The sequence below is a fragment of the Martes martes genome (assembly GCF_963455335.1).
Source record: "Martes martes genome assembly, chromosome: 9".
Lineage (NCBI taxonomy): Eukaryota > Metazoa > Chordata > Mammalia > Carnivora > Mustelidae > Martes > Martes martes.
This window is the reverse complement of record NC_137896.1, coordinates 46,787,508-46,922,255: the sequence shown is the minus strand read 5'-3', so window position 1 is coordinate 46,922,255 and position 134,748 is coordinate 46,787,508. Positions and strand designations below refer to the sequence as shown.

At 42.9% G+C, this 134,748-nt stretch overlaps 4 protein-coding genes and 1 pseudogene across 9 annotated transcripts in view; 2 read left to right on the top strand and 3 right to left on the bottom strand.

The window, feature by feature from the left end:
* Positions 1-32,102: 32,102 nt before the first annotated feature.
* On the bottom strand, positions 32,103-36,151 carry CSTL1 (cystatin like 1; the record flags this gene model as incomplete). The annotated part of the gene is made up of 3 exons (XM_080814624.1): positions 32,103-32,186; positions 32,921-33,031; positions 35,933-36,151. The coding sequence occupies 3 exons, from the start codon at positions 36,149-36,151 to the stop codon at positions 32,103-32,105; spliced, it is 414 nt and encodes a 137-aa protein (XP_080670750.1).
* A 13,538-nt stretch (positions 36,152-49,689) lies between these two features.
* Positions 49,690-96,007, top strand: NAPB (NSF attachment protein beta). Of its 2 annotated transcripts, XM_080812985.1 has the most exons (11): positions 49,690-49,800; positions 66,473-66,552; positions 69,232-69,348; positions 71,143-71,189; positions 71,343-71,420; positions 81,871-81,926; positions 82,103-82,187; positions 90,406-90,510; positions 91,506-91,574; positions 91,946-91,996; positions 93,012-96,007. In XM_080812985.1, exons 1-11 carry the CDS (start codon positions 49,703-49,705, stop codon positions 93,120-93,122), a joined length of 897 nt encoding a protein of 298 aa, XP_080669111.1. In that variant the 5' UTR covers positions 49,690-49,702; the 3' UTR covers positions 93,123-96,007. The 2 variants fall into 2 exon arrangements, with proteins under 2 accessions (XP_080669111.1, XP_080669110.1); XM_080812984.1 differs by lacking the exons at positions 49,690-49,800; positions 71,143-71,189 and having other exon boundaries at positions 66,543-66,552.
* LOC308349847 (ubiquinol-cytochrome c reductase complex assembly factor 1-like) lies at positions 75,949-76,622 on the top strand (annotated as a pseudogene). The gene has a single exon. The product of its transcript is annotated as a ubiquinol-cytochrome c reductase complex assembly factor 1-like (transcript).
* A 1,837-nt stretch (positions 96,008-97,844) lies between the features above and the next one.
* GZF1 (GDNF inducible zinc finger protein 1) lies at positions 97,845-108,357 on the bottom strand. 2 transcript variants are annotated; one of them, XM_080814130.1, is made up of 6 exons: positions 108,298-108,357; positions 104,314-105,712; positions 102,862-102,956; positions 101,113-101,280; positions 100,379-100,536; positions 97,845-100,010 (listed from the first exon to the last, which is right to left on the bottom strand). In XM_080814130.1, exons 2-6 carry the CDS (start codon positions 105,687-105,689, stop codon positions 99,660-99,662), a joined length of 2,148 nt encoding a protein of 715 aa, XP_080670256.1. In that variant the 5' UTR covers positions 105,690-105,712; positions 108,298-108,357; the 3' UTR covers positions 97,845-99,659. The 2 variants fall into 2 exon arrangements, with proteins under 2 accessions (XP_080670256.1, XP_080670257.1); XM_080814131.1 differs by having other exon boundaries at positions 108,058-108,344.
* A 23,724-nt stretch (positions 108,358-132,081) lies between these two features.
* NXT1 (nuclear transport factor 2 like export factor 1) overlaps positions 132,082-134,748 on the bottom strand; it is a 3,469-nt gene continuing 802 nt past the window's right edge. For 2 of the 3 annotated variants that reach the window (XM_080813247.1, XM_080813248.1), the window contains exon 2: positions 132,082-132,837. In XM_080813247.1, the coding sequence (XP_080669373.1) occupies positions 132,362-132,784 (423 nt within the window). In that variant the 5' untranslated portion in view covers positions 132,785-132,837 and the 3' untranslated portion in view covers positions 132,082-132,361. The remainder of the gene's footprint in view (positions 132,838-134,748) is intronic. The other variant, XM_080813249.1, reaches the window with a different exon arrangement.

The window sequence follows — 134,748 nt, the reverse complement described above, 5'->3', positions numbered from 1 at the left end:
TTTGACAGACAGAGATCACAAGTAGGCAGAGAGGCAGGCAGAGATAGAGGAGGAAGCAGGCTCCCCGCTGAGCAGAGACCCCCCCCCCCCGATGCCGGGCTCGATCCCAGGACCCTGGAATCATGACCTGAGCCAAAGGCAGAGGCTTTAACCCACTGAGCCAACCCAGGCGCCCCCCCATAGCCAATTTTTTTTAAAGATTTATTTATTTATTTGACAGACAGAGATCACAAGTAGGCAGAGAGGCAGGCGGAGAGAGGGGGAAACAGGCTCCCCGCTGAGCAGAGAGCCCGATGCGGGGCTCGATCCCAGGACCCTGAGACCAAGGCCTCTGCTTTTGGCTCAGGTCTTAACCCACTGAGCCACCCAGGAGCCCCCCTCCCATAGCCAATTTATAATCATCCTCTCTCCTGTTGACTTCCAGCTGAAGTCCATCATAGTCAGAAAATACCCTATTATTTAATTTCTTTGAAATTTGTTGAGAATTGCTTTATTGCCCAGAATATGAACAACATTCTATATGTTCTTGAAGGTATATTCTGTATTTTTTAGGAGTTAGATATCACTCAGTACACCGTTTCCTTCAAACCTTCCATATACTTACCCTTTCTTGCTTTGTTTTGTTATATTGAGTTTGATTTGCTTTGGTTTGGGTTCAGGTTTCAGTCTCTTTTTCTGTCTATTGCTCAGAAATGTGTTAAAATCTCTCACTGTGATTGATCATGAATTTGTTCTTTTCTCATAATGATTGCTTTATGTATTATGAGACTCTGTCATTAAGTGCTTATACAAATAGAACTGTTATGCCTTCTTGGTGGTCAAACATTTTACCATTATGTGTTAGTCGTACCTTTTATCCCAAGAGACTTCTCTTGCTCTGCAGTCTGCATTGGGTGATATCAGAGCTCCTACATCAGCATTGTTGTCATTATTTTTCTCATGACACATCTTTATCTATCTTTTTACTCACGGTTGGTGTCCTAATCATTAAGATGTGGCTTTGTGAGCAGCAAACAGTTTTTAAAATCTGTCTAGAAGTCTTTTATTTTGAGGGTTTATTCCATCTACAATGACTCATATTACTGATCACTGACAACTAGTATTACCACTATTGATAGGTTTGGGTTCCAATTGACCACACAACTATTTGTTTTCTATTCATCTCATTGTCTGTTCCTTCTTTTCTTCTTTCTTGCATTCTTTTTCAAGTTCCTTTTATGATTCCATTTATTCCTCTCCATGGCTTTATTTACTTCTTATTTTACTCTTCTTTTGTGGTACTATTAACAATTATGGCAAGCATCATTGAGTTACTTGTATCTAATGTAAATTAGTACTTTTACCATTTCAGAGATGGCGAAAAGACCTGCGAAGACTATTACTCGATGGAGACAAGATGGCGGGGAGGTAGGAGGAGGCGCCGTTTCAACCTGTACCCTAAAGTGAGCTGATTACCTACCAAAGAACTCCAATCACCCATGAAATCAGCCTGAGATCAGAATTATACACGACTGGATCTCTATGGGGGCAGAAGACGACAGTGGGCAGGTAAAGCGGAGTGGGAACATCTGACTGATATCGGAAGATAAACAAAAGGGGGAGGGAGCCACCAGAAGCGACCCATTGGAAAGTAATATCCCAATACGAGAGCGTCCTGCGACTGGGGACCAGCATTAACTTGGAGTCTGGTTGAAAGCACTCAAAAAGAGCAAAAGATCGTGGGGGGAAATTGTGGGAATCAGGGTGGTTGGGGACAGGGGCTTAAGTCCCCGGACCCAGGACAGCCACCCCTGGCGCTGAGCCAGAGAGAGTGCGGAGGAGAAACCAGGTCTTGGTCCCTGAGCTGCCAGCGCACCTGAGAACATGTGGGGTCTGGCTCCCGTGAGGGGCTGGGAGCCTCACCAGACGAAAGAACGCTGCGCCGTGCTATCATAGCCTGAGACGCGTGTGTCCCACACCCTCCCCTGAGAGAGGTGCATGCAGGCGCCAGCCTGGTGCTCTCGGACCCAGAAAGACCAGGCACTCCCAGCCCAGGCCAGCAGGAAAATCTCAGTGTGCGATCACTGCTTGGAACCTCTCTGGCAGTCTGGAGCTGCCCAGGCAGCCACCACTGTCATGGTTTTGGGCACAAGCAGGAGTTCCATTGTCCCCAGAGACTGCGACTTGGAACCTGCTCTGCCAGTGGCCGAGGGGGAACTTAAGTGCTCTGGAGACCCAGAGGGGAACAGACTGAGGCTTCTCTCTGAGAGGGAGGTCGGGGTGCAGTTTACTTGCCTCTAAACCTCCAAAAACCATCAAAAGCTATCAAGGCAAGAGAAAAGAAAGGAACAAACATAAAAACCTCCAGAGAACAAAAGCCTGAAAAACTGGTTTCCTCAGAGCCCACCCACTTGAGGGAGGCAGGAGGACTTAACTCAGGGAACATTGTCTGAAAACCCACACAGCAGGCCCCTCGCCCAGAAAACCAACCAGGAAAAAAAAAAAGAAAAAAAAAAAAAGATGACAAGAGAACAACCACCACTACTTCATAGATACAACTTTTGTTTTTGATTCGTTCCCACCATTCTGGTTCATTTTATATATATATAGATAGATAATTTTTTAACCTACTTACCATCACAGTGAGATGTCCAGTACATCAAATTCCATAATAACCTTTTAACCTGAACTTTTTGATACATATACCCATATTTTTCTTTTGCTTTTCTATTTTTTAATTTTTTTAAAATTTTAGTTTAGTTTAGTTTATTCTTTTTTTATTTTTATTTTTTAATATTCATATAGAGTTAAACTTCAAGGTAATCCCCTTTCCCCAACCAATGCTACCCCTATAGGTAAACCAATTTTTAATCCCACTTTATCTTAAGAAAGTTGAGTCCTTTAACAAAGATATCAAGATACATCCAGGAGGAATCAAAATAACCTTCCTCACCCACACTGAGAATTATTACCACTCTCCCATCTTTTTCTTCCGCCAGTGTTTCTGTGTATTTGTGTTTGTCCTGATAGTATATAAATCTTATACTTGGGGTTCTTTTTGACAAGGTTCTTCTTTTTTTTTTTTTTGCTTTTATATATATATGTATATGTGTGTGTGTGTGTGTATGTATGTGTGTATATATACACACACATATACATATATATATAAAAGCAAAATATGTGTGTATATATATACACATATATACACATATATATACACACACATATACATATATATTTTTTTCTTTTTTCTTTTTTCTCTTGTCATATACTTTTATCAGTCTTTTTGTTTGTCTGTTTTTGTTTGTAGACTTAATAAATCTTACCTTGAGGCCCATTTGGGCTAAGCCTTCTCTTTTATCTTCCCTTTTTTTCCTGTCTCTCTCTCTCTCTTTTTTTTCTTTTTCTTTTCTTTTTTCTCTCGTTTGGGTGGGGAATCCTGATTTCTCAGAAGCATTCCAGGGTGCACCTTGACTGCACCACGGTCGATACATCCAGCTACATCCGTTCAGCCATCTCTCACCAAAATGACTAGGAGGAGGAATGCCCAACAGAAGAAAAATACAAAGGATGGGCCTTCTGCAACAGAGCTCATGGCTACCGACATAGACAATATGTCAGAAAGGGAATTCAGGCTAGCAATTATCCAGGCAATAGCTAGGTTGGAGCAAGCCATGGATGACCAAATGGAATTGATTAGGGCAGAACTGAAAGCCACCAGGGATGATGGTCACAATGTTAGGGCAGAACTGAAAGCCACCAGGGATGATGTTCACAATGCTCTCAATGAGTTCCAATCTAATCTAAATTCTCTAAAAGCTAGGGTAACTAAGACAGAAGATAGAATTAGTGACCTGGGGGACAAACAGATAGAGAGAAAGGATCAGGAGGAAGCCTAGAACAAACAGCTTAGAAGCCACAAAAACAGAATCAGGGAAATAAATGATGCCATGAAACGTTCCAACATCAGAATTATTGGAATCCCTGAAGGGGAGGAGAAAGAAAGAAGTCTAGAAGATATAGTGGAACGAGTTCTTCATGAAAATTTTTCCAATCTCACGAACAGTCTCCCTCCAAGATTATAGATTCTAAAAAAAATCAAGGCACCTGATAGTAAAATTGAGAAATCCTAATTGTAGATACAATCTCTTGAAAGCCGCTAGGACAAAGAGGCTCCTTATGTACAGGGAAAGCCCATCAGAATAATGTCAGACCTGTCCACAGAGACCTGGCAAGCCAGAAAGGGCTGGCAAGATATATTCAGGGTACTAAATGAGAAGAACATGCAGCCAAGAATACTTTATCCAGAGAGACTGACATTCAAAATAGATGGAGAGTTTCCAAGACCGGCAAGGCTTAAAAGAGTATGTGACCACCAAGCCGACACTGCAGGAAATATTAAGAGAGGGTCTATAAAAGAGGAAAAATCCTAAGAATAGAATTGAGCAGAAATATAGAGACCATCTACAGAAAGAAAGACTTCAAAGGTAACACGATGCCAATAAAAACGTATCTATCAATAATCACTCTCAATGTGAATGGCCTAAATGCACCCATAAAATGACACAGGGTTGCAGACTGGATAAAACGACAGGACCCATCCATATGTTGTCTACAAGAGACCCATTTTGAAGCTAAGGATACATCCAGACTGAAAGTGAAGGGATGGAGAAGCATCTTTCATGCCAATGGACCTCAAAAGGAGGCCCGGGTAGCGATTCTCATATCAGATAAATTAGATTTTAAACTAAAGATAGTAGTCAGAGATACAGAAGGACACTACATCATTCTTAAAGGGACTATCCATCAAGATGATCTAACAATTGTAAATATCTATGCCACCAATATGGGAGCAGCCAATTACATAAGAAAACTATTAATCAAGATAAAGAGTCATATTGATATGAATACATTAATAGTAGGAGATCTTAACACGCCTCTCTCAGTAATAGACAGATCATCCAAGCAGAAAATCAATAAAGAAACAAGAGCATTGAATGACACATTGGACCAGATGGACCTCATAGATACATACAGAACATTCCACTCTAAAACAACAGAATACTCATTCTTCTCAAGTGCACATGGAACCTTCTCCAGAATAGACCACATACTGGGTCACAAATCAGGGCTCAACCGATACCAAAAGACTGAGATTATTCCCTACATATTCTCAGATCACAATGCTTTGAAACTGGAGCTCAATCACAAGGAAAAGTTTGGAAAGAACTCAAACACCTGGAAGCTAAAGACCACCTTGCTTAAGAATGCTTGGATCAACCAGGAGATCAAAGAAGAACTTAAACAATTCATGGAAACCAATGAGAATGAAGACACTTCACTCCAAAACCTATGGGATACAGCAAAGGTGGTCCTAAGGGGGAAATACGTAGCCATCCAAGCCTCTCTCAAAAAAATTGAAAAATCCAGAATACACCAGCTGTCTCTACACCTTAAAAAAATGGGAGAATCAACAACAAATCAAACCAACTCCACACATAAGAAGGGAAATAATCAAGATTAGAGCAGAGATCAATGAGGTAGAAACTAGAGATACAGTAGAACATATCAATGAAACTAGAAGCTGTTTTTTTTTTTTTTTAAGATTTTATCCATTTATTTGACGGAGAGAAAGATCACAAGTAGGCAGAGAGGCAGGCAGAGAGAAAAGGGGAAGCAGGCTCCCTGCTGAGCAGAGAGCCTGATGTGGGGCTTGATCCCAGGACCCTGAGATCATGACCCGAGCCGAAGGCAGAGGCTTAACCCACTGAGCCACCTAGGTGCCCCTAGAAGCTGGTTTTTTGAAAGAATCAATAAGATGAATAAACCATTGGCCACACTAATCCAAAAGAAAAGAGAGAAAGCTCAAATTAATAAAATTATGAATGAAAAGGGAGAGATCACAACTAACACCAAGGAAGTAGAAACAATCATCAGAGTTTAATATCAACAGTTATATGCCAATAAGCTAAGAAACCTTGAAGAAATGTATGCATTCCTGGAAACTATAAACTCCCAAAATTGAACCAGGAAGAAATTGACAACCTGAATAGACTGATATCTAGTAACAAGATTGAAGCAGTGATCAAAAACCTCCCAAAAAACAAGAGCCCAGGACCTGACGGATTCCCTGGGGAATTCGACCAAACTTTCAAAGAAGAAATAACACCTATTTTCCTGAAGCTGTTTCAAAAAAATTGAAGCAGAAGGAAAACTTCCAGACTCTTTTTATGAAGCCAGCATTACCCTGATCTCCAAACCAGGCAAAGACCCTACCAAAAAGGAGAATTTCAAACCAATATCCCTGATGAATATGGATGCTAAGATTCTCAACAAGATCCTAGCAAACAGGATCCAACAGCACATGAAAAAGATTATCCACCATGACCAGGTGGGATTCATCCCTGGGTTACAAGGATGGTTAAACATTCACAAATCAATCCATGTGATAGAACAAATCAATAAGAGAAGAGAGAAGAACCACATGATCCTCTCAATTGACGCAGAAAAAAACATTTGACAAAATCCAGCATCCATTGCTGATTAAAACACTTCAAAGTATAGGGATAGAGGGAACATTCCTGAATATCATAAAATCTATCTATGAAAGACCCTCAGCAAATATCATCCTCAATGGGAAAAAGCTTGCAGCCTTCCCGCTGAGATCAGGAATATGACAAGGATGCCCACCCTCACCACTTTTGTTCAACATAGTATTAGAAGTCCTAGCAACAGCAAACAGACAACAAAGAGAAATAAAAGGTATCCAAATTGGCAAGGAAGAAGTCAAACTCTCACACTTCGCAGATGACATGATTCTTTATATGGAAAACCCAAAAGTCTCCACCCCCAAACTACTAGAACTCATACAGCAATTCGGTAACGTGGCAGGGTACAAAGTCAATGTACAGAAATCAGTGGCTTTCTTACACACTAACAGTGAAAATACAGAAAGGGAAATTAGAGAATCGATTCCATTTACTATAGCACCAAGAACCATAAGATACCTGGGAAAAAAGCTAACCAAAGAGGCAAAGGATCTGTACTCGAGGAACTACAGAACACTCATGAAAGAAATTGAAGAAGACACAAAAAAATAGAAGACCATTCCATGCTCTTGGATCGGAAGAATAAACATTGTTAAAATGTCTATACTGCCTAGAGCAATCTATATTTTTAATACCATTCTGATCAAAATTCCACCGGTATTTTTCAAAGAGCTGGAGCAAATAATCCTAAAATTTGTATGGAATCAGAAGAAGAGACCCCGAATCACTAAGGAAATGTTGAAAAACAAAAATAAAACTGGCGACATCACGTTACCTGATTTCAAGCTTTACTACAAAGCTGTGATCACCAAGACAGCATGGTACTGGCATAAAAACAGACACATAGACCAGTGGAACAGATTAGAGAGTCCAGATATGGACCCTCAACTCTATGGTCAAATAATCTTCGACAAAACAGGAAAAAATATCCAGTGGAAAAAAGACAGTCTCTTCGATAAATGGTGCTGGGAAAATTGGACAGCTATATGTACAAGAATGAAACTCGACCATTCTCTTACACCATACACAAAGATAAACTCAAAATGGATAAAAGACCTCAACATAGACAGGAATCCATCAGAATCCTAGAGGAGAACATAGGCAGTAACCTCTTTGATATCAGCGACAGCAACTTCTTTCAAGATAAGTCTCCAAAGGCAAAGGAAACAAAAGTGAAAATGAACTTTTGGGACTTCATCAAGATCAAAAGCTTCTTCACAGCAAAGGAAACAGTCAACAAAACAAAGAGGCAACCCACGGAATGGGAGAAGATATTTGCAAATGACAGTACAGACAAAAGGTTGATATCCAGGATCTATAAAGAACTTCTCAAACTCAACACACACAAAACGAATAATCATATCAAAAAATGGGCAGAAGATATGAAGAGACACTTCTCCAATGAAGACATACAAATGGCTACCAGACACATGAAAAAATGTTCATCATCACTAGCCATTAGGGAGATTCAAATTAAAACCACATTGAGATACCACCTTACACCAGTTAGAATGGCCAAAATTAGCAAGACAGGAAACAACGTGTGTTGAAGAGGTTGTGGAGAAAGGGGAACCCTCTTACACTGTTGGTGGGAATGCAAGCTGGTGCAGCCACTTTGGAAAACAGTGTGGAGAGTCCTCAAGAAATTAAAAATAGAGCTTCCCTATGACCCTGCAATTGCACGACTGGGTATTTACCCCAAAGATACAGAAGTAGTGAAAAGAAGGGCCATCTATACCCCAATGTTTATAGCAGCAATGACCACAGTCTCCAAACTGTGGAAAGAACCAAGATGCCCTTCAATGGACGAATGGATAAGGACGATGTGGTCCATATACACTATGGAGTATTATGCCTCCATCAGAAAGGATGAATACCCAACTTTTGTAGCAACATGGACAGGACTGGAAGAGATTATACTGAGTGAAATAAGTCAAGCAGAGAGAGTCAATTATCATATGGTTTCACGTATTTGTGGAGCATAACAAATAACATGGAGGACATGGGGAAATGGAGAGAAGGGAGTTGAGGGAAATTGGAAGGGGAGAGACTATGGACACTGAAAAACAACCTAAGGGTTTTGAAGGGGCGGGGGGTGGGAGGTTGGGGGAACCAGGTGGTGGGTATTGGGGAGGGCACGTATTGGATGGAGAACTAAGTGTGATGCAAAAACAATGAATACTGTTATGCTGAAAAGAAAAAAGAAAAAAAAAGAAGAAGAAAAAGACTATTACTCCTAACTCCCTGTTATTGTTGTCAGGTGTTTAAGTTCCGTATATTTGAGAGACCATACAACAGTATGATTGTCTTAAGTTAATTGGATTTAATAACATATTTACCCTTCTGCTCTATATCCTTCAACATTATTTTCACTGGGGTTATTTCTTACTCCCAAAGAACTCTCTTAAGGATTAATTTTTGGCTGGATCTTGATAATGTATCTTTTAATTAGTTTTTTTCTTTTTCTTTTTTTTTCAAAAACTGTCTTCTCACTAAACAACTGTACTTTCATGGGAGCCATTGTCCTAAGACTTCAGCAAACTTCCCCCTACCCCCGACATGTCCTTCAAATATGGTTAATATATGGACTTTAAGATGATAAATTATCCTCTGTGCCCTGCTTTGGCTACATCTCAGAAGCCTTGCTATGCCATATGCTCATTATCTTTTGATTGAAAGTATTTTCTTATTTTCTATGTGATTTCTTCTTTGACCCTTGGCTTATTGAGAAATATACTACTAACTTTACAGGATCTAGAGTTTTCCAAATTGTTTTTATTGCAGTTGTCTACCGTGTGAATCATAAACAATGGATCTCGGAACACCGAAAAAAATAACATAAAGTTTAAATTTAAAAAAATACTCTGAACCCTTTTGATCTTTTAAAATTTTTGAGATTCCTTTCATTTTTGATGGTCTGAAATGTTTTTATTTTACCTTCATTTTTTCAAAAAAATTTTGCTGGCTATAGAATTCTAGGTAATTAGAGTTTTCATTTCAGTTCCTTGAAGACTCGAAGTGGCACTTCTTAAATTGGTCTATTTCCAGTTACCATGCAGGTTGTGGCCCTTCATGGTCTCAACTGAAGTCCTGGGATATTTGCTACAGCTCTTCTTCTTGGCAGGTGCTGAACTCCCGGTTTTGTCCCCCATTTGAGGCAAAGAAACACCTCTTCCCCAGGGTACTGAAAGCCACTGCCTTCCACTCCTCCATTCACACCCTGGTGCCCTGTCACTCCTCTCTCCTCTCCAGGTCTTGCTTTGAGTCAAGCAAGACAGAGATGATACAGTTCCATAGCACAGGAGTGTCCATCACCACCTGTCTTTCCCAGGGGCAGTAAGTAGTGCCTATAGCCTAAGTTCTCACCATGAAGACAAGGCTGAGTCCCCAGGTAGGGGAGTTTAAGGATCAAGGAGCAGGTAGGGATGTGCTGAGTTCAACTGCTGCCTTCTAAGTTCATTTGCAGTCCTGGTGAAGGCTTTCTTTCAATCTGGTGGCCCCTGTGCCCTTGTGGGTATCTATAGGTAGATGGAACCTCCCTTGGCCACCCTCTTGTGCCTCTCAGATTTAGGTATGGCCCATCTACAGAATGTCTGTGCCCTGTGAGCCTGGTGGCCAGAGTCTGAAGCAGAAGTGATGTGATCCTTGCTTCCTGGGAAAGTCTCCTATAACCCTTGACTTTCAGGAGGTTTGTGTGAAAAGAAGAAAATTTTCATTCCTCTTGAAATAGCACTGAACTTTTCAACTTGGCTCTACCTTAAAGCTCTCTTCATTCTGTCTTTGGCCTCTGGTCCAAGGTCCAGCACGGACTCTGGAAAGGTCAGCAGGACCATTTCCCTCCTTCCCTATAGCGATCAAGCCTTCAGGTGACTGGACTCACTGGAGACTCATAGACAAAGCAGAGAGCTGCCCAGGTCAGGACCCCTGGGAATTCTACTGGGGTTCAACAGTTACTGCTCCAGAATGGGGCTTAGGACTGAACAGATATATACTCATCCATGTCCACAGAAGCATTAGGCACAATAGCCAAAAGTCTGAAGTAACCTATATCCACCAACAGATGAATGGATAAACAAAATATTGTATATCTATACAACAGAATACTATTCAGCCTTAAAAAGAAAAGAAATTCTGTCACAAAGTATAACATGAGTGAACATTGAGGACATTATGTTAAGTGAAATAAGCCAGTCACCAAAGAACAAATATTGTATGACTTCACTTATATGAAGTACCCTGGAATATTCAAATCCATACAAACAGAAAGTGGAAAGGTAGTTGCCAGGGACAAGAGGGTGGGAAGAGATGAGGTATTACTATCTAATGAGTGCAGAGTTTAAGTTCAGAAAAATGAGAAAGTTCTAGGGATGGATGGTGGTGATGGTTGCACAACAATGTGAATGTACTTAATACCAATAGAATGTATAATTTAAAATGATTAAAACAATAAACTTCATGTTATGTATCTTTTGTTACAATAAAAACATTACATATGCCTATTAGGGGCTCAGGAAAATTCTCAATTACAAAAGAGAGAAACATATGGTTCTGCAGGGAAGGCCATGCTGCTCCCATCACACATGCTGGCACCACCCTCCAGAGCCCATGTGTCAGCTGGGAGAACAGGAGGGAAGAGAACCCCTTCCCTGAACATAAACCAACTCTAACCTGCTGGCTCTCCTCTGCCAGTCTCCCAGCTGGCCAGAGCACTGCTGCCTCTTTCTACAGCAGTGTTGTCTGCCGGGGGCTAATGTCGGCCCCTCTCAAAGCTGTGCCATGTATCTCAGAACACCTGATGCTTGCCTGGGTGTCCAATTCTTAGATCACATTTAACATCAGTCATTCCCAAGGAAACATTAAAACTCAACAGAACACAACAGGTTAACTATTATAAGAATATTTTATCCTCTGTGGAGAAAGGAAAACCCTCTTACACTGTTGGTGGGAGTGCACGCCGGTACAGCCACTCTGGAAAACAGTATATGGAGGTTCCTCAAGACGTTAAAAATAGAGCTATCCAATGGCCCAGCAATTGCACTTGGTATTTACCCCAAAGATACAGACGTAGTGAAAAGGAGAGGCACGTGCGCCCCAATGTTCGTAGCAGCAATATCCACTATAGCTAAACTGTGGAAGGAACCAAGATGTCCTTTAACAAATGAATGAATAAAGAAGATATGGTTCAGATACACAGCAGAATATTACTCAGCCATCAGAAAAGATGAATACCTACAATTTGCATCAACATGGTTGAAACTGGATGGGATTATGCTAAGTGAAATAAGTCAAGCAGAGAGAGACAATTATCATACAGTTTCACTCATGTGGAACATAAGGAATAAGGAGGGGAAGGAAAATAAAACTGAAGGGAGGAAATCAGAGACGGAGACAAACTGTGAAAGACTCTGGACTCCAGGAAACAAACTGAGGGTTACAGAAGGGAAGGGGGTACGGGGATGGGGTAATAGCGTGATGGGTATTAAGGGGGGCACCTGTGGTAATGAGCACTGGGTGTTATATACAACTAATGAACTGTTGAACACTATATCAAAGACTAATGATGTATTATATGTTGGTTAATTAAATGTAATAATAAATAAATAAAAGAATATTTTATCCTCTTGAGATCTGAAAGTTTAGATAGCAATGTTTTTTTTTAATGGTGCAAAGAAAGTTCTATTCCTCAGTCATTCAGCTATAAGTCAGAACCAGGACCAAGCACCAACATAGTTCAATGCTCGAGGAACTCAGACCAAGGCCAATAGGCCCCTACTCTGCTGCCTCATCCCACACTTCTGGCCTTGTCCTTGGGATGATAAACCAGTGAATAAACATGCTTTCTATGGGGACATTCCTATTCCTTAGCTCTGAATGAGTCTGATTGTTACTATTTCAAAAGTTGGGAGGGGGTGGGGGATGGGTGAGCTTGGTGGTGGTTATTAAGGAGGGCACATATAGCATGGAGCACTGAGTGTGGTACATAAACAACGAATCTTGGAACACTGAAAAAATAAAATTAAATTAAAAAAAAAAAAAACGTTGGGAGAGACAGCTGGCAAGACAGCTGCAAAAAGAACAGAGCTTTCCTTTTTCAAGGAGGTAGGGTCAGAACTGGGGCCTTGAGAGGAGGTGGGAGATGTGTGTCCCCTCAGGCCAATGGGCACAGACCAGGAGAGATCCACAGACAGGTTTCTACACTGTCAGAGCACTTACCAGGATGCCATGCTATTACACAAATTAGACAAATACATATTTAGGGAAATCCCACAGTACAATGCCTCTTCAAAAATGTCAAGGTCAGGGTGCCTGGGTGGCTCAGTCAGTTATACTTATGGAAGTATAAGTCATGGGGATGAAAGTCACAGCATAGGGACTATAATCAATCGTGTTGTAATAGTATTGTATGGTGACTGATGGTAGCTACACCAGCTACACCTGTGGTGAGCACAGCATAACATACAGACTTGTTAAATCACTCTTTGTCCACCTGAAACTAATGTAACATTGTGTGTCAACTATACTTCAATTTTTAAAAAGACACCAATGCTGAAATAATTCAGTCTAACAAGGAGTTTAAAGCAACTCTTATAGAACATCTAAAGAAGTAAAGGCAAGCACTTTTGAAATGAATGGAAAGGTAGGAAATATTAGCAAAATCAGAAAATTTAAAAAGAGGTAGCAAACAAAAACAAGTACTAAAATAGTAGGCTCAGTCCAAACACAATCAATAATTACATTGAATATAAGTGATCTAAACTAAGAGATTGTTAAAATGAATAAAAATATGACTCAACTATATGCTCTTCTTATTCACATACAACATGATTATATGTATGCCCAGAAACATCATATGAGTACATGCATCATGTTGTGAAAATCCCAAGGAAACCACTCCCAAATCCTATAGAGCTAGAGTATGGTTCTTGCAAAGTGGTAGATAAATACATGGAACAGAATAGTCAAGAAATACAACCACTGGTAGCCTACTCGTTTTTTACATTGATGTAAAAGGCAATTCAAGGTAGAAAAACACTCTTTGAACAAATGGTGTTGGAATAACTGAGCTCCCTTGGGCAATAAATGAATCTCAAACTCAAGGAGTAAATATGGGGGAAAGAAGAAATAAAACCATCCTACCATGCTCATCCTGGGGTGGGGGGTGGGGACAGAAGAGCAGGAAAAAAATAATAAGTCTAAAGAGTTCATCTTTAAGGGGAAAAGGTGTGAACAGATAATAGTCTTGAACAGCAGGTGTGATAATCATTTTAAGAATAGGAAAATACAGTTTTACTTGGGATTAATACTCTGTGCTAGATTGATAAAATGGTTACAGTTCTTTACACCTCCCTATATCCACGCCCTTTGCAAAAGCGACTTTACAGTTCCTCTCACTGAGAAGTGGAGTCTCTTACCCTTTTTCATGGAATGTCACAGAAGTGTCTGTAGGCCAATTCCAAGCCTAAGTCGCAAGGACTTAGAGCACATCCTCTCATTCTCTTGGAAGCCTGTCACCATCGTAGGACATGCCTAAGTTACCCTGCTGAAGCATGAAAGGTCATGTATAATAGAATCAAGTGGACCCAGGTGAGACCCCTGACACATGAAAGAATGCTGCCAAGATCAGCAGAGCAAAGATTATGTTTAAAAAGTTGGAAGGGAGGTGCCTGGATGGCTCAGTCAGTTGGGTGTCTGCCTTCAGCTCAGGTCCTCCTGGGATTGAGCCTCACGTCAGTCTCCCTGCTCTGCATCAAGTCTGCTTTTCCCCTCCCTCTGTGATTTCCTCACATTCACACTCTCGCAAATAAATAAATAACTTAAAAAAGAAAGAAAAAAAAAAGGTTGGAAGAGCTAAGAACACAATATAAATCAAGAGAGAATGTTAGAACACTTAAAGTAATATGCAGAAATTAACTCTGCACTAAACTGCATTAAACCTGAAAGAATCTGGGCAAAGCAGCAGACACTCCTTTGGAAAGTGAGAAGCCATGAAACTTTCACTATAGCCTTGTACCAACTGTAGAAGGATTTGCTGTGACTTCTTGCTTTTTCAGACTGTTCCTGAGTTATTATTAATATTTATTTAAGTAGAAAATATGCATATTATTTGTATCTACATTGATATATGGATAATATATCTTCAGTTTTATCTATAATTTAGATGTATTATTTATTTATAGATGACTTATTTATTATCTATAGATATGTTTTAAAATAATTTCATATAGTACAAAATGGAGTGCATGCATGGCATATACTGAAAACAGGAAATACATGTCAGTTCATTAAACTTTTATTTCAGTTTTATATATGTAGGTGTGTGCTAGGCCATAATAAACACTCTATTTCTTCCTGTGGAATGATCTAACATGTTTATAACCTAGTATGTTGAGTAACAAAAGAGTCTGTGCAGCCAGCAGAAAAGGCCAGTACAAGAACAGCCACTCTTTTTCCGTTCTGCACACACGCCATCTTAACCCCTCAAGGCCAGGCTACAATCAGTCTTTGATAGGCTCATACTTTTCGGCCTTGTCTTTTCAGATTTGCAGCCAGACAGTGATCCTCATTTAAAAGAACTTCCTCCATTTTCTAGGATTACTTATAAGGCTAGGAATTCTGGTAGCAGGTTCCCAGATATTTATAGCTCTGCCAAAGGCTTAGAAGTTGTTTACACCTCTTTGTGAGGTTTTTAGAAAAGACTGCTTTAGAAAGGATGGCTTCTCACAGATACTATCCCAAACTCCCCCAACCCATGGCTTGAACAAGCCAATCAAGAAATTCCAGTTAATGAATCTATCAATAACCAAACTTTAGCTGGAGTCTTTTGTGCCTCAACTGGTTTCATTTTCGTTTGCAGTAGACAGCATTTCTGATGGGCATATGAATGTTTAGGTACCTGGTGAACAAGGGGTCAATGCTTATAGGGACATTTAACTGTCCGTGTCAGCATCCATAACACATCAGAAGTTTCCCACTTGCCCCGCCATTGAGCCCCCATAGCCATCTTCAACAAAAATTTCCAGGAGGCATATATGACTCCAGAACTGCCTCCATGGGGAGAACCTTTTTCACATGCCAATCAACACATGACTAGAAATCTCTCCCTAATATTAGGAAAACTAGCCAATCCCATAGCCAAAGCAGTAGCAGCCCAGTGGTGATCACTTGACTCGCCAGATAAAGTAGTTATAGACAATCACATGGCCCTTGATTATCTACTTACTGAACAAGGATGCATTTGTGCAGTTGTGAATTCCATCCTTTGTACATGGATCAATGCCTCTAGAGAAGTAGAAATTCAATTATAGAGGATCAGAGAGCAAGCACACAGGTTATGGCAAATTTCTCCCCACACTCCATCGTCTTTTGATCTATTTAGCTGGCTACCTTCAGGTTTCAGCTCCTGGCTTAGAATGATCATACAAACTGGATTTACCACATTACTCTAATTCTACTTTGCATAATTATTCCTGAACTTCATACCTGCTGCCTGTCAAATGTCTGCAGAAGCGATGCATCCAAGAGGTGATGTTGTTTCAATGCGTGGAGATGATCTCCAATGCTTACCACACTGATAAGATATAGAGTGTAGGTGGAAAAGGCCTGAGAGTTCTCCCTCCTACCCTTCCTTGTTGCTCACATGTGGCCTCAGTAGTTTCAGTGAGTGCACTTTCCCTCCAACATGGGACATGACAGCCAGGACAGGGCTTTCCTGGCAACAAAGGACAAAGGCACGAAATGGGGGAAATCCTGACTTGTGATCAGCGATGCTCTCTAGGGAAGATCTTGATCAAAAGGGGGGAATGTGGAAATGCATAAAGGACACCTCATTTAAAATGGAGTCGGGAAGCCCTGAAGGGAACACTCTTGCACGTACTGTTCCTGGCAGCGGGCAGCACCAGCAGGAAGAGAAAAGATAAAAATTATCTTGACAAGTAGGACATTTTTCACACAGGAATTTTGTCTCCTGCCTTTAAGAAAAAGGAGGAAACCCCTCCTTGTCCCAGCAACGGTGCACTAAGCGCTGCTTGCCGTCAATGAGAAACCACCACAGTCTGAAACACTTGTTCTTCTCCAGTGAACTTTTGTTCAAAATAATCCTCCCTGATGTCCTCCTAAAACCTAATGAAAGTTGACCTTCCTTTCGTCTCTTCAGACTATCCTATGGTTCACCATACTGTGTATGTCCTGAAGTGCGATTCCTCTGCTATCTCCAAATAAACTCGCTTTGCCAGTAAAATAACTGGCAGTTTTATTTTTAAGGTTGACGTCATCGGAGAACTTACAAAATCACTAGAGAAACAAACCAGGCAGACTTCCTCAGCATGTCCTTCGAAATGAGGTGAGAGTTTGGTGGTCAGATACCTTCTTCCAATGGAGCGCATCCAAGCCTGTGGCAGGAAACACATTAAGCAAATCCGTGTAAACCTGAAACTAAGTGTCCTGTTCAAGGTTGAGCAGGAAGACTTTCTGACAGCGGGCAATTACCCTCCCTCCACTTTTAATTTCAGCCTCCAAACCAACTGTCAGTAGGATGTGGAAAGCCTCCTGCCAGGAAGAATGTTTTTTTGTTCTTTTTTTTTTTTTTTTTCACTGTATGTCCCCATTTTCCCTCTTTATTTTTTTTGGGGGGGGGGATTTTTTTTAATCTTCTTTTTTATTAACATATAATGTATTATTAGTCCCAGGGGTACAGGTCTGTGAATCTCCAGGTTTACACACTTCATAGCACATACCTTCCCCAATGTCCATAATCCCACCACCCTCTCCCTACCCACCCCCCAGCCCAGGCAACCCTCAGTTTGTTTTGTGAGATTAAGAGTCTCTTATGGTTTGTCTCCCTCCCAATCCCACCTTTTTTCCTTTATCCTTTCCTACCCCCCAAACCCCCCACGTTGCATCTCCACTTCCTCATATCAGGGAGATCATATGATAGTTGTCTTTCTCCAATTGACTTATTTCACTCAGCATAATACCCTCTAGTTCCATCCACGTTGTTGCAAATGTCAGGATTTCATTTCTTTTGATGGCTGCATAGTATTCCATTGTGTATATATACCACCTCTTCTTTATCCATTCATCTGTTGAAGGACATCTAGGTTCTTTCCATAGTTTGGCTATTGTGGACATTGTTGCTATAAGCATTCAGGTGCACGTGTCCCTCCGGATCACTACATTTGTATCTTTAGGGTAAATACTCAGTAGTGCGATTGCTGGGTCGTAGGGTAGCTCTATTTTCAAATTTTGAGGAACATCCATGCTGTCTTCCAGAGTGGTTGCACCAGCTTGCATTCCCACCAACAGTATAGGAGGGTTTCTCTTCTTTTCTTTTCTTTTCTTTTTAATAAGATAAATGTACTAGAAAGTGTACCCATAAATGCATTGTCTTGTGGCAATAAAGCCATTGGTCCATGTTACCCATAAATGATCCATGGTGGGAGGTGGGCTGAAAATGGTGAATGAGGACTAGGCGGCTGCTTTTGGGACTTCCAAGGGACAGTTATGTGGTACACCCAAATGGGCAGTGTAAGGGGAGTAAAGATGATCTGGTCCTGAGTTTGAGGAGCTTCAGTACACAGTGGGATTTTCAAAGAAATTTGCAGCAACCAGGTAGAAATATAGGATCAGATCTCAAAATAAGGACCTGGCATAAAGGCAGTTATATAGGGGACTACTCTATGGAAGCACTGAATGTGGCCAAATTCTTAGTAGCTTTGAGTACGGAAATGTGGTTCTTCATTCAGAGCCCATGACAGTGGGTATAATTCGGGGATCTATAACCCCTCTAAAGTTACATACAACATTTTATGTGGATGTTTCTGAATGCTCAAATGGACTTTTATTTTTTTTAACACAGAGAGAGAGAAAACAAGCAGGGGGAGTAGCAGGAAGAGGGAGAGGGAGAAGCAGGATCCCCACCAAGCAAGGAGCACTTTGCAGGACTCAGTCCCAGGACCCTGGGATCTTGACCTGAGCTGAAGGCAGACGCTTAACCAACTGAACCACCCAGTTGCCCCTCAAATGGACTTTTTAACTGAGACAGATTTCAAAGTGAGGTTTTAGAGAAGAATGTGAAATTTCTCACAGTAGGTGAAGACCCATAGTTATTGAAGAAATAAAGCAGTCAGGAGTTGGAGAGCAGAAAGAAAGTTTTAAGCAATGTGGGCTCCTGTCTGAACCTCACCAAGGCTACAAGCTGAGACTGACTCAATGCTTTCCAGCTGGGCACCCAAGAAATGGCTGGGCCAGAACTGGTCTGAGCAGAGAGAGTTGGAGTGGGAAGGTCCATACACCTTAGCTAAAAGAAACCAAGGGATTCCCATGGGGCAAACGACCAGATGGAAGACAGAATATTATGCTGCTGGGATAGACAGAATAACTTCCCCCCAGAATGTCCCTGTCCAATTCCTGGAATCTGTGAACAGGCTGCCTCCGAAAGCAAAGGGGATTTGCAGGTGTGATTAAGTTAAGGCTCTCAAGATGGAGAGATGAACCTCGATTATCTGGGTGGGTTGAAATAATTACAAGGGTGCTTGTGAGAGGGAGGTAGAGAGTCAGAGAAGGACAGGTGGCAGAAGAATCAGAGGTCAGATGAAATATTTGAAGATGCTACACTCCTGGCTTTGAAGATGGGAAAGGGGATATAGGCTAAGGCATGCAGGTGGCCTCTACAAGCGAGAAAAGGAGAGAAATGGGTTCTTCTCCAGAGCTTCCAGAAGGAATGCAACCCTGCTAACACCTGTAATCTCCAGAACTGTGAGATAATAACTATGTGTTGTTTTAAGCCAGTGTTGATGGTAACTCATTACAGCAGCCCTAGAAAACTAACACAGCTTCCAAGAGAGCTGTGGAGGAGAGGTTACTAGCCATGGAGGCTGGGGGAGAGCCAGTAAGGGACTCACAGAACTGTATACTGCTTAATTCCCAACAAGTCCAGGAGCACTGCAGCTGGTGCCACGTAGGAACTTCTCAGTATCTCCACCCCTTCTTTTTCTCCTGGTCCCCGGATCAGAAGGGTCCTGAAGTAAGATGGTAACATGAGGCAGATGGAACTGATGGGGAAAAAATGAAAAAGGAGCTATCACTCTTCCCCGTACGTAGGCAGGCCTCCAGGAGGAAGAAGTATAGCATCACAACACATTCCGAGCTCTAACCACCTGGAGAGACTGGTTCTTGATTACTAGATTGAGGTGCATGTATTGTCTGAGAGTGCCCTGAAAGGTTACAGAGGACAAATAAGATAGCCGAAGCCATTCAATGGGACAGTGGAAAGTGAATATAAAGCTGTGTCATGACTTAACACATACATGGAGTCTGCTTCCCATATGGGGCACATCCTCTGCTATCTGGGAACCATTGGCTTCTCCAAGGGGGGCCATGCACCTCCCAAATTTAAGAGTTCTTAACATAGGGAGTCATCGAGTGACTCAGTAGATTAAGCGTCTGACTTCAGCTCAGGTCGTGATCTCAGCGTCCTGAGATTGAGCCGGGCTCCTCATTCAGCAGGAGCCTGTTTGTTCTTCTGTCCCTCCCCTCACATGTGTTCTCACTCTCTCTCAAAAATAAATACTTTTTTTTTTTATGAAAAGAGTTATTAACACAGGCCGTCGTACTACTGTCACCATCATGCCAGCCCTTTGGGTCTCAGCAAGGCTGGGTGATGTTTCAGAATGGCCAACAAGCCAGTTTAAGAGTAGATTTGACCCAGATTCATTCAATATGACAGGAACCAACTGGGCATAATTTATATTGACCCATCATGCCTTACGTGGGAGGGACAGCAATTCCTGAGGAAAGCTGCCATTGTGGAGAGGTTGTCCAGTCTTCTGTTCCAGAAAACCCAGCACAACATCACAGTGCAGAACCAGCAGCCCATGCCAGATAGCTGTATCAACAGCATGGTTGTGGGCCAGCTCAAGGCTGATGAAAACCCCACCGTGGGGTTCCACCAGATGTTCCCATTAAAGAACATTACCAGTGCTTGGCTTTGCACCAATCACATGTTCAGGCTTTCCCTGCACAACTTCAACTGGCCTCCTCCCAGCCAGGCACTTGTGCTGTTCCTCTTTTCTCCTCTTCTTTATACTATTCACATTCCTCCAGATATTCAAAATACTATACACAAACGATCAGGGCCGTGGTGGGAGTGGGCTCAGTGTGCTGCTGCTATGGAGGTATTGTGCGTGACATTTGGACACTAGCTGCATCTGACAAAGTTTGTGTTGAACCAGCACATACCTTGGAAAGACTTAAGTAATGCAAAAGCTTGTCTTTTTATTTCCTTATTTTTAACCTACCAACAAGTTGCTCTAATAACTCAGAAGTGAAGGGAAAAGTGGCTGCCTCACTGCCTGGATATTCATCTGTTCAGATACATATGATACAATAACACCACAAATATTTTCTTTAAAAAAAGAATTATTAACACAGAGGAAGAGACCAAGGTTTAGGCCTGAGGGAAAGGTGATATCCTGGCCAGGCAGAGTATAGGGAAAGGGTGATAAGAAGAGTCCAAGGGAAAGTCAAAGGACAGGGAGGATGTGGTGTTCACTTGGCTGACCTGTTTGTGCCCCACTGCCCTGTGATCTAGCGTATCCCATATCTCCATTGCTTCCTGTCACTCCAGAACATCCACAGTGCTGGCTGAGATGGGTTCAATAGATAGACGCACCTGGCCTGGCTTCGACCCAGGTCATGCTGGGGCAGCAAGAGGGTGTGTGTTGCTAACACAGAACCCCCCCAAAAGAGAAGAGATGAGTATTTGTATAAGTATATGTGTGTGGTAGGTGAACATATGCAAAAAGAAGAAGAGAAAGTGGGACTGAACTTGCCAACCATGACAGAGTGTTCCTGCTCATCCACCAGGTCCAGCTATAGTAGAGACAGTGGAGGAGGGGGGCTGTGGGTTTCCATTACTGACCATTTAAATATGGCCAGGCAAGGAAGGTCAGTGGGATCCTGCTTGGCCCTGGAGGGTAAGGGGGGGTGGGGGGGTGGTTGGTTTCTTCCTATCACTCCCCAGCTGAGGGACAATGGCCAGACCAGGATGGCCAGCAGGTCCCACAACTCCTGCTGGCCATCCTGGTATCTCTGATGGCCCTCACCTACCAAGAAAAAAGGAAAACCTTTCTGAGTGTCAAAGAAGTTCCTGTATCAGAGTCCTATGTGGCAGCCACTATGCAGTATGTGATCAATGACTTCAACGAGAAGAGTGACAACAAGTACAGTTTCCAGATTGTGCGTGTCCTGAAGGTCCAGAAGCAGGTCAGTGCAGCCCCTTCTCCTAGCCATGCCTTTCCAAGGGGGACAGTCCAAAGGGGATGCTCATACGAGTGAATTTCAGCCTCATTTAGTTTCAAGTGGGAATTTAAGGAGAAACATAAATTCATTGACATGGATGAAATTACTTAAATGACACCTAAGACCAGGGGTTAACAGATCATACCCCAGGAGCCAAATATGCCTGCCTAAAATTTTTATAAATACTTTTATTGCTACCCAGCCATGCCATGCATGCACACATCATCTAGGGCTACTTTTGAGCCACAACAGCTAAGTTGAGTACTTGCAACTGAGCTTGCATGGATTGCAAAGCCTAAAAGATTGACTATCAGGCCCTTTACAGACAGTTTACAAACCCTTGGCCAAAATAATTAGTATCATTTGAGTTGCCCAAGGGGTGTCTTTGCCCAGAGACTGGTTTCTGGAGAATTCTCCTTGAATGGCAAAAGGACAGGAGCCAGATAAGAAGGGGAGAGAGAAGCCCGCCGATTTGTCCAGGAAGGAGTCCTTGACCTTGGGCACCATGCAAAGGAGTTTTTGTCACAAGAAGCTACAAAGAAAGAAGAAGTCCTTTAATCTCCTTGCCACTTGCTCCCCACAGATTGCTGACCATATGGAATATCATGTGAACGTGGAAATGCGGCGGACCACCTGTCAAAAGTTTGAGACTACTAACTGCTCCTTTCAGGAAGAGGAGCTTTATAAGGTACTGGGTGAATGCACATTAATTCAGAAAGAACTCACTGGGGTTTTCTGTAGTATTAAGATGAGGGAGGGTAGAATTACTGGGGGTATATTCAAGCCTGCTTGAAAAGAATGCATAGATAACACTGACTTACAAAAAGAGGAGAAGTGAAGGTAAGAGACCAAGATCCTACTTGGCAGGTATTGCTCCTTTGTTGCTGAAAAAATTATGGGAGATAAAAGTCATCCAGACAAGGATAGTCAGGTGTCTGAATAATTGACTATAACAACAGGGTAAAATCAGAGGATCTTTTTGATGTGACTAAACTGATGGAATTGATATTCTGATTCCAATTTTAGAAGAAATGTAAGTGTGTAAGCCTCCCATCCCCAACCCTGGGCTTTCAAATGAAAAGCAAGAAAACAAAATCAAACTAAGAAATTATATTATTTTTTCATTATGGGATAAAAGAGAAATGAAAAAGAAAAAAAATCTTGAGAGAGAATGAGGACAAGGGAAGGAGGAAGAGGGCGTGATGAATCAGTGGATGAACAAAGATAAGTGCAGGGAAGGAAGGATAGATGGTGATGGGTGAGTTCAAGTAGATGGATCCAAGTGGATGGATGGATGGATGGATGCACGCATGCATGCATGGATGGATGAAGCCAGCAGAGGCCATGTAAGGGAAAGTATGAAGTAAATGACACGAGTAAAAATAAGGAGGAAAAAAGAATCACTGGTTTCTATTATGAGTGTGGCAGGATGGAGCCTCTTTCTAGTCTCCAATTATCACCATAAACAGAAGGATGTTTTAGGGGATGATCTCACTAATTCTACTATCAAGTGATTGAAATAAAAATAAAAGGCAAATCATGTTTGGATTGGAGGCATGGTGAAATGGTGTCATTTTCCCCAACTACATGTGTTATATCCTCTTCCTGCTCCTTTAAATTTTTCACTTTGCATATTGACCTTTTTTGAATATTGTTTTTGTTTTTTAGCAAACTGAGTGCTTCTACTCAGTGCTCGTTGTTCCTTGGTTTGAAAAGTACAGAATCCTGGGATGCCTGGGTGGCTCAGTTGGTTAGGCGGCTGCCTTCGGCTCAGGTCATGATCCCAGCGTCCTGGGATCGAGTCCCACATCGGGCTCCTTGCTCCGCAGGGAGCCTGCTTCTCCCTCTGCCACTGTCTGCCTGTGCTCGCTCTCTCTCTAACAAATAAATAAAAATAAAATCTTTTAAAAAAAAGAAAAGAAAAGAAAAGAAAAGTACAGAATCCTGAACAAAAACTGCACCAATGGCTAGATGTCCTGGAGCACGCACCTGCAATCACTATACATGGAAGTATCCCACAATAAGCAGTAATTCTCAATATAGAAAATAAATATTTGTCAAACTATTATCTTAACACTCTTAGTGTTTATGATTCCACTTTTTTTTTTTTTGCCAGATTCTTCAGTTCATAATGATATGATCTGAAGATACTCTGGGCTAGGGCAGTTTGGGGATTCTAATGAGGCAATGTGGATAATTCCTGACCTTACAGACTATACTTGCATGACAGCAGAATTTCAACCCCAGCCTCATTTCAAGTAGGAGTCTTCAGACTGTAGAATAAGTAGAAGATGAGAAGGAGGAGGGAAAAAGCTGAGGTCACTGATCAGACAAAATCTGTTTGCAAGTGTGACCTACAATGCATTCTCTGAAGGGCCCAATGAGGAGGATCCCTTTTCTTGCTTAAAGTGTTGAATAAGGACAAATAATACAAGTAATTTTAAAAGATGAGAGTCTTTGTTACTGATAAGGACTACGTTGGGAGACGTGTGTTATTTTTTCAGGACAATGAACTGTCTAATACCAAACTCTAGATTTATACCCCTAGCCTCAGCAAAATTGGACCAGGGCAGGTCTCTTCACAGAGGACTTCTTCACTTGGAGTTACCAAGGGAAATATGTGCCCATGTGGGAAGGAGGAGGATCAGGGTACCATGACTATTTTATTCACCCCAGATAGACCCACCAGAATAATTCCTCCAAGAGACAAATGATTGAAGGTGGAGAGAAACTAGGAAGACTATGATAAAGGGACTCCCTTTCCATTGGTGTCATATTAGCAGTGGGGAATGAACATATACACACACCAGTTTGATTCAGGATTCCAAATAGTGTCACCAGTTTCATCTCTCCACTCCACTTCTTCCATGTGGTCTCAGAGGGCTGCCAGCTGGGTCACATCTGTCCTCATTCACATCCAGTAGGGAAGAAAAAGATCTCATCCCCAGGAACTGAGGAATAAGCCTTATGGTTTAATACTACTGGGGAACTCTAGGGACATTATAAAATACACACACACACACACACTCACAACTTTCTCTTTCTTACACACACACACACACACACACACACACACACACATCTACCTGAAGGGAGAGGGAGTAAGGTATTTATGCTACAGCCCAGTTAGTCATTGGCTGCATAAAAGCTCCTAGGAGAAATTAATTCCCTGAAACTACTGGTCTGGGGTGGCTTGAGGGCAGAGCAGGCAGCCAGAGATGAAGGGGCATAGGTGCTGCATTTGGAGCTGACATGCACAGTAAGATAAGATGTGGGAGGATAAAGGCAAAGTGTCAACAGGGTACTCTTTCTACATGTGGACTGTGTACAGGGATTCAAAATAGACGCATCAAGTCTCTACCAGATAGAGAGAGCTGGAAGCTTTGAAAGAAAGATATTTTTGCCTCCTACACTTCCTACCAAAGTTCTGGAGTGCTCAAGACCCTGTTCTGGGTGGTGCTCAGATAAAACTCCCCTCCATGAACTATTCAGGAAAATGTTAACATACAGTTTCCTCATCTTAAACTGAAAATAACAGTACCTATTGCTTGGGGTAGTTATAAATATCAATGATGATAGTGCACGTAAATTACTTAACAAAACAAAAATTCAAATGGATGGTAATGATTAGTAAGAATGCTGGCAGTAGCATTAATACTTTAATATTAATCAGTCATACAACTCTTTGCTGGCATTTTGGCTGCTTTGTCTGAAGGCAAAGTTTATTAACCTGGGGTAGAATAAAAGAAAGGTAGAACACTTATGTCCATTGATCTTTTGGATTTCTCAGGCCAAGTTTTTTTAATTTATTTTGAAACAACAAAAAGAAGACACATAAGATAGTATGGAGAGGTCTCTTGTATACTTCATTTAGTTTCCTTGCAGGGTCACATCTTTTGTAGTTATAGAAAAATATCACAAGCAGGAAATTGACACTGTTGTAGTTTGCATGTGTGTCATTTTGTCATATGTGTAGATTTGTGTGACTATAATCACAATCAAGACAGAACTATACTGTCACCACAAAGTTGCTCTGAACTAACCTCTAGAGAGTCACAACTCCCTTTCCTCACCATCTGAAACTCCTTGAAGCCACTAATTTATTCTCTCTTTGATTGCACCATTTTGAGAACGTTATATAAATGGAATCAAGTATGTGACCTTTTGATATTTGTGACGATGCCCTTAGAATCCATCCAATGTGTTTCATGCTATCAGTAACTTGTTTCTTTTAATTGCTGAGTAGTATTCCATGGCATACGATACCATCACAGTTTGTTTAACTATTTACCTATTTTAGGATGTGTTTGTTGTTTTCAGCTTTTACAAATAAAGTTTCTGTGAACAATCATGTATGAGGTTTTGTGTGGACTTGAGTTTTCATTTCTCCGGGTTAAATTCTGAGGAGTGCAATTGCTGCACCATATAGTAAAGTATATTTTTGGACTTTCTCTTTTTGAAAAAGAAACTGCCAAACTATTTTCCAAAGGATGTGTCATTATGTAATGTCCCTCTGTATCCCTGGTAATTTTCTTTGCTCTGAGGTCTACTTTATCTGATGTTAATATAGCTTCTCTCACTTTTTTTTTTTTTACTTTTTTTTTTAGATCTCCAGGTGGGAATTTATTTTTTATTTTTAATTTTTTTTTATATTTTTAAAGATTTTATTTATTTATTTGACAGACAGAGATCGCAGGTAGACAGAAAGGCAGGCAGAGAGGAGGAGGCAGGCTCCCTGCTTAGCAAGAGACCCCGATGCGGGACTCCATCCCAAGACCCTGGGATCATGACCTGAGCAGAAGGCAGAGGCTTTAACCCACTGAGCCACCCAGGTGCCCCATCTCTCACTTTCTTCTAATGTTCACATAATATAACTTTTTCATCTTTTCACTTTCAACACATATCACTATATTTGAAGTAAGTTTCTTGTAGATAGCAATTAGTTGGGTCATGTTTTATTTAATCCACTTCACCAATCTCTGTCTTTTAATTGGCTTATATAGACCATTTACTCTAGCTTGCACATTCCATTTAATGTAATTGCTGAAAGGAATTAGGTCTATTATTTTATTTTTTCTTTTCTCTGTGTTTTGTTTCTGTTTTATTTATTCTTCCTTCCTGTGAGTTACTTAAACATTTGTTTAAAAATTCAATTTTTATGTATCTATACTCTTTGTGAGTATATCTCTTTGCACAGCCTTCTAGGTGGTTGCTCGAGATATGACATTATAAATACATAACTTGTCAGTCTACTGGTGCTGATATCTTTTTCATTTTTTTTTTTATTCACCACAAACAAGCAGGATTTATTCTTGGGCTGCAGGGGTGGTTCGACCTCAGTAAATCTATCAATATAACACATCACATTAACAAAAGAAAGGACAAGAACCATGCGAACCTCTCAATTGATGCAGAAAAAGCATTTGATAAAATACAACACACTTTCTTGGTTAAAACTCCCCACAGTATACGGATAGAAGGAACATACCTCAATGTCATAAAAATCACGTACAAAAAGCCCATAGCAAATATCATTCTCAATGGGAACTTATCAAACTCAGCACCCAAAAAACAGAATCCAGTCAGGAAATACACAGAAGAAATGAACATACATTTCTCCAAAGAAGACATTAAAATGGCCAACAGACACATGAAAAAATGAGCAACACCACTTGTCATCAGGGAAATACAAACCAAAACCACGATGACCTACCATCCAGTTTGAATGAAATGTAGAAAGTTTACCTCCCTTTATACTACTTTATTATTCCTCATTTACAAATGTCCTAAATATTTCTTCTATATACATTGGGAACCACATCAGAAAATGATATATTTTTGCTTTAACCATCAGACATAATTTAGAAAACTCAAGAGAAAGAAATCTTATTGTATGTACCTATATTTTTACTTTTTAAGTTTTTCTTTTCTGATGCTTTAAGATCCTTTTTTAAAAAATTTCCTTTATATTTAGAGAATTTCTTTTAGCTGTTATTTTAATGTGGGTCTTCTGGTGCAAACTCTCTAGTTTCCTTCCATGTGAGAATGGCTTATTTCCCCTTTATTCCTGAGGGATATTTTTGGTGGATATAGGATTCTGGATTGACAGGTTCCTTTTCTTTTAGCTCCTAAAAAACAGTGTAACACTTCTAGCCTCCATGGTTTATTATGAGAAATCTGTTGTCATTCAAATTGGAGTTTTCCCCCTATAGGTAAGGTGCCTTTTCTCTTTCACTGCTTTCAAGATTGTTTGCTTTATCTTTAAATTTCGGAAGTTTAACTCTGATGCATTTTGCTATAGATCTCATTGGGTTTATCCTGTTTAGTATTTACTCACTTTAGTAATATATGTTTGAGTAATATACATTCACTTTGAATCTATATATTTATGTCTTTTGCCAAATTTGAAATTGATCAACCTTGATTTCTTCAAATAGTTTTTTAGTCCCCCTTTCTCCTCTCTTTCTGCAATTCCAATGTGTTGGATATTTTGTAATAGTTTCAGCAATTTCTGAGGCTCTGTTCTTTTCTATTTGGTCGACTTTCTCAGTATTAATCAGATTGGATAGTTTCCATTATTCTCACTTCCGCTTCATTTATTTTTTTCTTTTATTCCTTCCATTCCACTAGTGAGCCCACACATTTAATTTTGTATTTTAGTTATTGCACTTTTCAATTCTAATATTTCCACTTGTTTTTTTCTTTACATCTTCTATTTCTTTGCTGAGATTATCTGTATCTTAGCTGACACTTCCCATTTGCTCATTTGTTTGAGGCATGTTGATAATTGATCATTGCAGCCCTTTTATGATGACTGCTTTAAAATCCTTATCAAATGGTGGGTATTTACTCTTTCTGATGGCTGAGTAATATTCCTTTGTATATATGAACCACACCTTTATCCATTCATCTGTTGAAGGATATCTTTGCTCTTTCCACAATTCTTATCAGATGATTTTAAGATCTGTCTCATCTCTATGTTAGCATCTGTTCCTTTTCTTTTCTCATTTAAGTTGACATTTTACTCATTCTTAGTAGGATAAGTGATTTTCTATTAAAGCCTGGATGTTTTCATATTGTACTTCTGGATCCCACTTATATGTTTCTTAGTAGGCCTCCTCTGACAGTGCTATATAGGGAAGAGGGACACCACCTCATCACTGCCAAGTGGGGACTAAAGCCTAGGTTCCTCATTCAGCCTCTGTTGACACAGATCAGGGGGATTCCTCACCACAGCTGGATGGGATGGGAACTCAGCCTTCTGCCCCACCCCCAACCCAGGCCTCTACTGATACTACTCTCACTGGAAAGGGCAGGAGTGTCTCATCACTGCACATGCTTTTTCTCACACTAGCTCAGTGGGGAAAAACAGAACTCCAGGCTCTCTATGTGGCCTCCACTATCACCACAGGGAGTATGTGTGTGTGTTGGGGGCGGGGGGGTCATTGACACTCAATGAGGTGAAAGCTCTGCACCCTACTTGGCTTTCTCTGACACCATTTCAACATGAATATTGGGCTCCTCATTACAGTCTCAAGAGGTTGAAAATCTACTTTCCCTATTCAGCCTTTGCCAGGGGCCAAGGGATTGTAAAGCCTCATTTTTTCCTGCAGTATTTTCGGGGAGTAAAGCACTTATCTAAATGTTCTCCGTTCCAATGGGGTACCCCATCCTGGCCTTTTGGCCAGAGAGAACAAGTTTTTCCTGAGACTTTTTAAATCTTCCCCTGTTGTCATTTCTAAGTTTCCCCCTTCTTCATTTCCAAGTCTGAGATACAAAGCAAAAGGAAACACAGGGTATAAGCTTCCTATAGCTGCTGTCAAATGTCCACAAACTTGCTGACCCCAAACTGTAGAGACTTGTTCTCACGCAGTTCTGGAGCCACAAAGTCTGAAATCAAAGGTGTTGGCAGGACTGTGATCCCCACAGAGGCTCTAGGGGAGAATCTGTTCTTTTCTTTTTCCAGCCTCTGGTGGCTGCTGGCTTTGCTGGGCTATGGCCATATCACTACCCCCTCTGCCTCTGTTATCGCACACCTTCTCTTCCATGATTTTCTGCTAAATCCTTCTCTGCCTCTCTCTTATAAGGAGATCAGTCTTGGGTCTCTTAGAGATCAGGGACTGGACTCCCCTCTCCTATCACAGAGGCCTACCTTGTGCCTATCCTTCCTAGCTGCCATTCATAAGCAGATGGGTAGGGCAGGAAGAGTTCACTTTAAAAATTCAAAGCAAAGTTATAAAGTTTAGTAAAATATTATCAAAAGAATAAAGTATTATTTGAAATTACATAAAATAAAGCTACAAATAAACAATTAGGTCATATAACCAAAAGATATTTTTAAAAGTAAGAACTTAGAAACTGAACAAGGTTTAAATCAATAATTAAATAGCATTAGAGAGGTAAATTAAGTAAAAAATTTGAAAATATTTAAAAAATCTTGAGTAAATTAGCTAAAGCTGAATGTACACATATCCTATTATCCATGATTCCACTCTTAGCTGTATGCTCCACAGAAACTCATGCATATGTCTCCCATTGGACACACACATGCATATTTATTCTTAATATCTATTATTCCTAGAAACTAGAAACTACCATAAAGTTCATTATCAGTAGAATGGATAAATATAGTGTGGTATAATCACAAAATAGAATTCTACACAATCTTAAAGTGAGCTACAATTATATACAACAGGAAAAAATTCAGAAATATATTGAATGACAGAAGCCAGAAACAGAAGAATATATACTGTATGATTCCATTTATAAAAGCTCAACCAACAGGTCAAACTCAGCTAGGATGGCAGGATCTGGAGAGACTCTTTACCTGTAACATGAAGGTGAGTTGCTATCTCATAGGTTGTTATGATAACCAAATGAGAAAGTGAGGACAGCAGACCCATGCAAGTCACCCACTCAGCCCTCAGTGACATTAGAGTTGCTAAACTGGATGCTTCTGGCTTCTCTCTTGCATGAGAATTTCACCACCTTTAACACTGCACCTCCACTCTCCCTTCTCTCTCAAATCACTCAGGTGAATCTGAGGTTCTTATTTGTGTGTTTACTCTTCCCTTTTGGAAATCTTCTCTCGAGCTGTCATTATAAGTGTGCTGGTGGGTCTGGTCACTTAGGACGTTCTCACTGTTCATCTGCTCCCCATTTCTGGTCTAGTGTACACCTAATCTGCTCAACTATGAGTTACATGAGGGAAAACGCCATAGGTCTCATTCCTCTAGCAGAGAGCACTTAGGAGGCTCGGGAACTCTCTGTGAAGAAAAGAGATCACACAGCCAGCTCAGAATGCTGTCTTTGGAAAGCCCCACTTATAAAGTTGGCCTTGGTTGAAGTGTGGGAACATGGATGGCAAAGAGTTCCCTACTCTGATATAAAACTATCTCTAAGTGATGAGAGGACCTCATTGTGTCTATACTATTTATACAATGTGATTTATACTGAATACATTTTTTTCTTTCTGGGAGTCTGAAGCTTGGACACATCCTAGGCAGAGGCTGCCTATGTGTGCAGCTCCAGGGAAAACCCATGACACTGAGTCTGTAATGAGCTTCCCTGGGAAAAATATTTCACACATGTTATCACAACTCACTGCTGGGGAATTAAGTGCATACCATCTGACTGCACCAGGAAAGGACTCTGGAAACCTGTACCTCATTCCCTGGAACTTCTCCACATTAGCCTTTTCTCTTTGATGGTTTTGTCTTATCCCCTTTCACTGTAATAAGTCATAGCTGTGAGTACAACTATGTGCTGAGTCCTGAGGGTCTTTCTACTGAGTTACTGGACTAGTGAACTTAGGGACTTCAGCCACAGTCACAAAGATGTGTAAGTCACAGAGAGTATGGGGAAGAAACATAGCTCCTGCAAGTACAGGCCAGGGGTCGGAATGTGCCTGCATCACAACAAACCTCAGAGACATGAACTGAAGTAGAAAAACTCTGAGTTTCCCCCAAAGACTTAACATCCTTCTGTTCAAATTGCACCCGCCCCCTAAGGGCCACTGAATATGTGCATGAGTCAGTGTGAGTGTGTGAACATGTGAGGATGTACATGAATGTGAGTGTGTGACTGCATATGTGTGCTTATGCCTGTGCATGAGTGTGTTGCGAGTGTGCATGTACACATGTGTGAGTGTGCATGTGTGCACAAGTATGAGCAGGTGTATGGAGACCCTGTTGAGGGGGAAGAGGCCCTTAGAAGTCTAATAGAAAGTGCACAGTATGACCATCTAAGTTTTCATCAAATATCTTTGCACCAGTGCATTCAAGCCTCCAGACAAGAGTTGTTCCAGAGTTGGTAATAGTTCATCCAGGGCACGGTGTACACCAAAAAATCACAAATGAAACTCTGTGGAAGGAGAAAGAAAACAGCTTTCAGGGAAATATTTTTTGAAGGTGAACAAAAAGCTCCTGCCCCTCAACAAGCCTTTATCTGGGGGACTCTGGACCAGTCCCCATGTCTGCAGTCACATGGTTGGGCAGAGTGGGGTCAGCCTGAACAGGGATGTCACCCTGGGCACCCCATGCCCAGTCACTTGGGACCTGGAACAGGTGCACCTGGAGCCTACAGCCCAACAGGATTCTGGGATGAAATCCAGGCAGGACAGCCTGCGGTAGCAGCATTGCCCACTGTCCTCCTGCTTCTGCACTCAGGAACAGAGTGTCCCTTGTGTCTACACCAGCTTGCAGGTGGTTGCACCAGGAGGGAGTGGGAAAAGCCAGAAAAGATGAGCAGAGGTTGGAAGACAAGGAGGAAACTAGACAATTCCCAGGGACACAGAGAGTATGAGCCGAGACCAGAGCAAAGCACCAGGGAAAGTAAACCGTTTCCACCTGAGGGTCAGGGGCAGGACTGCCAGGGGAAGAGAATGGAAGCCTGCAGTCAGGGCTATGACAACTCAGGGCGAAGAGACTGTCCAATCAGACAACCTTCCTCCCACCTCTGGACACCTCCAATGGCACTGGGCAGCCTGATGGCCCATATCCATACAGTTAGAAAAGCTGTCAATGTCCAAATACTTTTTAAAATTTTACTTTTCCCTCTTTGATCACAAGTCCCTGCTCAAATTACTGTCACCACACCTTTTTCAGCTTCTTCTTGCTTTGAATGGGGCATGAATTACTTGTGCTGTTTCTTTTGCATTTGGTCCGGCTAATCTTCACAGATATCATATATTCCACTCCAGTTGTGAGCTACCGAGAAAGAGTGGCATGGTTAGTGTTGACTCCAAGCATCCAGTTGCTGAACTTTTCCAGTAAAACTAGGCCATGAAGCCCCAGGACCCACAATCCCTGTTTCCAGAGCTCATACACTAAAAGCACGTCTCCCTCCTCTCCCAGAGGGATGATGCACAGTATCAGCTGACGCCCTTGGTCAGCCCCCAGCATGTGCAGAGTCCTTCCCCTTGCTCTGGACTGCCTTCACTTTTGCAGCCATAGAGGGCTTCTCACCTGTCTCCCTTGCATCCTCAGGATGAAGGACTGGCAAGACATTGAGTTTGGCTGCCCGGAAGCCCCAGAGTACCCCCATATCTATACACATGATCCGCAGAATGCATAGGGGTGCATCTTGTCCCTTGGCTTCACCCATGTCCTCCCTCCCTACTCTCCTTCCCAGTCAACCCGAAGGAAAGCAATTTAGCAACACAGCTAAAAAACACAGGCGTAGAAACTGAATTGATTTGGGGTATTTGTTTCCCTCCTACCAACACTGCACCCTTGAGGAAATGCCCAGCAGTCTCCCTTTCTTCAGCTACAGAGCCCGGATAATAATTGGGCCTGCTCAAGGAGTTGTTGCATGCTCTACAGAGAAGCATGCATCTTATTGAATGCACAAAGCAAATTTTAAAATAAACTACAAGGAATTATTAAGTGTTTTAACAAAGTGTGGGGGACATTACTCTGAAGCAGCTATGGAGTGAGGAAAGCAACGGAATAGAAGAGAGAAGAATTGTGCTCGAGTTCTGGCTTTATCCCCCGCCAACTCTATCTCCTTGGCCAAGCCCTGCCACCTCCCTGACTCAGTTTCCTCATCTAGAGAATGGGGAGAGCAGTGCCAATTTCCTCCTAGGGTGTATGCAAACAGTGAATGTGTAAACCATGGAGAACACACACCAGGGCTATTTCCGGCTGTTGGGCTCTGTCTTGTTTCGCTCATGATCTGGTGCCAGGCTATAAGGGCTCTGAAGGCAGGGATGCTGGGAAAACCCTTTGTGGCAGGACCCACACCCTGAAGTGGAACTCCAACAAATGCTTTGGGGATTCATGTCCTCTACTGGAAATGGCTGGGTCCCTCAAGTCAACACGTGGGAAAGAGAGCTCTACCCTGGGGAGGGGAGAAGCTCCTGGAAGTTCTCTGCTTCCTTGCCCCTCAGGGTCAAACAAAAGAGAAGGCTTTGTACTCTCCCTGGTGGTGGTAGAGGGAGAGAGCGCCCACACTGCCCTCTCAAGGAAACTGCCCCCAGAAAAACTCAGGGTGGTTGCAGGAGAGGGAGGCTTGAGGGCATTATGGCCATCCTGGTCCCAGCATCTGCCACGTGAAGAACTTCAGGATGCAAGCCTCCTTTATCTTCATCAAAGGACAGTTCCATCCAGGTGTTGGCATCTTGCAGGGCTTTCACACAGCATACTCCATAGATATGAAAAATCTAAAACACTGGCCATAAATTTTACTGACATTTCAGTGTGCAAAGTGTTTTTGTATTCATTATTAGACTGGATTGCTAGGTAATAAGAGGAATCATCATAGTCATACTTTCACAAGTGCTGCTTCACTCTTATCCTGTCCACTTGCAGGTGAGGACACAGGCCTGGAGAGTATGAATGGCTCTTGACATAAATCTCACAATTAGAGGGACCTGGAACCTGGGTGCATGCAGCCCATCAGGCCCTCCTCCTAAACCCCTCTGTGAGGTATTAGGACACACACCATCATGCGGCGGAAGGACCCAGGTACCCTGGCTACCAAGGGGCACCCACACTCTGTTCCTTTATCCATCTGAATGACATTAGTAGTTCATAAACTATTCTTCTAGAGTTAACTGTTAATGATAATGGACAGACTGCACAAGACAGCCCTCCTGGGAGTCTCAGATTTATCCTTGGGAACATGGACCTGGGAGAACAAGCCAACTTGGCAAGAACTTTGGTCAATAGCCGCCACCTTGTGGCCGAGTCACCTCAGTGTTTGTGGGCCTCATGAGCCACCATCTTGGGGCAAGAGTATGTGACTGAAACAGGGACAGACTGATGTCCACACTATGATGTCAGGCCTGTTTTGTGTCACACTAACACTGCCTGCCCCTTTCTGTGCCCCAGCCTTGCTGGTTTCTCCTGTTTCCACTGCCTCCTGCCTCTCTCTCTCTCCTGGCCAGAGACCTTTACTTCTGTTATTTTTTTCCCCCAAAATCGGGTTAATTGAACTAAAATGTGCTATTGCCTCCGCTCTAACTTACATATAGTTTACTATGTAAACTTGAAGGGAAGTTGGACCCACGAAAGTGGTTTTCAAACAACTTTTCTTTCCTTGTCATCTTCAATTGGTGTATTTCAAAGAAACTTTGTGTGCAAAACACATAAAAAGAGAGATGATCTGGTTGAAGTCTCTTCCTCACTCCCCCTTCTCCCTTTCACCCAAAAATATGCCCTGTGCAATTCCGGATTCCTTTAGAATACAACTAGAAAGCTGAGACTTTACAGCTCTGGACACTGAAAGACTATGTCGAGGGGGAACCTACAGAAAATGTTTATATTTCACCAAAGCAGACTATTAAAGGAAACAAAGTCATCCTCATTGGCTGTCACTCTGGTAGGACCAATTTCAGAGCAAGAAAGAATAGTTGAGAACCTCAGAAACTGTTTTTACTTCAGACTAAGAGTAACAGAGTTAAGGTTTCATTCCAGTCATTCGGCAGACTTTTTGAAAGTGTGGTAAAGGCAAGTCCGGGGTCCAAATCACTCCAAAGCATGCTCATCCCAAATGAAGCCTCCCCTCAACCTTGGTGAAACCATCACTTGGTTCTCTCTGGGAACCATACCGCATCCCTGAATGCCCACGTGGACATTGCCCACAACCAGAAAAACTGAGGCACAAACCTGCATCTGACTTCGAAGTAGCTTGTCGACTTGAAATAAGTAGGTGTCATTGCTAGCATTGTTGTAGGTTTCCATGAAGAACTTGAGCGTTGAATTCATATTTGCCTTGCTCATGGACTTCTCCTGGAAGCCTTCCCATCTTTGAAAATGACCTAGTCTGGCTGACAGGACCAGAGCAGCCAACAGCCACAGAAGGTTCCTCCAGCATCCAACTCCCATCTTGCAGCCTCAGAAAACTCCTATCCACTGCACCTGCCAGGGTGGGGTTGGAGTCAAACTGCAACTCACTCACCCTCCCACAGTGCCCCTTGCCCTGTAGGCTTGCCCAGGTTATGCAGAGATTGAGACCCCGGCCTCTTCCTTTCAAGGTTCTGCCCCCAATCCGACCAAAGGACCAACCCAGGAAATCTCCCTGCATGGGTGCTCCACTGTCTTTCAGGTCTGTACATTTTCCATATATTTATGATACCCACTTCGTTCTTCCATTATGCAGGCAAGTGTAATTTCTAAACACCTGCGAGATGGACAAGACCCTCTCCCTGCCTTCATAACTATCAGGAAGAAAGCCCCCAGAATAGAGCTTTACAGTGCTATGTGGTAAGAAGTATATTGGACAGAGAAATGTCATTGGTGTGAACTGAAGACTTACAGAGCAAGTTGTATTTGAACTGGGATATGAGGAATCAGGATATGGAACAGGGTTTGATATATTCTACTTACCTATCATGGGTTCTACCTGTCTAACCCAGCCATCAACTATTCCCTGTGCCTCCTTCAGCGATGGGTTCTCTTTACTCTCCTGCCTCCTTTCTCACCACAGATTTCTGCCAGCTGGATGCCACTGTACCTGTAGGCCCTGGCACTAGCTCTTGCTATCTTGGTGTGACCCCAGTAGACCTTTGTGAGGTAATATTAGCCTCCCTGTGAGGGGGGAATAAACTCTGATCCTTATTCAGAAATTAATCCCGAAGACCCCTAGGGTTAGGTGTTGCGTATTTGGGGCAGGAAAAAATTCTCTTCAGTCCTCTTGGGGTCTCCGGTTGGGCCTAAGAATTAAACTAATAGAAGAAAAGCATATAGGTTTTATTGACAGTTTATATATGCATGGGAGGCTTCACAAGAAAATGAGGACATGAAGAAGTGGCCAGAACCAAAAGCTTATATACCCTGTAGACAAAGAAACAGTAAATGTGTGAAGAATAGACAAGACAAGGGGTTCGGACTAGGGGTAATAAACGGTGGAGAAAAAACAAGATTTGCTTATATAGCCTTATCCCCCATCTCTGGGGTTAAGGATGTCCTCCCTCTCTCTGGTACATGGAAGTTTCCTTTCACATGGGCGATTTGTCTTCTGTTTTCAGGGAAGAACGGCTCTGGGTGGGGGTGGGGGATGATCAGAGTGTCCTTCCTGCTTCACTATTCTCTCAAACTCCTTAGGCTTAAGATCTTCAATGCACCAAAATAGGAAGAGTGATTATTTCCATGGAGGGAGGGTGACAGGGGCCCTGGTCATGTCCCTGGAGAAGGAAAAAGGAGAAACAAATACATCCATGGTAATAAGGGGAAATAGGAGGCCTCATCCATTCTGTGCTTAAAGGGAAAACAAGTATCTTGGTTATGTCTGTGGAGTAAGCGAAAAAGAGGAGACCTGATGAAATTCATGGGATAAAATGCCATCTCATATGCTGGAAAATAAAAATAAAATAAAATAAAATAAATTTTCTTCATTCTAAATTAAAAAAAAATTCATGGGATAAGTTGAAGATAGGGATCAGCATTGTATGCATGAATCAGAGGAAAAATAAAGGAGGATGGATGGTTTCCATAGTTGGAGGGGGAAATGGTGGTTTTGATTATGTCCATGAAACAAGGAGAAAGTAAGATTCCAATAATGTTTGTAGTATGAGGGATAAGCATGGGGCACGGTTAAGATCATAGAATAAAGAGAAAATGAACAGCCTGGTTATATCCAGAACTGATTGTGAGAAAAGGCAGTAATATAAGTCCATAAAATGAAGGGGAAATGAGGGACCCTGGTCATGTCCATGGAATATGGTGAAAATAAGGTGTCTAGCAATGTCCATGAATTAAGAGAAAAATACTGAGCCTGATAAAATCCATAGAAAGGGGAAATATGAGGGCTGATATTTCCATTCAATGAGGAGAAAATACAGGGCTGGGTGTGCCTGTTTAATGTGGGGAAAGTTGGGGGCTTGGTTATGTCAGTGGAATAAGGGGACGAGCAGAGTGCTCTGGTCATATCTATGGAATAAAAGGAAAGTAGACAGCTTTGTTGTGTCCATAGAAAAAGAAATAGAGAGGATGGCTATGTCCATGTGGTAAGGGGAATATAGGGACCCTGGTTATGTCCATGGAATGTGAGAAAAAGCCCTAGTTGTGTACACGAAAGAAGAGAAAACAGGGGACTTGGCATGTCCATGCATAAAGAGGAAAATAAGAGGCCTTATAGTGTCTGTGAAACAAGGAAGAGCATGAGGTCTGATTGCTTCCCAAAGAATAAAGGGCCCTAGGTGTTCAGGAATAAGAAGAAAATTGGAAACATGGTCATGTCCATGGAATAAGGGGGAAACATAGGGCCTGGTTAAGTCTATGAAAGTCTACAAGGAAGATGGGGTCTGCTGATTATATCCATTTAATAGCAGACACAGGGAGTCTGGTCATGTCCAGGGAATTGGTGGAAAAGAAAGCTGGGTCTCTGGGTGTTTCCATGGAAAAGGGGAAAGTAGGTAAAAAGGAAAAACTCAGCTTCCCACCTTCCCACCTTGGCAGGGAAAACCCTAGCTCTTCCCTATGTTCTCCCGGGAACTCCGGGGAGTCTCCTTTTCTATCTTACGAAACAAACTTTCTGACACTTCTGGCTACCAAATATGTGTTTTTCCTCACAAGCAATTCTCCCCAACACAAGTTACGTGTCCTTTATAAGTCCACTCTACCTGGAGACAGCCTCAGACTCCACAAATGAAGGGCTTAGTCTGCCTATCACCATCTTCAGATGCCATGTGCAAGTACAGGTTGTCAACTGGGCTTCAGTGACCGATGGGCTATAAATCCAAGGTTCCCATGACTCCCTTTCTAGGTTTAATTAATTTTCTAGAGTGACTCATAGAACTCAGAGAAACACTTTTTCCCAGCTTATTGTAAAAGCATACAGATGACCATCCAGATGGAAGGTATGAGGGAATGGGTGCAAGGCTTCCATGTCCCATCCTAGAGGGCAACTCTCCCAGCGCTTTTACATGGTGACCAACCTGGAAGCTTTCCAAACCCTGTATTTTTAAGATTTTATAGAAACTTCATCATATAAGACATGATCTATCATTGACTCCATTTTTACCCTTCTCCCTTCTCACAAGCATAGAGGGCAGGGCTGAAAATTCCAAGTTTCTAACCATGGTTTGTTCTGTCTGGTGACCAGCCCCCCACCCAGGAGCTCACTCAAAGTCACCTCATTAGAACAAAGGCACTCCTTTCACCCGGGAAATACAAGGATTTTAGGAACTCTGTACCAGGAACCAGGATGAAAGACCAAGATAAAATTTTATAACTAAGGATGCTGTTCGTACTCTTACCACTTAGGAAATTACAAGGGTTTTGGGGTTCTGTGCCAGGAACCAGAGGCAGAGGCCAATACATATATTTTATATTATCTCATAAATTAAAACCTAGTTATGTCCCTAAAATAAAAGGGAAGTAGAGGCCCTGGCTCTATATATGGCCCAATAATGTCCACAGAACAAGAGGAAAACAGAGAACCTATTTATTTCCATAGAATAATGGGAAATTACATTGTCAGGTTATAATCGTGGGCTAAGAGGAAAATAGGGACCCTGATTATCCATGGAGTAATGGTGTATAAGGTGGGCTGGTCATGTTCACAGAAAAAATGAAAAATAGGGGCCTCCTTTTGGTCAATAAAAGAAGGGGAAATGAGGTTCCCAGTTATAGCCTGAAATTATAAGACATATGGAGTCTGTGTATGTCCATGAAATAAGGGTGCGTGGGTGGGAGGGAATGCAAAGGGACGTGAGGAAACTTTGGGTGACAGATGTGTTCATTTTATGGAGTATAGAGGTGATCTCACAGGTGATACACATCAAAGCTCATCACATTGCGCAGTTTATTGTAGTCAATTATACCTCAATAAAGCCATTTGGTTAGGTGGGTAGATGGATGGATGGATGGATGAAGGGTGTGGAGGAATAAGGACAGAGCTTCCGATGGGACAGATTTGGCTGCCCTTGTGCCCCTTTCCATGACTGGCACCCAGGGCACTGAGAAAGAAAAAGCTGCCCTTGTCCAGAGCCACACGGGTACAAGTATGAGAACAGTGAGGACTGCAACGCAGCATCTCCCACCTGCATGGGCCCAGGCCACCTTCTCACTTGCTGCTGCACCCTTCAGAGGACAAGTCAGCCTCATTAGTAGTTGGTGCTTAAGAAAGAATAAGCATCTTTCCCAAAAGCCCAGCACACCTGGCCTTCTGACTCATAGGCTAAACCTGGTAGCAGGGCCACTGTTGGAGCAATCACAGTGGCAAGGGCATGAGATTTGTCTTAGATCAACCCACAGCTGTGTGGTGTGTGGGTGACATGGTGGTAGGCTAGAGGGGGCTGTCTGTGAGCTGCACAACTGCCTAGTTTTGCCTGTTGCCAACCAGGCTTGGAAATTCTTTGTCAGGCTGCTCCCAGGGGAAAGAAAAAAAATAGCAGGAAACAGAGGGAGAATGTATCTTATCACTGCAGGCAATATGGCTCTGCTGGTGTGAGGTGAGGAGTCTGGAGACTGGGAGTTTCCTGGCTGCAGCTTTTAATCTGCCCCTTTATCTTACCTTGTCCTTACTGCCCCTCCCCCCCAGATGAACTTCATAGGCTCTTCCTTGACCCCAGTTCTCTTGGGCCTGCACAGACCACTCATCAGTCTGGTCAAAACCATTGCTCACCATGATTCGCTTCTGATTAGAAACCTGAAGCAGGGTGCTATTGCTCCCCAAAGCGGGAAGGGACCTGGAGGTCATCTAGCAGGCGAGAATCCATGCCCCAGGATGCTGGGTATGTTCCAGAACAGGTAGCTAGGTGGACCATCCCCTGCCCAGGCAGACTGAGTCTAGATCTCCAGGCTGGTCAGTTCTGGTCTCGCTGTGGGACCAGGGGCTGCCATGAAGCGTAAGAGAGCTGCAGAGCAGAGTCAGATGTGGAGCCTTTCCGCAGTTGCTGGGCAGCTGCTTCACCTTCTGAGTCTTAGTTATCTCATCTGTAAAATCCATGTAATAGTAAATACATCAGGTTATTATAAAAGGTACAGAAGTACCTAGCAGTGCCTGGCACACAGGGCTCAATCATGTTGGCTATTTCACTAAGAAGGGGAAACCTCCAGAAACCTTGGTGGTGAAGCAGGTAGAACTGCCCCGGGGTCTTCAGGCTATTTCCCGGGAACTTCTCCCTCCTGGCCTCTCTCCATCCCCATTGCCATTGACATCATACGACATAGAGAAGGGTCATGGTGTGATAACTTTCAGAGAACAAATATGCCATTGCAAAAAGCAGGGATGATCTCACTTGGGTTCTTCTCCCCTTATTTATTTATTTATTTATTTACTTACTTACTTATTTACTTACTTACTTACTTACTTATCTATTTATTTGTTTGAGCACTGTTTGATAAACTCTTCCTTGTTCTGCTGTCCACTGGCTGCTGACCTGAATAGTACCTTGACAAGAAGCAAATCTATTTGAGAGCCCCCCGCCGCCAGAAACCCTTCAAAGCCAGCCCAGCAAGGAGCAGTCTGGGCACCTGCTTGAGGACTCTCCCAAGCACTGCTGCAGGGGAGCATTGCTTCGGCTGCTAGTGGCAGCTCCAACTACAGCCCCGAGCCCCTGAGCCCTCATCCCTGGAGCTGCAGCAGAAGGACGTGGCTGACATTGGCTGGAGATGCCTGCTGGTCCTGGGGAGCAGGCCAGCAGCGGGCGCAGAATGTCAACAATGACAAGGTGGTACTACAGATGGCTCAGAGCTGGCATTGCCCCAAAAAGCCTCAGTGTACATTTTCTCTTTCCAGACAAGGGAACAGGGGAAATCACAAGGCTCAGAAAGTCAGAGATGTCACAAGACAAGGAACATTCTCAATGTCTCTGTAGGACCTCCACCTGGAGACCGAGGGTGACAGGGTTTGTCGGCAGGCCATCGTCCTCATGCAGCCTTTGGTCTCCTTTCTGTGGCCGTTCTCCCTCGTACAGCATCGGCTTACCAGCTCCTAAACAGGCTACTCCATTTAAGGAACCCTCATGTCTCATTTTGAAAGCGAATAAAAAGCATGTAGTCTCTGCTGACGGCGGTGCTCCGGCTTCTGCTCTCCAGCTGGACTTCTGTTTTCCTGAGCAGGCAGCCATCCTCCTGAAGCAACAAGCAGCAAAAGCTGAAGAGGCCCAAACTTTGCTGTAACCTTCAAGTGTTCAAGTCCTTTGTCCATCTTTTCTATGTGGTTGTTTGCCTCCTATTGATTTGCAGCGCTTCTTTATCCTTAGTAATAACTATTTTGGGGTATATTTGCGGCAGATACCTTTTCTGGGTTGTGGTTTTGTCTTTTCATTTGAGTTATAGGCTATGTTAGTGAAAAGAAATCCTTCATCTTAATGGAGTGAATGTATTGATTTTTTTCTCTTATGGTTTGCAGTTTTGATATCTCACTTAGGAAGTCAAGGTCATGAAGCTACTTTCCTGTATTTTCATCTAAAACTTCTGAAAGATTTCACCCAAAACTCATGTGACAGCAATTATACTTCAATAAAAAACAAAACAACAACAACAAAAAACTTCGAATAGTTTTAAAGTTAAGCATTTCACACTTATGTCCATAGCCATCAATATTTTTGTGCCAGATGTATTTGCTAATATCTCCTTCAGAATTCTTGTATCCATGTTCCTGAGTGATACTGGCCCCAGATTTTCCTTTCTTATACAGGCCTTTACTAGTTTGGGTCTCAAGATTGCACCTCATACAACAAGCTGGCGAACATGTCAGTCAGGGTCCCTGCAGTAGATAGAGCCATGATGAAAATAGGAAGGTTTATTTAAATAAAGGTTTATTTAAAGGGGCTTTATTTAAATGTTGCAGGTGTAAATGAATCCAAGGGCACAGGGCTGTCATTTGCTGGAAGATAAGGGGAGTAATCTAGATGTCAGGGAGCCTCAGCTGGACACCTGGCAGAGGGACCAGGGAATAAGTGCCATGATCTCACTCACTTTCTGCCCTCCACCTCAGGCTGAGTACCTCATTGGCCTCCTGCACCAGAAGTCAGAGGACATGGGACCCTTTTGGTGGAGTCCCTATAGATAAGCCTCTTGGGGCAGAGAGCAGCATAAAGCAAGGTAATAAGTGGGATGGGGAGGAGGGGGGTCAATGTGATCAAACACAGGGACATCTCCCTCTATCTTAATTCCTCGGAAGAGCTGCTAGTTTGTTACTTTTTGTCCATGTCTTTTAGGGACTGGGAAAGAGAAAGTCTACATGTGGCTGCATTTCGTTTTCTTTATCTGGACACTCTCCCAATGTACAGCCAATTCTCCTCAATCGAAGTAGTTATGGTCTAGAAAGTCACTATAAACACTGAGTTAACAAGTACTGAACCATTGCTCCTAAGGAAAGCACAGGTTTGGTTCCCTTGAGTCTATGGTCACATTTTTGTAAGCCCATTAACACAAAACCTTGCTTTATATGTGTTTCTGTTTAAAGACACTTTATTTGACACATATCTTGGCTTGTTAACATTGAACTCATAGACAACAGCATTATAACTTGTGCCTGAACAAATCTTATCTAACATGTATCTTCTCCCTAAGGCACAGCACCATCTTCTTGTGTTGAAGATCACCAGGACACTTATTTACAGTATGAGCTTAAAAAAAAAAAGGCAGTGTTGCTTTGTCCAGCCTGAGCTGAAAACATGTATATCACGTCACTCAAATTTTTCATGGCTCTGCACATGTCTGTAAATGACTGCAGAAATGCATAGTAATGATTTGAGGTTTACAAATGGATTTTAGCAAACAGACAAATTTGCAAATACAGAACCCGTGAATGCTGAGCATTTACTGTATTTTCAAATACAGTCACTACGACAGCGTGGAGTGGGCTTAATTGCAAAGATTAGTAGCAATCTGGAAAACGCTTATGTATCCTAAAAACAAAATACAAACAGATATACATTCTAATAATACCTGTGCATCTGTAGGTTTAAAAAGATTTGATAGAAACAAACAAACAAACAAAAAAACTAGTAGAAATGGTGAATTTTTTCCTAAAATTTCTTTTAATTAAAGAAATTTAGATCAATTAAATTAAAATAATAATGTGAAAGGAAATCAAAACAGTCCAGGAAGTACACCATTTTCTTTGTAAGCCATTGTGCCTGTAGCTTAGAACCATAACTCTGGCAAGAACTATATCAACTATTGAGAAGAAAAGTCTTAGACTATTTCATTATATAAATAAGAGTTGGGTAATCTTGGTTCTTATGTCCATTTGGCATTTTTAAAAGCATCCAGTTAATTTTGAGCTGTGTGGTGGAATTTCATATCAGTTAATGAAAAGAATAACATTAATTAATGACAATACTACTTTTTCAGAAGTATTTACTTGAACTTAATTTACTATTTTCTATGTTTCCTTCAACAGATATTTTGTAAATTTAATTTTGCTTTTTCTAATATTTTGGTCTAAATTTCACAGAATAATTTCTTAAGAAAATAATATTAACAAATGTAATTAAATATAATAAATATAAATAAATATTTAAATATAAAATAACTATAAATAATTAACAAAGCTGTCTTCAGGAATATTTGTAGCAATTTCGACACATGAAATCTCTCAAACACACAAACATACACACACTACTACTGGCTTGAAGGTTAAAAAATATATAATAAAAACCAATTATTTAATTATCCCTCTGAAGTTCCCCATTCAATTTTCTCAGGTTTTGCGAGTCCATGAGGAAAATGGAAAGAATGACCATAAATAGAGTAATTAAATTCTATCCTCAAAGCTGCACAAACTGCAGAAGCCCAACCTCATCAACATGAATAGAGAACATTTATTTTCATGAATTCATTACGTCGATGCTTTTGGATGAAGAACCTTCTGGAATGAATTCTTTTCTTCCCTGCCTTCTAAAGGGGACCACATTGGAGCAGCCCAGGCCTTCTCCCTCCCGACACCTCTGAGCCACGCTTAGAGTACAGACAGAAGTAAGGCTGAGATACTAGTGGAGGAGGGAGCCAAAGATGGGGCAGAGGCTCCCACGGTTCCAAGGTCCTTGCAGGTGACAGGCTGCTCCCCAGCCTGGGGGAGTCCAGCTTCACAGATTTGTTGGTGCAACCACGCTCCCTTGAATACAACTCTGGTGGGTTTAACACATCTGCCAATCCTGTAAGACCCTCTCCTTGAATACAGGTGAATGAATACAGCTCAGCTGTTCTAGCCTTTCGAGTTTTCCCCCTCAGGCAGCAGACATGAGTAGAGAGCCCTGAGATGAACACAGCTCTAGCTACCACCAGACTGAGAAACCCTCAAGTGAAAACGACCCATCTGAGCCCAGTCGGGGTCCAGAACCACAAGTGATAACAATAATAAACAACTGCTATAGCGTTACACCCTTACGTGTGAAGTGGCAACTGGAACCCCAAGTATACAGTTATCCACGGATGACAATACCGGTTTATGAATTTGTAATGAACACCATGATTGTGCCTGGGTGCCAGAACATGCCTACTGGTCCTCAGTGCATATGCCCCCTGTCTTAGTTTGTGTTGCCCCAGAAGCAGACCTTGAGACAAGGATTCTAGTGAAAGCAATTTTCTGGGAGGTGACACCAGAAGGCAGCACCAGAAGGAGTGTGGGGAAAGGCAAGGGAAGAAAGTCAATAAAGAGTACAGAACAAGCAATGTTCTACTGTGAACAGCTGGAGCTCATTGCCACTACGGACCCCTAGGAGAGAGTGTAAAACATTGCTCAGAGTTGTCCCACCAGAAGGGTATTTATCTTCCAATTTTCCAACACTCATTGATTGGGGGCTGCTCCTATGAGGCCAAGAGGTATTAATTTCCTTGTTAATGTAGTTAATTATTTCTCCTCATTTCTTTGGCATTCAAGCAGAGCAGCCGGGAAGGCCAAAGAGAACCCTCAGGAGAATTTCAGGTGCTGGCAGTTGGGACCCACAGGCATGGGAACACCCAATGTTAGTCATGGCCAGAAGTTTCCTACAGACTTTGGAATCAAAGGGAGGGGAGGTGGATGACACTAAGTGAACTGCTCCTCATGTAGCTGCTGCTCAGGTGTGGGGCAGGCAGTGGTCCTGGGAGCCAGATGTACTCAGCTGCATGGGAGATACTCACCCAGTGCATTGGGGCGCTGCATTGGCCACTCAAGACATCAGTCTGGACAATCCCGGAGATACAATGCATTTGTGCCCGCCACACCTTCCCTTGGTGCTGGTCTCCACATAGGACTGTTCCCATGCTGCACCCCCTTCTATGAACACATGCAAAGGACCACACCTTGTTTTTCACACGGATCATTTTCCGATCCTGCCTCTTTAACAGCTGGCTATTTTTAAACGGTTTCAGCCTTGCCTTTGCAGAGCACCTCTCAGGGTGAATGAATAGTTGGACACTCGACATTCCAGTTTAACTTTCTGTGTGTTCATCCAGTCTGAATGCCCGTGAGTCTTCCCTGATGGTAAGGAAAGGCCTGCAGGTTGTGTTTTGTCCTGCCTGGTAAAGCATGCAGGCTCCCCCTTTCTTGCTCCATCTTCTAAGAAACTGTCTGAAGTATCTTCTTCCAAATGTCCAGAGCTGCTGAAAGGCAAGACATGTCTAGACCAGCAATGTCAACTTTGTGCAATAAAGAGAAATGTTCTGTATTTGTACATTCCAATTGAGCAGCTGAAATGTGGTTCGAGTGACTGAGAAATAAAATTTTACATTTGATTTCATATTACTTGAGTTAGATTTAAATGGCCTCTTGTGGTGAGTGGCTACCATCCTCGTCAGCACAGGTGTACATCATGGGTCCTTTAGGTCTACTCTAGGACGGTTTCTTTCTTTCTTTTTTTTTTTTTTTTTAATGGCAACAGTATGTGGGGAGGGACGCTCATTGTTTTTTAAAGGTTTTTATTTATTTATTTGACAGACAGAGATCACAAGTAGGCAAAGAGGCAGGCAGAGAGGGAGAGGGAAGCAGGCTCCCCGCCGAGCAGAGAGCTTGTGAGATGTGGGGCTCGATCCCAGGACCCTGGGATCATGACCTGAGCTGAAGGCAGAGGCTTCAACCCACTGAGCCACCCAGGCACCCCTAGGATGGTTTCTACTCGAGGGCTTCACTCTCTCCCTGGCCCACAACAGTGAAGGTCTCCTTTTTCCTCCTGCGTGGAGGATTCCTCATTTGTCTCTTGTTATCCTCGTTCTTTGGGCTCTCTGCTCAGCAGGGAACCTGCTTCCCCCTCTCACTCTGCCTGCCTCTCTGCCTACTTGGGATCTCTCTCTGTCAAATAAGTAAAAATAAAATCTTTAAAAAAAATAAAGAGAAAAACTGCAAAATCAGACATAAGCATTTGAAAAGCAGAGCAGTCCAAAACTCTTTTGAGTTTTGTCTCTCTGCCCTGCTACATCCCCTTATCTAGCCTCTGGAAGAAGAAAACAAGTGCTCTATAAAATTGTGATTTGAAGTTTTTTTCCCACTTGGGTGTGGACTGGGGAAGGATGGGAGTGCCTGTCAGAAACAAGAGAATGAAGGAAATACCCAGAAACATAAAAAAATGTCAGGATGTACCCTGTCACCCCTAGCTGCATGTTCTGGCTTAGAGGAGGCAGTCTATTCTACCTCCTTTTGAGCTGACCACAGATTTGAGAATCTAGAATTGTATGCTTTACAATAGTGCACAGAGAATTCTTTTTAAAATGTACATTTCCTAGTCCCCAACCTCAGGAGATCCCGATTTTAAAAGCTAGCAGCTTAGGGATCAGTATTTTTGAACATCCTTTACTTTGGGCCAGCTTTGGGAGCTGCTTAAATCAACATATTGATACTGCACTTAGGAGCTTTTGAGTTGGGCCCACTCCATGAAATCCCCATGGACTGCTCTGCTTTTCAAATGCTTATGTCTGATTTTGCATTTTTTCCTCTTTATTTTTTTTAAAGATTTTATTTTTATTTATTTGACAGACAGAGATCACAAGTAGGCAGAGAGAGAGGAGGAAGCATGCTCCCTGGTGAGCAGAGAGCCCCACGTGGGGCTTGATCCCAGGACTCTGGAATCATGACCTGAGCTGAAAGCAGAGGCTTTAACCCACCGAGCCACCCAGGCGCCCCATGCAGTTTTTCTCTTTAATCCTACATTTACTGACACTTCTAATTTCCTGCCTCCTTATTCTCCAATACTGCTACAAAAGAACACAAATTAAGTTTTCGAAGTTAGAAGACTGCATTTAGTAAATAAATTCTGCCTGAAGATCTGACACTTCCTTCCATCTCTAGAGTGCCTTCAATGTATGGACTCTGCAACATATGCTTTAGTTACCTTTCTAGGAGTTTGGCCTTTAGTTACCTTTCTAGGAGTTTGGCCTTTGTTGCCTTGATCTCTAAAGACAGCCTCATTTTCTTAGATATATTTCATGTGCCAGTGCCCACAGTGTATTTATTAATAGTTTGACTTTGTCACAAGTTCTCATTTGGCAGTGATTTTCTTGTTTCACCACCACTGCTTTAGCATTGCCAAATGTAAATGGTCTAGATTTTGTATAAAACAAAAACAAAACAAAACAAAAATAGCCACTCCCTCCAGGACAGGCCTGGAAATTGTTGGCACATGATAGCATCTATCTACGGATACTTCCGCTATGAAATTAGAAGTCCTCTGGGCAGGCCAAATTGTGCCCCAGGAGACTCAGCCTCTATGGCCAGCACCATGTAAAGGATAAGAGAGTTCAAAGCCTCCCAATCATGGAAAACAATTCAATCAGTTAAAAGAATGGATTATGCATATATAGCCCAAACGCAACTTATTTATAACCAAGGAAGAGAAGACCGACATTAAGTTGTAACATGGAGAGACTGAAAAATAACTCTGAATTTATATTGGGGAAAATGATAAATTCTTAAAAGCCTTGCTCTGGAGATAAAAATGGCTCTTTCTGCCAGCTGTTGCCGGTGGGTGGGTGGGTGGATGGGCATCACATGGTTAATGAATTCGCTTTCGGCGGCTGCGTTCGAGTCCCTTCTGCACAACTTGCGCGTAGGCTGAACGTTCCAATCTGGTATCCCCCGTTTCCTCGTCCATCCCCTCGCCAGATGTCAGTCGCGGTGAGCAAGGGGTTCCTGAACCAACGTGATACTGCGCGTTTGAGGTTATCCTTACTAGAAAGACACGCGTCAGCTTCCATTTCCCCCGCATACTTAAAAGATTAAAGTTCACCTTGGACTAAGACCCCTACGGAGAGTCACGCCTCTCGCCCCGAAATCCCCGGCGCGGGCAGTGTGCGAGCTCCGATCCCCACCCCGCCCCGCTCTGCGGCCTTCTGGGAAATGTAGTTGACGCCTCACACATCTCCGCCTTCAGGACCGCACCCGGCACTACAAGTCCCGAAAGGCCTTGCGCGCCTCGCCTGCGCTCCCCGCCTCTGGGAGAGAAGGGCGAAGGCGCGGAAGGCTAGTCGGAGCCGGCTGAGGAGGTTGTGGCGGCGGCAGCGGGCGACATGGACAACGCGGGGAAGGAGCGTGAGGCAGTGCAGCTGATGGCGGAGGCCGAGAAGCGAGTCAAAGCCTCCCACTCCTTCCTCCGAGGGCTGTTTGGGTGAGCGCCAGACTGCGAGTGCCCTGAGGGGGGGTCTCCGTCGCGGGCCCCCTCCCCAGCCAGCCGCCCCCACGCGCGTCCTGTGGAATCCCCTCTCTCCCCTGAGACGCCTGTGGGTCCTCATTTCCCCTGCATCTTCCGGACAGCTCCTAAGCCTTAGGGCATCCTAGAAGCACCCCCTCCAAGAATGCCCCGGTGGCTCTCAGAACCCCCGCGCTCCCTCCAGAGATCCCCTTGGGTCCCCAGACCTCAGCCCCGTACCTCCTGGAACCTCCAGAATCTCTCGGGGCCGCTCAGCCCCCACACAGCGTCCAGACAGCCCCTGGGGTCCCCAGAGGGCCCCCACGCCCTCCACGCCCTCCACGCCCCCACCTGCCCGGTGTTACCCTTGCGTTGGTCGGGGGGTGTCCCACGGCCTCGCCGGGAGGGTGCTGTCGCCGCGGCTGCGGGACAGATTTGTTCATTTCGCCACTGTTGAAGCTGCATCGCTAGGAGACCGGTGTTGGTGGGAGGCCAGCCCAGGGGGAGCCGGAGGGGCGGGCCCGGGGACCCCCCGCCCCGGCGCCTGACCCTTGCATCTGGGCGCATCTGGCTGGGCGGTGGGCCCCGCGGAGGAGCAGACCGGCGCGGCGCCCCCATTCCAGAGATCGTGCGCCGGTTTGCCTTGCGCCGAGCAGATATTTAATAAACGTTCGTTGGAGAACGACTACGTTTCCTCCGCGTAGTATTTTTGCTTCAGCAGAGATTGATGGGTTTGCCAGGGCCTCCTGTTTGATTAAGGATAACGCAGCTCCTGTCTAAGTAGGTGTCTTTTGGGAATCCCGTTAATTTTCTGTAATTCTCCCATGTTCTCCTAGGGAAGGTCTTAAATTCAGACTTAGCCAAAAGCAGAGCTTGCACTGACAGTTCTGGGCGGTTAACTATGTGAATGATTCAGCTGTTTAGGATTAGAGAGGCTGAAATTTCCTGGTGGTTTTTGTTGTTGTTTTTCTTTTTGAAAGTGAAAGGTCTGCCGACAGCAAGAGCATATTTTTGTTTTTGAGAAGGACCAGTACTTAATCGTTGCATTATTAGACAGTTTTATTTCTGCACTAAATTCAGTTTGGAATCTGCTTGTTTTGCCACCAGCATTCTTTTGATTATAATAAAACACCACCATCGGGGATACATCCCCAGGAAATGCTTAGATGCGGGTTTCATGCAGTGCACTGTAGTAGGGTGCAAAGATGTGTAAAGGTAAGTGTTCCTATCCTCAGGAACCTCTCAAAGGGCATTTATCCTAGCTGGTTTCTGAATTTCTCATAGGATTTGTAGTTCCAAATATAGCAATTAATCACAAGTTCCCCCCTTTAAAAGTTACCCGGAGATACGGTGATACTTAAGGAGCACTGTTCCCTCTTTAAAAGTTACCCTGATATATGCTGTTACTTAAGGAGCACTGCCTAATACTTGATGCTAACTCCAAACAATAGCTCCTTTCTGTGATTCACAATACATTTAAAATATATCCATACAAAATTTAATGTCCTAGCACCTCCTGTCTAGAGGTGATCTTAATGTCACAGAAGATTTCGAATCAGAATGTACTTCTCTGGAAGAGAATCTATAATTGGCAGAGGAAACATTACAGCGCTTGATACTGGTCTCAGGAGAACCCTCCTTTTGGTGAAGAGGTGTCGTGTTTATTGTTTTTATGAAACTGGGCCAAGTCTTGAGCCAGTAATCCTAAAAGGGTTTTAAAAAGGCTTTTGTTTATAAACAAGCATCTGTTTTCTCCTTGATTGTTGATACCAGTTTCATTGACAGAAGGTATAGGAAGACTTTAACCTTCGCCCTTTACAGTCAGTTTGCACAAAAGTAACTTCATCCTAGACCCAGATATGGCGGGCCAGTTGATTGTCTTAGCTTTTGGATGGGGCGGGGCGGAGGGGTGGTGGTGCTGCAAGGTACTTAGCCTCTTTGTGCATTAGTTTCGTCTGTTATAAAAAGGGGTAATAATAGTATATCTTATAGTGAGGGTTGAGTGAGTTTATGCTTGTAAAACATTTAGAACCATTGGAGATGGTGATTATGAAATATTAATTAGCATATTCATCAAAATTGCCAGCCACTACTTACCAAGGAAGCAAAGAGCCAGACAGATTAAGTGACTGCCAGATTTCAGAGCCAAAGACCGTTAGGACTAGGTCTTTGGTCTTTTAATTAAAGATTTGGAAGAGCTTTGTACCATGTAAGTTTATTTATCCTGTGGGGAACTGTGTTATTTTCAGTGATAGTTGGCTCCGGGAAAGTTTAGGGAAGAAGAGTACTCAGGGTTCTATGAGTTTTAATGGTATATAATTACTTGAAGCCGAAAACCAGGCCTAGTTTCTCTGTCAGTAACAGTAGGAAGACTGATTCTGTATCAGTTTTAGATGTTTAGAATCTTCAATATATTTGGCATCATTTGTACCTCTCCTCATTCTTCTAGGCTGGAGCACATGTTAGTCCACCCTGCCACCCTTCCTTTGATGTAGAAATTTCCCATCTACTTGTTATCCTTTCTTGAAACCACAGTCTAATCCATCTCCCTGTGTCAGACTCCTGAATTAACCGAACATACATAACTGATGTGTATCATGAGTATCATCCAAGCCCAATGTAGTTAAGAGCTGACCAGTTAGTGCTTTAAAGGGGGCAGGTGATGCTGTTCTGAAGACATGGCAGCCGTTAGAAGGTGCTCAGCATATTGTAGCATACTTTGTATGGACTCATTCTCATAATCCAAACTGCAGATTAAAATGTATTACGAGTTTATCTTCTTCACCCCCTGTTTATCCACCATCCACACAGGTTTTATGGCAATACTGTATTCTCTGTACTATTCTTTTTCTCTTCTTTGTTGCTTTCAGTAAGGTTAGATGAAAATACACATTGTATATTCCTGAGGAAAGGTCAATCATGTATTCTGTGTAAAAGGCACAACAAGTCCCATTCTTGTCTCCAAGATGTTAGCGAACCACTGAGGGATGCAGCCATCACAAAATACCTATTATGCGTGTTCTGCTTTTCTCCTTGACTGCCAGTTAGACAGTGGTGTGTTTTTATAGCTGTAGTATTGTATTAAAATTTACTATTTCTGAAGAGCTTAGCACAGTATAGCAAAACTACCACCAAAAGAGCAGTGTTTTCATTTCATTTATTCCCAGGGATGAGCTATGGAATTTTGTAGTTAATTTCTAATTCAATTATAGAAACTTAATGAACTGCCAGTAAGATCTTAAACTGGCCTGAGTGTGACGTAAAGTAGTTTTGAATTGCTAACGTCTCTCTTACTGTCTTTTCCTTGTTAATAGGAGGCCAGATTAGGGATAGCCTGCACAGTGCACATCACAGAGAATGGCTGCTTAAGAATGACAATTGGAAGATGTTCTGCATGGCTAAATGCTGCTTTCGCTTTGGGATGTTGCCCAGCCATAAAGCTTGTAAAGAGCCATGAATTTGGCAGTGTCAAATTTAATGAAAGACCCTATTGGGTTATCTTGATGCAATTATGAGTCTGTAATTTCTTAGCTATTTTTGAAAATTGGGAATATTTCAGGGCGCCTGGGTGGCTCACTGGGTTAAGCCTCTGCCTTTGGCTCAGGTCATGATCTCAGGGTCCTGGGATCCAGCCCCGCATCTGGCTCTCTGCTCAGCAGGGGGCCTGCCCCACCCCACACCCCCTGCCTCTCTGTCTGCTTGTGATCTCTCTGTCAAATAAATAAATAAAATCTTTAAAAAAAAAAAAAAAGTAAAGAAAATTGGGAATATTTCTTAAATATTGTAGGCCATTAATTATGAGTATTCTTCACTCAGCTTTATTTCTACAAAGACTGTTTTTAAGTTTTGCCAAAATGTGGTAAGGACATATAATAGCATTTCGAAAGCATTAGGGGCACCTGGATGGCTCAGTCAGTTAAGCAAGCAACTTTTGGTTTTGGCTCAGGTCATGATTTCATGGTGGTGGGATTGAGCCCTGAGTCAGGCTCCTTGCTGAATGTGGAACCTGCTTGAGATTTTCTTCTTCCCTCTGCCACTGTCCCTCCCCACCACCCCTCTTTAAAAAAAGGGGGGGGGTTTGGTTTGGTTTTCTAGTTTTAGTACCAAGTTATAGTTTGTGTATCAAATGATAAAATCTTTCTAGATTGGCCTTATTCTGTTTGCATTTGCAGTGTTCACCATTGGTTCTCTCACTGTTGTGAGCTCTGTGAGGTACACTTGTTTAGAAGAGGTAGGGAGGACTCATGGTGGTGTGTAGCTCCAGAATGTAAGCTCCTGGGGAGTCTGTCCTCTGTCATTGCTGTCACCCCACACCTCACTCGACATGTGTCATGCAGTAGGCACTTGGTGGATATTGGTGGAGAGAATGTGTGAATCCTCCTGCCATGCTGATTTTTTTCTTTTGCTTAGTTTTCAAGAGCAAAGGCAACAAAGTGAAGGGGAGTTCATGTCACTTCCTTCTATGTTTTACTTAAATATGTGTTTATTATAACTGTAGTAGCTACTACATATGTGAGAAAAATGCAAGGACTATGGAAAAGTTCCAGTTAAAAAGTGAAGTATTCCCTGAGTCTCTTCTCTCCTAAAGAAGAATGATACTCCCAAGAAGTAATGATTTTTAATTTTCTTTTAATTTCTCTGATGGTTACCACGGTAATTCTAAATAATTTTGGAATACCTCTACTTCCTGATTTACTATTTTAGACAGTATCTATTGACTCTGCTAAAAATGATGAATAGTTGCATGGCCTTGTATTTTCTCTCTTACCTCTTGATTTTACTTAGTTAACTGTCAATCTCTGAATATTAACGTTTATATATGAATAACATATTTAAATTGTAATTAGTTTTAATTTTTTTAAAAATTTTTAAAAAATTAATTTTTTTAAAATTTTAATTTTATAATTTAATTTCTTTAATTAAGTTGTAATTCTACTTTTAATTTTTTTTCCAATGGTTCCCTGTTTCTGTGAGTTACATAGTGGCCATGAGTAGGTTGTCCAAACTGGGATATTTTCGAGATGCCAAGAAGATGGGTGTAAGCCAAGGGTGTCTGTCCATCCAGCCAGGACACAGGATCATCCAAGTTCTAGGAGACTTTGCAATCTGTTCTTATGCTTCACTTTGTGTTCATTTGATTAGATGGTAAGATCAGTAAAGCTTTTGTACCTTTAAAGCATTTTCAGTGACTAACACTTAGGGTTCATCTCTTTAATCTTAAGCCTTTTCAGAATAGCTTTATTTTAGTTGTATCTCTCCTATTGAGCACACAGTTGGCTTTTGTTTTATGAGCAAATCTAAAAACCTTCAGTCCATTTACATTGTTTGTATGACTGGTATATAATTGGTTTTTAAATCTGTCATCCTGCTTTGTTATATTTATTATGTCTTTGTATTGATTATGTATGATGCTTTTATTTTCTTTCTTCAGGTGATCTCTCTTTTTTTTAAGATTTTATGTATTTATTTATTTGACAGAGAGAGAGAGAGAGAGGAAATGCTAGAAGTAGAATTTCAGAATGCTAACCATTTCTGTATTTAAATGGACTTATTATAAGTAACGGTAATTTAATTATAATCGAAATAACAGATCATTACTTTCTTGGCTTAAAGTACATATTCATGATAAGGAAGTCTCTGTCAACTTCTGTTTTAATGAGTGTTTTCATTAAAGATTGAAGAGTTATATTTTAAAGAAGATTTTATTTATTTGAGACAGAGGGAGAGAGAGAGCATGAGGGGTGGGGAGGGGCAGAGGGTGAGGGAGAAGCAGACTCCCTGCTGAGCAAAGAGCCAGACTTGGGGCTTGATCCAAGGATTCTGAGATCATTACCTGAGCTGAAGGCAGACTCTTAACCAATTGAGCCACCCAGGTGTCCCAAGCTTATATTTTGAAGGCCTCTTTAGTATCTGTGGAGACAAACACGATTTTTCTCCTTAGTGACTAATATGTTAATGAATGGATGTCCTCATATTAAACTGCTCTGGCATTCCTTGAATAAACCCTCTGGATTATGATATAATTTATATTTTTTTAATGTGCTACTCGATTCTGTTTTTAATTCTTTTCTTTTGAATTATTTTCTTTATGGTTCTTTTGTGTATAGCCCATCAGGTTGGAGTATCAATGTTACAGGTGCCTCATAAAAATAATGTAGAGATTTTCCTTTTAACCTCATGCTATGATTTTGAAGGTTTAAGTGAACCCTCAAACGGATTTTTTTGAACGTTCTTTAGTTCAGTAGTTTCTTCCCTCTGTCACTTCTGTGTTTTTGCATTTACCCTTCTTTCTTGATTCTTTATCTTTTTCCTCCAAACAACTAATATTTTTGACTTATGGGTTTTATTACTTTCCTGTTTTCTGCTTTTACCTCTATTGCTTTCTTCCATTTTTCCCTCTGGCTTTTTTGGGGTGAATGGAAGATGGTATTTTTTTTTTCACTATTTTCATTATTGTATTTATATGGATCTGAATATTCATGGATGAATTTTCCTTTAAAACTGTATTAATGTTTTAAATTGTATCCCCCCCCATCTTGATATATAGTGTTTTTTATTGTAATTTGTTTCCTCTTTAGCCCAAGGGTTTATGGGTTGTGTTCGAGGTGGAGGTGCTTTGATTTCTAGTTTTCTTTCATTATAATCAGAGAACTTAGTAAGGTTTTCTTTGCCCCTGATATATGATTGGTATTTATGAATGGCCCTTGCACACTTGCAAAGAAGGCAGATGTTCTCTTACTGGAGTGTATGCCTTGATAGAGATCCCTAAGATCTAGATATTGATTATTTTGTCAGGCCTTCCACGTCTGTGTTTATTTGTTGTCCACTTGACTTTCTTAAACTAAAAGGGGTATAGTCATATTTCCTTTTATAAATGCATTTGTCTGTCTTGCATTTCTTGTAGTTTCTGGTTTATAAAGTTGGCTACTTATATTTTGGTAAGTAGATGTTCACAATTAATATAATTTTGTTATGAATTGTGTCTTTAGCATTAGCAAGTGAATTTGATTTCTTTCATTTGGTATTTTTGAGCCCAAATTCTGCCTTGTCTAATTCTGGAGTAGCAATCCTTGCTTTCTTATTATTTGCATTTGTCTGCTTGAGGACTGTATTATGTAAGAGGATTACACATTCAGCCTGCTGCCATGTGACCTGTGCTGCCTGGCTCTGGGCAAAGTGCACTTCCCCTCCCCATTGAGTCTTCTCTGGCCCCTGACTGACTTTGAGGGAGTGTGTGGAAGGGGGATGCATACTCTACTTGAGCAGAAGCTGCAGGGGTCATCCCTTGCTTCTGCCCTGGTTTAAAAAAAAAAAAAAAAAAAAAAGGAGAAAGAAAGAAAAAAAGAGTACTCCAGATAGGGCTACATGCCAGAATAGAGAGATGACACATGGAGAAAGAACAAGCACAACTGGCCTGCAGTTACAGGTAAAGTGAGTGAGAGAGAAGCCTTTGAAGATTTGGGGGTTATTTGTTGTTGCAACAAATTAAACAAAAGTTGGTAGATGTATGTGGTATACTTTTGACCATCTCTTTAATCTTAAGCCTTTTCAGAATAGCTTTATTTTAGTTGTATCTCTCCTATTGAGCACACAGTTGGCTTTTGTTTTATGAGCAAATCTAAAAACCTTCAGTCCATTTACATTGTTTGTATGACTGGTATATAATTAGTTTTTAAATCTGTCATCCTGCTTTGTTATATTTAGTATGTCTTTGTATTGATTATATATGATGCTTTTATTTTCTTTCTTCAGGTGATCTTTTTTTTTTTTTTTTAAGATTTTATTAATTTATTTATTTATTTGACAGAGACAGAGAGAGAGAGAGAGATATCGATAGCAAGGGAGAGAACATATGCAGGGAAAGTGGGAGAGGGAGAAGCAGGTTCCCTGCCCAGGAGGAAGCCAGATGTGGAACTTGATCCCAGGACTCTGGAATCTTGACCCAAGCTGAGCCAAAGGCAGACACAACAACTGAGCCACCCAGGCACCCCCATGTGATCTCTTTTCTGTGCTTTTTTTTTTTTTTTTTTTTGGTGGGGGGGAATTTTGTATTTTTGTTCTACTGGTAACCTTTATACTATGAATCTTTTTTAATGCCCTTAGCTCTGGTAGGCATTTAGTATTTGTTTGATGTGGAAAACACCCTTTACCTATGTGCCAGTCCCTGAGCTTGTTCTAAATTTTTCCCTCTGTCCAGCATATGTGTGTGGAAGGACAGGGTTCAGTTATTTGTACTTTATTGGAACAGATGTCTCCATTTTATTTTTCTACCCTGTCTCTACATTTTTTCTCTTCTGTTTGATCTATAGTAAAACATATTCAGTGCCCCCACCACCAGCCTTTTCACTGATGTTCCTTAGTCATCTCCATAGTTGGAAGCCAGTGTGGTATTCCTTAAGTCCTTGCTTCCATCAGTTCCATCAGTAGTACTTATTCGTTAGCTTGGCTGGCTGTGTGATCTTTTTTTCCCTTGAGTTTCTTCAAAAATGTTGTTCCCCTGTTACCTTGCTTTGTATGTTGTCTTGCTTTGTATGTTGGTGTTAAAGTCTAAGTCAAGTTAACCTGCTTTTCTTAATTTTATAAGTGACTTTGCCTGGAAGCCTAAAGATTTTCTTGATTTATAAACTCTAATAGTCTTGGTGTGCCTGGGTGGCTCAATGGGTTAAGCCTCTGCCTTTGGCTCAGGTCATGATCTCAGGGTCCTGGGATTGAGCCCAGCATTGGACTCTCTGCTCAGCGGGGAGCCTGCTTCCCCCTCTCTCTCTCCCTGCCTCTCTGCCTACTTGTGATCTCTCTCTCTCTCTCTCTCTGTCAAATAAATAAAGTCTTTAAAAAAAACCTTTAAAAAAAATCTGATAGTCTTACTAGATATGTTTCACTGGGTCAGTTTTCCTAGTACATGACAGACCCTTTCGGTATTTAGATTCACATCTTATTTTGTTTCTATAAAATTTTCTGAAATTAGAGTTTTAAATATTATTTCAATATTTTCTTTTGTTTTACTCCCGTTTTCAGATACTACTTTTATCCTATCACTTTTTCTTGAATCCATTTCCTTCTCTTATTTCACTTCCATGCTCTTGGCTGTTTTCATTTTTCTCCTCAGCGTTAATAGAATTTGTTCTCCCCATAGGTATGTTCTAGCTAAGACTTTACTTCTGAGATGATGTGGTCTTTTTCTTTCTTTTCTTCTAGAATTTGAAATAGGAGTTCATGGTCTTATTTTTGTGTGTGCATGTAGGGAAGGAAGAACTTCACTTTTGTTCTCTACTCTCCTGGGTTCTCCAGACAGACTAACAAAAAAAGTAGTTTATTGAACACAGGTAGCAATGAGTAACTCAGAGGGGTAATTAGAACTGGGCTTATAGCGCCTTAACAAAGAACGAAGTATTTGTAGAGAAGTGTCAGGACAAAATAGTTTAGGCGTCTAAGGACGGCAAACTGGAAAACAAAGCAGTAAAGTTTGTTTGTGCAGGCTCATTTCCGTATGAACTTTCCATCTGCTTCATGACCATAAAACTTTCCCAAGAGAGGGGATTATGGCAGTCCTCATTTCTTAGAAATTTCTGTGTTTAATCAGATGCGGAAGCTCTGAGAAGGTGTCTTTCTGGATCTGCTATTCTCATTTTCCTCCAGCTCAAAATAATCTTTATGCCAAAGTGGTGTATTTTGGGGTGGCATATTCTGGTCCCCTGCATGCTCTTGCATTCTGAGTTTTAAGTTTCTGACCTGTGATGTAGTTTCATATCTATAAATGTTTGTTTAATAATCTTTAAATTATATGGAATTGTTTTTGTCTGCTTTGTGGTAGTTTGGGGGAACATTTTTGTCAGTTGCAAAGGTTTTATTCTTACTTCTTTCATGGTAGTTTTGTATGGATGCTGCTTGCCTTCTGTTTAGAGTGTCTTGGATTTTCTTGGGATCATAATAGCATGTGTTTCTGTAATGGGAGATGAAGGGTTTGGGTGCTTTCACAGGTTTCTTAGTTTAAATCCTCTCTTCCCTAGATACTATAAGGACTTTTTTTTTTTTTTTTTTTTAATGAAAAGTGTTAGGGAGGGGTGCTAGGGGTTTGGTGTGACTCTTGGTACTTTGATACTCCTTTGTTTCACAGGACTCTTAGTTTATTTCTGTCACTGGTTTTCTTTCCCTTCACTACCAAGCTTACATGGAGCTGCCTCTGCCTCTCCCAGAAGTCAGTTCTTCTGGAGGCTGCCACCTCTAGCCAAGTTTTCCTTGCATTTCTCTAGTTCTAGTGCTCCAGTGGCTGTGATGTTGTGATGTAATAAGAAATGTATATTTGTTCTTCATCCTTGGTTCCTGGCACAGAACTTGTAAAGGGCTTGTGGGATCCTCAGTGGTAAGAGTGAGAGAAGGATCTTCTGTATCACAATAAACCCCTTTCAGCATTACTAAAGTTTTTGCTAATGAGGTGACTGTTGTTGGGGCCCTAGGTGGCTTCAGAATGAGGGCTGGTCCTCAGAGGAGCCAACCATATGATTAGAGGGTTGGAACTTTCAGCCCCACCCCCAAACCTTCCCAGGAGAGAAGAAGGGTTGGGGATTGAATTAATCACCAGTGGTCAGTGATTTAATCAGTCATCCCTGTGTAGTGAAGAATCTTCCCAGAAGCCTAAATGGTGGGTTCAGAGAGCTTCTGGGGTGGTGAACATATGGAGGTGTTGGGAGGTGGTGCCCCTGGAGAGGGTGTGGATGCTCCTTGTACTCCTTCCAATATACCTTGCCCTGTGCATCTCTTCCTTTAGCTGTTTCTGAGTTACATCATTTGTGATCTTAAGAAAATGTTTTCCTGAGTTCTGTGAGTTCTTGAAAATTAATCATATTTGAGGAGGGGGTTGTAGGAACTCCTCATTTTTAGCCAAGTTAGAGATGTGAGTACCTTGAGGACCTACTACTTGAGAATGTTGTCTGAAGTAGGGGCAGTCTTGTGGGACTGGCCCCTTATCATGCTGGGGTCGCATTGACTCTGGGTAGTGTCACAGTTGAATTGAATTGTAAGACACCTCGTTGGTGCCTGCAGAGAACTGGAGAATTAGATGTGGAAAACCCACATGTTTGGTGTCAGAAGTGTTGTGAGTAGGGAAATAGCATTTCTGTTAATGGTGGAGATATTTTAAAGATTTTGAATTTTTCTCTCTTTTCTGGATGCTTTTTGTGTTTGCTTTTTAGTTGGATGATAAATGGGAAAACTTCCAAAAAAATGTAATGTGGGTAGTTTCTTCCACCCAGATCCTGAATGGTCAGCATTGTTATTGAGACCTGTGTGCTAGGTCCTGTTCTGGTCTCTGTCCCCAGGGTCAGCCAAAGGGCTAAAGTAATGTTGCTCACAAATAGTGAAAGTAAGGAGCTGTCCTAGTTAGTGGGTTTTTTCCCCACGGGTCCCAGGCACTCGGGAAAGTTATCCCTGTTTGCAGTCCTCTGATGTAGTTTGACATCCATTCAGGATACTTTGATTATGATAGAGTTGAATTTTGTCTCTAGTTCTGCTTTCACATTGAAACAGCACTGTCAGTGTCATTTTTTATATTTCTTCTCTGCTACTCTGTGATTTTAGAAGCAACTTTACTTCTCCCTCAGTAGTTGCCTCCTTTTCTCTTGGGTACATCTCATGATGTGTGTGCGGTTAGTCCCCATGATGCTACTTTAACGTCCCCCTCTTCCCACCTACAGTCCTAGAAGAACATGTACTAAGATTGTCAGTGTTTTGTAGTGCTCCAAAAATAGTTCTTATTCAGGATGAGGAAAAATCAAGACTTTAGATTATTTGAGGATTAATTAGTTTTTAAAAAATCAATGACTGATCTGTGTTTAGATGTTATGGGAGTTCTTTGAAATAATGGGCTGTAGTTTCCTGGGCTGGATTCTCTTCCCCGTGCCCGGCATCTGAATCGGAACAGACAGGGTGGGACTGTGAAGAGAGGGAGTGACTTGCAGGCTGGGCTCCAGGCACAGCTCTGTGGTTCACTGGCTCCTGGTGGGACATGTTGGGGCTCTCACCATGTTTCTTCAGTGGAACATGGGAGGTGGTATGGGCACTCAGATATTTTCCAAGCCCTGAAGTTAAATATTTTTTCCTCAGTGTTCTGATCTCTTCATGGGCGAGAACATTTTTTTTCTTAGTGTTTTCTGACACTGATCTCAGTGAATGTCTCCTGAATAAGCAATGTCAAGAAGGGAAGGGAGTCTGCCTTGCCCCTGTAATTGAGAGTTGGTGGAGTCAACTGAGGCTGCATGGGTGGGGTGGTGGGTGGTAGAGGTGATGGTGCTGGAGGTGATGTTGGTGGCAGTGGTGATGGTGATGAAAGTGATGGTGGTGGCAGTGGTGGTTCTTAGGGCTGGTCAGTTTCCTTTTGTAGTGCAGAAGGCGTTTTCTTCAAGTTCATGGTAGCATAATCTCCCCAAATAGTTAAGTATGGCTCAGTTTAGCTTCTCTTAATGTCAGTTCAGTGCCCTGTACTTATATTTATATTATATCACTTTATAATGTAGATTCCCTCTTAGAACTTACTTCTCCTTTCAAGGATCTTATACCTCACTTATGGAGGCTTTGAATAACAACCATTTGAATTATTTGAACATAAGTTCTGAGTATTTGTCCTTAAAATTCAGAAACATTAACTTTCACATGAATAGAACACAGTAGGCATTTGGAATGATTTCAGAAGTACATTTCTTCATAAATTGTTAAAGTTATGTTTTGTTTATGACAGGTGAGTTTTTCTAGTGCTTATAAAATGAGTATACTTCTCGTGAATCTGTTTTAGGAGAGGTGAGTGTCTTTAGTTTTTATAAAAATATATTCATTATTTTTATAATGATCACTGAACATGACATCAGGTTCAGCTCCACCACTGACCTTGACTGGATGACCTTGGGTGAGCCATTGACCTCCAGATACAGTTTTGTTTTTTCTTTTTTTAGTTTTATTTATTTATTTGAGAGAGAGCACAAGCAGAATGAGAAGGAGAAGCAGGCTCCCCACTAAGCAGGAAGCCTGACGAAGGGCTCAGTCTTAAGACCAGGGCTCAATCCCAAGACCCCCGGATCATGACCTGAGCCAGGCACCCGCAGATAGAATTTTCTCTTCTGTCAAATGGATTTAGCATCTTTCACTGTGGTTGTAATAATGATGGAAATGACATAAAATATGTGGAAATATCCAGCATAAAACCTAGCATAATGTAGGCGTTCTATTATTCCTAGCTGAATCTGTCTCCAAAAATAATAGGGTAAAGTACATTTTAATTACGCTAGTTTTATTTGGAAACCTTTAATAAGAATGATTGAACTATAATTACAGTGTAAGATTCCTGGTACACTTTAGAAAAATAAGATAAGAAAGTGGTAAGCCTTTGTTAGCTCCAGGGAATTATGGACGGCTAAGATCAAAAACTTAGGAATTTTCCATTGAGGTAATTAGCTGATTGTTGTTTTTTTTTTTTTTTTAAGATTTTATTTACTTATTTGACAGACAGAGATCACAAGTAGGCAGAGAGGCAGGCAGAGAGAGAGGAGAAAGCAGGCTCTCCACGGACAAAGAGCCCGATGCAGGGCTCGATCCCAGGACCCTGGGATCACAACCTGAACCACCCAGGTGCTCCAGCTAATTGTTTTGTTGTTGTTTTAATATATAAGGGTGTGATTGAAAGAAAGCTTTGCTAATTCTGACAATATATTTTTGGTGTGGCTTGTCGCCATCCTGTCATTCACTGTGTAACATAGCCCCCAAAGTTTTTTTTTTTCTTTTTTTGTGTGTGGGGTGAGGAAGAGAGTGGTACAGCTTTATATATAATAAATACTATATAATTCATCCATTTAAAGTGTCTAGTTCAATAGTTTTTACCATAGTCACAAAGCTGTGCATCCATCATAATCCAATTTTAGAACATTCTCATCGCCACCAAAAGAAACTCTACTCTCCTTGCCCCTGCCCATTTTTCTCCCAAACTCTAGGCAACCACTAATCTGTTTTCTGTCTCTATAGATTTGCTTACTCTGAAATGATATCTTATAATATGCTCATAGCTTCTTTCATTTAACATAATGCTTTCAAGGCTTATCCGTATTAGAGCTTTAGAGCACTTCATTTCTTTTTATTGTCCAATATTCCATTGTGTGCATATACCACATTTTTTTATCTTCTCATCAGTTGATGGACATTTAGGCTGTTCCCACTTTTTGGCAGTTATGAATAATGCTAGGGTGAATGTTTGTATACAAGTTTTTGTATGGGCATAGTTTTTTCATTTCTCTTGGGTGTGTACCACTGGGTCATATAATACTCTACATTTTGTTGTTGTTGTTGTTTTGTTTTTTTGTTTTTTTTAAAGGATTTTATTTATTTGGCAGAGAGAGGTCACAAGTAGGCGGAGAGGCAGGCAGAGAGAGAGGGAGAAGCAGGCTCCCTGCCAAGCAGAGAGCCCTATGCGGGGCTCGATCCCAGGACCCTGAGATCATGACCTGAGCCGAAGGCAGAGGCTTAACCCACTGAGCCACCCAGGCGCCCCTAGTACTCTACGTTTAACCTTTTGAGCAACTAACTAAATGTGGCTGCAGCATTTTACATTTCTACCAACAGTATAGGAGGGTTCTAATTTCTTTACATCCTCCCTAACATTTGTTATTATCTGTCTTTTGATTCTAGCCATCGTCGCAGGTGTGAAATGGGATCTCATTTGTGGTTTTGATTTGCGTTTCCCTGATGACTAATGATGTTGAATAACTTTTCATGTGCTTATTGGCTGTTTGTGTATCTTCTTTGAGGAAATGTCTAATCAGATCCTTTGCCTATTTTTTTAATTATTAAGTCATTTCTTTTTTTATTGAGTTTTAAGAGTTCATTACACATTCCAGATATAAGTCCCTTAGCAGACAGGCATGTCCCTTATTTGTACAAATATGCCCAAAAGTCTTTATGCCTTCAGTACCTGTATGTAATTATAATAATCATCTTGATTGAGTACAGCTTCTGGGTTAAGCCCTGCAGCGGCCACTGTATATGGATTATTTCCATTGATCTTTATAATGACCCACAGGTAGAGATTCTGTTATCTGCTGTTTAGACATGCAAAAACTTGAGGCACAGATAAGTTAAAGAATTAGCTTGGGTAAGACAATTAGTAGTTACCGCCTAAGGTGTGAGTCACACTGGAGTCAGTGTACTGCACCAGAGGCGTACTGACACAGAATTGTCTATGTCCCTCTGCTAGAGCTCATACCCTCTTTGAGTTTCTGACATATGCGTATGTGCTCACTGTTGTTCATATTCTGCCCACTTGCCAAGGGTCAGCCTTGATCTCCCCTTTCTCTTAGTCCTTGTGTCCTTAAACCACTCTGAATTCCTCACTGCATATGGTGTTTTGTCTTCATTCTTTGGTTATTTATGTTTATAGTGTAGATAGACAAGGTAGAGAAACATCATGTATTAAAGGGTCTTAGTTTAGCTTAGGAAGAACGAAGGCTGAATTAGAAAACTCTGGTGCAAGTTACAGAGGATTATTTTTGCCTTTGTGTAAGAGGACATGTCTGACAGCTAAAGCTGTCCCTCAGTGGAATCAGCTGTCTGGTGGAGAACTTTCCATAATATATGTATTCAAGCAGCAGTAGAGTTTCCTTCTCTCAGGATGTTATAAAATGCATTTCCACATGCATGGGGTGATGGGCTGAACACTGAGGCCCTTCCATGATGGAGAAGAGCTTGTCTCCTGCCAGAGGTGATAATGTTGCAGTCAAAAAGCATGGCTTCAGGGACGCCTGGGTGGCTCAGTTGGTTAAGCAGCTGCCTTCAGCTCAGGTCATGATCCCAGCATCCTGGGATCGAGTTCCACATCGGGCTCCTTGCGTGGCAGGGAGCCTGCTTCTCCCTCTGCCTCTGCCTATGCTTGCTCACTCTCTCTGCCACTCTCTCTCTGACAAATAAATAAATAAAATTAAAAAAAAAAAAAAAGCATGGCTTCAGGTTTTTGTTTTTGTTTTGTTTTTATTTTTTTATTTTTTTTAAAGATTTTTATTTATTTATTTGACAGAGAGAGAGATCACAGTAGACAGAGAGGCAGGCAGAGAGAGAGAGAGGGAAGCAGACTCCCTGCTCAGCAGAGAGCCCAATGCTGGACTCGATCCCAAGACCCTGAGATCATGACCTGAGCTGAAGGCAGCGGCTTAACCCACTGAGCCACCCAGGCGCCCCTTGTTTTGTTTTTAAAGTCTGGATAAACATAGTGCTAAACTCTTAAAAAACAGGGTAAAAAATGTCTTTAATCTTCAAGTTTCAATCTTATGCGAATATTGTACTTCTTGTTTCTCCAATTGACCTAAAACTTCAATTTCTATACATGGAAAACTCTGATTAAAAACTCGAGCTCTGACATGTGCCAGATCTGTATTTGAGTCTCAGTTCTGTGGCATCCTTGCTGTGTGACCTTGGGGTATTTACTTTACTTTTGTATGCCTCAGTTTCCTCATTTAGAAAACAGGAATAATAAGTGTGTACCCTTTGAGCGAGGAGCTAAGATTTTTTACTTGTCTGGTGCATAGTAAATGCTCATTAAATGCTTATTATTTGAGGGAGGGAGAGTTAGAGATGTGGATGGTTGCTGTAGGAAAACTTAACCTCGTTTTTAAATTTTTCTCAGAGGAAACACAAAAATAGAAGAGGCTTGTGAAATGTATACCAGAGCTGCAAATATGTTCAAGATGGCTAAAAATTGGAGTGGTATGTATAAAGTTTTGTTTTTTTTGTTTTGTGTTTTTTTGTTTTTTTGGTTTTTTTGCTTTTCAGGCAGATAACTTTAAAATCATCTTGAAGGAAGAAATAACTGTCTGCATTCCTCCTGTTGGCTGAGACAGGTGTGCTTGCTGGAATAACTGGTGTGGCCACCATGGCCTGGGAGAAAAGAACCTTGATCTAAGTGAACAAAGCCTGTTTTTTGTTTGTTTACCTAAACATTGGTTGAGAATTTCTTACTGTGGGAGGTGCTCTGTGGTAGCTGCTTGAGATTACATTGAGAAATGTGACAGTGAGAGAGTTTATTTCTATAAACTCCAACAGATTTATTGTTACTTTTTAACATAATGCTTTCTATCCAGTGAAATTACACGTAACAAAATCAATTCCAAAATAGTGGAATTATTTTATTGGTCTGAGAAAAGATGACTCTTTCTAACAGTGATTTGAGAAACAAACTTGTCCCGTACTATAAAAAAGGGGCTTGTTATGTCCCTGTGATAGGGTCTTTCTGTAATGAAAATGGAGCCAGCCTTCGGCTAGAACAGGGACTGGGTCTTTAGTCCTGGCTTGCACCTGCTACATGATCTAAAGTAGGGATGTTGCCCTCTACACAAATCTTTTCCTCATCTGCTTTTTTCCCCTAGCTTTATTGAGATATAATGGACTATAATATTGTATAAGCTTAGGGTGTATACTGTGTTGATTTACCCATTAAGGCTGACACTTTAAAAGCATTTCAGTGAAGAAATTGCTGTAGAAATATAAGAATCTGAATGAAAGGTCCTTTCTGAGTAAAATTCACTTACCGATTCAGTTTTAGGTTAAAAGGATAATGTATGTTTTCAAAATGTACTTAGACCTGAATTATAACATACTGAAAACTGTAGAGGAGAAAAGAGCATTGTCTCACCATTTGTATCTTTTGTATCGTATAAAGGTATGGTCTAAGGATAGATTTGCATGTACTGATGAGATTGGCCAATGTATGCATAACAGGAGCCAATCTGTTGGAAGCACTTTACTTGGGAGGCCCAAGCTATTACTGTACTCTCCTGAGGCAGAGCCCATCAGAGCTGCCATTCAGTTAGCTGCTGCCACATGTCCTTGCCTACTCCCCTGGCAGCCCCTCCTGTGGGACCGCCAACCCCATGATTCACCAGTTTAAAGGTTAAAGCGTGGTGGGCAAGAGTTCCCCAGCCCCACTCCAGTGGGGGACCTCTTCCTCTCTGATTGCTCAGTGCCTGTGCCATACTGATGTCTGAGATTTTCAACACTGCCTGGGCTCTCTTTTTCTCTGGCCAGAGCCAGAGTTGAGCCTGGGCAGGCTGGATCAGGAGTCCGTACTGATTCTTTTCTTTTCCCTCAGGTGGAAGTCCAGAAGCCTGAGTAGGAATTGTGTGGTTACCTCTGGAAGAGGAGTCAGAATAAGGGATGATAGCCAAAGCTTTGTGGAATTGAATGCTTTATTTCTTAATACCAGCAATGGGTTTTTTTGGTGTCTGTCATGATTTTCTGTACTTTTCTGAATCTTTTTGAAATGACTAACAATATTTTTTTTAAGTACCAAAAGGTCTTATGATGTTCATCATGTTTTTCCTGGTGGGGGGATCTCTTTCCCATCTATTCCTATAAGTGCCGACTTCCCTATTCCAGACCTCACTGAGCTGTGACCCCACAGGCCTTGTGCTTCCCAGTCTGTGGTGGTTCTCTCTGAGCCAAGAACTTCATGACACTGGGGGCTAATCCTTGTCCAGGTTCCTCGTGCTGGCATTAAGGCATTAAAGCCTTCCAGAATTGTCCCCATAGCATTTTAAGCCTTCACCTCCCCTGCCCGCTGTGTTCATCCCTCCTGCAGGTACCATGTTCCAAGCTTTTTCTTGCCTTTAAGCATTTGTTCCTTGTTCATGTGACTCCTGTGACTAGGCATTCCTTCCCTCATTCTTTTCTGCCACTCCAGAATCTATAGTCCCTGATCAAAACCTTTTCTGAAAAAATTCTGTGCATAAACCTTTCACATTATGTCTTGTCCCAGCAGAAACCTGGACCACACCTAACCAAACCCATCCTTCATCCCAGAAAGAATGTGCAAGTTTTCACACTAACTGGGAGAAAAAAACATGTTAAACCTCATATGAAGTTCAGTCAGATTTTGTTATAACTTAAGAAACTTTGAGTTTTGAAATTGTGGGCCTAATTTTCACTCTTTGAGATACTTACTTTGTCCGAGAAGATTCCGTTAGCGCTTTCTTCAACAATGACAGCCAAGTCCATTGGACACTGTGAGAAAAAAGATGAGCAAATAAGTATCCCTGACCGCAGTGTTTTACCTTTCTTTAAACACCTGTAGCCTGAAGCCCTGGTCAGTGTTCAGTATATGCTAGAGTTGAACGGGACTGGCTCTGGTACTAAATGGAGACCTGTTGCCCAGGTGCCACTTGGAGGTTTCCTGGGGCTGAGAGATACTTCTGTCACTGTTCAACTTGATTCTGGTTTCTTTACACATATCTGAGTTGCACTTGACCACATTTACATGTGCTTTTGACTGAAATGCTGCTTTTCAGTGACAAGGAACTTTTCCAGGAGTAGGTCCAGTACTTAAGAGCACAGACCACCCTGGGAACACCTGTTCCTCTGTGATTAATTGTAGTGACTTGTCTTCTTCAGCTGCAGGAAATGCATTTTGTCAGGCAGCCAAGCTCCATATGCAGCTTCAGAGCAAGCATGATTCTGCCACCAGCTTTGTGGATGCTGGCAATGCTTACAAGAAGGCAGACCCTCAAGGTAAGAGGCACCTCCATTTCTGCGTAACTAGAACCATAGGGTCAATGTCAGGGACCTTTCTCACAGGGTATGCTGCTCAACCTTGGAGTCCTGGGAAAAATAAATTTTTGTACTTTGGGTTGATAGACATTTTAGTAATTTTAGGGATTTTTCCATAATCATTTTGAGGTTTTATGAGGAGAAATTATGTTCAGTTTATCCTGGCTATTTAGTTGACAGCACTGTTTTCTTAAATGCCATTTAACTTTATGAATATATTATTACTTAGTAAAGAAAAGGAATGGTCCCTCACTCCTAAATACCTGGTGCATTTTAAGATCCAGTTAATGGGAGATTATAATATCTGATAGGTAAAAACAACTTATCCACACAATATTCATCTGACTTTTTGAGGAATGATTTTCAAAGTACTGGTTTTGAAGAAAGAATGAACTTGTGTATTTAAAGTGGCAAAATTTTGCAAATATTATTTCTTTTCTAGTTAAGAGTATACACTTAGTGATTAAAAGTACTAACTTCTTCCTATAGCACATGCGCTAGTAGCTGTGGAGTCTCATTTTTCTCTTTTAGCAGTGCATTTTAACACAGAAATCCCAACTTTTATTATGAATATATAATTGAGAATGAAGCTGCTTCCAGGGCTTTTGTTAAAGATTAATCACATTCTGTTTCCACATGTTAAAAACTGGGCATGGCCTAAATGAACGGCACAGATAGAATGGTAAAATTACAATGCATCAGTATTCTAGAATATGATGCAGGCATTAATAAAGTCCCTGGATTCAGAGCTTCTTCAATGAGCTGGTCAATATCTACATGGTAACCAAAGAACCACATGAGAATTGAGATCTCAAATTTATGAAGAAATGTGTGCACATAGAAATGCATCCATAAAACACTGGAAGGAAAAGTGGATCAAAATACTAGCAGTGGGTTTGAGTGGCATCGTGGGTAGGTTATTTTTCTGTATTTTTAAAGATATAATAAACCACATTTCTTAATATAGCTTGGGAGGAAGTTGCTTTTAATTTTGTTAATCTGTGCACCTTTCTAATGCTTCAGTCAGGCCTTTTCTCTTTGCTACCTCCTTTAAAGCAAAAGCAATAAATTTGGAGCTGTCACCCATATGTCAGCCTTATAAAGACCACCATTTTGTGACAGGAAATTTGTTGGCTCAGTGTTTCAGAAAATTAATAGAATTTATTAGCAGTATCACTAAATTTTTTTTCTTCCTTTTGGCATATATTGGTACACCAAAAGTTAGCGTCTTTTAATGTTGTTTGAAATGTTGACTTTGAGTTGTTTGAACAGGTATTTCGAAGTGCTTTTGATTTTGGCTGCATGAAGAATCAAATCTATTGAAATGATCTTCCTTATGAAGGACTGTCTTCTAGAATTCTATAATATGTTATATATATGATATATATGATATCATTTGAAGAATGTTTTTACATTTATGTTTTAGCAACTAGAGCTGATCAGGGTTGATGACAGCCCACTTGGTTTTGTCTGCTTTTTAATGTAGTCTTGGCCCTGGCTGGGGTCTTCACGGTCAAGTTGAGAGTACTGAGCCAGTCCCAGGCCAGCTGCAGTTATCCCTGCTGGGAACTGACCATACTGAGGGGTCTGTCCTTGTGTGTGATTTCTGCTTGCTTTTTACTAACTCACCTGCCCACCGTCCACAGCAAATGCAACCTCTTTAACATTCTAGTGACAGCCAGGAAGATAGGCTCCCCAGAACCCTCTTTGACTGAATGGATTTTTCATTGTTTTTCTTAAATGCCTTCGCTTCAGAGGCTATCAACTGCTTAAATGCAGCCATCGACATTTACACAGACATGGTAAGACACTGCCTTGCTTGAGTGGCTATGGGGTGGAATCCTGGAGATGGCTTACAGTTGTACTTTTGTCGTTGTTTTTTGCTTCCCAAAGGGATTGGCATTCAAAATGGTAAAAGCAGAACATGACTCTGTATTTTTGTTTTTTTTCCCCAGGGAAGGTTTACAATCGCAGCCAAGCACCACATCACCATTGCGGAGATCTATGAGACTGAACTGGTAGACATTGAGAAGGTAAGCCAGGGCATAGTTCCTCCATAGCTGGGTATGAGGCAGGTGGATGACATGACTCGGGGAGCCCTCTCCCTTCCAGCAGAGTTAAGGGGTACAGTGCCATTGAGATGGCTTCATATGGAGGGTGGAGGGCTTGACAGACTGAAGACTAGATGGGCCTCTGTTGGGGTGAGTGCATGGCCCCTGAGAGCCGGGTAAGGTTTACCAGGCCTTCCTGTTATCTCTGCTCTAGGTGACTCATGTCAGGATGGTGGTGTTAGCAGAAGTCTTTCTCTTGGTCACCAAGGCCTCTGTGGCCCTGTGAAGGAAGCTTCAGGACTGCAGGCATCTTCACACCTTTATATTCAGGTCCTCACCTGGAGGACGAAGGGAGCTGAATGCCAGCTTGGCCACACCTGGTCTGGTTGGCTGAGCTCTGGTTTATAGTAGCAAACGAAGAGAGGCAGGAGAAAATGCTCACTGAGCACCACTGTTTCTCAGGCTCTGTTCCTGCTGGCATGCTGTGGATTTAACTGCTTTCCAGCTTTACAACACAGAGGTCCCTTTATGGGTGTGGGAGTTTGGACTTGGAAGGACTGCACTGCCTGGAACCACTTAGGTTGGAACCAGCAGAGCTGAGGCAAAGCTGGCCCCAGCATGCAGCTTCCTCCTGTTTGATACTGTCTTCTCAGTCAGGAGATGGCTGGCAGGGCTCAAGGTACCTCGGCAAGAGGAAGACATTTGTCATACTCCAGAGGCTGGCGCAGTTCTGGAGACAGATGTTTCCGTAACACTGTCCTAAGTACTATAGAAGGAAGACAGGAGGTGTGAGTGAGAAAGACAAACAGTAGTGGAGTCCATTGGTTGTTCCTGCCAGGCTGGTGAGCACCAGGCTTGCTCTTAGGAGTACAGTTGTGTCCTATCTGAATAGTCAGAGCATTCCTTGAGCCTGCTCTGGCATCAGACAGGCGTCCTTCTTCCTCTCTTTCATCTTATGGTTTCTCACCCTCTGGCACAGGTGCCTAATGGTGCCTCCTCTTCTCCCCACGCTCTAGTGTGGGGCACCCGGGGTTGACTCCTTATCTTCCCTCACTCCATATTGCTCCCTTGGTACTCTCTGTGCACTCAGCATCATAGCTTTACAGATCATCTGTATGCCAGTGGCTCACAAGTCCATCTGCAGTCCGCACCTCTCTCTACATCTCAGATTCTACCCTCCTGTCTGTGACCATCACCTCCAACCCAGTGTGTCTGAGTCAGAATTCTGATACCCCACCATGATGTTCCCCTCCGAACCATAGGCATCCCTGCCTTCTTTTCTGTACATTCAGCCTGTAGGCGATTTCTCTGATGGTGTCCTCCATGCTCCCACATCTGGGCACCTCTCACTACCTTGTTGTCAGCTTTCCCTGGATCTCTGCAAGGAGCCTCCTAATTGGCCTCCCTTCTTTTCCTGCTGGAGTTCTGAGTCCTGGGCATAGGGTCCTCATCACCCCTTCTTTTGGATTCACCCTCTTCTGCTTCTGTGCATTTTCTTAGGGAAAGGGGGCTTTATACTGACAAATAGCATGTTGACCGAAATTCTAGGGGGCCGTCAAGAGGATAGGTGTAATATGTTAGCAAGTTAGCAAGATGGACACTGTTGCCAACATAAGAAATTTTCTCCTGATACGAAATGGTAATTTCATATATATTACACTGGTTTTGATACTGTCAATAATAGTGACCCTCTACCCCAGTGTAAGGATTGCCAGAGCAATCCTTGTCAAAAGTACATCAGATTGTGTCTCTACTGCTTACAACCTGATGTTGCCTCCTCTTTACCCAGAGGAATAGCCTTGGAGATGGACTCTGAGGCCCCACTGATCTGCCTCTTCACCCGTGTGCCTCTCTGAACTTTCTTCTTGCTCTGCCTCACCCTTCTCCCCCACGCTATACCATGCTGTGGCCTCCATGGCCTCTTTGCTGATCTTCACACATGCCAGATGAGCTCCTATCTCAGGACCTTTGTACTGCTGTTTCCTCTGTGGAGCTTTTCCACAAATGCCTACATGGCTAACTCCCACTTGTCCTTCACATTTTTGCTCATTTGTTACCTTTTCCATGAGACTTATCATGACCACCTAATTAAAATTGGAACCCTGGCCTGTCACGAATACATACCCAGACACCTCCCCCACCTTAGCTTTTTCCTTTTTTGCAGCACACTTATTGCCTTACATCATATGCTACAAATGCTTGCTCATCATTCCTGTTATTCATCATCTTTCCCTACACTAGAGTGGGTGCCTGTATCTGCACAGAGCTTTGCCTCTGGTTTACTGATGTATCCCAAGAGCCCAGAACTCTGATGAATAAGCAGATAATGCACCCATCTCTTCCATGGCAGTGTACTTACCAAAGCACATAGAATCTTGGTGCGGGGAGTTGTCTCTTACTGCTAAAGTTGGATTGGCATTGTTAACCTTTGCCCTCTGACTTCATGCTAAGCACTACCTTGTAGCTGTGCAGCACAGAATTCACTGACTTTTACACAGAATTCATGATTTGGCCATCTTTTGTCATAATATGCCATGATTTTCTAAGAATACTTTGCTTGTGACTAAATCAGGGCCACTGAGTGTGTTGCATGTACCCCCTTTCATTGGGGAAGCTATCTGTAGACTCTGGAGAGAGTGAGGAGACCCAAACCTGAACCCTTCTTCGCTCCCTGGTGCAGAATTGATAATGAACAGAAAGGAGATGTGTCTGGTGTGGCTGGGATTTTTTTTTGGTCAAGGTGTCTTGAAGGGCTCAATATCTTTATTGAGGTTGAATCATCTTGCGGGGACAGCAGTCATGCAGAGCGTCTTTCTAGCAGAGGTTGCATTGTGGCTCCTTGCCCAGCATGGTCAGGAAGGAACTCTGAGTCAGGAGCCCACAGCACCATGCTGCCTCTGCTGCCAGGGCATGTTTTCGGGCAACCACTTCATACATGGGTCTCCATAAAATTCAGAGTGGATAAAATGATCTATAGCATACTCTTGTTTTCCTTCTTTTAAAAAATTTTTTGATTTGTCATGGCAGCTTCTAACGCCTGGATGGTTTTCCTGCCATTCTACGAGTTGGCCAGCAGGTGGCATCTCCCTTCGCTGATGTGATATGCCCTTTTGAAAGCAATTTAAGAGTATTACTCAGCAAACGCAGGGTTACCTTGTGGTGTTCCCTGATGTTTGGGCTCCTGTGTTTATTATTATTTTTTTTTCCTAAGGTTTTACTTATTTGACAGATATTGAGAGAGAGCAAGCACAAGCAGGGGAAGCAGCTGGCAAAGGGAGAGAGAAGTAGGCTCCCTGCATAGCAGAGACCCTCCCTCACCCCTCCCCCATCATGACCTGAACCCAAGGCAGACACTTAACTGACTGAGCCACCAGTTTAGAAACATTATTGCCTTTGCTTGGTGCACGAAGTTTAAGTTTGAGAAATCAGTTATATTATCAGTTATATATATTGTTTGAAAAATCAGTTGTATATATATAATGTAAGGTACCTTACATTTCATTTACTACAAATGAATTTTTTTCCGTGTTAATACAAGCTGTTATATGTTCTCTGATTTAGTTAGTGAACAACAAAGTGTGGAGTTTCAAAGACTCACATTATTTATTTGATTTTATGAATTAAACAATAATAAATGGGTCCTCTTTAAATGGGCTTTTTAGAAAAATTTTCTTAAGATTCAGTCATTTCCTTTAAAGAGAGAGTGTGCACATGCGTGTGTGTGTGTGAGCAGGGGGAGGGGCAAAGGGAGAGGGAGAGAGACAGAATCTTCAACCAGATTCCTCACTGAGTGCAGAGCCTGACTCAGGGCTCAATCTTATTCCATGACCCATGAGATCATGACCTGAGCCCAAACCATGAGCCAGATGCTCAAACAGCTGAACCACACAGGTGCCCCTAAATGGGCTTTTAAATGACCCAGAGGAACTGTGATCCATTTCTGTTTCAGCCCCTCAAGAACATGATTTAATACTGTTTGTTACTGTGTAGGTGTGCCTGTGTCAAGTTCATGTTAGGTCCTATCTAGGGGTATATGTTCTAAAAGAATTGATCCCATCTGAAGACCGTTTAAATCTTATCTACAAAGTAGACTCTTTGTGACTTGGAAATTGCATTTGCTTTAGGACACTGATGAGGACCATAGTCCTAGAGGGTCTTGTCTCTCATTTCAGGATTCATATATTTTCCAGCATCGTGACATTTACCAGATTCCCCAAGAAGGAATATTATTGCAGTTCCTTTGGTGGGCTACTTAAATAGCAGGATAACAAGCTGGTTTTGTATTTATTGTTATGTGTGGTGTTGCTATTGGTGCTCTACTTTTGATATTTATTATGGTCTTTGAAATTGTAAGAAACAGCAAGCAGATTTCTAATGGGAAGGGTCTACTTGTGCCTGGTAAATTTCACTACATTTTAAAATTCTAAACCAGGTGTGGACATCCAAAGATGACCTGTGAGGCTGTTGCCAGGCACCCACTGGTAAAAGGACAACATAGGCAAAGGGTGGGGGCCACGGGGACTCTGGAAGCCGCCCCCCCTTACCCAGAAATAGTTGTAGAGGAACATGGTATTGCCGGTGCGAGTCCTTAAGAACCAGATTACTATTTCCCAGTGGGTTCCAGTATGCAGCCAATTGGTACCTATATCTTCTACACAGGGATAGTACGGCAGGTCTCTGTCTGGTACTTTCCAGTGTCCTCAGAAGAGCCAGTCCCTAGAATATGGTGGATCAGAACTGATTCCTGGGATAGATGTTCAGTGGAGTAGGAAGTATCACACCACAAATAAGCTTTCTACTACCAAGTATTCTCTACAGCCTATGGAGGAGGAGGTTGGTGCCTTCATGAAGATAATAGAAGCCATGGGATTTACAGGACCTTTGAAATACAGTAAATGGAAGATTAAGGTTGTAGCCCTGCGCATGTATACTAGCTGTGTGGAGAAAGCTGACTTCGAGGAATTCTTTCTAAGGTGTCAGATGCCTGATATGTTCAATTCATGGTTTCTTATGACTCTGCTTCACATCTGGATTTAGTCCAAATGAAACAGGAAGGGCAGAGTGGGAAATACTTGTGTGGGATCATAGTTCATTTTATGTGGGACGATGTTGCAGTGTGGCAGAGTCATGGGGCTTAGTTCTGCTTTAGATGATCCTATCAGATGGGATCACAAAATGGGTTAATGTGGTTTTTTCCAATACGATGTTCTCCCTACAGAGTGAGGAATGAACAGAGTTTATATATCTATTATAAAAGTCATACATGTTCATAGATTAAAAAATCAAACAGTAAAAAGCATTTAATGTAAAGATAAGTGTCCTTTCCCCATCCAACCTCCCAAAAGTAACCTTTTTTTTTTTTTTAAAGATATTATTTATTTGACAGAGAGAAAGATCACAAGTAGGCAGAGAGGCAGGCAGAGAGAGAAGGGGAAGCAGGCTCCCTGCTGAGCAGAGAACCTAATGCGGGGCTCGATCCCAGGACTCTGAGACCATGACCTGAGCTGAAGGCAGAGGCTTAACCCACTGAGCCACCCAGGTGCCTCAGAAGTAATCATTGTTAAGAGCTGATATGTATCTTTCTAGTTGTTTCCTATATAAGTGTAAATTATAAATATGTGTCCTTTAACATAACACAAATGGGCTTAACCATACAGTTCTGCATCTTGGCTTTTTAACTGAATACTTTTTTTTTTTTTTTTTTTTAAAGTAATCTCTACCAACCTAGGGCTCAAACTCAGGACCCTGAGATCAAGAGTTGCCCCAATGACTGAGACAGCCAGGTGTCCCTATATGAGATATGCTTTTACTTTATGATTGTTTTTAAAATTCAAAATTTTTTAACTAAGAAATCCCTTTAATCATGAATCTCATTGATAACCTAGTCAGTTACCTCTTTTCAGGTGGTAATCAACTGTTTCCACTCCGGTGTATATCTTTAAAAGCTTTCTTCTGTGTTATCTATAGAAAATATATAATGTTGGTTTTGTGTGTGTATATTTGATTATATATATCATCCTGTGTACTAATATGCAATCAATATGTACTTAATTTTTTTTTTCACTCGACAGTATGTCCTGGAGATTTTTCCATGCTACATGGGAGTTAAGTGGGAGGTCGGCACCACATTGTATTTGTTATAATTATTTTCACACACTCCTATATCATTGTCAAATGGTATCCTGTGCTTACTCTCTATATAAAATTGTGGTCTTTGAGGCTAAATCATGGAGGTGATGGTTTCCTACTGAGAGGATATTTCCAAATTCTCATGTCTTTGGAGGAATTGTATATATAGGAATCACAGTGGACATATGTTCATCTTAAGATGTTTTCAGTGACATTTACATGCCTTTCTCTGGGACAGCAGACCATTGGCATTTCTGTTCATTCTAAAAGGAGGATAGCGTATGTCAGAATTTTAGCTCCTATATAGCAGCGTCATCATCATTTGTTTTGGAGTCAGTGAGTACTGACTGTCTTTGTAAGTGTGTTCTTTGGTTTCTTGTTCATTTTTTTTCCACTATCAGGCCTTTCTGCTGTCTTTGCTACCCGGAGTGGGTCAGCAGCCTTGAAGCTGTTCGTGTAGCTGAGTGTTCCACATGCCCTCAGGTACTTACTGTCCAACTCTGGCAGCACCCAGTGGATATAGGGTGGTACTGCTAGTACCAAATCACTTAATGACAACCAGTGACAACCCCAGCCAAAGCTTTAGCTGACTGCCATGCAGTGGGACAGTAGCTCTTCTGATTAGCCTGTTTTTTCTTGTCACCATTGACTAAACTTGCCTGGACGTTAGACTGCTAGAACCATGTGGGCACATGGCTTAATGAGCTATAGGTTACTGACTCTTAAACCTCAGGAACCTCTTAGTTATCACCCCCCACCATGAATTTCCTTTGGACCTCCATAAATATCTCCATCATGATCTCCAGCACTTTGAACCTTCTGTGTTACTTTATAATGTTAGTTCCACGTGACTGCATGCTTTGTAAAGGCAGGAGACCTGTCTTAACCACATGTTTTTGCTTACATGGTAAAGCAAAACACTGAATGAATAAATACTTGTTGAATGAATGAATAAATTGAATTTCAGCCTCTGAAATTCTGTTTTAAAGCCCCCCGCCCAAAAAATGAGCTGTGACAACCTCTTTTCTCTGAAACTTCTCTGTTAAGCCACTAGATAAGGCTTTCCTTTCAACTACAGCCTCTGTCAAAACTTGGGAATATCATAAAGTTTGATTATTGTTCTAATTAGTATTATTAAAAACCAAGCTTTGGTTTTCTTTTTTACTATGATAAATCTAGCCGTAGTTTACAGTTATAACGTTTTGATGAACCACTATCATTATTTAAGAACTACTAAGTTAAACCAAATTGTCAACATTTGGCCATTTATTTTTACCCCCAAAACAGCAGTTACAGACAATTCAGCCCAACACTGTTCATTGAGTTCTGGTGTTGTAAGAACTGTAGAGATAAGTAGTGACACTCCCCACCGCCCCCTTAGGAGGTATAGGGGGCCATCATTTGAAATGCAGCTTGCCTTCATTCACTTAGCATCTATTTATTGAGCACTACTGTATGATAGACATGCTAGGCTCAGGGACATAATGGTGAGTGAAACTCTCATACAACCTGCCCTCGCAGAGCTTACATTTTAGTGGGAAAATAAATGCATTGATCAGATCATCCCACAGGCATGTGTATGTGACAGCTCTGACAAATGCTCCAAAGGAATCTGTCCCAGATGTTTTCTGTGTGTGTTTATGTATTTGTAAAAAGAGGGCCACGGTGTGTCTTTCGTGTATTTTTGTTAATTTAATATTTCATGAAGAAATTTCCATATTGATACTGTCATTATCTTTTTTTTTTTTCAGGAGGCTCCACCCACCCAACATGGAGCCCAACATAGGGCTTGAACTCACAACCCTGAGATCAAGGCCTGAGCTGATATCAGGAGTTGGACCCTTAATCAACTGAACCACCCAAGCACCCCATCATTATTCTTAATCTTAGGGTAGTAGTCTATTATATTTAACCACTTGCCTTGTTTTTAATTTTGCCTCTGTTATAAATAATACTCAGAAAATTTATTTGGGGAGCATATTAGTTAGGTTAGGCTGACCAAAAAGACCCAAAGCATAGTTGTTTAAACCCAGAAATGTCAGGGTGCCTGGGTGGCTCAGTCGGTTAGGCTTCGGCTTGGGTCATGAACCCAGGGTCCTGGGATCGAGCCCTGCACCAGGCTCTCTGCTCAGCAGGAAACCTGCTTCTTCTCTCCTTCTGCCTGCCCCTCTGTATGCTGTTCTGCTTACTTGTGCTCTCTCTCTATCAAATAAATAAACAAAATCTTAAAAAAAAAATAATAAGCCTAGAAATGTCAGTTTTTCACACACTGTCAATGTGCTTTGTAGTCCAAACTTGGCTAATATTAGCTGTGGCCCCTTTAGCCTGAGGCCTCAGAGGTAAACAAATTCTAAAACCAACTCATTTTTGGTCTTGGTCATTGTACTAGTACCTGCAGAAAGTGGGGGCTGAGGCATTATGGCCAAGTCTGTCTGTTTCCAGTCAGCTCTGAGGAGCCATACCCAAAGCTTTAACATGGTTCCCTAAGCCTGTTTGGTTTGTTGTTTGTCTTTGTGCCTCCTTCTTAAGTCATTAGTTGGGACTTCCTTCAAGCTATGGGCTTAGTGGGAAGGGAACACCTGTAGACTGGTGTTTGCATAATGCCAGCTTCCTCTTTAGGACTTACTGGGAAAACCTTGAAATTTAAGGCAGAGCTCTCTATAGACCCACCACCTGTTTATGTACACCCACAAGTTAAGATTGGTTTTATAGGGACACCTGAGTGGCTCAGTCAGTTAAGCAGCTGCCTTCCACTCAGGTCATGATCCCAGTATCCTGGGATTGAGTCCCACATCGGACTCTTTCCTTGGCAGGGAGACGACTTATCCCTCTGCCTTTGCTGCCACTTTGCCTGCCTGTGCTCTCTCTCTCTCTGACAAAGAATAGGTTTTACAGGGTGCCTGGGTGGCTCAGTGGGTTAAGCCTCTGCCTTCGGCTCAGGTCGTGATCTCAGGGTCTTGGGAACAAGTCCCCCATCGGGTTCTCTGCTCAGCGGGGAGCCCACTTCCCACCCCCCTCTCTCTGCCTGCCTCTCTGCCTACTTGTGATCTCTCTCTCTTTGTCAAATGAATAAATAAAATCTTTAAAAAAAAATAGGTTTTACATTTTTTAATCACTGTTGGGGAAAAAAGCAGTTCATGACACATAAAAATCACATGAAGTCGAAATTTCGTTGTCTACAGTTTTTGGAACATAGACATGCTGCTTTTATGGCATTGCAGGAGAGCTAAGTTGTTAGAACAGATCGTATGGCTCACAAAATCTAAAATATTTATAATTTGGGCAATTACAGAAAAGTTTGTCAGACACCTAGTTTAAAATGTTGTTCAAGCTTACGTTTTGCTGTTTGGGATATAGAGGTCATTGGCCTTTCCAGTCTTATAAGGCCCTATCACTGGACTTTGCCTATTCCTTTTATAATTGCCTACAAACAAGCTAATTCTTTCCCGAGTTCTTCTCTCTCACAAAACTTTGCTGCCATAGAGCTTCTTCCCTTGGAGTTTCTGGCTCCAGGAGGGATGTGTTTGTGTTCTGCCTTCTGAGTTGTCATATGCTTGATTTCACTCTATGTTATGCCACAGGGTTTCTAACTTTCCAGCCTGCAACTTGTTTCCTCTCCACTTGACTGTTAATTTAGCACCACACATTTTAGACTGAAGGCAACATCCTTATTCTAGATGACACTTAAGGTATTAAGGAGGAAATTCTGTGCTGCTGTAGTAAGCTGTAGATCTAAAATGCTTCATATGTCTCTAAAATAACCATCCAGTGTAGCTGTCCTGGGTTCGGCAGCAGTGGGTACATGGTGGTTGAAGTATATTCTGCCCTTTGTAGTAATTTAGGAATCAGGCGGACAGCAGTTCTGCTGTCTTCAGTTTTTGGCTTCCACTATCACTCCAGACTTGGTCATTGGCATTCTAGCTCTTGGGAGGGGAAGAGACCTGGAGAACGGTGCACAGTTAGATGGACAGGCCAAGCCTGGAAGAGGCTCACAGCATGCCTCTTTACATTCTGTTGGAAACAACAGGTCACAATGACCTGGAATTGCATTGGGGGCTGGGGAAATGCATAGCTGGGTGTTTGCTTCAGGGGAAGGGAGGAAGAGATTTTGATGGATGGTAAGTATTCTGTCACTAGGCTTCTGGATGTGCATACTCTTGTCTTCCCCAAATGAAGGAGGCCAGCTGTGAAAGGTGTGCTGTTGAAATAGGTTTATCTATAGGAATAATACCAATGCAAATTTAATGTGTAATTGTAGCTCTTCTGAGAAGTAGTTTGAATAAAATGCATGTGTGTTTTTCAGGCTATTGCACATTATGAACAATCAGCTGATTATTACAAAGGGGAAGAATCCAACAGGCAAGTGCTATTTTTCTTAATATAATTAAATAGGTTTTGTTACGTCCGATAAAAGACAAACCTTTACTGTACTCTGTGAGCATATCGGGCTGTACCAAATAAAGGTGTTGTACTGGGATACCTTTTAACTTTTCTGTTGGATTGTTAATTTGCTCTGCTCTGGTTCTTGATTTCAGTTCAGCTAACAAGTGTCTGCTGAAAGTGGCAGCATATGCTGCCCAGCTGGAGCAGTACCAGAAAGCCATCGAGATCTACGAGCAGGTGAGGCTGCTGCGGTTTCAACAGCTTCTGGTAGAAGTCACTGAATCTTGTTCTTTCTTAATTATACATTTTATTTAATTTCGCTTTTTATTGAGATATAATTCACCCTGGTAAAGAATACAAGTCAATGGGTTTTAGTATAGTCACAATTGTGTAACCATCACCAGCACCTAATTCCAAGCATTTTTGTTATCCACTAGTGGGGAGGACTCCATTCTTCCCTCCTCCCAGTCTCTGGAAACCAGTATGTAGTTTCTGTCTCAATGGATTTGTTTATTCTAGGCCTTCTAGGATAGGTGGCCTTTTGGGACTCACTTCTTTCATGTAGCAGAGTTTTTTCAAGGTTCATCTTTTTTTTTTTCAAGCATGTAATGATACTTCCTTTCTTTTCATAGCTAATATTCTGCAGTCTGTTTACCTGTTTATCAGTGAATATTTACCATTTGAGTTTTCTTCATTTTTGAACTATTACGAATAATGCTGCTCTGAACATTTGTGTTCATGTTTTTGTGAAGGGAGGCTTGCCATTGTCTTGGTTATATGCCTGGGATTGGGATTGCTGGTTTATGTGGCAGGTCTGTTTTTAATTCTTTAAGGAACCATCAGACTCATCCACAGCGCCTGCCCCATTTTACATTCCCACCAGCAATGTGCCAGGATCCCAGTTGCTCCTCATCCTTACCAGTACTGTCTTTTTGGTAACAGTTACCTTAGTGAGTATGAAGCAGTTCGTTGTGGTTTTGATTTCCATTACTTCATTACCTTCATGGTTGGTGATGTTGACCCTCTTCATGTGCTTGTTAGCCATTTTATATCTTCATTGGAGAAATGTTCGTTCGATTTCTTTGCCTATTTTTGAAGTGAGGTGTTTGTTTTTTAGTATTGCATTTTAGGAATTCTTATTTCTAAGAAGTTAGAAATTCTTGTTTTAGATATTTATATTTTATTTATATTTTAATTCGTATTTTAGATATTAATTCCTTATCAGATATGTGATTTACACATATTTTCTCCTATTCTGTGGGTTGCTTTTTACTCTGTTGTTGATGTCCTTTGACATGTAGTTTTGTTTGTTTTTTTTTTAAAGATTTTATTTATTTATTTGACAACCAGAGATCACAAGTAGGCAGAGAGGCAGTCAGAGAGAGAGGAGGAAGCAGGCTCCCTGCCAAGCAGAGAGCCCGATGCGGGGCTCAATCCTAGGACCCTGGGATCATGACCTGAACCAAAGGCAGAGGCTTTAACCCACTGAGCCACCCAGGTGCCCCTGACATGTAGTTTTTAACTTGGATGAAATCCTAAGAGTTTTATAGTTAGAGCCCTTAGGTTTAGGTCTTTGATTCATTTTGAGTTAATTTTTGTATATAGTGTTAGGTAAGGACCCAACTTCACTCTTTTGCTTGTGGATTTGCAGTTTTCCGAGCACTTTTTGTTGAATACACTGTCCTTTTGCCATTAAATGGTCTTGACCCCCTCATAGGAAATTATTTGACTGATACTCTGTTTGACTGTTCTGTCCCATTAGTCTTATATGTCTGCCTGTACGCCAGTATCACATTGTCTTGATTTTATGGCTTTGTTTTAAAATCAAGAACTGTGAGTCCTTCAACTTTGATCTTTTTTTTCAACCCAAGATTATTTGCCTATTCTGGGACCCTGTCATGTCCATATGAACTTTAAGATCAGTTTGTCAGTCCATACTTCTTAGCCAGCTGGAATTTGATGGGGATTACATTGAATCTATAGACCAATTTGGAAAATATTGACATCTTAATATTGTTAAGTCTTCCATACTATGAACCCAAGGTGCGTTTGCTTTTGTTTAGATCTTCTCTAATTTCGTTCAGTAATATCTTGAAGTTTTTAGTGTGTAAGCTTTGCACTTCTTTGATTAAATATACTCCTAAGTATTTTATTCTTTTTGATGCTATTGTAAATGGAATTGTTTTCTCAGTTTTCTTTTCAGATTGTTAATTGCTAGTTTTATATACTGCAACGTTGATGAACTAGTTTATTAGCTGTAATGGGTTTGGGGGTTTTTTGTTTGTTTGATTTTTGTTTTTCTTTGATTCCTTGGGATTTTGTTTGTACAAAATCATGTATTCATGTCATCTGCAGGTAGCTCTACTTGTTCTCCAGTTTGGTGGCCTTTTACATCATTTTCTTGTTATTTGCCCTGACTAGACCTTCTAGAGCAATGGTAAATGGAAGTAGCAAGAGCACACATCCTTGTCTTATTCCCATCTTAGACAGAAAGCCTTCAGTCCTCATCATTCAATAGGATGTTAGCTGTGGGTCTCTAGTGCATATGCTTTATCAGTTTGAGGAAGTACCCTTTTCTTCCTTTGTAGAGTGTTTTTATCCTCAAAGCATATTGACTTTAGTCAAGCACTTTTTTATCCATCTGTTGAGATGATCAATGTTTTTTGTTCTTTATTAATATGCTATATTGCATTGATGGATTTTCATATTTTGAACCAACCTCTTACATTCCTGGGATAAATCCTTCTTGATTATTGGAAAGTTTGGGGGTCTTCAAGAGTACCTTCAGGTTTGATAATTCTCTAGAAGCACTCACAGGATTCAGTGAAAGTTGTTATGCCACAGTTATGGCTTATTATACCAAAGGATACAGATTAAAATCAGCAGAAAGAAGAGGTGCTTAAGACAGGGTCCAGGAGAGTTGCAAGTGTAGAACTTCCTTTTGTCCTTCCCCGGTGGAGTTGTACAGACAGTACTTACTTCTCCCAACAATGATGTGTGATGAAAATATCCATGGAGTATTGCCAACAGGGGAAGAAGTTCACCTTACTGGGTGTCTAGAATTTTTATTGTGGCTCAGTCACAGATTCTCCATTTCCTCCTTAGGTTGAGCTGAACCATATTGTCAGAGACATCCAAGTAAGCAAAAACACTCTTTCAGGCAGGACATTCCAAGCAGGGGCTTAGAGGTGACTCCCCAGGAGACACAGACAAAGGCAAGACCTCACTTAGGAGAAAACTAATCCTGTACTGTATAATGTGTAATCCTTTTTATAAGTTGTCTCAGTTAGTTTGCTAGTATATTTGGAGGATTTTCAATGTATATTCTTGAGAATATTGATCTTAAATTTTCTTGTGAGAGCTTTGGTTTTGGTAGCAAGGTAATACTGGCCTTATGGAATGAGTTGGAAAGTATTCCCTTCTCCAGAAGAATTTGTGAACGATTGGTTCTTTAAACATTTGGTAAAATTCAATGATTTTCTCTGTACTTCTGTTTTAAGTTTCATTGATTTCTAATGTTATTATTTCATGCTTTTTTTTTTTTTTTTTTTTTTTTTTACTGTTTTCACTCCTTTATAAATCTTCTGTGCTCTGGCCACTCATCCCTCTCCCGGTACCTCACACCCCTGGCAACCACGGAATTTTTTATAGTTTTGCCTTTTCATCATGTCAGATGGTTAGGATCACACAGTATATGGACTTGCCCATTGGCTTCTTTCATTTTAGTAATATGCATTTAAAGTTCCTCCATGTTCTCTGATGTCTTGTGAGCTCATTTGTTTTTAGGGCTGAATTATTTCCCATTATGTGAATGTACCCCAGCTTATTTATCCATTCACCTTCATTCCTTCCAAGTTTTGGAATTGTGAGTAAAGCTGCTATAAACATCCCCAAGCAGATTTTTGCATGGACATTTTTTTCCATTTCTGTGGGTAAATATCAAGGAGCACGATTGGTGGATCTCATGGTAAAAATATGCTTAGTTTTGTAACATACTGCCAAACTGTCTTCCAGTAGGGCTGTACCATTTTGCATTCCCACCACCAGTGAATAAAGTTCCTGTTGCCCCACATCCTCGTCAGCATTGGGTGTTGTCAGTGTTCTGAATTTAGGCCATTCTAATAGGTGTGTGGAGGTATCATCATTATCTGAATGTCATTTTCCTGATACCATATGATATGGAGCATTTTTTCATATGTTGACTTGCCATCTGTATATCTTCTTTGGTGAGATGTCTTTAAAGATCTTTGGTCCATTTTTTTAATTGATTATTTACTTTTTTTTTTCTGTTTTAATTTTTTTATTTTTTTATAAACATATAACGTATTATTAGTCTCAGGGGTACAGGTCTGTGAATCGCCAGGTTTACACACTTCACAGCACTCACCATTCATGCTTATTTTTTTAGATTTATTTTACTATTCTTTTTTTAGGGAACTGAGCTTATTGGTTTTCCTCTTTGTTGTGTATGCATGTTTTGTGCTATAAGTTCTCCTCTAAACACTGCTTTGACTATGTCTCACAATTCTGTTATATTATTTTATTTATTTCATTGTATATATTGATTTCTGTGGATTATTTAGACATGTTTTGCTTAATTACCAAGTGTTTGGAGATTTTCTTCTTTATCTTTCTGTTGTTGATTTCTGGTTTGATTCTGTTGTAGCTGGAGAATACACTAATTTCAATTCTTAAAAATTTGTTAAAGTTTTATGGCTCAGAAAATGGTCTGGGGCGCCTGGGTGGCTCAGTTGGTTAAGCGGCTGCCTTCGGTTCAGGTCATGATCCCAGCGTCCTGGGATCGAGTCCCACATCAGGCTCCTTGCTCAGCAGGGAGCCTGCTTCTCCCTCTGCCTCTGCCTGCCACTCTGTCTGCCTGTGCTCGCTCTATCGCTCCTCGCTCGCGCGCGCTCTCTCTCTGACAAATAAATAAATAAAATCTAAAAAAAAAAAAAAAGAAAATGGTCTGACTTGGCATTTGTTCTGTGGGTCTGCTGTTGCTTCATAACATGTTCTGTAACGTTGATCAGATCTTCTTGGTTGATGGGATTGTTGAGTTCCATATATTTGCTGATTTTCTATCTCAATACATTGTTGAGAGGGGAGTGTTGGAGTCTCTGTGATTGTGGATTTGTCTCTCTTCTTTCATTACTGTCAGTCTTTGCTTCATGTATTTTGCAGCTCTGTTGTTTGCTGTATACATGTTTAGTTTTGCCATGTCTTTTGGTGGGTTGGCACTTTAATCATTATATAATGTCCCCTGCTGTCCTTAGTAGTTTTCTTTGTTCTGAAGTCTACTTTATCTGTTATTAGTAGAGTCTCTCCTGCTTTCTTCTGATTAATATTTATATTATATTATCTTTTCCCGTCCTTTTTCTTTGAACCTGCCTTTATCACTGTAATGGAAATGAGTTTCTTATGGATAACATATAGTTATGTTAGTTTCTAATCTATTCTCTGAATATCCAATCTAATCTAATCTAATCTCTGAATCTCTTTTAATTGGTGTATTTAGACCATTTATATTTAATGTAATTATTGATATATTCGGGCTTAAGTCTGCCATTTTATTTGTTGTTTTTTATTTATGCCCTTTATTGTTTTTCTGTTTTCTTTTTCCTGCATTATAGTGGGTTGGTTGATCATCTATAGTGTTTTCAAGTAAATATCTTTGACTAAATACTAGTCTTTGACTAGTTGCTGTAGGTGTAATATGTACATGATTTATCACAAGTTGATGATGTTACCATTTTATCATTTCCAGTGAAATGTAGAAGTCACTTTCTGTCCCTTTGTCCTCCCCATTCAGTATAAATTAACTGTTTTCTCTACATATTTTGAAAACCACCTCAGTCAAGGATATAATTTTAATTTCAATCTTCTAACATAATTTAGAAAACTCAAGAGGAGAAGAAAAGCCTATTGTTTTTACCCATATTTTAGTTATTGTGTCCTTTTTCTTCTGATGTTACAGGATTACTACTTTCATTGTTTCCTTTGCCTTTAGAGAACATCCCTTTGCCATTCTTTTAGGGCAGGTTTTACTGGTGCAAATTCCCCTTGTTCCTTCATCTGGGAATGTTTTGATTTCCCCTTGATTCCTGAAGCATGTTTTCCTGGGGTATATAGTTCTGGGTTGATAATTCCTTTTAGCACTTGAAAAATGTGCCACTTAGGTCCTCCATAGTTTCTGATGAGAAGTCTGCTTTCATTCAAGTTATTTTTCTCCTGTAGGTGAGGTATTGTTTTCTTTTCTGGCCACTTTTTTTTTTAATGCTGATTGTATTTATTCTATTTTTTTAAGATTTTATTTATTTATTTGGTAGAGACACAGCAAGAGAGGGAACACAAGCAGGGGGAGTAGGAGAGAGAGAAGCAGGTCTCCCGCTGAGCAGGGAGCCTGATGCTGGGCTTGATCCCAGGACCCTGGGATCACAATCTGAGCCAAAGGCAGACACTTAACGACTGAGCCACCCAGGTGCCCCTTCTGGTCACTTTTAAAGTTTTTTCCTTAGCTTCAGTTTTTGAGAAGTTTATGTGACTTGGCTTGGGTGTCTTTGCTTTCGTCCAGTTTGGATGACTCACTACTTCAATCTGTAAGTTCTATGTTTTTTGCCAAATTTAGGAAGTTTTCAGCCATTATTTCTTCAAGTACTCTTTCTTTCCTTCTCTCTGTCCTCTCCTCCCAAGACTTAGACAACCTGAATGTTAGACCTTATTTTATAGTCATATAGGTCTCTGATGATGCTCTGTTCATTTGTGTGTGTGTTTTTTTTTTCAGTCTGTTGTCTGCTCTCTGTTATTCAGACTGAATAATTTCTAGTGTTCTGTCATTAGTTCACTGATTCTTTCCTCTCCTGTCTATTCTGATGTTGAGCCTATCCACTTTTTATGAAGTTATTGTGCTTTTCAGTTCTGAAATATCCATTTGTTTCTTCTTTATATCTTATGGGATTTTTTTTTGCTGGAAATTTCTTTTTTCTTTGTTGATGCTTTCTGTTCTTTATTTAGTTTTAAGCATTTTTATAATTGCTTACTGAAGCATTTTTTTTGAGGGCTCCTTTAAAATCTTTGTTGTATAATCTTAACATTTCTGTTACCTCAGAGCTGTCATCTGTTGGTTTTCATTTAGCTTAAGATCTCATTTCTTAGTGTTGTGAGCTACTATGACAGCTGGACTGGATCATGTTTAAACCTTCTCTCAGGGGTGCCTAGGTGGTACAGTTGGTTAAGCGTCTGACTCTTGGTTTTGACTCAGGTCATGATCTTACGGTCATGAGATCAAGTCCTGTTGTTAGCCTTTGTGCTCAGCATGGTGTCTGCTTGAGAGTTTCTCTCCCTCTCCTTCTGCCCCTCCTGCTCATGCTCTCTTTCTCTCTCCTTAAAATAAATAAACCGTCTCCTTCAGCTGGTTTTCTGTGACCCTGCTCTGGCAGAAGGGGCGTGGTGCTTCACTCCTGGGTGGGGGTGGCCATTTCCACCCTTGCTTGCTCTCCACCAACACCACATTGGAATTGTTCTCATTATTGCCAAGTGGTGATAGAAGTCTTAACCCTACACTAGGCCTCTTCTGAAACCATAACTGCTGGGGGATAAGAGATGATGTCTCATTCCTGCTGGGTGAAGGCAAGGCCCAGGCTCCCCACATAGTCTCCATTGCCTCGCAGCAGGCATGAAGGAGGATGGGCCATTACAAGCTGGCAGGGATGAAGACATGGCTTCCTTCTGGGCCTTTGTGAAGCCACCTTGGTAGGGGTTTGGGGTTCCTCCACAATTGCAGTCTCAAAAGCATTGACATCTCAGTTCCATCTAGGGTCTTTATTGAAGTGAGTAGGGGTAGGGACCATAGTGTTCTATGGCGTTTGGCTAGAGTGAGCAGTAATTACCTAAACTTTTCTGTCTTGTTAGGTTGCCCTTTTCCAGGTCCTTCAGCTAGAGAAAGCAAACTTCTGAATATTTTTTTTTTCTTTCTTTCTTTGTTTCTGTCCTCCTGCATCTAGTATGGCATTTATGAGTTGCTGGCTTTTTCTATTTCAAGTTGGGGATAGGTGAAAGAAAAAACCCAGATAACTCCCTGCTATATTTTCTGTGTGTCTCAAGGACCCTAGCTGGTCTTCTATCTTGTCTCTACTTTTCAGTCTCCTTTTGTTGATTTTATATAAAGTGACTGGGGCTCTCAGTTGCTCTTAGCAGGAGGGATAGAGAAAAGTAATGTCTTTTTCATCTTCCGGGAAGTAGAAGTCTTCTGGGTCATTTTTAACGTGTTAGCACTTTATGTATCAAATATTGTTTCTTATATAGTAAAATTTTCTAGTGTGTGATACTGGGTTAAAAAAATATATTCATAGCAAAACTGATGTAAGATACACAGGTATTTTCTAAAGGGCAGGTAAGGATCAGTTTGCCTACTATAAAAAAGCAAACCTTTGAAATCTATTCTGCTTTCTGTGCCTAGGTTGGGACAAACACCATGGATAATCCTTTGTTGAAGTACAGTGCAAAGGACTACTTCTTTAAAGCAGCCCTCTGTCACTTCATAGTAGATGAGCTGAATGCCAAGGTAAGGAGTCCCATAGCGCCAGTTTCCACTGCACTTTAGCCATGAGAACTCACCTCAGGCCCTCTGTCATTCATGATGTGCTTTGTTGGGTGATATTGGTTATAGCAAGACCAAGCTGCATGCATTAATAATAATAATAATAATAACAGTTATACTACGCTGTGCATCCCAGCTGTAATCTTGAAACTGCTGCCGAAGTGGTAGCCGTATTCCTTTCAGTAGTTTTGCTTTAAAGGAATTAGGTGGTTGGGGCACTTGGGTGGCACAGTTGGTTAAGCATCAGGCTCTTGGTTTCAGCTCAGGTCGTGATCTTAGGGTCCTGGGATCCAGACCTGTGTCAGGCTCCTGCTCATTGGGGAGTCTACTGGAGATTCTCTGCCCCTCCTGCTCATGCTCGCTCTCTCGCTCGCTCACTCTCTCTCAAACAAATCTATCTTAAAAAAAAGAATAAGAAATTAGGGGGCAAAGGGGTGAGACAATAAAAGTGGAATAACATCCTTTGTTTTAAACTCCAAAATTATGTTGGAACATGGACTGAGGAGACAGGAGGTAGAGACTTGGACTGTTGTTGTGTCTGGGGCTCAGACAACGGAAGTAAAGCTTCTGAGAGGAAAGGTGTCCTTCCCTCCAGCCTTAAGCAGAGTGGTATTTATGTGGAATCTGGACAGTGTTAAGGACGGGCTTCTTTATGTAGTGGATGGTCACAGAAACCTGGTTTGTGAGTTTTTACAAATTAGATTTGGTCCCAGTAGTCTTCTCTACAGCAACCTAATTCAGAAAAACTGGTTTAGAAATCTATTCTTAACTGAAATTGGTAATTCAAACTGAACAAGGTTTCCTGTGTTGATTTTGATGTTGAGTTTAACAGCATACTTTTTATACATTTAAATAGGCTGCAGATAAATCTTAACTGAAGTAGTAAGATGTTCAGATAGAAAGGGCTTTATTTCCTGATTCAGTGAGTGGGGCATTAATGAGTGGCTTTTCTCTTTCAGCTTGCTCTTGAGAAATATGAAGAGATGTTTCCAGCATTTACTGATTCAAGGGAATGTAAGTTATTGAAAGTAAGTAACACCACAACTTTGAAGAAGAAAAACACCCTTTGCTGTCAGGTGGGATCAGGTCTAAAATGAAACTCTAATTCTCTGAGGAGCACTGGTACTCTCCTGCTTTTGTAGAATAGGTCTCAGATGCCATTAGAATCAAAGACATAAGCATTGTGTTCTAAACCAAGCAACTCAGAAATGTTAGCACAAAAAACAAATTCCTGACTTGGGGTAACTTATGGCTTATATTTGAGAATTTCCTCTATTCTGTAAGGTGTTTGGCAACATCAGTTAATGTGATACTAAGGCTATTTCTGTATTTAAAGTATCTATTCATAGGTGGAACATTTTAGCCTACCAAACTAATTTTTTCATGCTTACGCTACCAGAAACTTCTAGAAGCTCATGAAGAACAGAACAGTGAAGCTTACACTGAAGCAGTAAGTTATGCATTTGCAATGTAGTACATTCTCAGAAGTTTAGAAACATCTTTTCATTGTATGAGTGCTGAACGTTTATTTGAAGATTTTTCCAATATACCTAAGTTGTATTTCCCAAAGACTATGTTTTACATGTCTCACAAACCTTTGCAATTACTTAATTCCATTAGCCTGTGGAATTTAGCTGGGAGGCAAATTTAAGAGACTATCACATACTGTTAAAACTTGCTGTTTGAATGTTTTCTTTTGAAAATAATCTGATCCATAAATAAGTATAAAGTAAAATCCGTTAAATACAGCTTGAAATATAAAAAACAGAATTTGGTATATTCTTGGCATAAAAGAAATGGAAGATTTTTTTTACATATATACTCATTAGTTTTCTGTTTTCCTATATTTGCCATCTTATGTTTATAATTAAGCAGATTGCTCAGTATCCTCCATTAATTTACTCATGGCTTTGAAGCAATAGTGGAAAGGAATGTTTTCCCATTTCACTTTGGCTACCAAACCATTTGAATCCTATTGAAATATCACTCTCTGGTAATGCACTGAAATGAGTTAAAGAGATTCCACTTCCACATGTCCTGTCTCTGCAAGTACGCTTATTCATGTTCAGTGAATATTAGAACACCATGCATTTTCCATGTTCTGTTCTTATACAAGGTTTCATTTCCCTTGTCACATTAAGTATGCTCTTCCAGTTACAAAGGCAGTTAGGAGCTCAGCATGTTAGCACATAGAGCAGCTTAAAAAGCACAGGAACTTGTCACTAGCTCCATCAAAATAGTCACAGAACACACAAGCCATTTTAATGAAGAGAGTTATAAACTGGAATGAATGATATAAGCAAACCATTTTTCATGAAGATAATTTATAAACTAGAATGAAGGATTTAAATGAAGAAGGTTGGAGGATTATCACTTAGTAATGTTTAAATAGCTTGGGGTGTTTTTTTTTGTTTTGGTTATATTTCCATAGACTAATTCCCGTTCCCCCTTTTTTTTAAAACTAGGTGAAGGAATTTGACTCAATATCTCGCTTGGATCAGTGGCTCACGACCATGTTGCTTCGTATCAAAAAGTCCATCCAGGGGGATGGAGAAGGAGACGGGGACCTAAAGTGAACATTTATGTCTTTGTGGCATGCAGCTGACTCCTCTTTAGTTTCATGTTAGGGCCACATGATCTTTACGGGATGCCCATTAAATGGCTTAATTCTGTTGCACATGGGCCAAACCATCTGTGTGTTTAAGCTCCCTGTGTTTGTGTCTTCGTGAAGTGGACGGCTGGGAATCTCCCGTGCATATTGTGGGTGCGATGGGCTATTTCATGCTTGTCAGAGACCCAGAGTTTTCTGAGAACTACTTCAGAATCTTATTCCTGTTGTTTTGATATCAGCAGAGCCTGTGTTTAACTTTGTCGTGTATTTTTATGTCATTTTCTTAGACTGGAGTACCCAGCCTAATCATTGTAATAGATGCTTTGCATATTTTCCAAAAATTCGCAGCTGGATGTATTCTCTAAGTTTACATGTTTAGTTCAGGATGGTTGTTAGGAATGAGCTTTATGGCTTCACTTACTAGAAATGGTTTTTGTTGTTCTTGTGATTCTTTTGATGGTGCTAGTGACCATTTGTTTGCTTTTTATATTGTTGTGTTTGCTAACATGCATGCGAAAATTCAGAACAGCCGGGGTCTGCCAGCATCACTTACTTAACATTGTGAGAAAAGGGACCTTCCTGGCAGGGCTTGCTGATGTGTGTGGGCCAATGTCAGGGTGAGTCTGATGGATTTATAGTCCTTCACACACTAGAGATCTGTACAAAACAGTTTTTCCTGTTCCTGGAGATAGTTCCCACTTTTAGTTGGGGTGGAACCCTTTATATTCACATAAAAGTGATTTGAAAGGCATGTCCTTTTTACTTTCATGTTCATACACTTGTCCACGTTGAGATGATGCCTGGTGTGCCACCACCATGTGAATCCTCGTCAAGGCCACAGAGAGACCAGGTCATTAATTTTACCCTTTAATTAAGTGTGATGGGTGGTAAATACAGTACAGAGGTTTAACATGTGTCCAGTTGGGGAAGAAGGGCAACGAGCTTCTGAGGAGAATTGATTTTCTTCTCAGCTAATGGAGTTGTTTTGGCTTGAATGTTTGAATTTAGTTGTCATTTTGGTTTACGTAATATTTGCTCTACTGATTTATGAATTTAACATGCTGATACTGTGCTTTAGACATGGTCTTGTTTTCTGAATCTGCTCTGTATTTTTATGCTTAACTGACTTAAGTTTGATGTGTATTTTTTTGCCAGTCCTAGCTTGTAGGTCTTTCTAAAATTATGCTGCTATCATTAAAGACAGATAATGAAATTTCCCATGTTAGGTCAGATGGAAACTGGCATTTGAAGGGTGTTTTCATTTTTGGATGTCTCCACTGGGATCGGTAGGCTTTTGTTGGGCAGTAGTAGAGGGTACACCACAAAAAGGGCTGAGCATGGAGGAAGGCAAGGGGATGGTGAGCAGGTTGAGCTGAGATGAGGGAGAAAGTAGCAAGAAAGTAGCTGGATAGGGCCAGCTGACGCCTGATAGTAGAGGCTCTCCTTCAGGTCACTGTGGATTTCCTAGCTGAGGTTGTGGGGTCACCTCTGCCAACATAGCCTGGTGGAGAGGAAGGTCAGAGATGTCACAGGGTGGGCCGAATGGACCAGAAGACGTGGACACTCTGGCCTTGCGCCCTGGGATTTGATGAATGTTCCTTCCTTTAAAGGTCTGGGATTCTTAGAAGAAAGCTGGCTGTCACTTACAGTACAATTTAGAATGCAGCCCTTTTGGTACTTTTTCACTTCCTGTCAGAATCTCTTATGAAAAAATGATTAGAGCAGAGCGTGGGTTCCTATGCCTCATCTGTTCCACAACCAGCCAAATGCACTTTTGTAAAAGTGAGGTATGGGAAGGAGGATGCTTTTGTTGTCTGTGTCCTCAGACTGTAAGTCTCTCTCATCTGGAGAGCATTTATATCCTAGCCTGCCAGGATGCTTGTTTCATCACTAGTGTGCAAGGTTTGTTTTCACTTGTTAAAAGGCCTTCTGATGTGACCACTTAAAAGTAAGAACCAAACAATTTCTCTTAGGATTCCTTTAGCTTTCAACATGGTCCCGACAGACCCCTGTCTGAGAAAGAGGTGTGGTTTGTAAAAACAGTACTGGTACCATTTTGTTATGTCAGTTGGAGAGTTGCTTGTTTGTCTTGAAATAAACACTGGGATCAGTGGCTGGGTTAAGAATTTTTTGTTTTTAATATTTCACATGAAAAAAGTAAAAATACTTGTAATGGCTAGAACAGAACTGCCAGAAGATAAGAGAATGAGAAGAAAGTCCATTAACATTATCCAAACTTCCTTCTTTTGAAATGTCCCGTCAACATAGGGTAGTACCATGAGGCCCGAGTTAGGTTTTCAGGAGTTACAGAATGTTCTTTATGAATAAAATATAATGACCATTTATGTTCCGGTTCTTGTATTTTATCAAATCTGGAGTTAGTTCATAGTCTGAGTCAGTTAAAATTTCTTACAGGAAAGCTTTGCTTTTTGTGGCAACATTTTTATAGCTTGTGTGAGTTCCTTTTTTATTTAATGATTTGAAAACAGTATTTTTGCACAGTTGTGACAGTGTGTAATGACATCCCTGTAACCAAAGTGTGTGCATTTATTGTTTTCTCTGATACTGTGCATTTAAAATGTCCAAATGCAACTTCTGTGGCTTCCTTCAGGGGACCCGGCAGCACAGCATGGCACCTACGACCCGCCTGCCTGCAGTGTGAGCTGTGGCCTGGAGCAGGCTCCCGCCTGCGCAGTGCTGTGTCGGGCACTGCGGGGTCTCCTCCCTCTTGTTCTCGGTTGGAGGATTATGTTATGAAAACTAACCCTGTGACGATCACTCTACCTTAGCAGAAAGAATATGTATGTTTTATGTCACCCTGTACAGAAAATAAAGTGGAAATTATGAGTATTTTGATGGGTCTTTCCTATGTAAATTTACACAAATCAAGAATAGCTTCCTTTCCTTGAAGGAGGTCCCATTAAGGTTTACGGCAATGGATACTAATTTTTGCTGGGCTCTTCAAATATCCATCCAAACAGTTTAGCTACCTCAAAACCTCCATCACTTGAAAATGCAAGGCACTATAGCAGATCTGCTAGCAGAGGATTTATGTGGAAGCCCTGGTTCTAGCCTGTAGGTGCAGTCCCTGGGTTCACATGGTGTTGTCCATTCTGGCCACACCTGGCAAGGACTTTTGTTGGCATCCCTTAGGCCACAGTCACCTGCCAGGTCCAAGGAGGATGGGTTTCTAGAAAACTGTTAGGTTGGGGGGGGGGGTGAGGAACCCTGAAGCCCCTCAAGTCTGTTCATAGTGTGGGTATTCATGTCACTCTGCAGGATGTCTTAGGGGGTGTGACATGTCCCTGAGGCAGATCGAGCCACAGGCCACTTGTGACTCAAGTTCTGGGGAGGGGGATGTGGTTAGGGGTAGGGGCTATTGTAGGCCGGCTCCTCCCCTCTAAGAACAGTGGTCAGGTCCATCAGTATATTCACAACAACTTAAATAAAGATATTTCAAAGCAAATTTAAAAAAATGAATGGTAGAACAGGCTGTTCCAGTCTAGGCATTCTGAGTTGATCTATCTCATTCAGATGTCTCTTCTCAGAATCCTTTCCTAATGGAAGCCACCATGGTGGTTTAAAAACCTGGTTTTGTCAGCTGTGGTAAGGGTCCTTGTACAGATTGGCAGAGGTAAGCGGGTGCTTTCCAGGGCTCAACTAGGATGTTACGCCAGATGGCCTTCTAAGCCATGTTTATAGCCTGCTTGGTTATTTGAGGCCACCTTGGTACAAGTGAATGCCTCTTTCTTTGTAAGAGTGTCTTGGGCCTCATACTTCCCACCAAAATAATATTGTTACTTCAAGTAACATGACCACCACCAAGTTTATTAGTTAAGAGACAAGCACTCATTTGGTCTCCAAAAATTTCCCTGGTGTGGCAAGGTATAAAATTGAATAGGTTAGAATTAAAACTTACTCTCAAATTTGTTGGTTTGGATTATCACATATAGCAAAACCATATTTCTGTTAAAGTCAGTTAGTATAAAGTTCTTCTCTACCCACCACCACCACAACATGGCTTTCTTCAAATTCTGTACAACAAATCTGGGTAAAATCAAAGGTAGCAGAGTGCTTTAGACTTTGTGCTGCGAGCATTTCCCACAAAATGTTTGGAAGGCACTAAATCACCCCGTCGCCTTTCATGATGCTGTGGGAGGAACAGCACCAGCACTTTGGGCACTTTCTGATCACACTTTTGAGACCGACATACTCAGAGGGCAGCCTTGTTTTCTCTCAGCAAGGCTGTACTTGGATTAAGAGGAATCATGACACCCCACAAATCCCTCTGTGCTGGGTTTTCTGCAGGGTTTTTACATTCTCTGCTCTCGGGTGCAGCCTTACTTTCCTGGTAAGGACAGAAATGGGTCTGGTTGGAGACACAGCTGTGACGGAGCCTGTCACATCACACTGAAAAGGCCTCTCTGCATCTGCCCCAGCACCAACTGCACAAGCCATCCCTCACAGGGGGCCGCCGTCCCTCACAGGGGGCCAGCGTCCCTCACCACCAGGCTTTCACGTCTGGAGTCAATACGTAGTCCAGTTACATAGACAATCCTAGGACTACAGACCCTGATTTTACATTTCATTGCCCATGAAATGGAAGAGAATTATACTTGTTCCAGTTAAGGATCTTATTTCTACAAAGCCTAGATTCTAACAGTGGAAATAAACTTTAGATTTGCAAAACTTTTTAGAAAGCAAACATTTATTAACACATTAAACGATTTTTTTGTAGAATTCTAAAGAAACAAATTCAAGACAAAAATTCTTCCAGTAGGTAACAAAATAATCTATTATTTAAATTCCTTCCATTAAGATGACTTTATTCCATGAAACAGTACATCAGCTGGGCAGGCTCATTCTTACCAAAAGTAAAATGCTTGTGTGACAGTTTCACTGTTGCTGTTCTGTAAACACAACCAGGATACACTGTCATCACTGAAAATTCAGTACTGCCATCTTCAAGAGCAAGTGTGAAACATGTTATGAGCACCTAAAACATCTTAGAGTGGTTTTAGTATTTACTTAACATGTTACAAGTTAAAACAAAATAAGCATTTAGGGAGAGTCTTCCCACATTAGTTTCTGGCATGGTACAGCTGTATCTTCATCCTGGAACTTAGGATAAAGTACCTTTCTCTTAGAAAGTGAACATGTTTTCACAGCAAGTTTAATAAATTAAAACATAAGGAAAACAACTAATGAACAAAAAAATTCTTTGAGTTCTCTCTTTAAATTATTATGTTTAGGGTTACATGTGAGTCAAAGCACTTAGCATGCGGCCACACACCCAAGCCACTGGAACCAAGAATCAGGCTTAGCAAATAAAGAATTAACTTCACTGCAAATTCATTTTAAGCAGAAGGCCAGCATGAGCCAGCCACAGGAGCACCGAAGGCAAAGTTCCTGGTTCTTCACAATCCACTCTTAAGGCATAATCAAAGACAAGTTCCAAGGCTTTTGGTCCCTTCTGCTTATGTGCTCACATGTTCCCAAGGAAAGAAATGTGAGGGAACTACTTGCCTGTTTGAAGCTCTTGATACATAAAAGAGAAATTCTGCATTTCTGAAAGTCACAGAGTTAAGTCAGGAAAACCTAGCCAAAAATACTAACACTCTGTGTTCTAAGATTTGCCAGATCACCTCATTGCTACTTGTGAATAAAAGGACTCCACAGTGTTTCAAGTGTTCTAAAGCCTCTTACTTCACTTTTTACACTTCTGCAAAAACACTACACCATTTGCTGCTAGAATCTTTGGTAGGACAGCTTTTACCTAATCAGACTTTAGGAATGAAACCCAACAGCCACACTTCATTTCAGCAGTTACTCTATGGCCAACTTCCTAGCTGTGAATGTGCTGTGAGTACAGATTACAGAAAGCCATTTTTCAAGTGTTCAATTTGTCATTCCTTTTTTAGTGCCTACAGACAGGAGGTGGAAGAGAATGAATGCAACCATCCATTTCTTCAACTCAAGGGTCCCCAAGCAAATCGACTTGCTTCAGTTCAACAGCAAAGAGCTGAAAATACATGGTCCCAGTTTTATTTCAGCTTGGTAGAAAAATAGCTTAAAATTATCAGGGAACTAAACCCACACAGAGGGGTAAGGCAGGCTGAGAGACCAGGGAGATCACTAACATTAACTTCATGAGCTGGGCCAGGGCTCTGTATTTTACAGTTCCATACTTGTCCAAACTTCCTACACATCAGGACAAGCGTTATGCATACGACCTGCACCAGGATCCAGTGAGGGCATGTTAACTGCTTTGTCGATCAAGCATAGCTGAGATCATGCAGACTGGGATTTTTTAAGGGGAAGCTCTAAAAATGCTTTGATAAAGACGTGCAAGTTAGCAGAGGTTCAGGAAAATGTGCAGAAGGTATTCTTGCCCACTCTGCCCGCAGACAGTTCTTCGTCTTAGCCCCTGACGTGAACCTGCATATAGCAATCACACATGCGGAGACGCAGCATAGGATCTGACTGGCAGGCACCAAAGCTCTCATTCCATGTTGGTCAGCGAGTGAAGCTGTGTTGGCATCGTGTCTGCCTGTGGAGTCAGCTCGCTGAGCTCACTGATGGTGGTGGCCAGCAGTGTGTCCTGAGATACCACGCAATCGTCCGACTTGCAGGCTGGGTCTGCAGAACTGTTCTCATGCACCGTGGATACACTGCCTTGGACTGTGGTGAGGTTGTGAAAATGGCCATTTTCTGCAAAAGACAGCAATTTATCCGAAAGTTTGGATGACGTATATTCTTCATCCGGCTGCTCAGTCTTGTGTGTGTCATCATTCTTGGGTGAACCATCTACAATAACAAGGAAAGACTTCCATGGAGTATTCTTATCATGTATCTACAAATCAAACACAAAACAGAAGTCACAACGTGTCTCTGAACAAGTACATCTTTTACAACAATGGTCTCTTTTCAACTTCAATTTAGTTTCCACCACGGCAAAATACCCTTCCACTAATGGCCAACTATTTCTCTACCACCACTGTCACTGTTAAGAAGCACGTGTCACAGACTGTGCTCTTGGGGACCCGAGACTTGGTTCTTCATTCACACTATGAATGTGCTCCCTGCAGAGAAAACCTGAAAAGGAAAGGCGCACTGTCGTCTTCTACGACCACCCTATGGAATGATGGCCAGCATTTCTGTCTAGAGTTACGTGCACCTGGGACCAGCGATTTGTCATGCAGAAACTGCGCTGCTGCTTACCGAGGTATGCCGCCGGAGGGTGGACTTGTCGGTGAATGTCCGTCCGCACGCATTACACATGAATGGCTTCTCCCCCGTGTGGATGCGATGGTGACGTTGGAGAGCATTGAGCTGGGTGAACTGCTTCCCACACTGGTCACAGCAATAAGGACGTTCCCCTGAGATGGGAAGAGAAGAAAGTCACTGGTTGATCTCTCCAGCCTACTGTGTTGAATTCTGGTATGCTCTGGAATCATGCTGCTAGGAGACCACTGGAAAGCAGCAGTCGGAAGGCTATGCTGGGAACGACTCAAGAGTCGACTGACAGGTACAAATCTACTCCTGTGATATCAGGAGTTTATGCTAAACTTCTGGGGGTTTACCCTAAGGGCCAAAGCCCAAAGTGTGTACTACATCTACAGAACTTCACCTGTTTTCCACAGTAATGGAATATAAAATTCCAAGTCCCATAATAACTGAATTTGTGTGTGTGTACACTAATATATCTAGACCATTACTCTGAATTCTAATCTGAAAGTGTTAAAATGTCCACATATCCACATTCACATCCAAACACTCCTACCTTTCCAGTTTGTGAGACCCAGAAACTAGAAACTCAAATTTAAAAATGCTATATGACACACAAAACAATGCTAAATTCTAAATAGTTTTCTAGTAAACATAAAACTTTTTGGGACATTATCCTTGCCACACTAGGGAAGGAACTCCCTTCCCTAGAGACATGTCAGCCATACCTGTATGGACTTTAATGTGCTGGTAGAGTGAATTCCGCTGGGCGAAAGTCCTGAAACAAACTTCACATTTAAAGGGTTTGGATCCAGTATGGATTCTATTGTGATGTTTTAAATACTCCTTAGAAGCAAAACTCTTGCCACATGTTTCACACATGAAAGGTCTTTCACCTACATGAAAAGGTGAGACAGAAAGTTAGAAATGCTACAGGCACCAGAACCCTCGACGAGCTGGCCCACACTCTAGAACACATATGAAGTCACAGCACGTGACATCTTCACATTGAAACTGTCCTAAAACATCTATTCGTGTAGGATGCCTGCTACTTCCTGCAAGTTCAGGTAAAATATCCTTGGGAATCCTAAGAAGGGTTCCACTAGCCTAGAATTAGATCATTTGTCGGCCCACATTTTGTAAACTTAGTCATTCCAAACAAGAAATTGATATTACAATTTGTTTGGGGGAATTGTTGGATTTTTCCAAGCAGCACTGGTGTGGCACTTTATCAGGACCAAAGTGTCCCCTGAGAGGAGAGGAAGTTTACATGGACACATATGCACCGCTGTTCTGGGGCAGCAACTCCAACCAACCTGGGCTGGTTTACAGAACAGGAGAAAAATGTTTCCACTTCATGTTGCATAGTTTCAGTCTTTTAATCCCACAAATCAGACTCATCTGATTATTAGGTGTGCCCCTGACTTTACAAACATCAAAATAAAAATACTGGCTTTAACAGACCCTGAATACATTAATATTTTCATCAACTGACCAGTTCTCACTTAATGCTTCAGTGTGACCTGACCTCACGTCCATCCCCAATTCTTACTCAGGGTGTCAGTAATTCCCATCATTAAATGCCTCAGTTCTGCCTTGCCTGCATTTGAACTTGAGGCTCATATGGCAGTCTTTAGAGATAAAAATTTTTAAATGCAAAAAAAAAAAATTTTTTTTGAATGCAAGCAAGAAAGAACTGGATCAGTATGATAACAGCAGTGTACAACAGTTAGATTCTGCATCCTATACAACAAGGTTCTGAACCTCAGGATGGCTGTGCTCAATTTGAATAGAGTCAACTTGAACTTTCTCCCTCACATAATAAAATCACATCACAAAATTTTGAAAAATAGAAATGAGAGAATCCCACCACCTAATACATTATATAGCAATTTATTTTCATCTAGTCTTTTATGTGCAGGTTTTCAATGTAACTGGAATTAGCTGTGTGCACAACTGTACATTTTCCAATCCATATCCAAACACAGGTGTTTTTCATAATGTTCACAGCCCTGGGAGTGGCCCCGTCAGGTGCCGAGAAGGGAAGGATTTACCAGTTTACTGAACCACTTCCTTGTGGTTGGACCATCAAGCTGTTTCCAATGCTCTGTTATTAGGGAGAGCAAGAAGGGGGATGAGAGCATATAGCTTTTCCCATATTTTGGATAATTGCTTTAAGACAGATTTCTGGAAATGGAATTTAGGGCTAGAACAGTAGGAACTGTTTCATACCTCTTGATACGTAAGACTCACGTGCCAGCTCCTACCGCCCAGTGTGCACGGCTGCCACCACGAGCACGCCTGCTCCAGAGAGCCATGGGCATATTTGAGTTATTTGTTTTTGCTCACTTTCAAGATGGAAAAGCTATATCACGGCCTTAGTCTGCACCACTTTAGTAGATGCCAACTTCTAAATTAAATGGCAGTTTCTTCTACAGCTAGAAAGACATTCAATCACAACAGCATTGAGTATTTACCTGTGTGACACCTTTTATGATAAATCAGCATGTGGTTCTGAGTGAATCTTGCACCACATTCATCACAGACAAAAGGTTTTTCCCCTGTATGAATTCTGAAAGTACAACATTCAGATGGTAACTTAGGATGTATCTCAAAGCTCACTTTGCAATACAATTTCCACTCTAGCCTGCAAAGACGGTTATTCCAAGAGACCGAATGAGAATGGCTGAAGGGGAAGTACACAGGCCCATGACCTCCATCCCCAAGTTCGTTTCTGCTGGAGGCCAGCTGGCTGCCGTGCTTCCCCAGGGGATGCTGCAGGGCCCAGGCCAGCAGACACTTGCCTTTGCTCCCTCTCTTCACCACTGACTAGTACCATGCAGTATTTGTAAAGCTTCCTCATCAGAGTAATTGACCACAGACACCTTGGGGACTACGGCTGACCAAGCACCATGTGATCAAAACCGTTACTGACGACTCCTAAGACGACGTGAGCAGTCCAGAAAGAACGGTTCTCAAAGTGCTGGAAAAAAGCTGGTTTCTAAGGAACGTGCATCAGCATTTGAGTTTCACAACTAGTATGAAGCAGCCATCAACCACGACTCACTGCGTACTTCCTATGTCAAGGTTTTAACTGATCACAGAGTAAAAAGATAATGAACACCATGCTACCACCCCAAAGACGCCCCACCCTGACGATGGCAGGTCTAGAAAAGAAAAGAAACTGCTTCTCTGGATTTCAAGCATAAACAGTCAACACTGGAAGGAAACCTATTTAAAAACCAGTGTACTCCACCTACAGGTCAAAAATTATGAACAGAAAACATTGTCCTCATTCTGAAGGTTAGACTAACCAGTGGCACTTTCCAAGCCCCGAGAACGAACACCTACAACCAGAGGAGGGTCCTAAAGCCTACAACCAGAGGAGGGTCCTAAAGCCCTAAGAGTCCTCTCACTGAGATCTTCAATGGGACCGTGGGACCAGCTGGTCACAGGCCCAAGTTCTAAATGAAGAGTCAGGAAAAGAGAAATGAAGGTCATTAGCCCAACTGGCCCTCAAGAATAAGCATGGCAGGCACCGTAAGCTCCAGAGGCTACTCTGGGATTGGGAAAGCCTGGCCTGCAGTGGCCGTGCGACAAGACTGGCAGGGCCTGGGTTCCATGTCCAGGCTTCTGCCCTGGCACTGGGCACAGGGTGAGGGGGATAGCCACCAGCCCGGGGCCTGTAGGAAGGCTGAATAAAGAAGAGACACGTCCACCAAGGAAGAGAATTCACAGACGTCCCAAAGCAGACCCCCAATTTCTAGAGGCCACAAATTAAGAAGTGGAACATCTGCAGACATAGCCACACTGGTCAAACCCTAGAACGACCTCGATCTCTCCCCAACCCCATCCCCGGAACACAAACGGGCCGCATGGCAGGCAAAGAGCACCCTTGCAGTGGCTCTGGCCGGTGGCCCCGGCCCTACCTCATGTGGGTCTTCAGCGCCGAGGGCTGCGAGAACTTGGCCTCGCACTCAGTGCAGCCATATGGCTTGTGGCCCGTGTGCGTCCGCTCGTGCAGCCGCAGCGCCGTCTTGGAGCTTAGGCCCTTGCCGCACTGCTGGCACTGGTGCCGCTCGCCACCGCCCTCATGCACCTGCACCACGTGCCGCTTGACGTCCTTCTTCCGCTTGAACTTCTTACCGCACAGCTCGCATGGGAAGTGGCGCTCGCTGCTGTGCACGTGGCGCTGGTGGCTCTTGAGGTTGCAGCGGTTGGCAAAGGTCTGGCCGCACGTGTCGCAGCGATGAACCACCTCAGTGGCCACCCCATGGTGGTGCCGGATGTGTTTCAGGAAGCTCTTCTCATACAGAAAGGCTTTTTCACAGATAGTGCACTTGAAGTTGCTCTTCCTCTTCTCGCCCTCCTCCTCCTCGTCGTCATCCTCCTCCACGCGGCCTGCGTCCTCCCTGCTGCCTGCTTTTGGCAGCTCCTGGGCCACCTCCACTCCCACTCCGCCCTCCTCACTCTTTGTGACGGGCTCCACCTCTGCTCCCATGGCCTCTGGGTTGGGGTCCTGGGGGCTGCGGCAGTCCCCCATGTCGTCCTCAGCACTTTTCTGCTGCTCTCGCAGCCTTCTTGTGTATTTCTTTTTAGGGATTTCCACAAACACCTTTCTTCCAGCCAGCCTTCCACTGGCCCTTCTGATTTTGGGGTAGGGAGGCTTGATTGCATCTTTTTTCTTGTCAGGTTTCTCCCTGGACTTCTTCGGGGGCATATCTGGCAACACGCCATTGCTGATTGTCTCTACTAGGGGATCTGAGGAATCCCCAAGGCCATTAGTGAGAGGACTGTCCCCGGGGGAACTGGCCCTGGGGTCAGGAGCAACAGCGGCTTGGGAGCCACTGCTCCCTTCTGCCTCCTGAGACTCAGAGAAGTTCTGCAACTCCAGAAGTACAGATTCTAACATCTGTTTCTTCAACTGAAAACAAGTCTCCGATAAGTCCAGACATTTTAGTTTCTCAGCCATTTCCAGCATTCGCTGCACCCGATCTTCTTCTACCTGTACCTTTGCAGTGTACACAAACTCGAGAAATGAGGCAAAGTCAACAACTTGTACTTCATTTAGATAGACATTAGTCCTCGTACCATCCACAGTCTTCTCATTAAGGAACATCTCCTTAAAGAATTTGCTGGTGGCTGCCAACACCGCCTTATGAGCCATGAACTCTTCACGGACGCCCTGGTACTCCACGCTGACAGTCACATCACACAGGTGACCAAGAAGGCGTAGCTGATGCATTTCATGCAGAAGGTTGAATGGTGAAGATTTGGATTCCAGCAGAACTGCACCACTTTCCATGTTTCTTCTTTCGAATAACAGCTCTGAAAACAGAAACAAGAATTACTCATGCCTGAGCAAACACCGAAGTAAAAGGATTAAAAATTAGGATTATTTCAGTTCTCTAAAGGATATCAACTGACTAACAACCAAAACCTAGCTTTCCTCATCTAAAGAGATAAATCACACTACTTCTTAGTGAGTTCTAAAATGAAGTCCTAATGCACCCTCGTAAGGTAGTATTTGCACAAAAAAAAAATTACTATGATTTCTCCCAAAGATAAACATAATTAACCAAAGTCATACTTAATAAAATATATTACAGCAGTAACCTGCTTATCTAGATCATTTTCTAACTTGCTTATAGTCACACCTCAAAACCATAATAGAATTTACAGCAACAATAATGTCTAGCTCTTTGACCAGGAAATCAAATAATTAAAACACATGGCTACCAAACCTTAGAGGATCATGTCTGACTTTGAAAACAACCAACTTGGGGAGAATGGGTGGCTCAGCTGGTTGACTGTCTTTGGCTGGGGTCATGATCTCAGTGTCCTGGGATGGAGTCCCACATTGGAGTCTGCTTATCTCTCTCCCTCTGCCCCTTCCCATGCTGGTGCTCTCTCTGTGTCTCATAAAGAAATAAAAATAAAAATAAAATAAAATAAAATAAAAATAAGAAAGAAAACAACCAACTTGGGAGCCTGGGTGGCTCAGCTGGTTAAATGCCTGCCTTCAACTCAGGTCATGATCCCAGAGTCCTGGGATCAAGTCCTGCATCCCACTCCTCTCACAGTGGGGAGCCTGCTTCTCCCTCTGCCTACTGCTCCCCCTGCTCGTACACAGGCACATGCTCTCTCTCTCTGACAAATTAATAAAATCTTAAGAAAAGAAAACAACCAACTATAACTACTCTCCACAAGGAAAACTTGATAAAAAAAAAAAATAGTCCATAATCCATGGCCATTTCCAGCACCCCTAGACACCTCATAATTGAATTATTGTTACTCTATGAGAATAATTTCACGAGCTGTGCTACCTTGAACAAATAACTTAATTTGTTAATAACTTTGTTAATAACTTTCTACAGAGGAGTCTGCTCCTCTGTAGAAAGATGGCAGAGCCCATGAGGCTCCAGTGAGTACAAACATGTCAAATGCTTACAGCTTCACCTGAGGCTTCCCATACATGAGGCCTAGGTGCTATTATCGCTATTACCTTCCCCATTTCACAGAAGAGGAACTGACAGGATTAAGTGGTTGGGCTGGGGCCTGAGCCAGGGACTCCAGACTCACACTGAAACTGCTCAGCATACCCCTCACCTAAGCAGTCCCAAAGAGCTGCTTTTCCTCCCTAGATCCTTCCATGACTGGAAAATGCAGATTTCACTCCCCACTCCAAGGTCTCCTTCCCCTGGCTTCCGTGGCACCCTACACCAGCATAGGTCACTTCTTTACTGGAGCTACTCTTTCCTCAGACTCCCTATGTGCTTTCTTAAGATGCACCCCAACCCTATGCTTTAGAATCTACCTTCATTTGTAGAATCTACAGTATGTTTTGGCTCCTAAATCTCCGCCCCTGTCCAAAGTACCTGTCCTCCTCCTATCCCCCTTCAGCCAGATCTTAGATGTTGCCTCAGACTCAACATGTCTAGGGCAGAACTTGTCTTCATCTTCCCTGGAAAACCATCCTCACCTCTACCCAGTTTTCCAGTCCCACCAGTGATACTGTTTCCAGGACCTGGGGCTACAGCTGGTTTCCTACAACCACCAGCCACCCCAAAACACGAAAAAGACTGTCCTCTGAGAGTTCAACCGTAACGAGAACATCCAGGAGGCCTGAACAGTTACCTGAAGACTCTCCGCAGTCAACTGAGAACGCCCACCAAGCCCAAATGGGTAAGGCAGGGAAGGGGCGGTACAGTGGGCCAAGGACCATCACCGACCTCAGCCCCAGCGCCGGAGAAACGGCTGCAGAGGCCTCTCTCAATCCGATGCCCGTCCTCACCAGCAGCCCTCCACTGCCTCAAACCTCTGCCAACCCGGCCCTCAAGCAGACGTGCGAACCGACAGGCAGCGGACAGCGATTTCTGAGTCAATCAATAAAGTGGTTGCTGAGCACGATTTCCCATCCTGTCGGAGCACAGGAAGGGAAGACCGTGATCATGGCGACAGGAATCCTCCGGCCCGGGTGACAGCTGCATCTCCCACTGTAATTGGCTGGCGCCCGGCCGCACCTCCGTCCCCGAGCATCTCCCTCCCGCCGGCCGTTCTCCGCGGCTCCTCCGCACTAAGGAGGGTGCGGCAATCCGTCCCGGCCGCGTCCGGTCGGCTTCTCACTTGGATGGCGCACGCCCCCGCCCCCTCGGCCCCTCCGACCCGCACACCTCCAAGGGACACACGCTCCCTCTGCAAACGGATCCGGTGCCTGCTGGGCCGCGGGCATCCAGGGCGCCCGCGAGATCGGGCCTGGACCCGGACCCCGGGCCGCCCGAGGCTCCTGCGCCCCCGAGGTCCGCCGCTTCTCCGGGAAGGCACGCGCGGCCGGCCCGCTCGCCAAGCCCGGACAAGTCGGGAGGCAGCGGCTGGGGCGAGAAGCCCCGACGGCCCGTGGGCCGCACACTCACCTCCCAGCCGGCGTTGCCGCCGCCGCCGCCGCTACCGCGCGTCCACCGGACCAGGCCCCCGGGGACCGACGGCTGGCTGGGCGGGGCGGGACAGCGCGGGCGCCGCCGATTGGCCGCCGCGGGCCCGCCCCGCCCCCAGACGGCCCCGCCCCCTCCCGTGTCTGGGGGTGGGGGCTGCGCGCGCACGTCTGACTGCGGAGGCCGTTCGGGCAGAGTTACGTGATTCGACAGATGCTTGGAGCCCAAGTCCACGCTGGATTGCGTCACCAGCCGCGAGTCACGGTTTGCGCCTGCGCAGAAGACAGCGAAGGCGGTTCCGTGGCTGTTCCTGGCGCGGCGGGGGCGGAGCTGGGTCGGCCCCAGAAGGTCACGTGAGTGGGGGAGGGGTGTGTGGTCACTTTCGGGCCCGTCTTCGGTTGCCTGCCCGTGGCACTTGTAATCCGGGTGCTACCCCTAGTCCGGTGCATCGTCCGCCACTCGAAGAAGGGGAGGATCTACGACGCCGGCCGGCACCGGGAAGGAGCTGGCGTTCCGCGTGCGTCCTGAGACTGGCCGGTGGCGGACAAAGCGCTTCCACGTGCCGCAGGACGGGGTTGGCTAGGGGCGGGGTGCTCGGCGCGTATTCTTCCCGCAGGGTCGCCGCCAGAGTTGGCCCCGGCCCAAGAGCCAGGAGACCCCACCTCTCACCTTGCTTCAGCGCACCGTGCAGGGCCCCGGGGGTCTGCAGCCACGCGCGTGGTTTGAGTGGTCGTTGCGGAGCTTCCCAAAGACCCAGCCGCCCTTCGGTGGAAAGAATCCATGCTCCGTCTTTGAATCCTTCAGCCCCAAACCTTGCTGCTTCCACGCATCCTTGTGCACTCTCAAAATCCCGCTCCGGAAGACTTGCCTTAAACTGAACTTCCAGTCGGTTAATCCGGCCTGACTTCCCGCTGGGAGCCAGTGGCTAAAGATGGGCGAGATCCCGTGGCTCCCTGCGGCCGGCTTTGCCCTGGGCGGCTTCTGACCCTCAGGGTGGGTGGGTAATGTGTAGGACTATAAAACGCAGATTAAAAATAAGACGCTTAACTTTCTGTTGAAAATACTTTCCTCTCCTTTTTGAGCATGTGGTTCAGAAAAGTGATCATTGTAAGTATTCTCTCTTTGAGATGTACCTAGTTCCTTCTGAAGCCTAGCCAGACCCTGAGTCAGCTTTATGATCCGGAACCTAGAATAGCTTTGTTCAAGGGCTCCGGAGCCATCTGTTCGCAGTGTAAGCATCCAGAGAGAAATTGTCCAATCTCCCAGTTTCCTAGGAGACTAACTTTAATGGGCGCCTTGTTCCAAAGTTGCACAACTAACTCCTGTCATAAAGGTAGGAGAAGTGTGTTTTTACTCTGGATAAACCAAGTAGATGACCTAGATAGTCATCCCACTTACCAGGTAGAGAGCATGAATTATGCGTGATCAGTAGTAGTGTCTAGTCCTCTTACTGGAGCACTAGTTATTACTGTTTACATTGAGATAGATTGTACCTAGTTAGCTAACATGAAAAGGCTGAGATTTCTTTCTTTGTCAATTGCCTGTGATGCATGTTACATTCTGGTTTAAGGCGTATTCAATAATACAAGTGTTTTTACTACTTTTATAGAGATCAGGGGAGAAGATTTTATTTTCAATTTTATCTCAACAGGAGCCAGCTTCCCACACATAGTAGGTGCTAAGTCAGTATTTGAAGAGTGAAAGAGAGGCATCTTTGCTTAGGCACACTCCTCTATTTGTAGTCCATGATTCCAGGAAATTGGTATGAACACAATTTTCACTTGTGGCCCCAGATCCAGAATAATTTATTATTTTATTATTTTGTTTTACATTGCTAAAAGGTGATTTGCATCCTCACTTAAATCTTCATGGCTTTTTGGCCATTTGTGTATCTCCTTTGGAGAAATTTTTATTCATTCAGATCGTCTATATTTTTAGTTATTGTTCTTTTTATTATTAAGTTATAAGAGTTCCTTTTATATTCTAGATGAAAGTCCCTTATCAGATGTGTTTTGTAAGTATTTCTTTTTACTTTCTGGATGGTATCTTTTGAAACACAGGGGTTTTTAACTCTGAGGGACTCCAGTCTATTTTTTTCTTTCTTGCTTTTGGAAACTGTTGCCTAATCCAAGGTCATGATGATTTATCCCTGCTTTCTTCTAAAAGTTTTAGCTCTTACATTTAAATTTGATACATTTTGAGTTAACTTCTGTATACATATGAGGTAGGGGTCCTGCTTAATTCTAATTGCAGGAGATTATCCAGCTGTCCCAACATTTGTTGGAAAGACTGTTCTTCCCCCATTAAACTGTGTGGCTTTCTTTCAAGAATCATTTGACTGTGAATGCCACCATTTACTTCTGGACTCTTCAGTTGATCCACAGGACTATCCTCAGTACCACACTGTCTCAGTTAGTGTGGAGTTTTCCTTTTTCATGGAGAGGTTTTAAAATTCTTGCTGATCTGCCAGTCTTTTGGGTTTCTTCTGCTGATTTTAAGCTCAGGAAACACTTCTAAATATAGAGAGAACAGGAAGAACAAAAGTGCAGAGATGGTGCCCAGAGCACCTACAGTGTCCAGAACAGGCTGCACATGTGGCTCTGAGATTCCTGGTAGCCAGAGAGAAAAAGGCCATAAAGCTTTGTCTACAGAAAGAACAATGCAAATTTAGTTTGCTCAGAGGAAGTTTTGCATACAGTGTGGGAAATATATGTCCTAAAGAGCATTCTTAAGATGAACTGACCTCCATGTTCCTCTCCATCATCATTTTCATCCTTTCTCTCTTCTTCAAATTTGCATTGAATGAATTTGCTCCCTCCTTTTCACAGCCAGCAGATTCCCTGTGATTGGCTCCTGCTGATCCAGGATCTGATGCTGCCCCTGGGTTCCTCCAGGTACATCTGTTTTATCATGTCTTGCCCCTGATCAGCTGGTAAGTGGGACCAGCACCCAGCACACTGGCTGCAGTTTTTGACTTGTCTGGATTTATGTATTTTTCTGTAGAAAAACAAGATGAAACTGCAGTGGATAAACACACATTTACATGAACTGGAAAACTATAAGAAATAAGGTAAATATTGGAATGAGATATAATGCACAGCTCACATCCCTATGTGGGGATCAAGACTCAGGGGAAACAGGCTGATGAGAGACCGGTGGGTTCCAGGTTGAAAAAAAAAAAATTTCTCCTTCTTAACCACAGGATTTGTGGCAAACGGCTCACCCAGTCTGTCAGTGCATGCCTCTCTAAAGAGCCCCTGGACAGGTGGAGGCCTTGGGAATATCTCCTATCACCGTGGTGTTAGACACACTAAAAGAATGTGCTTTAGTGGGTTAGTGGTGCCAGCTCATTGGTATTTAGTGTCCAAACATGGCAGTTCCTTGGGGGAGAGCCTAAAACCTACAGAGATGGGCAAGAAAATGGCACGTACCATTCAGAGACCTCCTGGGTATAGAGCAGCAGCTCTGGGGTGGGCACAGGACAGGCTGCTGGAGTGGCTGCACGTCTGTCTCAACCTGGGTGGTGGTTACAAGTGAGTCTGTTACTAAGCTTAATATTTGTTTTATGTAGTTTTCTGTATCTGTGTCTTATTTTTCAATAAAAAGAAAGTAAAAGGAGATAAAGAAGGCATACTTGTTCCTCTCTACCATGGAACATGTGTTCAGTCAGTGTGCATGCTCCATTGTTGACTGCAGACGTGTGGCCACTTCTCTACTTGGTCTTTTGTTTCCCACATGGTAGTTATTGGGTCCCTCAGATCATCAGCAGGGTCTCTTCAGTTACATTATAACCCCACTTTGTTCCCGCAAGCGAAGCAAAAGGAATGGTATGTGTCACCTTGAATTGCTGACCCTGCCAGGAGCCAAAGATCTTTCCCACGTTAGGCTATAGAAACAAGATTTGAAAAATTCCAGCAAAAGAGCCAACTATATAGTAACTTAACAATCCTGCTACAAAGGCTTAGAAATAGTAGCTTAAATATAGCAACTGTCATTTGAATTCATGGCCAAGTTTGCAAGAAATCTGGAAAATCTCTGGGGTCCAGAAATAAAGAGGGAGCTCAATATGAAGCCTGTTGGTGAGTGAGCTGCACTGCCCTAGAAGGGGCTGTGGGCCTGGTCTTGATAATAGAGCTAGGAGTCTGGATTTACACACACACACACACACACACACAGTCTGAAAAGTAAGAACAGTGAAACCTTGCATAAAGCTGGGACTCAGAAAGCTGAGAACCACACCCTCAATGAAAACAATAGTTTAGAGAAAACAAAATCTATCAGCACAGAGAATCAAGTAGTTGTTGAGTTTACCCTGAGTTTACCCTGAGTTAGGGGTGTAAAAGTCTCCCTGAAGGTTTATAACTACGGGCCTGCCTCTGCACATGGAGTTGTCGTTCAAGTTATGCTGTCCTGAGACCTGGGAACTCGTTAGCTTGGAAATTAACAGAAAGCCTGGTCTCTGGCCAGAAACATTCCAGGAGCACCCATAGAAGCTAATGCAAAACTGCTCTGGAGGGATGGACAAGGAGCAAGGTTCCTGAGCAAGTGGATGCCAGCGGTGGAACAGACAGCAGGTGGGACCTGTAAAAACTTTACTGGGACTCTCAGAGGCCACCATAAATATGTTCACATTGTTTAAAACAAAAGGAGGACTTAAATAGGTGGGAATAAGATAAAGAATAAGCAAATATGAAAGAGGACTAAATAAAACTTCTGAAAGTTAAAATATACTCACTGAAATCAAAAGCTGCATTGAGGTAAGCAGCAGGTTTGGCACGGCTGAAGAATTACCAGGCTGGAAACAGACCTAAGGATATTACCAAGAATGCAGTGGAGACACAGGTGGGAGATAAGAAAGAGAGGTTAAGGACGATGGAGGAAAGCATAATAAAGTCTAATATATTCCCAGTAGGACTTGAAGAAGGAAGAAAGACTGAGAGGCAAGAGCCAAAGAGATACTGGCTGATAATTTTCCAGAACTAAAGAAAGAAACTCTCAGGTTTGGGAAGGATGAATAAAAATAAATTTATATCTAGTCACAATATAATGAAACTACAGAACGACAGAACCAAAGAGATCTTAGAATTATCCAGAGACAGACCAGAGAGAACTGAGTAAGATTATCTAAGATCATAAAAGGAAGCGTGTGATCTGAAAAGTCATGTGGAGGGTCTCCAGATCAAGGTAAGGAGACAGGCAACCATAAATTCAGCAGCAGAAATGCTGAAGAGCACGTAGCCGCCTTCTTTATGGAAACGAAAAAGGATGAATTCCACAGTAAAACAGAATTCCCCACTCAAGAATTGAGATTTTTTTCTTCCCCTCAATTTTTCTAGTTTCTGGCCTTATCTCATGTGTAACCGTTAATTTTGTTCCAACTTCACTGGCCCAAGGGAGGCTCTGATAGCTGGTAAAATAGTATTTCTGCATGTGTCTGCAGGGGTAGGAGAAACTAGCATTTGGTTCCATAGACGGAATAAAGAAGATCCACCTTCACCACTGTGGGCAGCAGCATCTAATCCATTGGGCCCAAGTGGAACAACAAGGCAAAGCGAGGGCCAATTCTCTCTCTTCTTAAGCCAACACGTCCACCTTCTCCTGCGCTCGGAGCTCAAAGCTCCTAGTTCTTGGGCCTTTGGACTCCAGCATTATACCACTGGTCTCTGACCTTAGACTGAATGATTCCCTGGCTTTCCTGTTTCTCACCCTGCAGCCAGCAGAGTGTGGGGCGTGGCCTCCAGAGCCGCAGGACCCAGTTCCTGTCATGAATCTCCTCTTATTTATCTCCATATATCTAGCTACTGTTTCTCTGGAGAGCATGGACTAACACCAGGGCAAATCCACCATTCCATATCCTCTAACCACCTTGACCTTGAGTGGTTACCCTTGCCCCCCGCCCCCCATTTAACTGTCACTTTCTGACCCTATCTGAAAATTCCTGGCACTAAGATATACTCTCAGGACAGAAAACCTATTAAATCATGGCCTCAATTAATTCTCCAAAGTTTTCAAACCACTACTTCTTGAAATATGTGTCACATTTTCTGAGTTCATTACACTGCATTCAAATTTAAAATTGAAAGAGGTTTCCTTTAATGAATCTACATTACAATGTAAAAATTCTTACGGTTTTTATTAAAATTTGATTTTATATTTTTATGCATTTTATATTTTTGATTATCTTCAAATGAATGGTGCAAGTTCAACTTCTTATAAATACAACATTAGATGATAATTCATTCACTTGCCTACTGTAAGGTTCAAAATAAGAGTCCAACCCACAGGTTCTAAAATCAAATTTTAAGTCTCAGCTCTCTGGTGATGAAGCAAGTGTTTCTATCTGCCATTTAAACATCTTATCTTTTTTGCTGGTTCTTCATTAAGCAATTCCGATAGTAAGTCAAAGTGATTGGAAGTTTAAACCCTGACAAAACCTGCCGTAACTTACTGTGAACACAGACTCTCTCTCTCTCTCTCTCTCTCACACACACACACACAGAGACACACGAGCCCCTACCATGAGTGTTGCAGGCAGCTCACTACAGAACCTGCACAGCTCTCTGCAGCACCCACATTCATAGGGCTTCCCCTAGTGTGGCTTCCACTGTGCCTGGCACACTGCACTTTGTGACAGAAAGGACAAGCCTGGAGGATTTCCTCTTTCTGGGCACCCAGAGGACAAGACACTCTCCTGACACTTTGTCAGAGGACACTGGGATGAGGCTGCTCTCCAGGCAGTTGGAAGACATTGATCCCAACTGCAGTCATTCAGTCGTTCAGGACTGCCCACGGTTCTCCAGGCCCTGGGGTCTGAAGAGTGCAGCCATGACTGCATGGGCCTCCCCAGCAAGGCCTAGAAGCTCCCTCACCACCTTGGTAGCAGCCCCCATCTGCTGGGCTCCCTCCCATCTGCCCACAAGGCACATCTAGTTTCCATGCTCCTCCCACTGTGCCCTTTGCCTCTGGGCACTCTAGTTGCCCACCTGCTGACAAGGCTCTGTCCACACGCGTGCCACAGTTTTTTCTTGGTAGGAAACATCTACTTTTCCCATCCCTGGCCCCCAGACCTAGAGGCCCCACCACTCACACAGTTGGTGTTCTGTGATGTTCCTCCAAACCTTCCATTGGCTCTCATTTCTTCACAAATATCCAGCAGACCCTGGCACTCGGGTCTCTCAGCTTCCTCTCTTTCAGTGCAATTTTTCTGATTCAGTTTGTGCCCCGTAAATAAATTGCAGAAATGAGGCAAATTCATCGATGCAAATGTCATCTAAAGCAATCTATCTGTTAATGTCTGGTGTCTCATTTCTGAGACAGTCCTTGAAGCAGCTGCTTGAAACAGCTAAGATACTCTGTGGACCGGAACAGCTGCCAGGGTCCCCAGGTGAGCAAGGTGCAGTGTCACAGCCCACAGACCCACAGATCCCACGATCGCCCCAGCCCGCAGCGGTGAGCGGGACTCTCAGAGGATCCAGTCAGCAGCTTTACGACTCATGAGCTGCTGCTACTTCTCCATCTGGTCAGAGAGGAAAAACTAATAAGCAGAACTGAACAGGAGCAATTGAATACAATGCTAATGACCATCATTTAGCTCTTTTTGTTCAGGGGTGAATTACAGCATGAAAAGGACCTGCCCTTGTGAAAGCAGTGTGCCCTGGTGGAAGGGCACTTGGGGTCAGTGAGCCTGGAAGCTGTGTGGCCTGGGATGATGGCTCGGCTTGCCTAGGCCACAGGCTCCTCCTCAATGCAGGGCAGATTCTTCTGGGCCCTCCTCAAGCCACCTGCACACACCTGCTCCCACTGGGTGTGGACAGGAGTCAGTGACCTCAGGGAAGTGGGTTAGCCACTGGGCACAGTGAACACCCAATAGTGACAAAGCAATTCCGACTGTCCCCACCCTACTTTCTAGCTTCTGATTTGGACAAACCTACGTATAGTCTCTGCTATCTTTGTTTCAGCTTAAAAAAAATATATGGCTGAACTCTGATCATTCTAGAACATCTCTGCCCTCCTCCCACACCTGTTGGCTCCTCCTCCTTCCACCCACATGCAGCCCTGGTGTTCACCGGGAAGTGGATCCCACAGTCACTCCCCTTCCTCAGGAGGGTTTCCTGATGCTATCTCAGTTCCTACAGGATGGGGTTTACCCTAGCTATGTGCACTAAGGATGTGGCCTTTCTGCAATCCAGGACTGCTCCTGCTCCTACCCCACCCAGGACCTTCCCTTTCTCCTACACACATAGGTCCCCTCCCTCAACCTCCCCCAAAACTGGTCCTAATTCTCAGGTTAATAAAAATGAAAATAAGACCAAAATGCATTTCATGCTCACAGTGGGTGAGCCACAATGCCAAGTATATTGCTAGCATTACTCAATTCTCACAAAACTCTGAAGGGGTAGTATTTTTAGCCCTTTTTGCAAATGAAGGAACTGTGGCACAGAGGATAAGGATCTGAAGCGCCAGAGCCAGAAATTGATCCACAGAGCCAAGAAGCTTCGGAGTGCAAGCTCTACCCAGACCATAAGGCTTCCCAGCTCCAGTAAAAATCCAAAGGGAGCTGGAGAGGGTGTGATTAAATAGCCTCCGAAAAGTACCACATCTTCCGTTTGCATGAATCCAAAAGTGAACATTGAGAAGTGTGGTTTGTGCAAGAGCCAGGAACTCAGCCCTTCTCTGGCCATATCACCACCATCTCTCACCTCTACACTCCTGGGCACTGAGGCCAGGGCTCCAGTCTGGCAATGGCTGCACAGCCCCACAGCACAGGCCATTTGTACATCCTGGCCTGATCTTCCTTCTTCCCCCACATAATTCCCACATATCCCTTCTGCCTCCATTCAGTTGTCTCCTCCCCAGGAAAGCCAGGCGCCCTGACTGTGACAGAGCCCCATTCCATAGGCTCACAGTTCCAAGTACCACTCAGTAGTCATACACATGACAAGTGTGATGTAGTACTTATTTGGTGATCATTGGATTGTAATCCTCCTCCTCTAACTAGGCTGTGGGGTTTATGAGCACAGAATGGTGAAACCCTAGCAGCCAGCTCTGCATCCTGGCACTAAGTCTTTGCTAAATGAATGAATGAGTGAGTGAATAAATCAAGGAATGACCACTCATTTGTCTCTTGCACAGGGCCCCCCAGGCTGCCAACTGCCTCTGGCGTCATCGGTTCCCTGAAAATTTCACAGCAGTTTCCACGCAGCTTCCCAATCTTTCCTATCCTCATAACCTCCTCATTCTTTTGCCAATGGCTGGTCTGTCTAATTGACAGACTTGACTGTTAGTGCTGTCTTGGACATGGTGATGTGGGAAATGGGCATTGTCTTATGCCCTAAAGAAGCCAAACTGGAGAAAACTACGTGATTTCAGGTGACTATTTCCGGCTTTTCCTGGCTGAATTCAGTTCTGATGCACTGAGCAAGAAGGAAGAAACACTTATCACACAGCTTCATTCCATTTCCCTAACACCAGAGGAACACATTCAATGCGCCTGCTGTGTGGATTGAGGTTCTCTGGAGCCCCGGTGACAGAAGGGGTTGCTTCGACCTTCACTGAGGACTACTCCACACGGTGGCGGTGCTCCTGTCACTTGGGATTCAGATTATGATCACAGGTCAGAGTTTCTAGGATTCTAAACCAGATGATCTGCAGAATGCCTAAGTGGCAGTGCACAGTGCATCTGTAATGAGCACTTTTCTAAATTGATGCACAATTCTGGCAGAATCTAATTGAAAGTTGTGGATCTCCTTTCTGGAAAAAAAGCAACCATATACACATAGGTCATTTTGCACATAGTTTCAGAGTCTTCACAGGCCTCCAGAGGCCCATCTGCTAAAGGAAAAGGGGGACCAGTTCTCAGGCTAATCTACTCTTTCAGCAGATATTAATTTGTGAGTTATTTTTAAGTGTTTAAATGTTAAGAGAGTTATATATCTAGGCCAAAGTTCGCTCCTCCTTAAAGTTAACCTCAGCTCACTTCCAAAAGTCCTTCCATCCCGGCTGGACTCTCGGGTGGAGACCACTGATGTATTCTCTCAGACCATGCTAGTTGGTAGCACAGCTGAGCCCACAGAGGGACACAGTTTCTACACAGGGATCCGTAAAGATCTCTAAGATGCAGTTTGTTGGAAGTTTTTGGTTTGATGTGCTTGATGGCTTTGAGTGGAATTGGAGCTGTGGAAGTTGCTGGTTTCAGCTGTCCTAAGCTCATCTCACACAGGCTTGTGAGTTTCTTCCTGTGCTCACCGAGAACAGCAAGGTGTTGGCAGCACAGTCCCAGTTTTGCCAGCAACAACTGTGTGACTTCCAGCTCACCATAGGCATTGAGAAAAACAGGTGAAGGAAGCTCTAAGCACTAAAGGTGAAGGAAAGGTCATTTGCCTTTTAAAAACACTTTTTATTTTTAAGGCACTGCTCCTTGAAGATCTTTGTATATCTTTTTACAATGCTTCTGGACTGCATCTTTCTTTTGTGTTATGAGGAAATATATATAACAACTTCACCAACTGAACCCAGTTTAAGTGTGCACTTTGGGGCATTAAGTACATTCACAGTATGCTATAGCCATCACCTCCATCCATCTCCAGAACTTCCTCAGCATTCCAAACTGAAATTCTGTTCACATTAACAATAACTTCCCAGTCTGCCTCCCCCGGCACTGGTGACCACCATTCTACTTTCTGTTTCTATGAATCTAACCAGTCTAGGGACCTCATCTCAGTGGAAGTATACAAACTGTGGCCTTTGGGATCTGGCTTATTTCACTTAGCATAAGTTCATCCATGTCATAACATCTGTCAAAATTTCATTATCTTTTAAGTATGAATAATATTCAACTGTATGTATACTGGTCTTGTTTATCCATTTATCTGTTGATAGATACTTGTGTTGTTTCCATCTTTTTGCTATTGTGCATATACTGCTATAAATATTGGTGTGCAGGTATCTGAATTCCTGTTTTCAGTTCTTTCAGGTATATATTTAGAAGCAGTATTGTTGAATCATATGGTAATTCTGTGTTTCTAATTTCTCTATATCCTCAACAATGGACTGAAGCATTTTTAAGTAAGAGATTTTTGCACATATATAATCTTTTCCACATGATATTCTCAATAGTTTTATCAAAACTCTCAATGCTCTTAATAGTTAAAAAAACAGTTCTTAGTATTCAGGATTTGAGCCCAAATAAAATGTCTCCAAGAAAAGCCGATCTGATAATTCATGGCAGGAGATGGGAAACATACTAATAAATGACACTTTATTTTGAAAAGAGTTCAGGTTCCATTAAGAGTTAAAAATGCATATATCTTCTCATCACGAGCATCACATTCAGATAAGTATAATCCAGCCATCACATTTACATAAATTTAATCTGTCTTTTAAATCAACTTTGCTTCTACATGGAATGTCAAAAAGGGTGATGCACCACTTTTTATAGAACAATTTCAAATATATTAACAATTTCAAATAAAACCTTGCTGTAACACTACTGCAATCTTACTATCAAGAATCTCAAATAAGTATTTAAAACACCACACGACTTATTTAGAATCTGCTAGAAGTCTAAACAGACATAAAAACAACATATGTGGGGGTGCCTGGGTGGTTCAGTCATTAAGCGTCTGCCTTCGGCTCAGGTCATGATCCCAGGGTCCTGGGATGGAGCCCCGCGTCAGGTTCCCTGCTCGGCGGGAAGCCTGCTTCTCTCTCCCCCACTCCACCTGGTTGTGTTCTCTCTCTCTCTCTGTCTCTGTCAAATAAATAAATAAAATCTTTAAAACAACAACAACATATGTGGACAAGAGCAGCTAGGATTCTGTATTCCATATAAGATAGTTAGCATTCATTGCCAAAAAGACTTCTTCAGTTGGGTGTCATAATAACTCTAGTGCTTGACCAAGTGAAGAAACCAGATATGACTATCATAAATTTTATATTCAGTTCCCTTTAGAAATGCCAGATAATCAGGTTCAAAGGTAGAAATTATGTCAAGCTTCTTTACAGAATTTTTGGAAATCAGTAAGAAAAAAAAACACCAACAACCCAAAACAGAATTAGCAAAGAACACAGACAATTCACATATAGGTGTACAAATAGCAGAGATTTCACTGACAAATGAAATAGTGTAAAAACAATGACAGACCAATATCTATATAAATTGCCCAAGGTTAAACACAACGTTTGATGCAGCACAAGTATGCCTGGGGAATGCAATCTCAGGGTCAGTTAGGAAAAAAAAAAATCTATTTATCCACGGAACTGTCCTTACCCGTTAGCTATCCTGAAGAAATGCAAGGGGGTGAACAATGTTCACGTAAAGGCATTCACTGGAGTGCATTTATATTACTAAAAGTTTAGAAACCGAGTACTTACCCACAAGGAGAGGACTAAATAATTTACAAATATCTATGCATTGGTTTATTATGCAGTCACTGAAGTAACGTTTAAAATTATTTACTGGAACTAGTGGTAATTACTACACAATGTATACATTTATAAAGTGTGCTATTGTTGGGTCCCCCAAAAATTGGGTCCCCCAATAATGGGTCCGTGATTAAAGGAGCGAGACCCATACAAAGCGAAGGTCAAGCAAAGCTTTATTTCGCGCCAAGCATCAGGAATCAAACCGACCCTCAAAGAGACCAGTCCGGGCCGCCCCTACAGAGAGGACGACCCCTCCCTGCTTTCCAGACTAACTTTCATAGAGCAAAGGCCCTGTGGTTGGGCCTGGCCACGCACAGGTGGTCAATGAGATTGTAACACACACTGGAAACTCCACTGTGATGCTAGGCGACCAAATGAATTACAATTTACCCTAGTAGACATCTGAACCAGCCTATCACCTAGTCAGAATTGGCGCCCAAAAGGTGCCCAAAGGGCGGGGCCCATACTCCTTGGTAGCTAGGTGACAGTATGCGCCCCCACTGATCAAATACCTCCACCAGGCCTGACCCACCCTTGTATTTGGACTTTGTTACCTGGGACTGGTTTCCCGGACTTGCTTTTAAATAAGTTCCCCTGGGGGGGCGGGTGGGGGGGCAAGGTCAATTTAAGTTTTACAACAAAATGGCATTTCAGCCGGTGTGGGGCCCCTCTGGCTGAACAGGCCCTCACACTATAAATGGTATTTTGTCAGCTGTCACTTTGCGTAAACCTGGAAAACCTTGGGGACATGCTCACTTTATCATAATGAGTAAAGAAGATTACATTATTCTCATAAGAAGTGATCTGATTTAAAAAAAATTCTATAAAACTAGATGAGAGGGAACGGTAGCAACTCTACACTGGCCAGACGCGCGCAACCGCCCCGGCCCCGCCCACCAGGACACGCCCACCAGGACACGCCCAGCTGCTCACCCGGCGCCACCCGAGTCCGCCCCGCAGGCCAGGCCACGCCCCTCACGGACTCCCAGGAGCGCCCCTGAAGCGAGGGCCAGGAGGCTCACCGCGCATTGGCTGTCGGGAAGGCCGCCCCACCCCGCCAGACCTCTCTTTCTCAGGGCTCCTCCGAGGGCAGGCGGCGGAGCGGGGGCGCTGGGTCACGTGGGCCGCGCCGCCGCGGGTGCTGTCCGGCCGCCTTCCAGTTCGTCCTCGGTGGTCGCAGGATGATGATGTTGGCGCCATCCCGAAACCCGGGAAGTCCCGCTAAGGGGCGGGGGCTCTTGGTTCAGAGGGCGGCTGCGGGCAAGGGCGCCGGTTTGCAGGGGTCTCCGAGTACCCGCGAGGGGAGAGTGGCCGGTCAGGCGTCGAGGCGGCGGCGACCCAGAGCCCGGCGCGGTGTCCGTTCTCGGGGAGGAACGACGGCGCCGCCTAGTGGGTGGCTTTCTTGACGTTTTATTCCCAGGCTTCCCAAGACCGAGAAGTGGTTATACTCCAGATGCAGTGAAGCGTATTTACGCAGCTTGGGGGTCACTCAGAGTTTGAATTTTAGCACCCGCCTTAGATTTGGGCAGATCATTAGAACTTTAAGTTACTTCTCACAAGGTTAATTGGTGACTTTTAAATTTTTTAAATGTGTATTTTTTTGAGACCCCAATATGTTTCAGTGAAACATCTATCTAGAGACTTCATTGCGCTAGGTCAGGCTCCGGTCGGCTGCTCTGGGCGGAGCAGTGAGGCCTCTCATCGTGGATACCTGCAACTGGAATGCCTTTTACACCTGCCTACGAAAACATACTCCTAATTCTTAAATGATTTTAATCGAAAAAGCAAAACATGCACACTATAAAAGTGGAGCGTCTAAGAGAATATACACCAAATGCCTTGTCCCTACATTAAGACCCTAAAATCCAAACCCTAAGGACAGCTATCGTTAAGTTTTTGCCAATCCTTCCGGAAAGCCCACACATACAGAGCAAGCCTAAAAGGAATCTCATTTTTTTAAACATGAAAATCAATTTTCTCAACTGTAAAATGAGGTTGGAAATACTGCAAAACACCTCAAATAGTTCTTGGAATGCTGATTGCACTGCCTGTGATAACTATTGTTAATATTCCACAACGATTTTAAATTTTTATCTCCAAGATTTCATGTCATTCATACCATGTACAGGTCTGCCTCTTATTATTTTCAAGGCTGCACAATAATCAATTCTGTGGGAATATTATAATTTGCTGAATCTCTTCGTGTTGGACATTTGAGATGTTTTCATGATTATTACAAAGACTGCTATGATGAATTATCTTGTATGAAGATGTGGTGTGTGTTTATGGCCATCTGCAAAATATTCATAGAGTTGACCCTTGAACAACAGGGGGTTAGGGGCACTGACCCCTCTATAGTAAAAAATCCACATAAACTTTTAACTACCCCCAAACCTAACTACTAATAGCCTACTGTTGTCCAGAAGCCTTACTGATAACATAATTGATTAACACATATTTTATATGTATTATATATTATATTCTTTCAAAAGAGTAAGCTAGAGAAAAGAAAAACATTAATTATAAGAGAGAATGCATTTACAGTCCTGTAATGTAAAAAATCCATGTTTAAGTGGACCCATGTGGTTCAAACCCATGGTAACTGCACATAGAAATGGAACTACAAAAATAAGAGAGTAGGTTTGAAATGTCACTTGCCCTGAGAAGAACCTGCACCAATCAGCATCCCCCAAAACTTAACAGGAATGCTCCTTTCCCTGGATCCTAACCAACATGAAGTACAGCAAAATGTTTTGGTCCATTATCACTATGATGAATGAAAAGTAGTAGTGATTCATGTCTGTTGGACAACTTTATTCAGAGTTGCCGAGCGGACTATCACACTATCTTCCATGTTAAAAAAGATTAATTGAGGGGTACCTAGGTGGCTCAGTCGGTTAAGTGTCTGACTCTTGGTTTTGGCTCAGGTCATGAACTCATTGGTTTTCAGCATGAGCTTGCCCTCTGCCCTTCACCCCACTTGAGCTCTGTCTGGCTTGCCCTAAAATAAGTAAGTCTTAAAAAAAAAAAAAAAAGATGAACTGACTTCCAAAAGACCTGGAGGTGGTGCACATGGGGTTTGTGGTTGGATTAGTTCTATGGTGCATCAAACCACCATGCACCCAATTTCCTTTTTCCCTCTGCTCCTCAGTCGTTTGCTTGGCCCAGGTTCCTGAACCTGCTACTCTGGCAGTGGCAACAGGATTATTCTGACTGCCTGAGACCCACTAGAATTTTACCCAGAGATGAGCAGGGGTCCAGTCCCTTAAAAATCTATTACAAGGGGGATTCCAGGGAAATGGCCACAACATCCACTACAGCAACATGTAATTTAAAAGTGAGATTAGGGGGGCCTGGGCAACACAGTCAGTAAAGTGTCCCATCCAACTCTTGGTTTCAGCTCAGGTCATGATCTCAGGGTTGTGAGGTTGAGCACTGCGTCAGGCTCCAAGCTCAGCGCTGTGTCTGCCTGAGATTCTCTTTCTCCCTCTGCCCCACCCACTTGTGCTCGCTCACTCTCCCTCTCTCTCAAATAAATAATCTTTTAAAAATTAAAAATAAAAATGAGGTTGGAGTGCTTTGTCTGATCTTAATAGGTCATCTGTATTTCTATGATCTGCATGCATGAATCTTTTTACAAGTTTTCCAGTTTGCTAAGCCTTTTACTGATTTATAGAAATTATGGTAAAGGAACTGGTAAATGGTAAAGAAATTCTCTTTAAATTGTTAAGAAAACATCATTGTCCTGTGACAGATATTTTCCTCAATTTATTGGCATCCTTTAGGCTCTGACAGTGGCACCTCCTTAAATTTTGCACTGTATGCACCGCATCTTACCCAGACCCAGCCTTCTGTCTACGGGACAGAGGAACTTCCTGAAGCATTTTTTTTTTTAAAGATTATTATTTATTTATTTGACAGACAGAGACCACAAGTAGGCAGAGAGGCAGGCAGAGAGAGAGGAAGGGAAGTAGACTCCCTGCTGAGCAGAGAGTCGGATGTGGGGCTCGATCCCAGGACCCTGGGATCATGACCTGAGCCAGAGGCAGAGGCTTTAACCCACTGAGCCACCCAGGTGCCCCTCCTGCAGCTTTTTTACAAAGGAGACATGGTGCCAGAATTAGGCCAGGTTGTGGAGGAGGCAGGGCTGGTTTTTAAGGTCAACCAATGTAGTATCTGATCTCTGATCTTCCCCCCAAGACACCAAAGCTACCTGCTCTGAAAGCAGCTCCTACCAGACTGCCCTTCCCAGTCTGAGAGAATCAACATAACTTTAAGTGATTAGTGGGAGAATTTAGGATTCCCTAGTCCTGTTCCCCTGTCAAGTCTTAGCTGCAGGGTCAGACTCCTAAAGGAAGCCCTTCCCATTCTGCCCCCCAACCCCCATGCTCCAGGATTGGGCCTAGATTGTACAGATCATTGGCCTCATCCTCACCCCACATAGGATCACTCACTTTCCCATGCCTTTCTGCTTTTTCCCTAAGAGGTGGCGTCTATTTCCAAATCTGTTGACCTTGAACTTAGCCATATGACTTGACTGAGCCAATGGAGTGTGCAGAAGTCACAGTGTGCCAGTTACAAGCCTTGGCATCAAGGGGCCAGGCTTATTCCTACTTGAACTCTTGCACCTCTGCCATCACCATGAGACCACCCCGGGGAAGCCCATTGATCCCAGCAGGAAGATGGGGCATATGGATCAGAGATTTGCCAGCTAAGGTGAACCAGCTCAGCCCAGGCTAGAAGAGCACCCCCGCACCCGCCCCCCACAACTTGCAAACTCCAATAAGATCAGTTATACCTCAGCCTTGTGTCACCTGAATGAAGTAAAAACTTCTGCTGTGTGCTGCTGAGGTCTGGGGATTATCTGTTACACAGCATTATTGAAACCATAAGTAACTCACACAGAACCCTACAGAAATCCGTGCAGTCTTTTCCTATTGTATTTACATATTGAACCCCCACTTCAGTCAATAAACTGCTAGCACACAGAGATCTCACTTTGGGGACATACCTAATTCCAAAAACTAGCACAATGCACAGACACCATCTTAGCCAAATTCACAGTTATTCTGACCTGTGTTAGAATCTTAATAGTCTTTATAAGCTTATATTTTACTTTTAGTAAAGACACAGGATGTTTTAAAATATTGCTCTACTGCTTTGTTGAAAAAGTGCTGAAAACACTGTTTACCCTTAATAGTGGGGGTAAAAATACTTCGCCTGGTCATCCTTAATTTCAGAAACAATGGGGACAAGTTAGAGATGACAACCTGGACACATCTATGCAGGTCTCTGGCATTCTGCAGGACCCCCAAAGACCCCTCTCTCGTTGTTCTTGCCCCCTACCCTGGGGATTGGGAGAGGTTTCTGCTCCTGAAGGAACTGCTTGCCAGGAGACTCTTAAGGGTCTTATGGTCCTGTGAGCTGAATTTTGGGGACAGAATGCTGGTCACGAGTGGACTCATTTGACCCTACGTATCACTCTGAGGCAGACCTCCCATGGGAATTACCACCCACAAAATTTTAAACGTCTACCATGAGCTTTTAAGACATCAGAGGCGGAGTTCTATCTGTGCCTGGCCCTTTTGCTGGACTGTTCTTTCCTCTGGCAGAGGTGGAGGGAATCCCTGGTTGTCAGAAGAGGAAGAGAGCTTCCCTGAGGGTGGTCCAGGCCACACCCCACACTATGTGGCCCACCAGCTTGCAAGTCCGGGTGACACCCCGCATCACCGCTGGCGGGGTTGGAGGAATGATGGAGTGGACCGCCCCGGGGCCGTCAACTCTGTGCTCAGACTTGGGCTCTGAGAGTGAGGTGGGCATGACCCCGGAGCACCCTGGCATCTCTCAGGCAGGATTCCCGCACCCACAAGTCCCACTTAAGTATCACGGGCCTGCCAAGTGAACAAAACACTTGACAAGTCCTTGCTCAGTGAAGTTAATGTCTGGCCTGGGCGTACAGGGCACTGACAAATAAGAACGTTAATTATATAAAGGTTAGAATGTGATGCCTGCAGAGTTGCAGAGTCTGGGGCAGGGCAGTCTGAGGCTTATGGCTCAGAATAGGACAAAGGAAGGTGAACAAAAACTCAAGGGGGTGCACATACAACCTGGGAACTCCTGGGAAAGATCTCCGGGCAAGAGAAACAGCCAGCGCAAAGACCCAGAACCAGAGGGAGGGTGCAGGAATGACATAGCCGGACACCTGGGCCCTGCTGGAGGCCCCTAGCCCCAGTCCAAGGGCCCAGTAGATCGTCCAGAGAACCGCTGCTCTTGAAGTGCTCTAGAGTGCATGTGGAAATAGGGATCAGTCTTTGAATACTCATGCTGCTTCCTAGGGTTGCAGCTCCTGATGTCCCGAAATGGGAGCACTCCTGTGGCTCCCTAGTTCAGTGTCCAAGATTATGGCCTCTTCATTGTATTTCAATAAATGTCATGAGGGAAAAAAAAAAAAAAAGAAAAGAAAAGAAATGTCATGAGCTGGTGTGCTCGACTACCACCAAGTGTTGATGTTTACTACACCACCTTGGATGAAGAGAGGGACCAGCTGGCCATACGTGGAGGATGCCACGCTGATGTGGGATGGATATCCCATCTCTAGACAGAAGTCTCAGGGCGAGTTTTTCAGCTCTGGGGCTTCCTGGTCATTCCATGTCAGCACAGTCTACTGCCAGCCCATGAGGCCCCCAGAAACAGATGGCCAGATGAGTGTCTTCATTGTGATCTACGGGACAGTGAAATTTGAGGGCTGTCCACCTTTGTTTTGAAACCACTCACCTGGTCACCACCCACAGATAAGTTTCATGGGGCTGCCGGGGTGGAGAGGGGTTTGCGCTCCACAGAGTCTGTAGTGTGGAGGCAGGCCTCACTTTCCTTGTGGTTGTGCGCAGGGCTGCTGCAGCCCTGTTCTCTACTGAGGTTTACACCTTGCATATGAGCAGTCTATCTGCTGAGTAATTGGCAGTTTTCTGTAAGCTATTTTTTCCCTTCCCCTATAAAAGGACCTAGTTATGAAATCCTGAAACATAAAAATGCAATGGCAATGTTGCCAAGTTAGTGCAGCTGGGATTGGCGGTGGGGGGTGGTTGGAGGAGTGTTGGGGGAAGGTTCACCCTTGGCAGCTGGCCCCCACATGCACAGCAGTTCACACATATGCACGGCATTCCTTAGGGAAATAGCTCATCCTCAGACTAGAGCAGAAGAGTCAGGCACATACTCTAGCCTTTCCACTCCCACCTGACCTTGTCAGGAGAAAGAATATTCTGGAACTGGATTGCCTTAATCTCTTTGTGCCAGTCAGTGAAAAGAAGCCGACTAATCACCTAACTCATCTCCCTCTCCCAGCTGGGAGGTGACAACTAAACAGTAATGGTAAAGCCCCAAGAAGGACAGTAGCAGAACACAGGCAGGGAGCTGAGGTCTCTCCCACCTTGCCTCCATGGAACCTTGATGGGCAGGAGAAATTCTCTCATTAGATGAAGTGGGGTTTCAGCATTTCCTGTCCTGTGCCCAACAAGGACTGTGGAACCCTGTCTGGTTCTGAGACATATTCCAGTTAAGGGGCTCCCTGTCCCCTCTGGACTCTTGGGCCCCAGTGGTGGTGACACTCTTTCCTCATTTCAGCATTTCCCAGCTACCTGGGAATGTCTAGACCAGCAATTCTGCTTCCACTGTACCATCCAATACAGACAGAACCAACCACATATAGCTCTTCAGGTTTAAATTAATTAAAATAAAATAAAAACCCAGTTCCTCAGTCATATGAGTCACATTTCAGGTGCTCAGGAGTCCCAGGTAGCTGGTGGGACATGCCTGCCCATGAGGGCTCTGTTGGAAAGCCTGATGACCCCCTCTTCTCAGCACCGGTGGCCGCAGCTCCCACCATTCCCCTTCTTCCCTATTTCCAGAGATCACAGGGCGATTTAGAGTTTACTGGTCTGCAGCATAAATTGGGCTAAGATCAGGATGACCAATTCGCAGTATTTCTAGGACTTTATTTATCTTAGCACTGAAAGCCCACCTCCAGGAACCCTGTCCTGGGCAAACTGGGTGATCAGTCTATCTGGCTAAGATCCACAGAGCAAATAATGTCTGAGGGGACTGTTTGTGGGATGGAGCCAGAGCACAGTTCATGCTGCCATATATGGTCCCTTTGGTGGGGACACCTTCCCCATTACCCTGATGACACTGTATTCTCACTCTTAGATGAAACAGTCCTGCATTCACCTCAATTCCACCTCCCTCCCCAAAGTCTCAAGTGTGAGTAGAAGGCTCTGTGCCTTGTCCCTTCCCTCAGCTGGGTCAGCCACCATCTTGGAGGAGGCAGAGGTCCCCCTCTGGCCACTTGCACCCACCTCTGTCACTCCTGGGTTTCTCAAGCATGAGCCTTTGGAGGTGAATGTTCTGGTTAAGAGGAGTTTGTGCTCTCTGAACTTGTGATTTTTTCTTCTCTGAGGGTACTTGAATGGGTCTTCTGAGGCCCCCCCACATCACTGAGGTGTTCTGGCCTTGGAAAACAGACTTCTTGTTCTGGGGGCTCATGCCTCCCTAGCAACTCTGAGGAACCCTGAGGGCCACCTCCACATTCCTGTCAGCCTTTCCCAGATGCCATCCAGCCTGCGCTCCCTGCTCAGGCCTGTGTCTCGGCCTGGAAAACTGACCCAGGCTTGCTCCTGTGTACAGGATCAACCCAGTGCAGCAGCCGCTGCCCCTCCTCCTACACCGCCCCCTCAGTACTGAACCCCAGGGTTCAGACTTTTTTGTTCCATGTCAGAGGGAAGTTAAGACCCTTCCCAACATGGCAGCAATGGCCTACCTAACCCAGCCACCCCAGATGGATGCCACAGCACCGGCCTTTGGGTTGCTTCAGGCTGTGTCCAGTAGGGTCTCATAGACCCCTGACTATCTGTGTCAAGCTAGCCAGACCCTGTTGAAGTCCTTTCTCCCTGGGCTAGAGGCAAGGGAATTGGCACCCTGCCACACTTCCCTGTTGTGGGCCCTTGGAGCTGGGGTGGGGGACAACTTCCTCTCAGGAAATCTCTTCCCAAAATGCTTAACTCCCCTCCCCCTCACTCTCTCATCTTATGAAGAAATCGACACTTGCACCCCAATGGTCCATGTCGGCTAGCAATGGGGTCTGGGGTTTTCTGGCTGTTGCCAGTCTGACTAGATGGGAGATGGTTAACTCCTGCCTTCACTGAAGTGGTTGCTAAACAGGGAGGGGGATGGAAATTGTTAGTTTATGCATCTTCCTTCCTCCCTTCCTCCCTCCCTCCCATCGCCCTTCCATATATATATTTTGCCTGTCTTTTTCTTGTGCTACTGTTTTTTTTCTTGATTTTTTTCTCTTACTGATTTGAGAGTTCTTTATATAGTAAAGAAATACTATGTCTGTCCTTTGTTGTACGTACTTTTCTCCTGTTTGTTACTGATGAGTACATTTGGCTGCGTGTCTAAGTCAAACAACAGTGGCTTCATGAAGATGAAAGTGCATTTCTTGTTGCCCCGAGAGCCAAGGGTGGTCATGCAAGGCTGGTGAGGGACTCCACGAGGTTGACAGGGACCCCAAGACCTGCTTCCCATTCCTCCACCACTTGCATATGGCCAAATAAACCTCATGGCCCAACAGTACATCAACTAGTACATCAACTTTCATACTTGCTTATCAAATGACAGGGCAGAGGAAGATTGGGTGGGAGGAAAGGAAGATTGGCTGCCCCAGTCTTTCAAGGAGACTTCCCTGAAGTGTCTCATAACCCTTCCTCATATACCTCACTGTCCTCATCGGGTCTCAGGGCACACTGTGTAGTCTAGGGAAGGGTGGTCTTTCATCTGAGTGCTTTCCCAACTAAACCCACTCTCCGTTGTTCCTGGAGGGGGGAACGGGAGGCCGCCAGAGGTGCCCTGGTGCTCTTCAGAATGCCGTCTAGACTTTTAATTTCCCAAACCTGTTGTCCCACGGGAACACCCACAGCTGCTGTCTTGAAGCTTTTCAGGCCAATGTGATTCAGACTCCAGAGATTTCATGTCAAGCTCTCTGATGGCCTGATGGGACTCGCACCCTCTATCCAAGGCTGAGATGACAGGTGGCATCCTACTTCACCCCTTAAGGATGAGGGCTTTCAGATCTGAAGGCCAGCATCTCCACATCAGTCTCTGCACTAATCCTCCCAGCCCACTCCACTGACCTCCCTATGGGACAGAGCTCCAGGGTCTGACAATTCCACATAGTGATTTGGGACCTCACTTCCAATCCTGCAAGTATTTCACCAGCATCTCAGCTGACCTGCTTGTCTCTGCTTACTAGACATGTATCTCTATAGGAGTGATTTGACTGCTATTCATATGTGGCTTTGAAACTGAATTTATTTACCATTTTAATGTCTTGCCTCCCAATTAGACTATGAACTGAATTCCTGAGGGCACCTGGGACTAGTCTGGTTCTCCAGGACACTATGCAGAACCATTCCCCTACAACACACTCACTGTCTGCCCCTGTTGCAAATCTTTTTCCTCATTTGGGATTAGGTTTTGCTATGGCAGGTGAGACATGCCTCAAACCAATAATGTCTTACAGATAAAATCTCTCTCATTTAAAAACAAATCTAAGGGTAGGTGAACTAGATCCATTTGGATGTTTCCACATAGTTATCAAGGATCCAGGCTCCTTCCAACTTAACACAATCCTACCTCTAGGGTACAGCTGCCTCAACAGCCCAGAATGAGCCAGAGCCAGTGGTCAGGCCATCGTAACTGCTCTCTAGGAAGCAGGACAGAGGACGGGAGGGTCTACAAACAAGAAAATTCCCACAATTCTCCATCATTGGCCAGAACTTAAGTCATTATGTCAAACCCTCTCTTCGGTGGGTACTTTGTCCCGCTCCTATTGGACTTCAGAAATTAGATAAGGAGAGGGGCATGAGGAGGAAACTGCCATCTGTGCCTCCATTACACATCAGTATTCTTCTCCTTCTCAGAAGTTCCCATTCCAATATCCTAGCCCAGAAACCTATTTCAAATCTAGCACTCTTGTTAAAGAAAATGTAACTGGGGAAGCCACGTGGCCATGAGATCTCATTTATTGGTCAAAGGATGATAGAACCTTCTAGTTCTGTTCTTTTTTTACAGTGGGAAAACACAATTAGTCAATCTTTGGGGTCCATAAAATCAGCTTCCTCTTAAAAGCAGTTCTTCACCTCCTCTTTACAAGAGTAGTTAATACAGCTGCTTCATTTATAAGCAGTTATTAACTAACTTTTTAGTATTTTCCTGAAGAATTTCATTTCAGGTGCTTTCTATTAAGCTTCTGCCTTTAGCCCTCCTCAAAACTTGGACAAACACATCAAGGAAGGGAAAAGAAGCAACATTTGTACTATTTTATTTGTCAGAATCTCCAGAACCAGGGTCTCTACCGGACAAGTAGAAAAATAGAAAAGTTGACTACTTTAAAAAGGCATCTATGACAAACAAGAATACACTCAGAAAGGGGCTCACAGGACTCCAGCAAATGCAGAGTTAAGCCAGGGCAGTGTGGCCTGGAATAGGGGAAAGGAAATTGTGTCCCCACGTTTTGAGATGTGCATTTCCCTACAAAGGTGGGTTACAACAGAGGCCTTTCCTGGCCCCACTAGCTGGCCCAGTCTTGGAACCGGAAGCAGTCACTTGCTATCTTCCACACCGTGTTGCTGGGTGAGGCCTGGGCAGTCAGAATGAAGTTTTGGTTAAAGTCCCGTTGTTTGTTGCCTTCAAACTTCACTGTTCCACAGATCACAACAAGGACTGTGGTCTGGCTCGGGGTGGCTTCATCATGGACAGGCTGGCAGTCTACCACATTGATTTGGAACTCACTGGAAGGCAACATTTCAAAAAACTCACTCAAGGACTCTTGTCCCGAAACAGCGTTTCCATTCCACACCAGGGTGGCCGTGCCCATGTAGAGGCGGGACAGCAGGCGCCGTCGTTTGTCCATGGTGGTGTAGTACACATTCACAAACTCCTCAGCAGCTCTGCAGGCCTGATCCACGTAGGTCTTGAAGTCCACTGATGCCATCTCCGGCCCTGCTGAAGGAGGCCCAGGTGCGCCTGCGCCTGAGGGAGTGGAGGCTGTGAAGCAGGAAGGTTGAAGAGAACCCGTGTGAATGCCCTAGTTCGTTCTGCCCCAACAGTGGAATAATTCTCCTTTTCTACTGGTAGCAAAACAATTACATACTGTAGGGAGATGACTCTAAGCTCAAATTTTGCTGACACCTAATCTTACTAAGCCTCAGTTTGCTCATTTAAAATGGAAATATCACCAATATCACTTAAACAAGACAGTGTCCACCAAGTGCTTAATTAAAAAGCCTGATACCTACATGTTCAAAAATATGGTAGCTATTACTACAAATTTTAAAAATCTCATTTTGTAAAAGATAGTACATTTGACTATGGAAGGTCACTTTTTCCTGGAAGCACGGACCAGGTAGGTGAGACTGCCCCTAGAGAAGTGGAGAAACAGACAACAAAGGGAACAGTGGCCCAATAAAGACCAATCAGATGGTCTTTATGATCCTCAGCTGGTGGCGAGTCTGAGAAAACTTATCATGAGCTCACCCACCCAACAGATACTGGGAGAGCAGAGAAGGCAGATTTCTTAAGAGGATAAGAAAGCAAATGTCACTAGGACAGTACCAAAATAGTGGTCACAAACCTGACAAGCAAACCTGGCAGCTGACTGGGAATAAGAAGGGAGGGCACCTAGCTTCTGTGAGCACAAACACCTACCAGGCGAATCCTGGAGCCAAAATAAAAGACAAGTTAAAAATGGAAAGGCAAGTTCTGGGGTGCCTGGGTGGCTCAGTATATTAGGCGCCCAACTCTTATTTCAGCTCAGGTCATGATCTCAGGGCTGTGGGATCCAGGCTCCCATCTGGCTCTGAGCTCAGCGCAGAGTTGGCTTTTCCCTCTCCCTCTGTCCCCTCCGCCCCCAACAAATAAATACAAAACTTTAAAAAAAAAAAAAAAGAATCAAGCAAGTTCTATGGGATAGAAGGTGGGGGTGGTGGCATCAAAAAAAGAATCTCAACTATAGCTGAAATGTCACCTTTCGTTAAAAAAAAAAAGGAAGTCCAAAAGCATAAATATTATTTGTTTGTCTCGGAGTATGGTACAACTGTTACAGTTCTCTGCTCTCTTCTGCATCATTAAAATATTTCACTAGAAGTGGGGCACCTGGGTGGCTCAGCTGGTTAACCAACTGCCTTCAGCTTGGGTCGCTCTGGTCCAGACCTTCAATGGGCTCCCCGCTCAGCAGGGAGTCTGCTTCTCCCTCTACCCCTCCACCCTGCTCATGCCCTTTCTCTGTAATAAATAAGTCTTTAAAAAATTTTTTTAAAAATATTTCACTAGAAGAAAAAAGTTCATGAGAGAACATTACCAAAATAATGGATATGTTTAAATATACAAACTTAAACTTTTTTTATTTCTAAGACTTGAACCTTTTTTTTTAATACCAGGTCATGAAATAGATAAAAGATTTCACACAGAGTTGGGAAAGAGTCAAGTACTCTTAAGGGCTGAGCAAGATGGAGGCCACTGCCTCTAGTAAAGAACCATAAAGAGCAGGTAAGGAGCTTGGTCCTAGAAGTAAGCAGCAACAGGACCAGGCACAGACAGAGATCTTCGCGCTCCCTTCTCGGAAAGTCAAGCCTCAGCAGACACAGATTCTGAGCTGGGTATCTGCTGCTTACTTTACATACATCACACCTCATTAATGGTCACCACAAAAGGATAAAACAATTTTACAAAGGAGAAGGGAGAAACTTAGGGGTTGGATCAAGGTCCAGGCACACTCCTGATGTATCTTTATGAGAAGGCACCTGGCCTTTGAAAATGTCAGGACTATGTTGTCCTTTTGCTTAACTATCCTTTACCTTCTTATCTTCAGCCTTCACTTGTCCTTTACCCGCACTTAAGAAATGAAGTCTCTAAGGGCACCATTCCAGGACTGCTGGTTTGAAGCTGTCCTTTCAGAGG

Excerpts from the sequence above, each read along its gene's own strand:
- NAPB (XM_080812985.1), top strand. The coding sequence starts at position 49,703 with ATGGACAACGCGGGGAAGGAGCGTGAGGCAGTGCAGCTGATGGCGGAG. Across the intron at positions 49,801-66,472 it reads TTCCTCCGAGGGCTGTTTGG|AGGAAACACAAAAATAGAAG; the intron begins GTGAGCGCCAGA and ends AATTTTTCTCAG. Across the intron at positions 71,421-81,870 it reads AACTGGTAGACATTGAGAAG|GCTATTGCACATTATGAACA; the intron begins GTAAGCCAGGGC and ends TGTGTTTTTCAG.
- GZF1 (XM_080814130.1), bottom strand. The coding sequence starts at position 105,689 with ATGGAAAGTGGTGCAGTTCTGCTGGAATCCAAATCTTCACCATTCAAC. Across the intron at positions 102,957-104,313 it reads GCGCTGAAGACCCACATGAG|AATTCATACAGGGGAAAAAC; the intron begins GTAGGGCCGGGG and ends TTGTACTTTCAG. Across the intron at positions 100,537-101,112 it reads GCACATTAAAGTCCATACAG|GGGAACGTCCTTATTGCTGT; the intron begins GTATGGCTGACA and ends TTCCCATCTCAG.